This window comes from Orcinus orca, chromosome 2 (assembly GCF_937001465.1).
Source record: "Orcinus orca chromosome 2, mOrcOrc1.1, whole genome shotgun sequence".
Taxonomy (NCBI): Eukaryota; Metazoa; Chordata; class Mammalia; order Artiodactyla; family Delphinidae; genus Orcinus; species Orcinus orca.
Window position 1 is genome coordinate 169,183,591 of NC_064560.1, and position 122,621 is coordinate 169,306,211.

General features: G+C 46.8%; 1 protein-coding gene across 4 annotated transcripts; it reads left to right on the forward strand.

Annotated features, from left to right (window-relative positions):
• Positions 1-3,634: 3,634 nt before the first annotated feature.
• On the forward strand, positions 3,635-97,572 carry SUSD6 (sushi domain containing 6). 4 transcript variants are annotated; one of them, XM_033434217.2, is made up of 7 exons: positions 3,635-3,917; positions 42,351-42,456; positions 46,573-46,777; positions 86,822-87,019; positions 87,984-88,122; positions 91,298-91,716; positions 93,692-97,572. In XM_033434217.2, exons 3-7 carry the CDS (start codon positions 46,657-46,659, stop codon positions 93,715-93,717), a joined length of 903 nt encoding a protein of 300 aa, XP_033290108.1. In that variant the 5' UTR covers positions 3,635-3,917; positions 42,351-42,456; positions 46,573-46,656; the 3' UTR covers positions 93,718-97,572. The 4 variants fall into 4 exon arrangements, with proteins under 4 accessions (XP_033290108.1, XP_012387111.2, XP_033290165.1 ...); XM_012531657.3 differs by lacking the exon at positions 42,351-42,456; XM_033434274.2 differs by lacking the exons at positions 3,635-3,917; positions 42,351-42,456 and adding an exon at positions 4,271-4,293.
• Positions 97,573-122,621: the final 25,049 nt, after the last annotated feature.

A 122,621-nucleotide genomic window follows, 5' to 3' on the forward strand; every position in this document is an offset into this window, starting at 1 on the left:
GCTTTCGCTTTCAGGGAGCCACGCTCCTCTTTCCTGCCCTCTAAGTGGTAGAGGCACAAGCTTCTAGATTCCTGGGAGAGGGAGAAGGCATACCGTGCCCTCTGACTCATTCCATGGGAGTGACCGATTCTTCCTGGTTTGCCCAGGACTGTACTAGTTTTAGCACTGGAAGTCCATGTCCCTGGAACGCCCTTTGCCCCAGGCAAACTGCATGATTGATCACTCTACTCACCATCAACCTGGGTCTAGCCACCAAGCCATTTTCTAGTACCTAGATTTAGAGTATAAAGATTTGTACTGGAAATCTGGATGGACCTAGGAATATTAGCTTGAAGAGCCATCTTAAGCCCTTTTAGTACAAGGCAGGGGCTATATAAATAAGTGAAAATTAAAAAATTAGCTCTGGCCTTAAAATTTATTATGCTAGGTGTAAGATACAAAAAAATCAATTATGAAGACCACATCTTGTAGGATTCCATATACAAAATGTCCAGTATAAGCCAATCTATGGAAACAGGAAGTAGATTATTGGTTGCCTAGGGCAGGGGTTGGAGTGGGAGGAAATGGGGAGTGATTGCTAATGAGTATACAGTTCCTTTTGGGGATCATGAAAATGTGCTAAAATTGATTGTGGTAATGGTTGTACAGCTCTGTAAATATACTGAAAACCATTGAGTCGTACATTTCAAATATACAATTATATATTTAAACTGTGAGTAGTATGGTATGTGAATTGTATCTCAGTAAAACTGTTAAATTTTCAAAAATATTTACAAATTTTAAAACAATTTTTTAAATTAAAAAAAAATCAACTGTTCCTCCCACTTGAGAATCTCTAAATTTAAATTATTCTTAACTCTCATCTTGGGAATTATCTCTTTAATGGCCTAAAATTATTTAACCTCTGCCAGGGCGTACCATCTCCATTTTGCAGATGAGACGAGTAAGGCCCACAGGCAGAATGTAACAGGGGCTTTTGCTCAGCTCTATAGAGGAGGCCACTGGAACCTGGCAGGAGGGGAAGTGGTGGGAGAGGAGAGGCTGGGGAGCCAGCATTTACAAAGGGAGAAAAGAGATTCACCCCTGATCCTGGCAATATAAAGCAAAAGGAAATATGTGCTAAACTGAGGATCATCCAAAATGCCACAGAAGAGCAGAAGGGAAGCTCTAGAAAGGTTGCGAAGGGTGACTGGGGAGGGCATTCCAGGCAGAGGAAACAGTGTGGGCATGGGCTCTGAAGTGTGAAAGTAGGTGGCTTGTTAGAGGCGTGCAGGTGGTGTGGGGAGGCTGGAGCGTGGGATGTGTGGAGGGATGGAGAGGATCTGGGCCAGACTGTAGGGTGCACAAGACACAGTCCAAGACATGCTCCAAGTTTGATTTTGTTCTGTGGACACTGGGATGTCCAGGATAAGATTTTTAGATAGTAACAGATTTGCATAGGGTCTCAGAAGCCATTTTACAATGTGAGGTAGAGGGTCTTGCATGAAGTCACCCATCAGTTAGTGGCCAAACTGACTGCAGTGCAAAACTAGGGGCTCCAATGCCTGGCTTAACCCATCTTCCATCACGCCAAGCTGCCTTCTAGGATGATTTGCCCGCTTTTCTTTTCTTCTTCTCTCATCTGTCTTCTCTGACTCCTCCCTAGCCCTTCCTTTGCTTCCAACCCCCTTGTTGCTTTCCTGGCCCTTGGGTCCGCCTGGGGTGTTCCTGCAGCCGACAGCAGGTTGCTGAACTCTGTTGCAGATCCAGGCAGATCTAATGTTTGCTTTCAACCCCCTTAGTGGTCTGGGCAGTGAGGCTCCAGTAGAGGAGGAAATGAGTAGGAAGGGAAGGTGTCCATCAACTGCAGTGAGTCTGGACCTAGGAGATGTTAGAAAACAAAATTCAACCAAGTAAATTTGAAGATCTAATTGTCTTTATTCAATGATTCAGGAATCAGGGAGCATCCCATCTAGCAACTAGAAGGGTGCTCAGAGGAGTTGTACAAAATGGAAGAATTTTATAGGAAGAAGGCTGGGGCAAGGGAGCTATTATTAAAAGAAAAGAAACGATAATTTTTAGGCCTGAAGGTCTTCTTTTTTTTTGGTGGGAGGGAAGAGAACTGCCAAGGGTTCTATTATGCAGATTGCCTCTTCTTCCTCTGGGGAATGGAGAGGGTCCATGTGACAGATTACTATGTGATAGCACCTCATTGGTGCTGACCAGAAGATTCCAAACTGGTTGATTACATTTATGGTGAAGGTCAAAACTGCAATTAGGTTAGGTATTAAATCTAGGTTTGGTATCACGGGCTTTAGCACAAGTGATGCCATTTTGGGCCTGTGGGTTTTCTCTTTAACAGAACTCAAGGAGGAAAGAAGGCAGAACAAAGACAGGCTTATGGAAGAGGAAGCAGCAGCCATACGTTCTGTGGGGCCCAGAATGGGATGGGTGTGTGTGCATGGTGGTGGGGTCGGGCGGGACTGGGGTCGGCATGACACCCTGCTTGCTTTGTTTGAGCTACCTCAAAAATTCAACCAAAAATTCAATTCAATTCACAGCACTCTTCCAGAGAACCTGTTAGAACTAGGCTAGGTGAGAGGCCCTGAGAGGGTGTCCAAAGGGCATCAGAAAGGAGAGCCTGCCTTACCCAATCTGCAGCAGAGGCTTAAGTCTCTGGGTCCGAGCGCAGACTCTGGCACTGATTCTCAAGTAGGAACGCCTCAACATTAATTGAGCTCCTCTGAGACAGGCACTGTTCAAGGCCCTGGGCCACAAAGTCAAAACTGTTGTCATTAAGGGGTCACAAGCCCTGTAAACACAGGGGACGTATCTCCTAGGGCCGCAGTGGGATCACTTATAGATGCTGTAGCTATAAAGTCCACAAACTAGCATATGTTGGAAAATAGCCCCAGGAGGCAAGGCTCAGGATGGGAAATAAAGTTAGGTGGTGGCGGGGTTCTAGCCCGGACTCTGCCAGTCCGCACTCTGAACTTCAGTTTTCTGAACCTTGAGATCCGTCGCGTGCTTTTAGTGTGCTGAGGAATCCCTTAGGAATGCTTTTGAAGATAGATTCCAGAGTCCAATCGTAGCTTTTTCGAATCAGAATGATGGGACGTTGGACCCTAAATCTGCATTTTTACACCTGCACCCCTGGGACAATTTTGAGGTTGGTAGGCTTTGCAACATAGTTTGAGGAGTACCGCTTAATAGGGAGAAGTACCGCTTAGCGACAGGCCTGGCGAGGGATTCCTGAGCTAAGAAGGCAACAGGAATGAAAGCGCCTTGTCGACCGGAGAGTAAACCAATTCTTTGCAAATAATAGTAATCCAAATAATATCCGAATAATCCAAAAAGTAATACAATAATAATAGTAAAAGAACTGGAGAGTGCAGCGCAAAGGCATCTCAGTCTGAATCTGTACCACCGCCCGGTCCACTCTAGCAGCGCTGGCGTGACGGTGCCTTTAAGAACACCCCCCGCCCACCCAGTCTCGCCTACCGCGGGCTTGCGGGCCGACCGGCGGCGCTTGCGTGCTGCCAGCCGTCGACCGGCGGGGCTTCCCAGCGGGGCGGTCGCGGCAGCGCGACGCCGGCGCTGGTTGCGTGCGCGCCTGGCCCCGCCCCTCGCCCGCCCCTTCCCCTCCCCCTCCGCGGGCCTCCCCCGCCCGCGCGGTACAGCTGGGCCGGTGACGCGCGTACTGCTGCCGTTGCCTCTGCTACGGCCGCCGCGTTCCATTCTCCTAAGCCGGCGACATCCTCGTCCCCTGCCTCCCGCCTCCTCCTCCCGCAGCGCCGGCCAGCGCCAGCCAGACAAGGGCCCACGGGGTCTCGCCTAGACCCAAGAGGGCTGCGGGCGCGCGCAGGCGGCGGAGCGGATCCCGGCGCCGCGGAAGCTGCGAGCGTCCGCCTCCCGGAGGTCGCCGCGCCGTTCCCCGGGTGAGTTGTCACCGCGGCCGGGGGGCGGCGGGGCCGGGCATTGTGTCACTGGCGCCCTCGGCCGGCTGTCAGGGGCGCAGGACCGGCGCACCGCCCGGGAGGGACGTTGGGGAGCCCGGACGGCCGCCCCGCGTCGGCTGCTCTCCGCGCTTCCTGCGCCGGCCCGGCTGTCACCACGACGCCCGGCGGCGAGCCCGGTGCCGGCTTGGGCGGAAGGGCGGCGGGGGGGAGCTGTGCCGAGGCCGGGAGGAAGACCGGCCGGCCGGCTTGCGGCCGGGAGCTTGGTGGCCGGGATCGGGGCGCTCCGCCGGGGCCTCGTCGGGCGTGCGGGGTCGCGCTCCGGCTCGGAATTCACGGTGGAGACCACATTTTGCAGGTCGCTGGGAGGTAGTCACAGGCTGGCTGTCTTTATTACTGTTAATGTTTTTTCGTCAAGCCAGCTAAAGTTGCGGGTCCTGCGCTGGGGCAGGGTTGGCTTAGCGATGGTGGACTTCCGAGGGCACCTTGGAGCCCGGGTGTGCGAGCACCGGAGCTTTCTGGAGCCCCCGCACCTCATCTGGTCTTTAATCTCAAAAACTTTTTTTAGTATCCGGGCTGAGACGCACCGAAACCACTTCCTGTTTATGTATGTAGACTTTCTTTTTTCACTTCTGGTTTTTAGAGACAAATACTGGTGTCGGTCTGATCCTCCCACAGGGTTCTGACTGTGGGGCTGCTGAAGTGGGAAAAGTTACCTGTAAGGAGGTCAGGAGGGGGAGGTGGTTTTGGGGACCGAAAGACCCAGGAGAAAAGAGGCGTCGAGAACAAATCTCCAGCTGGTTCGAGGGAAGTTCAGCAGTGAGGCCTGATGCTGCTGTTCCCATAGAATGTCCCCTGGTGGCAGGCAGCTCGCTGGGCTTTACTGCTCTTGCTAACTGGGCTTGTGTGTGCTCTGTACAGAGGTGCAGTGAAACTACCCAGTTCAATTAAACCGTAGGTATTTTACACCCTTTCTAGGTCTGCAGAGGTGACAAGAGTGTCTTTCCATCCTTTACACTGGTTAATTCACTTCTGTTATTTTCATTGCTCTGATTTAAAAAATATGTATGAATGGGGTGAATGCATACATACACCTTTTCTGTTTTGGGAATTCCACACCCAAATTGTCACCATGTAGTGAGGCTAGTAGAGACATGTACTTGGCATTGAGTTTTGAATTTTCTGGGCTTTCCATTTTTAGCTAGATGCATATTCAACCAGAAATGAAAATTTCCAGAGTTTGGGGCACGGGGAGTACATCTACCTTCCCCTCAGTAGAGGAGATATTTAATAATGAAAAAATAATAGCAATAACAGAGGAAAGTTCTTGAGGACTTAATGTGAACTGAGTTTTGTGCCAAGAACTTTACTTTTTTGATCTCATTTAATAAATAGCAAACTTTTGTGGTAGATTTTGTCATTATCCTCATTCTTTCAGATGAGAGCAAAGCCAAACAAATAACTTGCCCAAGGTCACAAAGGTATCTCATAGTAGAGCCCTCACCCTGAACTACTAGATTATACTGTTAATTTCTAGTTTGCTTACCATTTGGTAAAATTGAAACTGGAGTCTTTCTAGACTCTGTCCAAAGCACTACTTCCTCAGGCTTTCTCAGATCATGCGCATCCTTATTTCTTTCTCCAATGTGCACATTTATGGTATGTTTGCACAACATTCGTGGGTTCATTCATTCTTGTTTTTAATTTAGTACTCACAAGTATTTGTGATACAGAATATATGCCGGGCACTGTGCTAGGTATTGGGGTTACTGCAGTGAATGGCAGTGCAGAACCCTGCCATTTCTTACAGAGTTCATGGTTTTTAAGTCAATTTATTTTGGCTTATGTTGTTAATTTTCATTGGTGGCCATTTGCTGCTTAAGGAAGTCCTGAGCAGTGCATTAAATAGAGAACAATACTGATACCAGTCCTGATAAATAGAACTTCCTGTCCACAGGGTGGTCTTTTGGGTACTGTAGTAGAAATGGCATATGAAACCAAACCTTACCTACAGCTAGACGGGGACAGGTCCCTGAGTGCTCAGAGTAGGACCTGCCTCTCTGCCTGCAGTGCTTAAACCCGGAGAGCAAACCCATTGTCAAATGGCAGTTCAACTTATTTACTGAGGCTTGCCTTCTCAAAGCCCAGAATGTGGGCAGATAGAAAGAAGAGGAAGAAAGGTAGAATGAGGTGTTACAGATGCAGGCTGGCAGATGAAGAGACCTCAGCACTTTGTCTGGTTTCCTGGCAGGTCTCCATTATGTGGTGACTGAACTTGTGCTCTTACATAATGGTGCATCTCCTGGCAGGGGGTTTCCTCCTTGCCGTTCCCAGGGCAGCAATTCCTCTAGCTACCCTCCCCCTCGATACACACACATATGCACCGTCCAAAGGGAATAATTTATCTGGCTTCTTAAAAGTAAGAACTTATTTCAACTTTATTGCTACTCAGCGTTGTTTCACTTCCTCTATGCTTTTACATTCTCCAGAAAAAAACTTGCCTTATGTTTTAAATCTTTCCTAGTACTCTCTTTCCGCATTCTTAGCTCTTCTGATAGCCAGGTAACTACTGGTATCTGTCTGTGGGCTCAGAGAATTACAGTATTTTTTTAAAAGTTAGTGAGCCACGTAATCTTCCTCGTTTCCGTACCAAAACAAGTGAACTGGGGAGAATGTCTTTAGCAGAGCCTCTTGCAGGCAGAGAAGGAAGGCCAGAGAGCACATGTGCTTGCTTGTCTTCCCCTCTAGTTTCCCATTTACTCAGGGACGATTCACCGAGAGGCAGCAGCAGGGATGTGATTTCTGTTTACAGGCCTGAAATGCCTACTTGGAGGCCTGAATGTCTGCAGACCCACTAGGCCCGGTTGTGTAATTGCCATGCATGAAGTGTTTTACTGAGCTCCTAAATTTGACATGCGATCTCCTAGTGAAAGCTGCCGAGCAGGATTCATTTTCCCTCTTTCATCCACCTAGACAGTAGGGAAGTCTTGTGTAGAGTGCATTCCCTCAAGCAGTAGGAGAAAGATGGGAAGGAACAAGGAGAGGAAGAAGCCCAGTGCCTTTTTTTTTTTTTTTTAACTTTGAAAGCAAATATTGCTGTGGTGCAGACTTGAGTGTTGAGGATTAGGACACCTGCTTGTATGATAATAGAGACTCTTTCCCCTGGTTTCTCCTCAAGATGGCTTCAGTCTAGGGGCCACCCACATATCCCACCGTGGTGAGGCTTCACTTAATGGGAATGGTTGTTAAAAAATTAGTATTTTTAAGTTATGTTGCCGCATTGCAGGAAACTAGAGCAATGAGAAATGATACCTGTAATGTGGTAGGGCTGTTTCCCCATTGGCGGGAATGAAGGATGCAGCTCAGGGTTGGGGCTGGGGTGTGTGTGTGTGATGAGTATTTGAAGGTGCTAACAGCTGTGGATCTGAGACTAATGACAGTTTCAGGACAGCATGGGGGTGACCGTCCTTGAGTATCAAGATGTGTTCACTCCTGCCCCGGCTAGGATTCAAGGCAGCAGCTGTTGCTCCCTTAGATGGCTGTAAGTTCCAGTGTATCCGTGTGAAACCTTTATCTGAAATAGTAGAGGTACTGCGGAAAGAGGCACCTCTTACAAGGGTTAGGTTTTAGTGGCAGAGCCTGTCAGGCACCTGTGGATGTTTCCTTTTTCTTGTGCTCACCTGTGTCTGTGATGCTGTCCTTTTTCTTTCCCTTTTAGTTCTTTGGCCTAGAAACCAGCAGGATTCCTCTATTTGCTCTCTCATCCTCTGGTTCTTACCTGAGTGTGGAAGTCTCCACTCTGTTGGTAGGCCTCTCGGTGGTGCCAAGTTGGGTCACTTCAGCTGTGAAAGGCCACCTGTGCTGCTGTCAGGACTAGGGGACAGTTGAGTCTCCGTGAGAGACTCATGGAGCAGAAAATGCAGCGACTGTGGTGAGAACTGAACGGGTTTCACAGACTCTCGTGTTGCCTGTGATGTATTCTCCCTCCCTGGCTCTTATATCTCAAAAAAGGAAAATAGCCACGCTTGAAGCATCTGAAGCCGCGTGCCAAGAATTCATGCAGTACTCCAGAGACAGGATATTATTGAAGCATTTTTCTCAAGCAGAAACAGATGTAGCTCCCTGTTACTGTCGCCAGTGTTGGTGGATCCTTAAAATTACCTGATAGCAGTGTGCCCTTAAATGTATTCTCCCCTCCCACACACACGTACCATTATTATTATTATTTTTTGGCAGAGCCCCATTGCTTGATTTGGGGACAGGTAGCCTGGGATTCCTGATGATAGTAAGAGGTTCTCAGTGGGTTTGCAGACAGCAGAGGTGGTGACTGACAATTATTTACTACTCAGAAGAGGATCTTCTGTGGTGAAAGATTAAATGACTCAGGATTCTTTCCTCCTGTAGTTGGAGATTGGACACAAAACCTCAGAGGACAGACACAAATAGGGGCTTTTCCCCAGCTTCCCCTTTCTTTCTATCATTTTTTAAGGAGGGGGAAAGTCTGATCTTTCCAAATCCAGCCTCCTGCCAGCAGTGACTTGCCTTCGCCCACAGAAGTTTAAGAACAGAACATGAGTTGCCCTGTGTGTAGACTCTCCTTGCTGAAATTTTGGCTAGACTTGGCTTTGGTTTCTGACAAAGCCAGGAAAATGAAACTAGCTTCTGGGAATAGGAGAGGAGGAGTGTTTATCCCATTCTTCCTTCTTTGGGTTCTCAGTTGATCTCAATAAACTAAGTGGATGGAAGTTTAAAAAAGGGAACTTGAAAAAGAGAACAAAGTGGTTTTGCTTATTTTGCATTTTAAGTTGTAGTCAAGGCAAACTGAGGGAAGACTGAGGGGTTTTTTTGGTTTTGTTTTTAATCGTCAATACGCTGGGACAAGATTACCGAAAGCTTGGAAAATAGAGGGGGGGAACCACTATGATTCTACCAACCTAACACAAACATCATTTCCATGTATTCTACTTTTTCTTTTAGTTGGTAGTCCTTGTAACATTCAATTTTGTATTTCGTTTTTTTTTTTTTCATTTAATGTTATAGCATAAACATTTTCCTATAATAACACATAGCCTTTATAATTATTTTTAGTGGCTTTATAAAATTCCATCAAATAGATCAGCTGTGATTTAAATACCCTCTCTCATACATCTAGATTATTTCTAAGTTTTCTCAAGGAGATATTTTTTTTTTGGAGGGGTGATTTTATTTTGTCATATGACATTTTTTAAAAACAGCTTTAAGACGTAATTTATATATCATAAAGGTCATCCATTTAAAGTGTACAAGCAGTGAATTTTAGTATATTTACAGAGTTGTCCAACGATCACCATAATCTTACCTAATCTAATCTTAGAACATTTTCATCACCCCCAAAAGAAACTCCATTAGTAGTCAGTCGCTATTCCTCTATAATCCTCCTAGCCCAGGGGCACCACTCATCCGCTCTATAGTTTACCTGTTTGGACATTTCGTTTGAATAGAATCATACAATATGCGGTCTTTAATGATTGGCCTCTTTAACTTAGCATGATGTTGCTGAGGTTTATCCATGTTGCAGCATATATCGCTACTTCATTCTGCTTTATTGCTGGATAATCTGTTGTTTAGATATACTACTGTATTTTGTTTATCCATTCATCAGCTGATGGTCATTTGGGTTTTTTGTGTTTTTTGGTTATTATGGATAATGCTGCCATGAACCCATGGGTTTCATGTAGACATATGTTCTCATTTCTCAGGGAGATATTTTAAAAGCTGCATCCATATTTCTACTTTGGAGTTAACGTTCTACTTGGTTATGTAGTTTGTTTGGGCAAGAACAGTATAGCGAAATCTCTTGGTCCTGTGGTGTTGAGGGTGTTGCCCTGAATTAAGAAAAGGTGCTACATACACATATACATATATATACCTATATTATATATATGTGTGTATACATATGTATATATATACACGTGTGTGTGTATGTATATATGTGTGTGTGTGTGTGTGTGTATATATATATATATATATATATGTATGTATAGTGTTTAAGAGGGTTGAACTCTCCAGTAGCATTGTTTCCAAATCTTTGGTGCGGAACTTTAAACAGTAGTGAGTTGACAGATGCGTTAGTGCCTCGATTCAGTGCACATGTACTGCTGCTTTAAAAAGGGGGGGGGGCGTGGTTTCAGCATGAAGCCTCAGTTGTAAATTGCATCATTGTGTCTTTTGGAGAGAGTGTTGCCATGAACCCCACAGAGCCTTCCTTATCAATGTAATTTATAGTTCTCAGAAGTTTTCCCTTTCCTTATGAAAAATTCCACGTGAGGGTTCTGTGCACCTGCTTGGAGGCTGCTGCTAGACTGGGGAGTGGCATGCTTGCTGAATAGAGAGCCAGCCCGTGAGCGGGGGAGGGAGAGGGGCTGTGAGTGTGGTTTAAACGCAGGCCTGAGAGAGAATGTTCTTTAGAACGGCTCTTATGGGTTCTTACTGGTGGACCTTAGTTGCACCCGAGGTTTAAAATATAGATCAGGCCAGACACAAAGAGGAACAGATGGTGCTGCTGGGAGTGTCATTTCCTCTACAGATTAATCTACCCCTGGGTGGTTTTACATCATAGCAGCCTCAGTACTGAAATAGTGCAGTGCCTCCTTTCACTCTTGTTCTAATTGGAATTCCTAGCATTCGCGACCAATAGCTGGTCTTGCTTTTCCTGCTCCTAGATCCCTCCCAGAAGCTCTTGAAATTGTGCATTTGTAGGCCACCTAAGGGTCAGAGAGTCAAGATGGTTCTACCTCAGAAACACATGGGACACAGGGCACATGCCCTTTGTCCAACAAGCCAGACAAAAACTAGGAAGTTGAATCATCTTCCCCTGTACCTGTTTCAGGTTCCTTCACCTGGAGCCAAGTCCAAGAACCAGTTTTTCCAGAAAGTTCCCTCGTGTGTGTGTGTAAATGTGTATGAATACAGCCATAACTGCCCTGCCACTGTTCACTGCCAAAAGTTTTAGATTTGGAGTGGCTCTACCTGGTAATACAAATTCTGTTCCCAAGCACTAGGAGTCTCAGAAGGCTGAGTAAGGAGACAGGACTCCTATCTGAAGATTTGAATGCTTGACTGTAGTATCCAGATGTTACCAAAACTTCTTGCACAACAAGCCGAGCATGTGACCAGAGAGAGCTCATGAAATGCTCGAGTCGGGAGGATGGGACTCCGAGGATGGTCTCATTTTACAGCCTCACTTTATAGAATAGAAAAATGGGAAATGGTTGCTCAGAGCTCATTTTCCTGAGTGATGACAGGGCCAGGGGAGAAGCCAGGGCTGCAGATTCCTAGTCTGGTACTTTTTCTATCCCAGTGTGATCAACTTCTCTTCTCTGGGCCTGTTCCAGGAAAGGGGATTGGAGCCCAGAAGGGTATGTGGTTGATATCGTTAGGAACAAACTCCTATCCCTTCTGTGATTGTGGTTTTGAGTCTAATAGTGAAATTACAAAAGGGAATGAGTCTTTAAATTCAGTTCTTAAGAAGACCTGTTCTTAAAATGGGAGTTGTGCTTAGGCTGGGCCTGCTTAACTCTTTTATCTCTGTACTGTGCTTCCTTACAATTTAGAAAACACCACCTGACTCCAGGCCAATGGGATGTGGTTCCTGAGTCATTTTCCCCTTTGGGTCTTGGTCACCCAGGTGGGACAGTGGCAGGTAGGTGCTGGTGGCAGCCTAGATGTAGTAGGACTGCCCAGTATTTGAAAACATGCTGTCTAGGACGGCTGATGGCCCCTCCCTCCTAGCAGACTGAAACCCTTCACAACTGTGGTTCTGATATCCTCAGGTTTATTTCATGTGGGTCAGCCACCCGTCCAAATGCAGTGTGAACACACGTCTCTAACTGTGTCTCTAACCAGCCAGGAAGGAAATAGACTTCTTGGGTTGAGGTGTCATGTATGCTAGCTTTCTCCATCCCAGAAAACCAGTGAGCAGTTTGGTGTTCAGTGGGTGTTGTTCTTTCAGTTGGCATGCTCGGAACATTTTTAGAGAATTAACAAATGGTATGTTGGCTGGTGCGCACTTTTATCAGTCCTTGATTCTCATCCACTCCCAGGTAGACACTCTGCCATGGGAAGGCCATCTACCGCCTCGTTTCAGTCCTGTGGGAATTTTGCTTGTTACACAGCAGGATGGCAAGAAAAACAGGCTCTGGGTTGCATAAGATTTCATTGGTCCATCTTATCTTCCCCTTTACATGCACCTTCAAGTTCTCATAATTTGTGAGCTGAAAATCTGGTTGGGCTGTGATGTCAGGCTGGTGGGAGGTGGCTAGAGGGTTGCTGCAGAAACCAAGAGGAAGGAAGGAAGTCAAGTCATTTGTGTGGCCGGTATTCAGTGAATGCCCGTGGTGGTTAAGTGCTAGGTATGCAGTTGTGAACAAGAACAAAATGCACACAGCACTTGCCCTCATGAAGTTAACAGTCTGGGGGAATACCCACGCTTTATTTAGTCTGACAGTAGCGTTGGAGGAATCTGTTGTGTAAAGCAGGCTTTCAGCTTGGCTGCTCTGAAGGAGTGGCTCTGGCTTTTTCAGGGACATTTGTGCTCCAAACCAGCAACCACCCTGGAAGGGAGGAGGACTTGAAAAATACCCTTGAAGAATTCCTCCTGGCCTCTCTAGCAAGAGAGCAATTGCCTTTCTCTGTAGAGCAAGCTCGGTCTAGGAGTTTGGTGTGAGGATTCCGTTTTTCCAGCTTTACTTAACTAACCAGTTTTTAATGTGGGAATGTTTTCTGACCCTGACGTGTTTTTTTTTTTTTGTTTTTTTGTTTTTTTTTTAGTTTAGAGAGAAAAGCGGGTGTGAATTCAACAGTGCGAAACTGGGAGAAGGGAGATAGGTAGGATCAGTGGTGTGAATTCCTTAGGGAATCTTTTTTTTTCTCCATTTCCTTCAAGCCTCAATTTTAGATATGTTAATTTGTGTCTCTTCCTGATATATCTGGCTTTATAACTTGCTGGAGGCAGTAAAGGACCTAGAACACTACTGGCACAAATAAGGGTCCCAATAAAAGCACATCCCCGTATGTTTTACCTCTGTGGGTAAGCCATCTCCGTGTAGGCTCAGGTTCTAGGCTGAGACTGGAAGTTCCCTGAGGTCAGTGACTGTCTTGTCCACTTCTTTATACTCAGCTGGTTGAGAAGGATTGACCAGGTATAGAGGATTAAAGTAAAAAGGGTGAGGGCAAGGTGACCTTGAGTCCATAAGCCTTGATGACAAGGAATGTAAGAGTGGTATTATTGATGAAATTCCGAAAAAGAAACATTTGGAGGGAGGCTTGGTTTGAGTGAAAACCAAATAGAAACAAGGTGATAAAAAGCTGTTAACATTTACCAAGTTTACTCTGACTGGTGGCAGGAAAAGAAGACAGCTTGGGAACCATGGAGGTGGGAGGAGGAGAAGCGAAGAGAGGGTATTGGCTGTTGTCCAAAATGTTTTAGCAAGGCCAGTCAAAAACAATCTATAGGAACCCTTAGGAATTTTGATCCGAGACCAGAGAGTCACCCCTTCTAATTTTCAAGTGCAGGTCTTTGTTTCTGGAAAACTCTGTCATTCTTTTAAAAGCCTCGGGAGGCATCAGTCATACCCTAAAGCAAATTTACATGTGTGCATCTACTGGTTTGGCCTTTTTTACATATATATATGTTATCCACTGTGAATCTGGTTGCAGGCAAGGAAGTAGTTAACACAGGATGGCTTGTTTCTGTTTGTTCTCCAGAACTGAGCTCTTCTGGGGGCGGTTCTTTTGCTCCTGGAATTGCAGAATATAATTGTGTGGGTCATCTCATTTGAAGGTCTGTGAATGCTTTTGAAAAATCACATCTTTGAAAGAAGGGCTGCTCTCTGCAAACGCTGATGGTTTTTCTTGGGATGTGTGTGTGAGTGACAGTGAATGAACAGATTCCAGAGCCTTTGGTGTTGGTACAACTTTCTGTGGATGGTAACAAGTAGATGTTTGTTAAGCAGTGCATCTGAACTCATTTATTAATTGAACAAGTATTGGATGCTCTTTCCCATATAATCATCTCCCCACAGGGATTCTTTGCAGCACAGTATAAGCAAGGTTTTGAATTGTTCTCCAGTGTTTTGGTTAATCTTTTCCCCTCATAGATGTCAAACCCCTTGAGGAGGGAAGGGGTGGTTTAAGTTTCCTCTTCATTTACTTATGTAGGTGGGGCATTCATATTAAGAGCAATAAAGATTTATTTATTTTACAAAGTGCTTTCACATAAGAAATCAGATAATTACTGTGAGGAAGGTTTCAGTCCCGTTTTACAAATGGGAAAGCCAAGGCCTTTGGTAACCAGTGGACATTTAGCATCCACTGTGCTTGTAAATAGGGATGCTGAGTCAGCCAGGGCTGAGGCTGAATCAAACACTGGTATGCTGCTGGGGAATAGGAAAGCTCTTGGAATTGCAGACTTGATAAATTTTAACTTCTGTGTGGAAAGCAATGTAACAACCCCTTTCCTCGTCCCTACCCCCATCTCAGCATAGGTACTCTAAAGGTCGGTATGTTTTTGTGTACTGATGGGACAGAGATGTGAAAGTGTGTGTAATTAGAAAGGGCAAATTTCATCTCCTAACTAAGGAAAAAGCATTGCCATATAGTCTGAGAAGGTTTTTACTTTTATTTTTTGGAGGAGCAGGGAGGCCACAGGGGCAAAGCCCTGGTATCTAGAATCCTGTGCAGTTTTCAGGTTATTAGAGGTCCATTTGGGGGTGAGCCAGAGCGGAAATTCTAAGTTCCTTGGGTCTCAGGGCCCTGTGATGGGGGTTTTGAGGGCTCTGCAGTCTGTATCAGCATTGCTGCAGTCTTGTTCTGTCTTTCTGCAGGTGTGTTCTGAGTCTAGGCACCAACTGTGGGTCCGGGCCTTCCTGAGATACCCCCCGCAGCTCTTTCCAAAGGTGGACTGTCTTCGCTTCAGTACTCCTAAGAGCTCCCTGAAGAGTGTCCTTTTTTGCTGACAGGGGGATCCAAGGTCTCCTGTAGGCCTGGCTTGACCTCCTCTTCCCCATTGTCCTGCCCTTACTTTCAGAGGCAGAAGATGAGCCTGCCTGGGCAGTGAGGAGGTTGGAGGTGAAGGTCCTGCCTCATCCAGGACAGCTTAGATTTGAAAAACATAAAGCAGTGCCAATGTTCCTGGGGCAGGGTGTGCTCGGACAGCCTGTCTGCTTTTTCCATTTGGTTGGGAAAGTGGAGAAGTGAGACTGGCTGTGGGCCAGGCAGAGCTTCCCCCTTTCCTATGGTGAATGAAAATGGACGATTGTTTCGAGGAGTGGGTACTGAGTGGGAGGCAGTGGAGGAGAGCGGCCTTGGGATCAGCCTCGCCCTGCTTCCCGTCTCAGCTCAGCCACTTCCCAGCTGTATGGCCTTGAGCAAATTTAACCTCTCAGATGCTCAGTTTTATCACTTGTAAAATGGAGGTGATAATGTTACCACTACCTGTCTGTAGAGGGGTAGCTACCAGAATATTAACGATTACCTGGGGTGGGAATTCTGGGGTGATAAAGGGTAACAGGAAACTATAGCTTCTTAAACTTTCTTTTTGTTTCATTTGAATTTTCACTATTGGCATGTATAACTTAAATAATTAAAATTATGTTGAAAAGTAACCCCTCATGGGATTGTTATGAAAACCAAATAAAATGGGATAGTTAAAACACTAGGTTCAGTGTCTGTCAAGTAAAAGATACTCACGGCAGTTTATTTGGGGAAGAAGTGGTATTAATTAGTATTTGACCCTTGCTTTTTGTAGTGTTAGATTTTCTGCCTGGCTTGTGTACTTCGGATAAGTTTCTTTGTTAAGCCCCAGTTCTTAAACTGAAAATGGGGGTTAATATCAGTATCTACTACATAGGGGGGTTTGGAGGAGACATGGAAAGCAGCTAGCCTGGTACCTGGCCCATAGTAAGTGCTCAGTAAATATTATCTGTTACTGGCTATTATTGTCTCAGTTACCCTGGAAGTGAGGTGGGAGTGACGCCCACTTTAAAGTTACAGAATGTGAGGCACAGAGTAGTTTAGGACAAGTGTCCTGTCTTAAGGCCAAGGGCTGAGTTAGCAGCAGAAATGGTGATGCTGGTGTGGCCTGTTGGCCCAAGTAGCAAACCAGGGAGGTCTCACCGATGGGCAGACACGAAGCACTGGCCAGGTGCCGGATGTGAAACATGCTGCTGGTCTGGACAGCGGAGATTATTGAGGGTCAGTTTGTCCGAGAAGGGGAGAGGCCAGTTTAGGGCCACATCCTTCCTCTACTTTCTAAGGCAGATGGACCGCATCCAGATTGACAAAAGGGAGGGGATTGTTTCCTCTTGCTTTTCTTTCACATCCTCCTGGCTTGTCAGGTGGTGGACTCCTGACCACTGCCTTTGTTGTGGGTTCAGTTTTCTCAGCTCCTCCAGTCTGGCCTTCTCTGTTAACTGCCCTGCTGCTGGAGTCCACGCCGACAGCCTCCCAGCCCTCCTCCTTCTGTCCTGGAAGGCCAGCACAAGGACGCTCAGCTTCTCTGGGGTAGGCCTGTTTCCACACCACTTTGGTACTGCTGGTGGCTTCCTACCTACTCCTCAGCTAGCTGCCTGTCTGTGCGGCTGAATGGGTGAGTTGAAGCCACACTTGGTGGGAAATCAGTTTTGAGCTTCTCTGTGGGCTCCTGTTCTGTGTATACACATTTTGAGAGGAAAAAAACGCTGAGTGATTTCTGCCCAGCATTGTTTTCAGAGAGTGAGAGATTCTCATCCCCAAACCCAGTTGTGAGGCCAGAGCTGATTATGCCCCAGTTTCTCACCTTCGGTTTGTACTGCATGCTTCTCACCCTTGCCTTCTCAGTTCTCTCTTTACCACATTTGCCTTGCTCCATCTTCACAAGGGTCATGAAACACCAAAAATTGGTGAACAATACGGGCAATACAGTGTTTAAAGCTTTACCACCCCAGGTTTGCTTAGTGGACTAGAAGAAGGAGTGTGCCTATTTGAATATTTATTTATTTGGCTGCATCGGGTCTTAGTTGTGGCACGCAGGATCTTTGTTGTGGCATGTGAGATCTTTTGTTGCAGCGTGTGGGCTTCTCTCTAGTTGTGGTGCACAGACTCCAGAGTGCGCAGGCTCAGTAGTTGCAGCACGTGGGCTCTCTAGTTGTGGCGTGTGGGCTCCAGAGTGCATGGGCTCAGCAGTTGCAGCAGGCGGGCTTAGTTGCCCCACGGCATGTAGGATCTTAGTTCCCTGACCAGGGATCGAATCCGCGTCCCCTGCGTTGGAAGACGGATTGTTAACCACTGGACCACCAGGGAAGTCCCAGGGGTGTGCATATTTGTACAGGCTCTTGCACATGATAGTTTTTATCCTGTTTTCGTGTGTTTCAAATACACCTTTTTCCATTTGTGTTTAGTGGTGGCTGGTGAACCCTGTAGTCCATTTTTCTTTGGGGTATATCCTTGCTGTAGGTGTTGGGTTCACATTTTATGCTTAATTCCCCGTCAGGATCTGAAGAATAGGCCTGCTGTTGAGGCATCACAAACCAAGTCATTGCACCTTGAGACAAGACTGCTCTGACTCCCAGGCTGCTTTCTTTCCCTTATCTATGGTGGCCTGAAGACCTCCATGAAGTGCATCAAAGTGTTTCCTGTTGGCTTGGCAAAAGGAAGGTACTTGGAGGAGCTTAAAGACCTCGTGGAGGGGACCCTCTTACTCTTAGCTAATTGAAAAATAAGACTCTTCAGTGGAGAAGCTGCCCTCCCACCTGGTTTATGAAAGCCCCTCTGAAACACAAGTTGTTCCTGCTGTTTGTCATGTTTCTGTAGTATTTATCGGGTTTTGAAGAGACTTGCTTAAATTAATTCTGGATATAAGGGTGATGCTTGGAAGTTTTGGAGGAGGTACTTACAAAAGAGTCAAGCTCCGGGCTTATTTCAAGTCTAATCATGAACTAGCAGTAGCAGCCTTCGGGCCCCAGGGAGGGAGGGGTGGCACACTGCCTTGGAGCTGTCGTGGAGGATGCCACCTTTTGGGAACCAAACTGTAGGCAGTTCCTGGCCTGTGCGAAGTTGTGCCTGGGGCTTATCAGAAATGAACCAGATGGTGTTTCTAGCAAAACTGGCAGATGTTCTTGCTGTCAGAAGTGATTTAAAAATTTTACATGTAAATGTGGAATTATGGGAATTTTCCTTTTGGGGTTTTTAGTTGCATGTGGAAATGCTACCCTTACCTTACAGAGGCCTTTATTTATCTCCTGCTTCTGCCACAAGTGACTCTCAACTCCGTGTCCTCCCATCCCCTCTGGTTACTTTTCTCATTAAATGGGTCATTTGTGGTGGGGAGATAGAAGGTGACCAGTCCTCTCTTTAGTGTAATTTGAAGGTTGCTGATGGGACCATGTGCCCAGAATGTGCCTGCTACACAGATAACATTGGGGACTAAAATGTTCCTCATTTGAGTCACTCCTTTGAGTTGAGACCTTTGGATGTAGCAGGTGTGATACCTAGAAAGAGTGACTGTATCAGGGTCACAGAGCCCAGGAAAGAAGGAAGAAAAATCCCGTGGGGAGCGGGACAAGGCAGGAAGTATTGAGCGCACGCTCTGTGCCAGGTTCTGTGCTAGGCGTTGTACCTAGGAGGGCCTGTCTCCACTTCATGGATCAGAAAACCAAGCTCTGAAAAGTTAAGTACTGTAAGTAACTGTGTGCAGCCCGAACCAAGGTTGGGAGGATTCCGAAGCCTGTGTTGTTTTCATGGCAGATAAAATACATGTGCATTAGGAAGTTGTTGGCGTGGAGGATGAGGTGGTGAGGGAGGCAGAAAACAAATGCCTGGAGAGCAGAGGACAGGGTCAGGTGGGGAGCTGCTGGGGGGCCGCTGGGGAGTGAGTGGTGCTGGGTGCAGGATGCGGAAAGGGGAGGTTGCTTAGCAAAGTGATTTGAAGTGGAAAAAGAGAAGGAGAAAAAGGGTTACGGTATCACCCTGAGGGGGTGCACCATCGGGTGATGGCAGCTCTTCCCTGAAGGAAGTGCCGCGGAGTTTGTTTGGGGTCTGGAGGGCCAGGTAGACTCTGTCTTTAGGCCGGTGGCAGCCGGGCCCCACAGTAAGCCTTTTAATCCCTGGTGTTTATAGACTGGCCTGTACTCTACTCAAAAGCAACTCCCATCTCAGTTAGTGAAGGCAGCATTATTCGCCTTTGAAACACCGCATTTATGGATCCCCGTTTGGCCCGGCAGGAGGGGCTGGGTAACGCCGTGTTTTATTTTCCTGATTCCCTGCTGCCTCCGAGGTTGTGCAGGGACAGTTCTGCTATTTCCCTCTAAGTGACCTCTGGCTGCTCCCTCTCCTGCAGCTGCTCCTTTTCCTCTCGGGGATGAGGTGGGAGTCAGGACTAGGAAATTAGCCCTCTTGTCTCTGTGTTCAGGGTAGCCAGGGATTCCCTAGAACAGGGACTCTGATTTGTTCCCCCGCTCCCTGCCTTAAGGCTGGGGTTGCTCTGTTTATATAGCACGGCTAGCCCTTGCTGTAAACCTTCAGTGCAGTTCAGCCTTGATTTACTGACGCCTGCTGGCATGTGTGTGGGGAGTGGTATCCAAAGATGACGGAGATGGGTCTCTGACCCAGTGACTGGGACTAATGAGCAAACAGCTCATGAGGAGCAGGCCAGGCCAGTTCCTTTTCCTTATAGCAGGAAGCATCCATAAACTTTAAGTCCTGTCTCACTTAAACGGTTATTGTGAGGGCTGATTGTAGTAATAATGCATTGAGACTGCTTCAAAAATATAAAACTCTAGATTCATGCAAAACTTTCTTAGCACTGCAAGGTGGAGTCGTAATAAAAGAGAACACGTATTGAGTGCTTTCTGTGTGCCAGGCATTGTTCCAAGTGATTTATATATATGAGTTTGTTTAATCTTCGCAGCAACTTCAGAGTAGGTTGCTTATATTATACCCATTTTACAGTTGTGAGAATTGATGCCAAAAGAGGATAAAAAACACTTTCTAGGATGGCACAGCTGGTATGTAGCAGTAGAAGCAGACAATCTGAAGTCTTGGCTGGACTGTGTGGCCTCTGTGAAGACCCTGCGGAAATCAGAGAATAGAGGGGGTCCCACCTCAAGGGGAGGCAGCAGCCAGGACTTACCCTCAGAGACCAGAAAGGATCAGGGAAAGATCACTGGTGCCCAAGAAAGCACTAGCATTTCTGTACAACTTAATCAAACTACCAAAACCGTTTCCGAACTTGGAGCCATCTTTCTTGGATAGTAATGCAATTGACATAGAGATAATTTAAGCCAAAGAGGAAGGACAGAATCGGTGAGCTCACACATGTGGATGGACACTTACTAACTCTGACTAAAACACAGAGAGGCAAAACCTTAAAGCGAGAGTGCATCTTTATTCAATTTACAAATGAGTGCAAAGACCTAGGCAACAAGCTTTGTGTTGGGACTTCGAAAAATCACACATTAAAAAAAAAATAACTCTTCCCCACTCAGCCTTTTGGTGTTGAAGTTTCTATTAAGGATATCTGAATTTGGTCATTAATATGCAATGTTAACTGCTTCTTTGGCAGTTCTTTTTCAGAGGAATCAATCTCATTTTGGGGGGCAGCTTCTAGCCAGGTTATTTCAGATGTGGAAGATTAGGGGCACATGGCTTCCTCAGATGATGCAGGTCTGTAAAGAGAGCTTTGGGAATTGAAGTCTCTGAATTCCTGCTTCCCTCCACTCCATTCTATCAACAGCTTTCTTCACATGCGGTGCCTATGACTGAAAGTGATTATCTGGCTCATTAGCGGTTCGGGGGAATTAGCCATCAACATCTAATGACCTAGTTCTCAAATCCTGCAGTGGCTTCAGAAGTTTGCTAGAGGGGCTTCCCTGGTGGTGCAGCGGTTTAAGAATCCACCTGCTAATGCAGGGGACACGGGTTCACGCCCTGGTCCGGAGAGATTCCCACGTGCCGCAGAGCAACTAAGCCCATGTGCCACAACTACTGAGCCTGTGCTCTAGAGCCCGTGAGCCACAACTACTGAAGCCCATGTGCCACAACTACTGAAGCCTGTGCGCCTAGAGCCCGTGCTCTGCAACAAGGGAAGCCATCACAATGAGAAGCCCGCGCACCACCACGAAGAGTAGCCCCCGCTCACCACAGGTAGAGAAAGCCCACGCGTAGCAACGAAGACCCAACGCAGCCAAAAAAATAAATAAATCAATTTAAAAAAAAAAGTTTCCTAGAATACCCCAAAGCAGTGTTTCTCAATGTGTGCTTTAGAATCACCGGATCCACCCTATACCTGAGGACTCCTTCCCTTGTTGGGGCCCTGGAGTTGGTCTGCATGTTAAAAGACTTCCCTCTGCTTAGGTTCTGAAGTAGAGCTGGGAAGCCAAGTCCAAGCCCACTCAAGAGGGTGTAGAGCTGCAAGCAGTAGTATGAACAATCTTCAAAGCTTCCTGTTTTCTTTTTATAGTGAATGGAAGTTTTGCCTCTTATTCCATAGTATATCCAAGATAATTCTAATACTTAAAATGAATTACATTATCTAACATGGAATTGATTTGAACCTCTAGCAAGATTATATGCTTTGGGGTCAGCCTGCTTAGTTTGTAACCTTGCTGTCTCTGTGACTTTGGACAAGTTATTTAACCACTGTCCAGAAATGGAGATAGTAGTAGTACCTACCTTTTAAGGTTCTTGTGAAGATTAAATCAGATATTAGATGGAAAATGCTTAGATTCCTGTGCAGTGATTAGACAGTCAGGCTCCAGGTAATAATAACAATGTTGTTATTATTGTTGTTATTTTTATTATCCTGAGGTTTCATGTTACTGGGAGTATGACCACCCCAGTTACAGAGTAGAGTCCTGCAGGGTAACAAAACATCCCTCTCCCACTGACACAGCCAAGCCACCGGCTTATGAAAGGCCTTTTGCCAACCATAGGAAGCCTAAACCAAGCACTGGGAAAAAGCTTTGTGATAACATATCCTCAGCATCCCAGTTTTAGTCCTCCGAGCCCCTGTGTGAAGGGTGTGGGTGACTGTTCTCAGGCAGTCAGGATATGTCACAGGTGGGAGGGAAGCACTTGTTTAGAAAATGTCAGAGAATCCACCAAGTTGTTTTAACCAATAACTGTTCTTCATTCAGTCTGCACTCTTTTTTTCCTCTTCTTCTTGTTTAATGGTTAGGAAAGAGGGCTAAGTTGCACTTTCCCTTTGTAATGATACACATGTCAAATTCATTTCCGCCATCAACTTACTTGTTTTCAAAACATTTAAGAAACCACAAGTTCTACTTGTTTCTTGAAGAAAGGATAGGAAAAACAGGTCACTTGCAATCATGGAGGGAGAAACTCAGCCGTGACTTTTCCTTCTACAGGTCACCACCGTTCTCCTGTTATTGTGCTGCTTTGGTCTAGGATGATCAGGGATGGCGGTGGCTGGCAGGGTGTCAGGGTTCTGAGGAGGGGCCACCTTTTTGGGAGCCAGGCTGGCCTTCCTGTGGCTCAGAGCCTTGCACTGGGCAGCTCTACTTCGGGATGAGCGCTTGGCCAGTCCTCAAGCGTCGTCTCCCCTGGAGAGCAGTTACTGTGGAAGGCCAGCTGCTTGTTTCCGTTGATTCTGTGTACTCCGAGTGTTTGGGGCCTGCTTCGCGCTGATTCTGCCGTCCTGATCGTGTGCTCATTTTTCACGTAGCCAGGTGGGGTGGGATCTTGGGCCTCTTTTCTCTGTAGGAAGTGGTCCTGGCTCTCAAGGTTGATACTTTGCCATCTCTTGCCTCTGCCTTGCTAAATGTCGCTGGGGAGGCTCTGCCTGGGAGGAAAACTCACTGGGTAAGGAGAACACTGCCTCAAGGCTTTTAAAATGTAACGCTTCCTCCCCCTTTTCTCCTCTTCACAGAATACGAGCTGCCAGTAAAACTTTAGGGCAGGACTATTGAGATGTATTTATTACTGTTGTGATGGACAACGGAATTGTCAGCTCCTCATCGATCTCCTTTACCCCCTTGCAGATGGGAATTACAGGAAATCACAACTAGCATAAAGAACTGTGTGTGGATGGGAAGGATGGAGTGTGTAACCCTCATTCCCAGAAATGGGCAGAATGGTGGAGCCGACTGACCTTAGCATTAGGCGGTCAGTGGGCCAAAGCATGGGCTGAAGGTATGTCACCATCTGGGAACTGAAATCCGAGTCGTCCTGCTCTCTGACTTTGTGTCATCGTGACTCCCCTCTTACGAGCGCCTCCTGTCTAGTCAGTAACCAGCTCCTGCCATTTCTTTCTTCTGTAGGTTTCTGTCACCACCACTCTGGCCCAGACCTTATCATCCTGTCTGGCCTCCCAGGCTACTTTAGTCTCTCTTGCCAGGTTCATGTCGGGTTAACATTGTTCTTATCTCAAGTGAGACTAGGTAAGAGAATGCAGCCCTATGTGTGTGGGAGGTCACATTACCATCCCTTCCCATGGTGGCGGTGCTCCTTGAGGGCGAGGACTGAGTATTCTGGCGCCTCTCACATAGTAGGCCTTTAGTAAATGCCCGTTGAATTGGATTAGGTCATGTTTCCTGCTCGAGAACATTCATTGGCTCCCCGCTACCTACTGATCCAAAGCTGAATTTCTCTGCCTGTTTTTCATAGCTGTACAATCTGGCCTTATTTTAAGTATTCAGTTGAATACTTAATACTTTGTGGAATAACCAGAGTCTGCTATGTGATAGATACCAGGAAAACCGTAAGAATTGTCCCTTGCCCTGAACGATCTCAGATGGATTTTTTTTTCTGTTCTTCCCTGATTCTTGACTTCTTTCCCCACCTCTACCTTCCTAATTTATCATGCGTACTTAAGCCTTCCAGCCCCAGAAATTCTCTCTTTCTATCTCCATACTTACTCAGCACTCAGGGCTTTCAGGTCAGATCTCCCTTCCTTCCTTTTTACGGCCCTCTTTAATTGTCTTGGTTCAGATCCATTTCTGTATCTTTTTTTCTTTCCATTATTCTGTCCATAACTCTCAAGTCGTTGCTGTTCTTCCTTATTTTCTAAAATTCATACCTCACAATTTAGTGGTTGTGTTTTTTTTTTGGCCGCACCGCGCAGCATGTGGGATGATCTTAGTTCCCAGACCAGGGATCGAACCCATGCCCCCTACAGTGCAAGTGTGGAGTCTTAACCACTGGGCCACCAGGAAAGTCCCGACTCAGTGTTTTATTGCACCCACATGGACTACTGAAGTAGATACTCTTCCTTATTGTGTGCCTTGACTGTTTGCTGTCAGGGTAGGCAGCTTCTCCAGCTCCACTGAAAGTTCCTGGTGGGCCGGGCCTGTGCTTTTTGTACATTTTGCAAGCTTTATATAGAGGACCGTCAGGAAATGATGATTCACAGAGTGGACAAAGGTGAAAGGTGATCTGACAGTGCTTGGGAGTGGGGTGCCTAGCAGGATTTTGGATGGCCTGGAGCAGAGCATGGGCTGGAGGCTGGAAGACCATCAAGGAATTTTAGGGCTCTGGAAACCCAAGACCTGAGAGCAAATGGAAATGTCAGAAAGAGTCAGGCTTGTCCCCCAGGAGCTGGTCTCACTCTGAGATTCTCCTGAAAACCCAGTTCACATGGAAATTTTGTTCATCCTAGAAGTTGGCCAGTGTTTCTTGGGGAATTGTAGTGAGGCCAGATGCACGTGTGACGAATCCTCTCAGAAGTAGGATGTGAAAGGTACGTGGCCACAGGGAAGCTTGTAGCTTCAGGGAACAGACCATTAGGGGCAACGGTGATTTATTTGTATTAATGGCATTTGTATTGATTCCTCTGGGAAGTTTAGGGATTTAAATATATTCCGTAAATATGTTTTTTTCTTTGCTTTGTCACTGATGGGGCTTATGGCTTATGTTGCATTTTTCCTTCTAATAATAGACTCTTGCATGAAATTAAAAGCAGTGTCTTCCTCTTCTGACTTGGGCAGAATTATAAGTGTAGCACTGACTCCCTGCCCTCCTTCCCCCACCCCCCTTTATTTCTCAGATCCAACTAGGACTGTGAAAACAGGTTGGTAACATTTATGGGCTGGGACCAGTTTCAGCCAGCTAAATTCCCTGTAATCCAGTCTAAATCTGAGGGGCACACCTAAACTTCCTGGAATTCTAGGTAGGAAGTGTGGTTACGGAGGCAAAGCCATTTAATTGTAGCTTGTATGAAAATAAAACCAGCTTGAATACTCTTCTCACAAACTTTCTCTGAAACACTTCTTTAGATCTTTTATTTTTGGCAAATGGGTTTTGGGGTGGCAGCCTCATTACTTGTGATGGAGCGGTATAATGAGCCAGTGGGTGATTTCCCAGAATCCTGAGCCTTTGAAAACTGCTGTTCCTTTTGGGAAGTAAGAAGTGCAGAAGCCAGGCTGCGCGTCTCAGATTTATACCCTCTCCCCATTCTCTCTCCACTAGTAACTACTGTGGCTTCAGTCTGCCTAAAAACATAATGGCTTAAATTTGTTTAAATGTTCGTAGCAGTTTGGTAATGAAGTTTAGCCCTTTAATGATTATGATGATGGTGATAAAAATAGACAGTAGCAGGCAGACTGAGTTGTGAACTGCTTCTTTTAAGGTTCCCAGGAAGAAAATCACTACCTCACTTTACATGTCAAGGTCTTAGTGTTGAGTAGAGGAGGCAGCATAGTGGAGTGTAGGGAAATCATCTGCCCAAAGGTTACCGTTTAGACAAGTACTTTGAAGGAAGTTGTGTTTTTCTGTTTGGAATGCGCTGTGTTGCTTCTTCTGAGAAGCCTTTTTACAGTAGTATAATTGTTCCTCTGGAACTCCTAGCAGGGTTCTTTGTCTGCCCTCTCCTGTGTTTACAGCTGCTTTTTCTCCCTAGGGGAGCAGTCGTCTGTTTTAAAAAGTGAAGAGAGAAGACCAGAAGTTCTCTCAAACAGTGAGGTTTGGAAGTCAGAACTGCATTTGCCTTTCAGGAGGGCAGGTTCTAAAGGGGTGTGGTTTGGGCGGAAGTAAAGGAAGTAGTGTCCCCATTCCCTACCCTTACTGCACACCCCATGCTCTACCCAGAGCTTCCTTGTGGCGGCTGTGAAGGAGTTTGGGGTACAAGGTGCCCATTATGGCCCTTTGTTGTACTGGACCAAACATTGCTTTTCAGCTCCTGAGTAAGTCAGTTTTTCAGGCAGGCTACTTTCTGGCCCTGAATATCCATGTCCAGGGTCCTGGGCTGGTGTTGGCCCTAAAGGCCAGGACGAGCCTATGGTGATAGCACTGGAGTGTAGGGTCAGAAATAGCATCTGAGGGCGTTTAGGGCAGGAAAGATTTCTGATCATTAGGATGCTTTCATTATACCAGTGCTTCAGGGCCTTGAAGCTGGCGTTTGCCAGGCATCTAGATGAGGTTAGTAAATCAGCTTAACCTCAATGCCCCTTAGCCTCTTTCTACCCAGTTTTTACCAGATAGCTGGTTGTGGACGTGCATCTTTGTTTTGTAAGAAGAGGAATCCTGCTTTGCAGTTGCATAACTGTGCCTTCTATTTAGGTTCTGTAGAGGGTTACATTTGAAAAGCTAATGAGTGTTTTCTTCCACTGTGCGCGCACACTGATCCAGAGTGGGCTGGAGGCTGGGGGACCTTTATGGAGCAAATGCTGTTGAAGGTGGATACTGAGGTGACAGTAAGGGCAGCTGGTGTGCCGAAGCTCCAGTGGCCTGGCTCCCTGGCTGATGGCCCATCCCCCAGGGCTAGGTCAACTGCGAGGGCTTCGGCTTCCCTGAAATGACTGCTTCTTACAGCTAGGTTAGTGTGACCAGCCAGGGGAGAGGGTGGGTTTCCTGGGGAAGAGGGTGGGAGGGTCTTAATTAAGCCAGTCTGGTTTGGCAGTTAACTCAGACTCGCCTCCGTTTCTGTGTTGGCTGATAATTCCCTTCAGCTCTCAGAACAGTCCTTTTTCGTTTCCAAACACACACACACACACTCACACTCTCACACACACACTCTCTCTCTCACACACACACACACACACACACACTCACACACACACAGTTCTTGGAGACTAATGCTGCTGGGCTTCCTAATCTGGCAGAATTACGAATGGGCGGCAGCCATTCCTTGGGGGCTCAGAATGGACAGAGCACAGTGAACAGTGCTGGGGCTGGCACTCTGAGGGGGCTCAGTGGTTAGACCCTGATTGGGAGATATTTGGGGAACCTTGTTTATTAGTGAGAGTTGGGAGAACTTAGTTTTGGTTCAGCCACTAACAAGCCCTGTGTCCCCAGGGCAAGTCATAATACCGCTCCAGGCCGCAGTTTTTCCCTCTTAACACGGGTAGGTTGGACTTCGGGCTGTACTGTGTTCGGATCCCAAGACAGACCCATGAGTCTGCTCCTGGTAAAGAAGGTGACCAGAGGCAGCAAAGGTGGGTGCAGGAGAACCTTGGGTAATGCTAGAGTTGTTTTTGAGGCTCATCCCACTGTGGCAGAGCATTGGGTGATGTTGCTACCCCACCCCCAGGGTGCGCTTTCCAGAGGATGCGTCCACCTGGGTTTGGGCCTGGACCTTGCCCTGCTCCGCCCCATCTTCAGCTGTGGGGGAGGGGCGGGCAGGCACGTGCAGATGGCTGTCTCTGCCAGCTGCCTGGGGCTGGGCCATCTGCTGCTTATACCAGCGGGTGGGGTGAGGGGCGAGAAGCAGCCTAATCTCCTCCACTACACTGACTTCTCAGCAGAGTCCAGCCCCCCTGCCCCCCACATTCTGTGCTCTGTTCCAGCGCTCTGTTGTGCTACCCTTCAGCATGGTCTTGCTTTGTTCCAGCTGCCCCCACCCCCAGGAGAACCCTTGCTGCGTTTTTGTTTACTCTGTGTGTGTGCTTTGCCCTTTAGCCCGTGCCCCAAGAATCTTTCTGTAAGGTAAGACAGCAGCAGCAGCAAAAAAAAAAAAAAACAAAAACAAAACTTTAGAAATGAAACTTTGGACCCCTGTTGGTCTCTGTTCAGATGCAAATGATGAATCTCTTCCCATCAGAGTTTGTACCTTTGGGTTCACCTTCCCTTTTTGCATCCCGCCTCCTGGGGAATCTTTGAACAGCAGGGGTGGGCTGAATCTCTCTCAGAAAAGCTCTAATTTGGCCTGTGCTTCAAGCCTAGCTTCTTTCTCCCCTTGTGTGGATGTAGGAAAGAGGCAAGGAGAAAGGAACCTGTCCCCATGACTCTTGTGACTCTGGATTTGGAAGTTCTGAACTGGTGTGTGTGTGTGCGCGCGCGTGTGCACGCGTGTGTGTAGATGTGCACAGGGTGTGCAAGGAGGTGGGGTTAGGGTAGAATGTGGACAGAGTCTTGAAAGTCATCTTTACAAGCGAGGAGATGACAAAGCAGAGAATAATAGAAGGGCAGCATACCCTAAACCAGGACTTCTCAAACTTTATTTTTCAGTTTTTTAAATTTTATTTTATTATTTATTTATTTATTTTTTACATCTTTATTGGAGTATAATTGCTTTACAGTGGTGTGTTAGTTTCTGCTGTATAACAAAGTGAATCAGTTATACATATACATATGTTCCCATATCTCTTCCCTCTTGCATCTCCCTCCCTCCCACCCTCCCTATCCCACCCCTCAAGGTGGTCACAAAGCACCAAGCTGATCTCCCTGTGCTATGCGGCTGCCTCCCACTAGCTATCTACCTGACGTTTGGTAGTGTATATATGTCCATGCCTCTCTCTCGCTTTGTCAAACTTTAGCATAGGAGTCACCTGGGGAATCTTATTAAAATGCAGATTCTAATTCAGTAGATCAGGGATGAAGGCTGAGATTCAGCGTCTCTAATAAGCTCCCAGGTGATGCCGGTGCTACTCTTCAGTGGCCCTAGCCTCCCGCTTCTCCTCCAAACACTGGTGAAAAGATTGACACGGGAAAGGCAGGAGGGAGGCTAGTAAGGACTTTCATATTTTAAACCTGAGGGCCTGGGCTGGACTTGCAGCCAGTGTTTGCAGAGCCCTTTCTGGGTCGCTCATACCTGAGCTCCAGGCTTCTCTGGACCTCCCCTTGGCCGGGTTTGGTTTCCACAGTAGAAGAACCTCTGTCCTTCAGAGGGTGGATGTGCATACTCACGACTAAGCTGGATCCTTCCCCTTTCTCTTTGGCTCATGATAAGGCCAAAGCTAGCATTTCAGATAGAGCTGGAAGAACGCTCAAGTCATCTTTTCCAACCTCTCTATTTTACAGAGGAGGAAATGGGCCCAGAATAGTTTTGTGACATGTCCAGCCCGTATCAAACAGCTAGTGGCAGAGATGGGGTGAAAACCCAGAAGTCTGAACCCTTAAGCTCCTCTCTCGAGGGCCTGTAAGCCTGCGTTAGGGACAGCGGATCAGGGGACAGGTGGTAGGACAGGAGGCTTTCCAGTGGTGTGAGGGAATTTGCAAGACATGCACATCTACTGGCATCTGCTGCAGCTCAGTGCTCATCCACTCAGGCCAGGGTTCTCACCTGCAGCACAGTTGACGTTCGGGGCCAAATTCTTTGTTCTGGGGGCTGTCCTGTGCATTGTGGGATATTTAGTGGCATCCCTCACCTCTACCCTCTAGATGCCAATAGCACCCCCCAAGTTATGACCATCAAAATGCCTCCAAATGTTGCCAGAAACCCTGGGACTGGGGTGGAGTATAGAGGTGTCCCCAGTTGAAAACCTCTAGTTCAGGCAGTAAAGTATTTTGGGAAGGAGGGTCCCTCTTGGACACCTATACTGGTTTTTTTTGAGAGTGTGGTGGTCTCAGAGTTACAAAGAAAGCATTAAAAAACAGATGGGGCCCCAGCTTTCCCAGGACCTTATAGTTTAGTGGGCCCAGAACAGATAAATTGCCATTTTAATGGTCCCTCCAGGGTAAGGCCCCAGGCTGGACTCTGAAGAATGGGGTGCCAGCCCAGGTGCTTAATGAGGAGGAGGCTGTGCTACCCTGGGCTGGATCGCATAGCTAAGAATTGAGTAACTCTCATTCAGCTCTTGAGTTACTCTTACCTATTTCTCAAGGAGCATTCTTCCATTCTGAAAAAAACCTTTTATCTGAATCTGTAAAGGCCAGTCAGACACATTAACCAATAGAAGTGTACACTTGAGGAGAGGGAGGCCTCGTCAGGCCTGATGCTGGTGAGGCTAACTCATTCCTTCATGAGATTTACTTTTTATTTTTTGATTTTCTTCTGCTATGGGATGAATCCTCTGATAGACCTTTCTTGTCTTTTCCAGTGTGTTAAGGAATATGACTACATAAGAGCTATAGTCTGTAATGTTGTGAGTCCATAGGTATAAAATATGGGTAAAACATGGCTCTGTATGAACCTGAGAGTCTTCACCCCTTTTTACTCTTCATAGGATGCTGCACTTGCAAATGTTTGTAAGGCCACTGGGCTTCCATCTTGTGCTCAGCACAGGCCTCTGTGAAAAATATTACTGCAGAGCACAGAAAGCATTTGTGATGGGGACTTCTTAGTTCTTGTCAACTTTTCCTTCACCAGTGTCAGACTGATTTTTTCCCAGTGCTTTGAACATGATGCTCCATTGCCTCCTGGGCTGTTTTGTTTATAACAATAGACTTGCTGTAATTCTTTGTTCCTCTGCATTGTCTCTCCTCCTAACCCCTCATGGCTGCTTTTAATTATGTTCTCTTTAATGCTAATTTTCATCATTTTGATTACAATGTACCTTGTGTTTTCTTTTTGTGCTGCTGCTTGGGATTTGATGAGCTTCTTGAATCTGTGGGTTTATAGTTTTCATCAAATTGAGAAAAATTCCAGCCATTGTTAAAAAAAAAAGTTTGTGCCTACCCATATGCCCTCCCCGTGCCCCAATTATATATATGTTAGGCTGCTTGATAGTGTCAACACTTCTGACTGATGTTCTGTGTATGTCACTTTGGACAGTTTCTATTGCTGTGCTTTCAAGTTCATTAATTTTTTTCTTCTTCAGTGTCTAATCTGTTAATCCCATCCTGTGTATTTTTCATTTTAGATATTTGTATTTTTCCCTCTAGAAGTTCAATTTGAGTCTTCATTTTGTCTTCCATTTCTTTCCTCATCATGCTCACGCCTTCCTTTTTTCTCTTGAACATACAGAATATATTTGTAATAGAGATTTGAATATCCTTGTCCACTAACTCTGTCATCTGTGTCATTTCCTTGTCCATTTCTATTGTTTGATTATTCTCCTCATGTGACCATATGTCATGGTTATAATTTCCTGCCTCTTTGCATGCCTGTTAATTTTTTTAAAAATAAATTTATTTATTTATTTATTTTTGGCTGCATTGGGTTTGTTGCTGTGCGTGGGCTTTCTCTAGTTGCGGCAAGCGGGGGCTACTTCGTTGCGGTGCGCGGGCTTCTCATTGTGGTGGCTTCTCATTGTGGAGCACGGGCTCTAGGCACGCGGGCTTCAGTAGTTGTGGCATGTGGGCTTCAGTAGTTGTGGCTCGCGGGCTCTAGAGCGCAGGCTCAGTAGTTGTGGCGCACGGGCTTAGTTGCTCCGCGGCATGTGATATCTTCCCAGACCCGGGCTCGAACCTGTGTCCCCTGCATTGGCAGGCGGATTCTCAACCACTGTGCCACTAGGGAAGCCCTGCCTGTTAATTTTTGCTTTGAAGCTAGACATAGTTGGCGCAGACATAGTTGTGTGTTGGTGGGTGCTGGAACTTTTTGCATTCCTTTAAAAACTCTTCAGCTTTGTCTTCAGAAGCAATTCAGTTAGTACTTACAATTGGTTTGATCCTTTCGAGGCTTACTTTTCAGTTTATTAGGGTGGGTCCAGAACAGCCTTTAGTCTAGGGCTAGGATGGTCCCACTGCTGCGGCCAAACCCTTCTGAAGATTCCTTCCAATGCCCTGTGGGTTAGGAGATTTTTTCCATCTTGGCCGGTGGGAACATGTAAATTTCTGGCTCTGTGTGAGTGCCGGGGTTATGCTGCCTATTTCTTTCCTTTGGTTCTTTCCTCAGCCTTGCTAGTTTCCTCAAACACCTGCACAGATCAGTATACTCAGCCTCTGCAGATCTCTGCACTCTTTTCTCTTTGCAGCTCCCTCCTTTCAGTTACTTTGCCCTGCACATTCTAGCCACCTTGGCATCCCCAAATTCCCAACTCTGTCTCTTCAACTCATTGAAATTGTTGAACACTTTCAGGTTTTTTCTCCCTACTCTGTGACCTGAAGACTCCTTTAGGAGATTGGCTGGGGCACTAGTAGGACTCACTGCATTTCTTCCCCTTTTTTCAAGGGGCACTGCCCTGTGCTGCCTATTGTTGAATGTCTGCTACCCCACTTTCATATATAAGGAAACAAGAGGCTCACAGCAGGTAAAACAGTACACCTAGCACCCCTAAGAAGCAAGAGGCAGAATCAGGATTTGAACTCCCTTTTGTATGACACTGAAACTCACATTGTGATTGATTCTGTAATTAACCATTTCATTTCCCTCTTCTGGCTCCAGCTTACTTCCCTGTTTTGTCCTTGACACTTTGGCTGTATATCTCCAATGTGTTTTCACTTTTTACCTCATTATAGTTATTTGTGTATGTATCTTATCTCCCCCAGTAGACTATAAACTCTTTAATGTTATGAGCTTTCCCCCATCTTTGTACCTTTCGTGTGAATCTAGGGTAAGTAGGTGCTCGTTATATGTGTTGAACAAAGTCAGTAAGCTTCTTAAGAAACGTGTGTTGGGAATGAGGGAGATATCAGATTCCCTTATTAAGTTATGCTGTTTCTTTTCTTTTTTCTTTTTTAACATCTTTATTGGAGTATAATTGCTTTACAGTGTTGTGTTAGTTTCTGCTGTATAACAAAGTGAATCAGCTATATGCATATATATATCCCCATATCCCCTCCCTCTTGCATCTCCCTCCCACCCTCCTTATCCCACCCCTCTAGGTAGACACAAAGTACCGAGCTGATCTCCCTGTGCTATGCGGCTGCTTCCCACTAGCTATCTATTTTACATTCGGTAGTGTATATATGTCAGTGCTACTCTCTCACTTCATCCCAGCTTACCCTTCCCCCTCCCTGTGTCCTCAAGTCCATTCTCTGCATCTGTGTCTTTATTCCTGTCCTGCCCCTAGGTTCTTCAGAGCCATTTTTTTCTAGATTCCATATATATGTGTTATGGTATTTGTTTTTTCTTTTCTGACTTACTTCACTCTGTATGACAGACTCTAGGTCCATCCACCTCACTACAAATAACTCAGTTTCGTTTCTTTTTATGGCTGACTAATATTCCATTGTATATATGTACCACATCTTCTTTATCCATTCATCTGTCGCTGGACACTTAGGTTGCTTCCATGTCCTGGCCATTGTAAATAGTGCTGCAATGAACATTGTGGTACATGACTCTTTTTGAATTATGGTTTTCTCAGGGTATATGCCCAGTAGTGGGATTGCTGGGTTGTATGGTAGTTCTATTTTTAGTTTTTTAAGGAACCTCCGTACTGTTCTCCATAGTGGCTGCATCAATTTACATTCCTACCGACAGTGGAAGAGGGTTCCCTTCTCTCCACACCCTCTCCAGCATTTATTGTTCGTAGATTTTTTGATGATGGCCATTCTGACTGGTGCAAGGTGATACCTCATTGTAGTTTTGATTTGCATTTCTCTAATGATTAATGATGTTGAGCATTCTTTTATGTGTTTGTTGGCAATGTGTATATCTTCTTTGGACAAATGTCTATTTAGCTCTTCTGCCCAGTTTTGGATTGGGTTGTCTGTTTTTTTGATATTGAGCTGCATGAGCTGCTTGTATATTTTGGAGATTAATCCTTTGTCAGTTGCAAATATTTTCTCCCATTCTGAGGGTTGTCTTTTGGTCTTGTTTATGGTTTCCTTTGCTGTGCAAAAGCTTTTAAGTTTCATTAGTTCCCATTTGTTTATTTTTGTTTTTATTTCCATTTCTCTAGGAGGTGGGTTAAAAAGGATCTTGTTGTGATTTATGTCACAGAGCATTCTTCCTGTTTTCCTCTAAGAGTTTTATAGTGTCTGGCCTTACCTTTAGGCCTTTAATCTATTTTGAGTTTATTTTTGTGTATGGTGCTAGGAAGTGTTCTAATTTCATTCTTTTACGTGTAGCTGTCCAGTTTTCCCATCACCACTTATTTAAGAGGCTGTCTTTTCTCCACTGTATACTCTTGCCTCCTTTATCAAAGATAAGATGACCATATGTGCGTGGGTTTATCTCTGGGCTTTCTATCCTGTTCCATTGATCTGTATTTCTGTTTTTGTACTAGTGCCATACTGTCTTGATTACTGTAGGTTTGTAGTATAGTCTGCTGTTTCTTTCTTATCTGCTGTGTTTATCACAATCTCTTAACGTCTTCTAAGATGATACCTGGACTTTATGAAGTTCTTCATTTGATACCTCTGCCTGAACTTTGACTAATTTGAGATAACTTTTGAGTCTGTATTTGGAGATTTAAGGGAATATTCCTTCTTGTGAGTTAACCAGATTCCTTTCTTCTCCAGTCCTGACTTAGAACCCCACGTGGAGAGAACTGGAGGTATGGTTGGAGCTAGACCTAGAGCATGCAGGCATTGGTGGAGGGGCTCTGTAGAATGAGAGGGTCATGTAAGGGCAGAGGTGGTGCTGGGGCGTGGCACTAATCAAAGGGGAAGGAACAGTAGGCAAGTTCCTGCTTCTCATTTTTGCTTGGGGCCTTTCAGTCCAACCTTGACAACTTACAGGAAGTTTGGGTAATTTGTGAGGAGGAGGATGGGAAGAGTCATGGTTTGGTTATAAATTAGGAGGCTTCTTGGAACTTATACAAGATGGAGAACAATTTGGAGCCAGAAGGCAGTGTCTTGTTTGTTCTAAATGTGTACCTCACTGGGGCTGTTAAGCTTCAGTAGATGGAGGTGAAGAACATGCTTCTGGAATCCTGAACCTTAGGGAAAAATACTCGGCTGACATTTGAGTAGAAAGAAGGGAAATGGCAGAAATCGAGACCATATTTATGGAGCACCTTAAGGCCTGAGAGACACTAAGTCCACTTCTCTGGCCCTGCCATTAGGTTGACTGTTTCTTCTCACTCATGAATCCTACAGAAGAGGTAGTAGTTTTGGAAAAAGGGTGATGGGGTGGAGAGGCTTTTGTGGTTGTTGAACATTAAGGAAGCAGGCAGGTCTTAAATATTCATCCCCAGCGTCTCCACAGCTTTGGCAACCATAGTGTGTGTGTCTGGGTGCTCATTCGGAGGAACTCTCGATTGGGTTTGGGGGGAGGGTGTCTCGGAGCTATCTGGGCAGTTCCAGAAGCTTTAACCGAAATCCTTGGGTTAACTGAGAAAGTACAACTCATAATATATTTGGAGCTAGAAGCCATCATCCAGTGTTTCTTCTCCCTTCTTTTCCAGTTCCAGCCACCCCCAATTGTTTTGCCCTTATTGTGTCTGCTTTCTCACTTTGAATTCATGTTAAAGTCAACATGATCTGCCCTCACCACTCTAATAAATGTGCTCTTGAGGAGGTCACTAGTGATATCCTAGTGGCCAGATCCAGTGGGTATTTTTTAGTTTTTATTTACTGGACCTTTGCTGCATCTGCCACTGTGCCCCCTCACATCCTCCTTGAATCACGCTGTCCCTACCTTGACAGCTGTGATGCACAGGCTTCCGGTTTCCTTGTGCTTTTTGGAGTGTCTTTCATGGTCTCTCCTTCCTTGATAGGCCTCTTTTAAAAGTTAGTGTTCTCCCCAGGATTCTGGCTTGACTCTCTCCTCACTCATCTCTCTCACCTAGGTGAGCTCATTGTCTATTTTGCATGGTTTCAGCCATCACTTTCAGGCCAATCACTCCAGGGCAGTACCCCAAGTTCGGAGCACTTTGCAGACTTTCATACTCATTTCTAACTTGCCTGCTAGACTTTTCTACCTGGATATCCTTCAAGTACCTACAATTCAACCCACCCAAAAATAACCTGAACTACATTCATCATATTCTTCACCAAAACCTGCTTGTCTACCTGTGTTCTCTCCCTCCTGTGGTAGCTTCTACCATTCACACGGTCACAAGCCAAAAACCTAGGTGTCATCCTTTATCTTACTCATCCCATCCTGTTAGTTTCTGGCATCTTCTACAGCCTTTGGCACAGTATGGACACAGAATGAATAAAAGAAAACGCTTATTAATTTCACCTGAAATTAACTACAGTTTAGCACTTCGGTTTTGGTAAATCCAAACATCTCCGATTACACTCGTAACTGTCGGGGAGGGGCATTTGATTTTTGACCACATTCAAATTATATTAAGGAGAAGGCACTTCTTTGTTTGAAACAGGAATACTTTGTGGGGGGATTAGTTATTATGAGAAATGGGTGGATTAGCCACATGCTGTCTTTTCGGGCTCCCTAAGGAGCTGCTCACAGTTAAAGATAAGGTGGATGAAGTCGGATTGTGCTGGCCCAGGAGGGTGCTGTCCTTCACGAACATGGGAGTAGAGGCAGCAGTTGTGGGTGAACTTGCCATGTGCTGTGGCTTTCATGTGAGTCATAGATAGACTTTTCCCTTGGGGAGGGTAACACGCCCCCTTCAAGCTCATTGATGGATTTCCTTAATTGTATTCTGGTGTTTCTAACATAAACATTGAGGATGTGTCAGTAACTGTCATGCTTCTCCAAGTTGATCTCCCTTCCTTTCCATCTAACCCCCCCCCCAAAAAAAAATAGAAAAGAAAATAAAGAAAAAAAAAAAGAAAAGGAGAAAGTGACTTAAAGACTCATAGGATTTCGGAGCCAGAGAATTTCTTTAGTGGTCATCTAGCTCAGCCCTTCCGTTTTCAGATGATGATGACAGTAAAGATAGGTGGTAATATAACTATAACACCATTTTTGATGACTTACTGAGTGCCAGACACTATACTAAGTGCTTTATATATATTTCCCATATGATACTTACAATAGCCCTATGAGGTAGCTGTTATTAGTGCTATTTTATAGATAAGGAAACTGAGGTCCAGAAAGATTGGAGAACTGTATTGGGGTTAAGAGGATGCTGAAGCAGCTATTGTGCAGAGAGATGAAGCATCTTGCTTTTTCAAGGCCCGGTTTTCCACTTAGAGGCAGAACATTAGTAGAATCCAAGTCCCCTGACCTTGAACTCAGTAAGCCTATATTTTTGTTTTCACCTGAGAACTCATTCTCTGTGGTCATTTTTGTCTCGTCTCTCGCTCAGCCCCTTTTAATTACAGTGAAATTGAATGAAGTAGAGGAAAAAGTAGAGTTGGGGTTTTTGGTGAGTTTTTACAGTTTATTTTTAAATAGGCAGCATTCCCAGACTGACTGGGAATGTAGCAGAAGGCCTGAGAACCAGGAAGTGACACAGACCTGTTTATACCCTTCCACTTGGGAGCCTTTGGAAAGCAATCCACAGAGACAGTAAAAAGTAAACACAACTGCTTCAACCAGTTCTCTTGGGTTTGCTATTTTTGACCTGGAGGAGGTGTTTCCTACACAGCTATGAGTACATACTTTGAAAACCAAAATCTAGCACTGAAACATCCCCTTGAGTGAAGGTATATAGACAGATATTTATTTCCTGTTACCAGACAGCAGCATTCAGTGACTCCTGGCAGACAAAATTATCACTTTATTTTTCCTCTCTCCCTCTGCCATCCTTTTTTTTTTTCTCTCTCTCTCTCTTTATAATTAGCGCTGTGCATGCAAAACTGCCCCGGGGGCTTCCCTGGTGGCGCAGTGGTTGAGAGTCCGCCTGCCGATGCAGGGGACACGGGTTCGTGCCCCGGTCCGGGAAGATCCCACATGCCGCAGAGCAGCTGGGCCTGTGAGCCATGGCCGCTGGGCCTGTGCGTCCGGAGCCTGTACTCTACAATGGGAGAGGCCACAACAGTGAGAGGCCCGCGTACCGCAAAAACAAAAAAACAAAAAAACAAAAAAACTGCCCCGGGAGCACACTAAATCTGTGTGTGATCTTCAAGGTCCAGCTCAAAGTTTTCTCTGTCACCTCCCCCTACTCCCAACCAGAAGCCTTTGTTCTTATCTCCTCTGTGTTCTCATAGCACTTTTTAACATTAAAAAACAAAACAAAAACACAAACCCTTGTAACAGTTTGACAGTGTGATGTAGATAAACATGTAATTCCTCTCACATAGATTGAGAATTCCTTGAGAGTAAGAACTATAACCCACTTCATCTCTGTGAGCACCCAAGTCTTGCACTGAAGACAGCCAGTAAATATTTGCTGAATTGCAGTAGAGTCACTGCAAACACTGAGTCCTAAGAAATCAGATTTAGCAGATCAGCTTCCCAGACTTTATTTGCCAAGTGGGTATTGAAGCCTGCTCCACTCAGCTCTGATAGGAACCAAGAAGAGGGGTGTGATGACACATAGATGTATCTCTGGGTCTAGGAACCAATTACAGCCACTTCGGCCAAACATCTGTTTTGCTACCTGGCAAAACTTCAGGATTTATATACCCTTTTCCCCTCCTGTTTTATATCTGCTGCTACTTTGCCATCTTGTATTTCCTATACAAATTATGGGTTTGGGGTTTATCTTTTCTTCCCCTTCCTGAACAAATAAATGTTGAGCACTTTGGGGCACAGAAAGAGGCGGGAGTTGGGGCTCTGCAGGAATTTACTACCTGCAGTAAATGTAGCATACAGCAGTTAAGTAACTGTGAGTGGGCCTTGGGGGGAGGATATGACTGGTTCTCCCAGTCTTCCAGGCAGTGATGCTATGGGTTCAGAAGAGCCTTCCATGCCTGTGGGCTCAATTGAAGAGTTTTCCCAGAGGAGATGCAAATAAGCTTGACCTTGTATTTGGAAAAAAGAACAGGGAGTCCTTTGCAGTAGGAAAGCAAGAGGAGGAAAGACCTCTAGGCCCCTTTGATTCCATTTATCTGTAAAATAGGCATAATGGCACCTATATAATGAGGTAATGAGTGTGTGTGTGTGTGTGTGTGTGTGTGTGTGTGTCTCAGACATGTAAGCTCTGTGCCCTTATCCTCTCCTGTAGCATATTCAGGCTAGAAAACCTCCTTGGTCCCTCTAGACACAAATATCACTTCAGTATAGTCACATACATGATTATTTAATTTTGGGGGAGGGAATGTTAAGTTCCTTAAAAAAATATATTTTCAGAACTTCATGGGAGAGACCTTTGGAGGTTCATTTGTTTAAGCTCTTGGCTCTTCTTTCATCTAAACTAACTGTGTTTCGAGCCTAGTCTGGGGGCATGTGTTTTCAGCCCAGCTGAAACAGTACCCTTCGGGGGTCTAGTGGGGGCTCAGTAACATCCTTTTACAGCAGGAAGGGGCCTTCAACAGCACTGATTTGAGGGCCCAGTGTTCCAGACACTGTCCTGATCCTTCACGTTGATCCCATCTCCACTTCACGACAGCCCAATAAGGTGGGTGTTATTTATCCAGTTTGTAGATGGGAACTGAAAATAACTTGCCCTAGGCCACCTAACTAATAATATCCAAGCAGACCAGAGATTCCGGCACAGCCTACCAGAACCTTTCCACGGATCCAGGCTCTCTGAGAGAGAAGTACTTGAATTGTTTCGTTTTACTGATGAGGAAACAGAGGCATCAAGAGGCGAACTGATTGGTTCTAGTTTAGCCCATCAGTCTAGAGGAGAAGTGGTTTCCTGCCTTCACTGTTGGAAATTTATGGCCTGAGCCAAGTGCCTGTGAGCAGGCACTCTGCCTTTTCTCTCCTTTTTTCTGTCCTGTCTTGAGCCTGTCTTGTTTTGTTCTCTTGTGTCCTTCTCTCTTGCATTTTCACTTTCTCTCTGGGCCCCTACAGCTCTGCAGTGATGTGTGTGTGTGTGTGTGTGTGTGTGTGTGTGTGTGTGTGTGTGTGTGTGTAGGCTGGGGTTTTTTGGTCAGATGTTTGTTATTTTTGGAAAGCACTTTAGGAACACTGTGTACGGATGGCCTATACAAATGTGCTGATGGATTGATTAAGCTCTAAATGGAAAAGTTGGAGTCTCCTGAGTTTGCTGCAGTGCAGAGGGAGATAGATTCTAGGATAGGTCTGGGGAGATGCAGGGGGAAAGGACTGCTCTGTGGAAAAAAAGAGGATGGATTTAACATTTCTTCCTTCTAGTCAGAACTTTTGTTGACTCACGTTTTCAGGAGAAATACTTCCGGGCTTCTCCTTTTCCCTAGAAGACATTCCAGATTCCTTAGAACTCAGAGGGCATTTGGGGATCATCCAGACCTACCCCGTGAGGACCAGGAAGAATGATTGACTTGCCTGAGGCCAATCTGCTGTTGGTTGGTGGAGCTGGGACTTAAGGGCTGTCTGCTGCACTCAGATCCAGGCTGCAGTCATCCTGTTGCTAGGTTCTAGAAAAGAGATGCTGGAGACTATTGAGGAGAAGGTTTAGTGTGTCTGCTGGTGTCCCTGCTGTCTGAAGCCTGAGCAGTAGTGTAGGGGAAAAGTGGGACAACAAGAGGATGTAGTGAGCAGTTCTGGGGAGTGAGACAAGAATACAAGGAATATTAAAGCAATTCAAAAAAGCCTCAAACACCTACCCTACCCTGGCTTCAGTGGTTTCTGAGAAAAGCTGAGGGTTATTTTTGTGATTTGTAGGAGGTAAATTTTTTTTTTTTTTAGGAATTTTATTTATTTACTTATTTATTTAATTTGCTTGCACCAGGTCTTAGTTGCGGCAGGCTCCTTAGTTGTGGCTCATGGGCTCCTTAGTTGCCGCATGCATGTGAGATCTAGTTCCCTGACCAGGGATCAAGCCCAGGTGCCCTGCATTGGGAGCGTGGAGTCTTAACCACTGTGCCACCAGGGAAGTCCCTGTAGGAGACAAATTTTGACAAGAGTTTGATGTTTGTGTCCTTTGGGCTTTGGAGCTGGAGATGAAAAGGAAATGGATAAAGGAACTTATGGCTGTCAAGGATCTCAAAGTCCGATAGACAACTTCGTGCCTATTGAAGGTACTCAGCTGCTGGTGGCACAAAAGAAAGGGGAAGATACAGAGGTTAGGAAGATTGGAAGGAGCCATTTATCCCCAGGGAGGCAAAAAGTAAACTGAAGACATCTAGAAGTAATACAGTTTTGTCATTTTGTGGGGGAGGAGTGGGAGGCACTAAGGTCTGATACACATTGAGATACCTTTTGCTGCTGTGGCCTAGGCATTTCAGGGTGAGTGGGAGTGAAGGGGGGGACACTGCAGGCAGAAAGGGAGAGGTAAGGGGGGGCCTCCCAGCACGTTATTCCCTTCTCTCATCACACCCTCTGGGGAACTTTGGACTCCAGAGTTAGCACTTCTTATCTTTACAGTCTAAAATGTAATGGTTAAGTTCTGTTCCAACTTCATGAACTGTTCTTTGTCTCCCCCCATCACATGGTAGTATTAATCAAAGGAACAGACTCTTATTCTAGATTCTCCCACCACCACCATCCCCTTTCCAGACTAGTCTGAGGCAAGAAGAGGATTTATGTTGGTTGTACCTGTCCAGTTCTCTCTTGTAACTAATGGAGAGATGGCCATGGTATAGGAAATAATCTGTCCTGAGGATTACATGTAAACGGAGGCTGAGCTCACAGAGATGTAGAGAAACTCACCTAGCCCCTGGGCGCCAAGCGTCGCTGAGTCAGGACCCTTTGCCTTCACAGAGGAGCGCTCGGTAGAGTGTGACATGACTGCGCCTCAGCAGGACTGTGACATTCTCCACCCGCAGGGATAGGCCCCAGGGCAACCCAGACGCATGAGCTGCGGAGATCTGGGCCCTGCCCTGCGTGTCTAGGGGACTGGGCGCCCTGGCTGTTCCATGGCTCCCCACTCCCAGCCCCTCCCCCAGCTGCTGCTGCCTCCCTAAGCTATGAGCCATTTTTCAAGGTGACTCTAAGGATACATTTCACCTTAGGCAGGCTTTTTGGTTAATCTGGAAGCATCTGTGGCAACAACAAGTAAGCAAATTGCGTGAACTTGGAGCTCGTGTTACAGGTTCTCCTCGGCACCAGAAGCCTGCCATGCTTATCATCATCTTTTTTGCGAGCGGTTCCTCAGGTCACCCTCTGCTGTCTTGGCTTATAGGCTAAGACTGTAAATAGGAGGACCTGAGTCTTCTTACTAGTTTACAGAGCAAGCAGTCTTTGATATTTTGTCCCTTTTAAACCTCACTATAGACTGGTGAGATATTCACTGGTGAGATAGTCAAAGCAAGCAACACCTCCATTTTACAGATGAGGAAACAGAGGCAGAGATGTGGGACGGTTCTTCCCCCAGTTCAGAGCTGTGGCTTAAGGGCAGTGTCCTTCCTCTTGGAGGGTCACTCTGGACAGGAGACGAGGGTTCGTGACATCACATTCAGCAGAGCAGTCACTCAGCTTTTGATGTTTTGGGTTCACAGAGGTGGGGAAAGGCCAGATCCTGACCTTAAGGGGCTGGCAGTCTAGCTCATGGGGGTCTCCCCTTGCTACAGGCTGTTGAGGCGGCAGTGTTGGTCCCAAGAAGGAAAGTCAGAAGGGTGAATGCAGACTTCCCATGACCCTGCCCCACCCCGTGTTTTGGAAGAGCTGGAGGAAGAGGTAGGTTATACGAAGAGAAGCGTGGATGCCCTGGAGAATTCTGTGATTGAGAGAGACCCTTGAGCTGTTTTCAGGTATGAAGACGGAAGCCAGAGAAGAGTGGTGTGAAGTACGTTCATGGTGTTGAGCAGCCATCACCACCATCCGTCTGCGTAACTCTTTTCATCTGGCAAAACTGAAACTCTATACGCATTAAACAATAACTCCCCATTCCCCCCTCCCCTTAGCCCCTGACATCCACCATTTTACTTTATCTCTAAATTATAATTTTTTTAAATCGGGAAGTGGTCACTAACACACCAGCGGAATACTGAAGCGAAATGAATTCTTTTTTTTTTTTTTAACTACGTTTTCGTCTATGTGTTTCTCTAAGGGTAATAATGAATACTTAGTCTTAATTTGTTCTAAGTGTTCTTCTTTTCACTTGGTCTAAAGCCATGATTCAAGGGCAGGCTTTATTTTGTTTTTTAAAATTCTGTGTTCTAAGTGGATTCTTTCTGAAAATGATTAGATGTCGTGTGACCCTTTCTTCATAGTAGCTGGGTTTTCCCATTTGGGGTGATATCCTGGGGCTGTGGGGATTCACTTTTCTCTGTATTATTGTATTATTTCTGAAGCACTGACCCTTGGCTCAGCCTAGCATATAAACATTCCTTGACTCTCCTCTGTTCATCTTTTCTCTTCTCTTTGCAGAGCCCCTTTTTCCATCACCCCATTTGTTTTGCACTTGATCAGGTCTTAGGCTTCATGGTGGAATCGGTCCCTTGGCCCAGGTAACTGCTTAAATAGTAAGGGAGGAACCGGCTGTTTCTAGAAAACAAAACAGAACATGGGCTCATTTGTGTGCATCTTCTCTCCAGTCCCATACTGGCTCCTCCCCCACAGTGTTCATGAGTTAGGCAGACATTTGCTGCCTGCCTGTCAGGTGCCAGGCCCTGTGCTGGCTTATGAAGATTCCAAGTTGAGTAATTCACAGTCCCTGCCTTCAAGGAACTTTGAGCCTAGTGAGGTGAGACAGATAAACAGATATAATAACTTGATAGAGGTACAGTCAGAGTAGGGTGCTCAGGGCACTTTGGGAGTAAGGAGGGGGTTAGTTCTACTGGAGGTGGGCGTGACATGTCAGAAGAGTTCCTCCAGGAGATGACGCTTGTGCTGAGCCCTGAAACTTGACTGTATTCCTGGCACAGAGAGCAATCAGGTTTATTGGAGTGTCAGTCAGTTCGTTGAGGGAGGAGACAGGTGGCTTACAGGAATGCCTTGCTACATTAATTTTATTCTGTATTTTATCTGTCTGAATAGGTAATGCATACACAAAGTACAACACTCAAGAAGATGAAAAGGGGATACATACAGTGAAAAATGAGCTTCCTTCTCTGTTAACCACTAGATTCCCTCGCTGACAGCACTTGGTAGCTACCAGTTTCTTGCGCATCAATTCCAGAGAGAGACTTCCAGTGCATACAGGGGTGTGTGTGTGTATGTGTGTGTCCTTTAAAAATACATGCATACACACACATAGTTTTCTTCACATACTAATTTTGGAAGTCATTCCATATTAGTACAGACTGAACTGCCCAGTTCTTTTTAAACCACTGCGTGGTATTCTATTATGTGGGTGTATGACAACTTATTTAACTAGTAACCCTTCAGTCTTGTGCCAGTAAAAATAATGCACTGAATATCCTGCATATATATCATTGCACACGTGATTTCTCAGGACAGATGATAGAAGTAGAATTGATAGGTCAGAGAATGTGTGCATTTTGGGGACATATATTGTCACACAGTTCTCCAAAGAGCTCTATATTAATTATAAAATACGAAATGTAAGATTCTTTACCACTTGGTAAGCCCCCCACCACGCCAGTCCTCTAAAATCCTTGCCAGAGTGATCTTCCTAAATGAATTTGGTGTTGTAACTTCCCTGTTTATAATCCTCGTAAGCTTCATGTGGTCTTCAGGATAAAGTTTAAACTTAGCCCAGCCCCTGCCTCTAGCATCTGCTGGGAGTGCTGGGTTCCATTGCTCTGAGCCACTTGGACTTGGTGTCTCCGTTTCCTTTTCCAGTAGACACATCCTTTAGCAATCTGTTTAGCAGCCCCTCCTGTGGGTAATATTTCCTCATTCCTCCAGGCCGGCACGGAACACTGCGTGTCACCCTGATCCAGCCTCATCCATTCACTGCAGAAGTATTTGTCGTGCACGTGCTGTGATGTGGCACGGGCAGGTGTCATCCTTGATGATCCATTGGTTCTTGCCTTGAGGGGATGATGACTGCCTGGTAGGGTTACCTGCTGTGGCTGCATGTACAAGGGCAGCACCAAGGACCCATTGCTAACTGGCTGGTGGCCCTGGGCATATCCTTTAACTTTTTGGACCTTGGTTTTGGCATCTGTCAAAAGAGGAGGTGAAGCCTGATGACCTCCAAGGTCCTCGACGCTCAGATCTTATTAATAATTACGATAGCAACAGCCGCTGGTATTTACTGAGGACTTGCTAAGTGCCAGGCACTGTGTTGAGCACTTTGATCCTACTCCTTACATCAACCCTGTGAAGATGATGGTATCGTTACTGTCTCCATTTTACAGATGAGAAAACTGAGGCTAAGAGAGTAATTTGGCCACAAGGTCATAATAAAGGAAATAGATTTGAATTCTGGCATTCTGACTCTACCATTCTTAGCCACAAAACTGTTTACACATTCCACACATTTACACATGGTTTTGTGTACTGTTTTGGGTCAGTCACAGACTCCACCCCTGGACCTCTCCATGAACCATCCCTGTTCTACAGCCATAAAGGCTCAAGTTGGAATCTGGGTAAAAGCTGGGGACAGAGGACTGCTACAGTCCCAGCTATTTGGGGGTAGTGGATAAAGACCCGGTGGCTAGCTCCGTTCTTGAGCCCCTGGCTCATTCTCATTGAAGACCCTCATAGCTGCTTTTCCTTTGGCCTGAGACAATTCATACTGCTGTTTGAAGTAACTCTCTTCAGAAGGGGTGCATAGGCTTGAGTCAAGGCTTCATACATGGATTAAAGTCAGGCCTGGGTGTTATCCCTCAGGGGCATCCTTTATTAGGGTTGTAGATGGCAGGCTTCTTTATCTATTTACATAAAGCCTTGTTGGAGAAGGAGGTGTATATGGAATTTAAAAAGGAAGTGTAACATTATTTGGAATACCTGTTATAAACTAGGATAAATGAAATCCCATGGGTTAACTAAAATATAATAGGCCTATATCATAATGTATCATCAACCCTTCTGCTTCCCTGAAGGCAAGTAGAAAAAAATCCTGTAAAGTCTTAATCCCTGATTTTACTATTATTTTTTTAAGATACCGGTTCCTATTCTTCTTACGTCTTTGTCTGAGCTAGAGTGGATGGTGGGGTAATTAAGAGTTACAGCCTGTTCTCTGCTCAATCATTGTCAAGTGTAGCCAACAAATGTGGGCTCTGGGGTCACAGGTGTGTTGGGTGAGCCTTGATTAATTAGTCCATTTTTGAGATTCGTGGCTGTGGAGTCAGAGCCAGGTCCTCAGGGGCTCATCCAGCCAAGCCCCGGGCCCTTGGCTCCCGCTGCTGCATTCCTTCTCTCTAGGCGTTGTATTTCTCCCTTTAAGACATGTGTTCTCTATTTTTTTTTTTCCTTTTCTTTTCTTTTTTCTTTTCGGTTAGTTGAACTTGCTCTGAGTCCGGTGGCAAAGGCAAAGCCAGACTCTGGTGTAGCAGCTCTGAGTCAACAGCCATCTATCTCCTCCTCTTTGCTCGAGCCTCCAAGGCAGGCAGCAGGGCAGAGCCACAGCAGTTTCTGAAAGCTCTGCCGAGCCTGACAGATCTCCAGGTGAGCCGGCGCTTGTCTCCTTGTCCCGTCGCAAGGATCTGGCGCCCGGATGCTGACGCCAATGGCAGCTTGCTTCGGGCCTTGGCATTTCCCCGGGGAGGAGTTGGAAAGCCGCTTATGTGCTTGTCTCTTCTCCTGGCAGTAGGGATTCAGTTGCTAGAATTCTTTCAACTTTGTATGTGATTATGGCTTCCTTACCGTAAAGTGCCTATTGTAACTAACTTATGGCTAAAGTTTTCACTTATGTCCTTGTTTTTGGTTTGTTTTTTGTAGGTGAATCTACCCAGGGCTGACTTCAGTGTTCTTACTTCTGGCTTTTAAATTTTTTCTTTTTAAAATAACTTGGACGGATGAAAGATGTGCCATGGCAGGATAGCACCAAAGAGCACCTCATTGTTTGCCGCGGCCTCCGCGGGACATGGCGTGTTCCTTCTGCTGGTGATTCTTAGCACCCTCCTTGGAGACGGACTTGCCTCAGGTGAGCCCCAGCCTGCCTCCTGTGTGTGGGAGGGAGAAGACTCAATACCATTGTTTCTCCTGAAGGCTGGGAGAAGGGATTCTCTGTGGAGCCGTTAGCAGGGGAGCAGAGAGTGGGGGCTTCTGTTCTGTTGGTACAGCAGGGAGCCAGTTGAGGGCGTGGGACTGGTGGCTGAGGTGCCTAGTGAGCCAGCGGGGGGCGGGGGTGTAGGAGCCTGCGGGGATGACGTGACCACTCCCCTCCCCCGGCTGTAGTCACGGGTGGGACGGAGGTGTAGGGTTCAGGGTGCAATGTGCAGGTACGGGTGCCGGCTTTGGAATCCACTGCCTGTTTTCAGAGCCCAGTCCTGCTACTTGCTGGCTCTGTGACCGAGAGCGAGTCTCTACTTCTGTAAGCCTCAGTTCCCTCACCTGTGCTAGATGGCAGAGTTGAGTAATTGACAGACCACGTGGCCCCCAAAGCCTAAAATACGTGCGCTTTAAAATGTTTGACCCTTTATAGCAGAGGTTTGCCACCTTACCCCCAGCCCAGAGCAGACGGTGCTCAGTAAGAACGCCTGTGAATGGAGTGGCTATCAGAGTAGGAAGGAAGGAAGGACTGACTGGGCAGAGCTAGGATGGACCTCAGAGGCTGTGCGCCGGCGCAGGACCTTAGGGCAGCTCACGGCAGTGCCTGGACCAGAACCTCGCCTAGTGCCTGGTGCGCTACCACCACCATGCTCTTCTAGGGCTCTGCTGGGGAAGCGGTCCTGGTATGTTACATGGCAGTATGAGGGCAGAGCATCTGCCTTCAGTGTCTGATGCCTTCAGCCTCTTTAGCTCCATTAAGCCATCCCCTGTACACCGCCACTCTCTCTTTTATGGGCTTCCCCCCTTCCTCCTCCCATTCCCCACCCCATTTTCCAGCTACCCACACCTTCCCAACTTTCCATTCAAGGTCTGAAATCAATTATCAGGGATCGATGCTTCCAGACTGGCTGAATAAAGGAATTATTATTTTCCAGTATGGAAAAATATATCTGTAGTGTGGGCTCAGACCAGGATGGGAAAGTTGGCTCTGTTGATTTCTTTCCCTCCCCCACCTGCAAAGAATCCTTCCTCCCCTGCCACCCCACTCCCTCTGCCCAGTCTTTTTTACTCTCCATAAAACAAACGTACTGGCACAGAGCAGGGTGCAGGCAGGGGAAGGGGTTTCATCATTACTTCGATCCAGTGCACCAAGTTACGATGTTTTTCCCTCTCTCTGGAGTGGCTTCTGGGGGAAGGAGGTACCCACACCTTGGCCTGAGACCCAGAGCACACCTGTACGGCTGTGCCTGCCCTGAGCAGCGTGCCAAGCAAGCTTGCCAAGAAACCAAGGCTCTCAGATACTCTGAAGTCGAGGAAAGGCAATTCAGGTCAGGCAAGGTCTCCTCTTCCTTTTCCTGCATTTCTTACCTGCTCCGGTAGCTTCCCCTGAATACCCATTCCAGAGGCCTTTTTAAATGAGGCGCTCGTTACCCAGTGAGCTCTAGTAGATATGCTCGTGTGTCTCGGCACATTCGCGACGGTGAGAATCCCACGGGACAGAGGTCAGTGGGCACCCTCGGTGAGGCGTTGGCCTGCACAGTCTCTGGTCATAAGTCCCACAGGCGCCTCTAGTCTTGGCCATAATTGCTCAGGTTTAGAAAAAAGAATCACGTATGAAGAGGCACCTGAGAGTTTTGGGGTAAAGTGCTGGGAAAAGTTACATATGTCATGTTCAAAGTTCAGTTTTCCATCCTGGTTCCTGGAGATTTGGAGTTATAACAGAGAAGTGGTTACGGAGGCATTGGGCTCAGCTTGCCCCTTGGTCATGCCTGTAGCAGAGATGGAGAGAGTTACTGATACAGTTCCCTTTTTCAGGGTGGCAAAAGGAAGCATATCTTACTCTTCACACCTGGTCACAGCCTGCAGGGGAAGACCAGATTTAAAAATAAGATCTGTGCTCACGCTACCCAGCTTGCTTTTCTTGGACTAGGGAGGAATTAGGATCCCAACTGTGTAGCAGCCTCTCCCAGATCTCTCTCCTTAAGAGATCTTAAGGTCACAGATCTCTTTACCTGTGACCTTAAGAAAGTTGCTGTGTGTGTGGCCTTAGGTAAATCACTTGACCTCTTTGTGTGCCCTGTAAAACAGAAACAAGAAACTTAAGGATGTTAGGTTGGTGTTGTGTAATAAAAATGATTGGAAGGCCCTTGACACATAAAAATGCTCAGCGTAATTCCTAAATAACAGCAGCAGAGACGGTGTTTGACCTCCTGTGGAGTCATGTTGGGCAAGAGACTTCCTGTGGATGACGTCCTCTGCTGTCTTTAAAAAACAAAACTGGAGATGCAGAGTCACTTTTTGGGCTGGGGATGAGGGGTTGCGAGGAGGTGTCAAACTTGACCAGTTGAGGAAGGATTGATTACTTCCGGAATCCCTTTTGCCTTCCATGTTTGTATAGTTTGATGGTCTCAACCTAGCTCATGTAAAAAGCTTTTAATTTCCATTCTCTTCCTGTTCTGAGCATATTTATTGGAAAAAAACTTAGTATTTTACTTGTTTCTGATTTTTTTTTTCCTTTAAGATGTTGCCACACACTCAGCGGCCATGTTAAACATCACACAAGCACCTAAGCAGGGAAGGCAGCCATTTGCATTTCCGTGTGGCCAAGGGAGAAAGCCAGGCACTTAGTGCTCACTGAAGATGGAAGATGTGGAGAGCTAGGCTCTCAGGGGATGATACGGCTTCAGCCGTTAGCACTGCGGTGGCAGAGAAAGATGTTGGCAGGTGGCCTGGCTCACCTCACGGTCTCTGAAGGGACCTGGAGTCAGAGGTAACATACACTGAACTGGGAAAAGAGAACAGGTAGGGAAACGATGCCTGTGGCGCATCACTTGTGTGTCGGGCTCTGTGTCATCACGTGTGAAGTTCTCAGAGTGCCTGTGAGCTAGATGGTCATGTAACTGTTTGACAAGTGAGAAAACGAGGCAGAGTGAAGTTAGGTAACTTGGTCAGAGACACTCAGTCGTAGGTGGGGAAGCGGGCTTGGATTTGCGTGCAGTATGTCTGACTGTGTTGCCCATGCTCTGCTGAGAACTGTACTACCTGTGCTGAGTGGCAGGCTTCTCTGAGACCTGTTCCTTGTGTTGCTCTGTTGGAGCACTCAGATCACCCTTCAGAGGGTAACTTTGACAGAGGAAGAGAGGCACCATCTGTTTTCTTCCCTGGATATAGGATGCAGGAGTCATCTCTGGGTTACCATATTTACCTCTGTGGTTGTTTCTGTTCTTATCTACAGTGGCCCTTGGTGGTTTGGGTCCCAGTTTAGGCACAAGGTTTGCCAAGGCAGTTCTATTCTTGGAAAGGAACAATAGGGACCACAGCGAATTGTTTGCTAAATGCGGCTGTAGTTCCCAAAACATCCGCAGAGCATCTTCCTGTCAGCTGCTGGCGTCGTGATGTAATCTCTCCATGGTGTAATTACCTGTGACTATAAAAAGCCTGGGGATTGTGGTAGGAGGCTGGATGGGTCATTACAGAGCTTGCTGAACCCTGGCGTCATGAAAAGACATTGAGAAATTACCCTCTGCAGGCTGATTGTTGTGCCATGTTTAGACCATTGCCAACGCATGGTACGAGCTTTGCACTGTAACTTTCGAACAAAAGAAGACAGGAGTCCACCAGACCGAACACCTCAGTGGCTCTCATCTGGGTGAAAGCCCTCATTAGACACATATTCCACCTACCAAACAGAGGTGCCCCACTACCCTATCCTTAACTGCAAGCTTAGAGGTTATCCTTACCTGCCCAACTCTTTCCACAAAAGGGGGTCACAGGGTGCTTAAAAAAAACAAAAGAAAAGGGCTTCCCTGGTGGCGCAGTGGTTGAGAGTCCGCCTGCCGATGCAGGGGACACGGGTTCGTGCCCCGGTCCCGGGAAGATCCCACATGCCGCGGAGCGGCTGGGCCCGTGAGCCATGGCCGCTGAGCCTGCGCGTCCGGAGCCTGTGCTCCACAACGGGAGAGGCCACAACAGTGAGAGGCCCGCGTACCGCAAAAAACAAAACAAAACAAAAAAAACCAACTAGGGTTAGTGCTCAGAGTCTTTAATTATTCTAGGTATGTTTTCAGATGAATTCTTTGACCACCTCTTACCCACTGGAGGTTCCTTTCTTTTGCGTCACCCCAGCAGCATGAGCCTGCGAGGATGTGAGCAGCCCTCCCATCCCAGGTGGCTGGTACTGGTGTAGCTGGCTGCCTGGACTGGGGCCAGATCAGGAGTGACCTTGGCCCGCCTCGTGTTTAGCTCTGGGGCCCGGAGGGACAGCAGTGTTTAGAGACAACTTCGCCATGGTGTGGTGTGACTGAGGGGGGCGCTGGCCGCTGGTTTCTCCCAGCCCTGTTCACCCAGTGCACCTTCAGCCAACCTGAAGCGTGAACTCTGAATTCACTGGAAGATGAGGGTGAACACTGCCTCTACGCCTAGCTGCCTGTATTACCTGGGATAATCTTCCAGACATCATTGTCGATGTTCCCTAGAACAGGGAAGACACTAGATAATCTTACTTATTAATACACTGTTGTGAGGATTAAATAAGATAGTATATATAAAGCACTTAGGACATTGACTGGCATACAAAGAAGTAATTCCTAGGTTTGAAGACCAGATTCTAGCACCAGTCGATACCAGTCTACACTTACGACACCAAAGCTGATGAGCTCGGGTTGGAAGGAGCTCCTTGTTTCTTCCGTGTGTCTTGGATTCTCTTGGATTCAGTTCAGTACATCCTGAGCAGAGTTAGACACGTACTGCATGAGTTCTTCATAGTTCACAGGTTCCTAATTCTCAAATGCCACATGTTGGCATCTCACGCATGAAGCCAAGCAGAAAAGAGGGGCCGTGGCCCTTTGCGCTATTTGTGCTGAGGGGTCAGCTAGGCCATCTCACAGCCAGCCCTTCCCTTCCGTGAGGCTGTCTTGTTGGCATCTCAGAGCTGGGATTCCTCAAAGCTACTATTTGTTAGGAACTTTCAGAGTTTTTTTGAAATCTTAAAAATCTGAGGATGCCAAGGGTCTGTTCTTTTAAAGAGGTATTTCATTTCATCAGCACAGTGATGTATGATGGAAGGATTACATTTGAAAGAATTCCTAAACACATCCGTGAGAATACAACATTAGAATTGAAAATTAAGAGCTCTCTTCTCGTCTCTCCATTTTGGTAGTCCTTTTGCCTCCTCCTACTTAGCTATATTTGACAGCATTTCTGCTTGTAAGAAGCCTTTTCCTTCCTAGATTCACTTGCTTCCCCAGAGACAAGGTTTTCCCCTTGCTTAACTTCTTTAACTTGTTAGCTTTGCCAGTAGCCAAATCTTTTAAAAGTACAACTGTTTAATCATTCAAAATTCTGGGAAGTAGTGCAGGGAACACAAACAGATCCTCATCAAGGTTTATTCTTTGCAAAGCGTTTTTTCTTTTCAAATTCACAAAAGTATTTTAGGTGTTTCGACCAAGGAGGGGAAATGTGTTTCAGGAAGTTATGGCCAAGTACTCCCTCAGGATTATAAAATAATTCTGCTCTAGCCTTTGTTATTCTGAGTAACTAGTGACACTTTATGAAATACAATGGGCCCGACGATCAGTTCTTCACGTGCAGTAGACACATGTCTCCCTGGGAGAGGGCGGGACCTGTGTGTTTATTGTCACTGGCTGGAGTACTGACAGCTCAGCCTTGTTGACTCTGGCAATGGTGGGAGGCACAAGAGAATGTCGCTGGGATTGTCACACACCAGACAAGGACTGAGTGGGCGTGGGGAGTCACCTGTCAGTATTTGCCGAGCACTGATCTTGGCACAGCAAGGTACGGGGGCCGACCGCAGAGAAGCCTTGGATGTTTCTGCTTCCCGGTTGGTCTCATTACTTTGGAGGCCAGATTGCAGAGGACCCAGTGGTGTCTTGAGTCAGTGCAGCCCCACTCGGGCTCCTGAAAACCATGCACGGTCGCCCCGAATTGCTAATTAATGGTCCAGGAAGTTAGGTGGTGACATCAGTAGGTTGTGTGGCCCTCTGCTTTCTACCTGTCACACAGTAGACCCCGTCAGTCTCTGATCTTTGAGTCTTCTGTACACGAGCCACTTGATCTTAGTTCGTGTTCTTTGTTCTTGGTTTTTTAAGTGTTTGCATATAAGCTCGTTGAGGGCAGAGCCAGTCCTTTGTACTTTGTTATAACCAGGCCAGTGATCATCCCAGAGGGGGGTCACTCCTGGCAGGACTGTGCAGGATCATGGCCTGTCCTGTGCGTGAGGATAAGCAGGACGAGTCCGCGGCCCTGCGAGCGGCAGCAGCCTGATCTGTGGTTCCCCGTGAGATTCTGTCCACAGCCTTCTTGGGAGTGGAGGAGGATGTGAAAGTGTCTTCATGCCTCAGGGGATGCAGGTGGTGGGGCTCTTCTGAGAGGAAGGGAGTGGGACTGGGCTGGCTGCCCAGAAGAGTTCATCACAGAGTGCGCCGACTTTCAGCCCGAGTGAGGATCTTTGAACCCAGCGTGGGTCCCTTTAGGTGATGAAGAGGGAGGAAAGGAAGGCTTTCATTACCTACGGGGAATGAAGTCATGTGGAGGAATGCATGTGAGAACTGTGCTGGCTCTAAAAATATACTGGCATTGGGGGGGGGGGGAAGGCAGCTTGCATGGGTGTGGCTTCCCTTCCCCACCCACAGCTCCCTCTACCTCTGTCCCTAAAGTCAAGGCTAAGGGGACTCCTCATTCCCCTTCCCTGAACACTAGCACAGTCAAGCCTATCCTCACGCTGTTCTTTGAGTGGCTAGATTCCTGTGGCTGGAATCCCAGCCTCCCCTCCCTCCTGTACTTCACTTCATCCTTTAAGATCAAATTCAAAGTTACCTTCTCTGAGACACCACCCATCCCCTTACCACTAGAATTAATAGGGTCTGCAGGAAGGAGAGTAGGCTATGTGTGTATTTGCTGAATGGAATTCTCAGGAGCTCTTTGGTCTCAGTCCTTTCTCTTGGGAGGATGTCAGAGAGTTTTTCCTATGAACGGGATTCCAACTCCTAGAATCTTAACTGTCTTTGATTATTTGAAGGGATTGGGCAGCTCGTTAAGACTTAGCTTTGGGGAACCTGAACTCTTAGTTCTGCAGATCATGACACACAAGCCCTATATGGACTTGTTCCAAACCCTAATGACCAGGGTTGCTCTGGGACAGATTGGGTTTGGTGTTTTCATAAGCGGCATCAGCTCGTTTAGCAAATGTGTGTTGATATAAGGCGGGCAGGGAGGACAGCAGGAGATGGGTAATGCCGTGAAGGGCTTCCTGGGGCCAAGTACTGGACTGGCTCTTGTTGGAAGTTATCACATCTAGTTGGTCCTCACAGTCAGCCTGTGAGAGGTGGGCGGTTGCAGCCAGGAACAGTACTTTATACCAGGAGGGATGCAGACGGGATGGTTCAGACTCTGATTTATCCACAGTTATTTGCTGAGCGCCTGCTGAGTGCTGCGACTGTGCCAGCTCCAGTCTGTGAGATACTTGCTGTGATCAGGGAAGTCATTGCTGCACTGGGATACACATGGGCGGGGCTCCTGATTCAGATAGGGGTGGTCGTAGAAGGCCTCTCTGAGGGAGAGGAGTGTACACCGAGACCTGGAGGCAAGTAGGGGGACAAGATGACATAGTAAGGTTAAGAATGCAGTCTTGGGGCTTCCCTGGTGGCGCAGTGGTTGAGAGTCCGCCTGCCGATGCAGGGGACACGGGTTTGTGCCCCGGTCCAGGAAGATCCCACATGCCGCGGAGCGGCTGGGCCCATGAGCCATGGCCACTGAGCCTGTGTGTCCGGAGCCTGTGCTCCGCAACGGGAGAGGCCACAGCAGTGAGAGGCCCGCGTACCACCAAAAAAAAAAAAAAAAAAAAATGCAGTCTCTTGGACCAAGCAGGCTGGTTTGAATCCTAATTCTGCCACTAACATGTTGTCTAATTTTGAGCAAGTTTCTCAGTGTCCCTCAGTTTTCATAGGTGTGAGATTGGGATAACATACTTAACGTATAGGGTTGTGGTGTTACCGTCGTTATGTTACTGTGTGTCACCTCAGCCAGCACGTTGGGGGCAGTCTGGAGGGAGGAGAGGGAGAGAGTTAGCTTCGCGTCTGCTGTGCTCACCTTGGCTCTTCCTTCCTTTGGAACTTGCAGTGTCACTTCTGTTGAAACTTTGGAAGTCCAATATGCTCTGTTCTCTAAACTGGTTTTCCTCTTACCCTGCTGGATAAATGAGTGGTCTCTTCTACTTTGGTGGAGTATGTTTTTTTGTTGTTGTTGTTTTTTAATTTATTAATTTATTTATTTTCGGCTGCATTGGGTCTTCGTGGCTGCACGCGGGCTTTCTCTAGTTCCAGCGAGCGGGGACTACTCCTCCATACGGTGCACGGGCTCTAGGCACGCGGGCTTCAGTAGTTGTGGCTCGCGGGCTCTCGAGTGCAGGCTCAGTAGTTGTGGTAAACAGGCTTAGTTGCTCTGCCGCATGTGGGATCTTCCGGGTCCAGGGCTCAAAGCTGTGTCCCCTGCATTGGCGGGCAGATTCTTAACCACTGTGCCACCAGCGATGTCCCTGGTGGAGTATGTTTGGAAGCTGGGGTTTCAGAAAAGAAAAATGAAGTCTGTCCTTAGCCTCAGAGTTCAGAGATGGGGCTGAACATCACCAGAAGCCCAGTTTGGGGGAAGCTCCCAGGGGGTAAGATGCTGGTGGAGGCAGGTAGGTGCCCTTCCTAGCTGGCTTTCAGAGCTGTGGAGGGGTAGGGGGCGTGGAGGAGGAACAAGCTTGATGTGAAAGATCAAAGGGTTAAAGAAAAAAGCAAACACCAGTTAATGGATTAAGGGTTGAATGAGTCTAAACAGGGAAATAAGGAGGGCTGGCAGAAGGTGTTGATTTTGGTACAAGTTGTGGAGAAGATGGGGATGAGAAGAATGGGCTCCTGTTTGCCTGTGGGAACAGGAAGTGACTGGCTCAGTGAGGCTGCCCCTCCAGGGCGTCACTCAGGACAGGCCCTTCATCCTCTTACCTCAGCCCAGCCAACCCGTGGGGGGCGTGCCTGACAAGGATGGCTTATTGCAGCCAGTCTGATGCACTGCACAGGGTCCCCATGTGGACCTCTGCGTCAGGAATTCCATGGGGAAGTTCCTAATGCTCAGGAAGGGAGGAGAGAGGAGCAGCTGGCCGCGGGCATGCGCGTGTATCCAGGACCCCTCAGCTGGGGTCAGGCCGCAGTGACTGGAGCTGTTGCGGTGAGGACTCTCTGTGATTTGATGTGTTCAGGGTGCAGAGAACCGCTGTGCCTTCCGGCAGAGATGTGTCTCCAGTTTGGCCACGTGGCATGTGGGGGATCTTAGTTCCTCCACCAGAGATCAAAACTGTGTCCCCTGCAGGGGAAGCATGGAGTCTTAACCACTGGACCGCCAGGGAGTCCCAGTGTCTCGAGTTTCTTGAGAGAGGCTTTCAGCAGAGGAACCCGTTCTCCACGCTGTGGTTCTTAGCTTTGCAGTCCGTCTCAGTGACAATTTGTCAGGCACTTGAGAAACTTGGCAGTCGGTTTCAGTAACAGAAATTCTGTTAACCAGTAATGGCAGACCCTGGCCCTGCAGGAATAATTAAGAGTGTGAACGATAGGATTAGGTGAGATAATATATGTAAAAGTTCTGGGTAAATAATAAAAGTCTATTCCAATGGAAAGGATTATTATAGTGCTCTTTTTTTTTTTTTTTTAAAGAGAGTATCTCTTTTCTGAATTGCTCAAAGCACTTGGTTAATACTAACCAGTTGATCCTTCATCCATCCCTGGGCAGGAGGCTGGCATATGATAGCCCCCTTTGTGCAGGAGATCAAACTAAAGTTTCCAAGAGAGCCCCAAATCTTGAGTCTGAAGCTCAAATCTATGGAGTCTAAAGCTTGGACCTCCAGATGTGAGAATGCCTCACTCCTGAGAATAGAGAAAGTGAGAGGAGAAATGGAGGGATCTTTAAAAAAGTCTTTTTTTTCACAGACATGGTCATGTCAGACAAGGTTGTTGTAGTCAGGAATTTTAGAGGCCTAGAAATCTGACGTCCATTTTCCTCTGGGAAGCCCCAGAGTCCCTACTAGGAATGAGGGCCTGGTATAAGCCAGAGAAGCAGAAGGCTAATTACGGCAGGTTTGGACACGGGTCCTGTTCTATTTAGGCTGTGGTTGGCGATACCTCAGGCACCAGATTCTGCACCACGGTACCTGCTCCCTGGCACACAGCAGCGGAAACCCACTCCCCACCCCGATGTGACCCAGTGTGTCAGGGCACCCACAACAGGTGCCCATTTCTGCAGGCCCCATGGTAAAGCCCCACGGAGGCAGGATCAGGCAACTCCTTGAGTGTCTGACCCAGGCCAGTTTTCCCGCAGAACAAGTACTGCAGCCTCCGTGGGGCAGGATGGCATCTGGGCAGATCAGAGTCATGTCAACTCTCCAGTCAGGAAGAGGCCTGGGCCCTTTGGTCCACCGTCGTCCCTTCTGAAGTCTGGTCTCAGCAGTGTAGAGCTGGCGAAGGGAGGTTCCGTTTTGTTCACATTACTAGGTCAGGCCCTTCAGGGTCCTCGAGACCTTTCTCCCCAAGTCTGTGCTTTCCAGCCTCTGGTCACAGCTTCAAGGACAGGTTGTGTACTTTCTTGTACAAGGCCTTGAACCTTGGAAACGGGGGAAGAGGATGCTGAGTTGGGAAGCTCCTCCTGCCTCCAGTGGCAGCTCCGTGGGCTCTTGGGCTTGAAGTTCAGGTCATTCAGCTGTGCCAGTTAAGTCACCTACTTGTGAGAGAAGCAACAGGCTGAAGCATGTACGTTATAAGCACCATTAGGTGTCAAGTTTGAGTGTGCGTTAGAATCCCCTGGAGGGCCCAGATTGCTGGGCCCTACCTCCACCTCCAGTTTGCATCAGTATTTCTACTGAGTTCTTACAGGCTACTGCTGATGGTCTGGGGACCACACTTTGAGAATCACCAGTTTACAATGGGGCTGAACAAGCCCACTTAACCCTTCCAGAGCAAATTTGATAAGGTGGAGACAGAGGGCTGGAGAGGTCGTGAACCTCTGGGGAGAGAGGAAGTTCAGAAATAGAATGCTGCAGGTGGACGAGCCTAACTTGAAAACTGAGAAAAGGTTAAATGATTAAGGGAGGTGCTGGCAGGCCTCTTGTTACCTTCACCAGCTGGTTCTGGCCCTTGCTGACTATCCAGCAGAGAGGGAGGAACCAGGCCTGGTGCAGCCCTGGAGGCATCACCTTGGGCATCTCCTCCCTCCACTTCTTCTTCTGCCCTCTCAGGCAGCGGTGAGCTCCGAAAGTCTGCATTTTAGAAAGTCTTGCCCCAGCTTGGGATCTGTGGTATGAAGAGCAGGGCCCTGAGCTGGGGTCCCGGGCCTCAGCCCCTGTACTGCCTCTAATGAGCAGTAACTGAAGGCCCCTCACTTTGCTCAGTGGTGAGGTAAGGGTTGGACCAGCGCTCCAGGGCCCTTTGAGCTTAGATACCGCATATTCTTTAATGCCTTCTCTGACAGCTTCCTCTGCAGGGTCAGGAACTTCTGCTTGCTTGTTACATGTTTTTTTTTTTTTTTTTTTTTTTGTGGTACGCGGGCCTCTCAACTGTTGTGGCCTCTCCCGTTGTGGAGCACAGGCTCCGGACGCACAGGCTCAGCGGCCATGGCTCACGGGCGCAGCCACTCTGCGGCATGTGGGATCTTCCTGGACCGGGGCATGAACCCATGTCCCCTGCATCGGCAGGCGGACTTTCAACCACTGAGCCACCAAGGAAGCCCTGTTTTTTAGTTTTTAATGTGTGTGAAAACTTCCATTGACACGCAGTACTGAACCAGAATCCCATCTGGAAAGTGAAACTAGAGAAGTTTGGAAATTGGAGTAACTTTTCTTTTTAGAGAGCCTCTGGGCTCTACAGTTATGCTGCTTCCATAAAACTGTCCACAGAGGAATGACTTAGCATCCTTGTTGGGTGCTGATCCCTTTACTCCAGATCATCACACTTGTCGACTGCAGTGTTTCCCAGGCTGTCTGATCAGTTCTCATTTCCAGGTGCTCCTGCATTCCGCGCTGCCTGGCACAGTGCTCATGGTAGGCCTGTGAAAATCTTTGCTGGTGGATGGAATAGAGGGGTGTGTATCCATGTGCCTCTTTTCCTTTCCTTTGATTTCTCCCTGCTTAACTTCGTGTGATAGTCCTTTTGCCCTCCTCTCTCTTCCTCCTCTGTGCTCATTTTAACTACTCTGCTCTGACAGAGCTAGCCGTTGATGTTTGTACGTTGTGTGTGTAGGGGTTGGGGTGTGCCTGGGGAGGTCACAAAGGCCCTACATACGCCATCTGTGTGAGGGGCACATCCAGAGCTCCCCAGTCTTCTTCTTCCCTTCTCTCTTTTGCCCACTTGGTCTGGGGTAGCTGTGAGTTACAGAATGTTTTTGCCATCCTAGGGGAGTTTGCTGTTCTTCAGATTGAATTTGACCCCGTTTACAGCCTTTATTTCCTGCTGTTTGTATTGGCAGACTAAAGGACTCCTGGCCTGGAGAAAATTAGCACATCCTGCCTCAGAACCATTGTGTGACCCTGTCTCTCCAGCCTCTTTCTGAAGGGGCAAATGAGAGATTTCCCAGCCTTGGCTAATCGTCACTTAGCCCCTCTGATCCTGCGTGGGTGGCTTTCAGGCAGCTCAGACACTGAGTAGCCTGAGGTCTGCTTTGAAACAGGGAAAGACTGAGGTTGATTTAATTCATTTTAAGTGAAATCACCAGCCTTTTGATGATTCCATTAATTTCCTCCCTTTTGAATACCCTCATGTTAGCAGTAATTGGAAATCCTGACTGTGTTTCTCATTTCCCCCCACTCCCCTGCTTTAATCTGAGGCAGCTGGATACTGCACGCTGCTTTTTCATTTACTGGAAGAGCAGTTTGAGGATGATTTTAACGACCGGCTTTGACAGTACTTCCAGAAGCTGAGACTGTCGCTGTTCTTCAGTTTACACCCACTCGGGGGCCTAAGGCTCACTCACCTTGCTCCTATAAAACTCTACTTAGTTCTTGGTGTGCAGGTGGGAAGGGGTCACTGTGAGAATGCTCTCTTGTCCCAAGTTCTGTATGCAGGCTTTTCATCACTCAACATTTACAGACCTCCTGGGTGTGCCAGGCACGGTCTAGTTACTGAGTGTTTCCCTGCCCCTCCTCCCTGCCCTGGTGGAAGCACAGAGGCCTGAGTAGCTGAGGTTCCAGCAGGCAGACCGTGGGAATTGTCTCTAAGGCTTTCTCTGTGTGTTTTTATGGTAGGAATGCCTGTTTCAGTGTTTTTCCTTTCTTGGCTCTAAAGAGGAATAAATAATATGAACCACCTCCTGAGATCAGAGAAATAATGGGTAGCAATAGCTGTAACAGCGTACTACTGTTGGCAATTGACAGAAGGTAAAGCACTTTCTTGTATATCATGTCATACTGGTGTCTTCACAGTAACTTATCACAGCCAGTAAAGGGTAAAGCTGGATTTGAACCCAGGTCCTCCCTTTGCAAATGAAATAAATGCTTTTTGTACTACATTGTGTGTGTGTGTGTGTGTGTGTGTGTGTGTGTGTGTGTGTGTTTCACACTGACTTTCCCATGCCATTGTCTTTAGGATTATTTCAACCACTGAAGTGTTAAGAAGCTATTATGTATGCACTGGGCCCTCTGCCAGAAACTGAGGTCCTCATAGTCTAATTGGGGAGAAAGATAAGACAGAATACATCTTGAGTGGTTCAGGTACTGAGTGCTATTAGAAAGAAGAGAATTAACCCTGACGTCATCCAGGAAGGCTTCCAGAGAGCTGAGACTTAACGCTGGGCCTGGTGGGAAGGCAGGATCCAAACCAAGGGAGAGCTGGAAAGGGGAGTTTGGTATTTGGCCACCTAGGACTCTGGGATACAGAAAAGGTGGTGAGGTTTGAGTCCTTTATCAGACTAGAGAACTAACATCCTCTGGGGTGATGCTTTTCGGACTTTACTGTGCTTTTAAAATCAGATTCGCATACCCCATGCCCACAAAGAACCATTCAGTCAGTCTGGAGTGCAGCCCAGCAATATGCATTCTTTAAAAGTTTTAAAATAATATCAGTCTCCCAGCCCTTCAGTTGTCTTTCCTGAACAGAAGAAAGCAAGGGTGCAGGTTTCATTTGTTCCCTTCCAGAGGCAGAAGCTATTTAACACACTGTTGCACGTCGTGAGAGTGGCCTACCCTCTGAGAAACACTGTATTCCAAGGAAATGCCCTCCATGTTGCAGGAAGCATGAGGGGCTGGGGATCTGGGTTTTGACACCATAGAGAGCCCACTCCTGAGGACTAAGTGTTTAGGATAAACTAAGGAGGAAAGGGAGGAGTGGTATTAAATGATGTAAGTGAAGTTGACTCTGACAGTGGCTGGGTCCGTCTGGCTGCTGTCTTGAATTGAAGGCAGGTGGTGGGGCCATTGAGGCTGAGGACCTTCAAAACAGTACATGCTCAGTTACTGCATGTGCCTCTGACTTTTAAGAAAAGCATTTTTACAGATGCTGTTTGGTATCTTAGCTTTCAGATGAGTTTTGGGGGTGGGAGCAGTCAAGCGTCAGTCAGTGGGTAGGTGGAGGAAACTTCTTTGGGATTGAGGGTCATATACATTGAGAGCCCTGAAAGAGGTAATCCAGTGTCTTCCATAGGAGTGGGCAGTCTTGGTGAATCTTAAGATTTCTGTCTGTATTTGGGGACCAAATGGGACCTAGGGTGGTTGTGAAGAATCAGAAAACTTACCAAGTTACTAAATACCCCGTTAAGAAGTGACATGCCTGGGCTTCCCTGGTGGCGCAGTGGTTGAGAGTCTGCCTGCCGATGCAGGGGACGCGGGTTCGTGCCCCAGTCCGGGAGGATCCCACGTGCCGCGGAGCGGCTGGGCCCGTGAGCCATGGCTGCTGGGCCTGCGCGTCTGGAGCCTGTGCTCCGCAGCGAGAGAGGCCGCAGCGGTGAGAAGCCCGTGTACCGCAAAAAAAAAAAAAAAGAGAAATGACGTGCCTGAGTTTTGGGGTGTTGTGAAATACCTGTAGTAAATGTGCAATATGTTTCAGGTAGTAACCACTTTCAATCTATTATCCCATTCTTAGTTTTTCAATGAAAATTTTCAGACATTAAAAAAATACAGAGACTAACATAGCTGGGTACTTACCACCCAGATTTAATATTTTGCCATGTTTGCTTCAGATCTTTTTCTCCAGAGATATAGCCAGTATGCTAAATCAATGTGTATCCTTCCAACCGTGCCTCTGTTTTTACATACTTACACATGTATTTACATGCATTTTTTTTTAAGGGCCCTCAGTCTGTGGAGGTTGAGTTTTAGTGGGGTGTGTGGGGTTTTTTTTGTATTTTTTATATGACGTGTACAAGTTTTACATATTTATACATGCATCCCTAAGCGATATAGGGTATCATTTTATTTATTTATTTATTTTTACATCTTTATTGGAGTATAATTGCTTTACAGTGGTGTGTTATTTTCTGCTTTATAACAAAGTGAATCAGTTATACATATACATATGTTCCCATATCTCTTCCCTCTTGCGTCTCCCTCCCTCCCACCCTCCCTATCCCACCCCTCTAGGTGGTCACAGAGCACCCAGCTGATCTCCCTGTGCTATGCGGCTGCTTCCCACTAGCTATCTGTTTTACGTTTGGTAGTGTAAATATGTCCATGCCACTCTCTCACTTTGTCACAGCTTACCCTTCCTCCTCCCCATATCCTCATGTCCGTTCTCCAGTAGGTCTGTGTCTTTATTCCTGTCTTACCCCTAGGTTCTTCATGACATTTTTTTTTTCTTAAATTCCATATATATATGTGTTAGCATACGGTATTTGTCTTTCTCTTTCTGACTTACTTCACTCTGTATGACAGACTCTAGGTCCATCCACCTCATTACAAATAGCTCAATTTCGTTTCTTTTTATAGCTGAGTAATATTCCATTGTGTATATGTGCCACATCTTCTTTATCCATTCATCCGATGATGGACACTTAGGTTGTTTCCATCTCCTGACTATTGTATCATTTTATGTTTTAAAATGCATGTTATCTTCTATAGCGTCCTTTTTTCGTTCAACATTGTTTTTTGTTTTGTTTTTGTTTTTTTTTGCGGTATGCGGGCCTCTCACTGCCGCGGCCTCTCCCGTTGCGGAGCACAGGCTCCAGACGCGCAGGCTCAGCGGCCACGGCCCACGGGCCCAGCCGCTCCGCGGCACGCGGGATCCTCCCGGACCGGGGCACGAACCCGCGTCCCCCGCATCGGCAGGCGGACTCCCAACCACTGCGCCACCAGGGAAGCCCCAACATTGTTTTTGAAATTTAGCCACGTTGATACATTTGTTTTACCTACAGTATAGCGTTATTCCATTGTGTTAATATGCCAGAATATTTGTAACCATTCTCTCATTAATGGACATACAGGTGACTTCAGTTTTTCATCGTTAGGAACGTACTGCAAGGAACATCCTTGTACATGTGTACTAAATATGTATACAAGATTTCTCTGGCATATACATGTGGCAGTGGAGTTGCTGGATTATTAGAAGTGTACAACTTCAGCTTTCTATATATTGCCAAGTAGCTCTCCAGAGTAGTTGTATGAGTTTTCACCACTAGTGATACATACGAAAATTCTTAGTTCTCCACATGCTTTGCAACAGCTGGTATTGTTAGATGTTAATTTCTGCCAATCTGATGGATATAAAATGGAATCTCTCCGTGGCTTGAATTTTGTATTTTTCTTGACTGTCTTCTCCCAGTTTGCAGATTATTTTAACTTTCTCTATGGCAGTGGTTCTCAAGGGTCGTTGGGGTCTTTTCAGGAGGCTGACAAGGTTGAAACTATTTTCATATTAATACTAAGATGCTATTTGCCTTTTTGCACTCATTCTTTCGCAGGTGTGTCGTGGAGTTCCAGAGGCTACATGACATGTGTTGACACAATCACTCTGATGTTTATTATTGTTTTTATTTACTTTTAAATTTTTATTTATTTGTTTGTTTATGGCTGTGTTGGGTCTTCGTTGCTGTGCGCGGGCTTTTTCTAGTTGCGGTGAGTGGGGGCCACTCTTCGTTGTGGTGCATGGGCTTCTCATTGCAGTGGTTTCTCTTGCTGTGGAGCACGGGCTTTAGGCGCACGGGCTTTAGTAGTTGTGGCACACGGGCTCAGTAGTTGTGGCTCGCGGCCTCTAGAGCACAGGCTCAGTAGTTGTGGCGCACAGGCTTAGTTGCTCTGCGGCATGTGTGATCTTCCCGGACCCGGGCTCGAACCTGTGTCCCCTGCATTGGCAGGTGGATTCTTAATCACTGCACCGCCAGGGAAGCCCTATTATTATTTTTAAATGAATTTATAAATAGTAAAAATTAGGTTTATTTTCAACTGTGGTATGTATTGATAGCTGTAACACACAGACAACTTTGGGGGTCCTCAGTAACTTTCGATAGTATAAGGGGGGCTTGCGAACAAGGGGTCTGAGAACCACTGCTACTTTATTCATATTTTTTTTTCTTCCTGGAATATGTTTTCTTTTTTGAAATTAATTTTTATTAGAGTATAGTTGATTTACAACGTTGTGTTAGTTTCAGATGTACAGCAAAGTGAATCAGTTATACAAACACACATACCCACTCTTTTTTAGATTCTATTCCCATATAGGTCATTACAGAGTATTGAGTAGAGTTCCCTGTGCTATACAGTAGGTCCTTATTAGTTATCTATTTTATATATAGTAGTGTGTATATGTGAAATGTTTCCTTTGACTTGCTTAAGAAATTCTGTCCAAATTTCATGAAGATGGGCTCATATTTTCTTCTAGAAGTTTAGGAATGTACTTTTGTGGGTGCTGTCTGCCATTTCCCAGGCCTGTCAGCTGCTTAATTTTGCACCTTCTCAAAACATTTGTATAGCCTGAATAGAACGTTTTCCACATCTACCTTTATAGTAGAATTCTTTTTGGCGGGGGGCGGGGGGGGGATTGTGGGGGGCATGGGAAGGGATGGAAGGACAGGCAGGGATTTAGTCACTTTTTCCAGACCCCTTTGTTCAAGATAGTCGCCAAGCATTTTGCAGAATCCAGCAGTCTCTCCTTGAGATGCTGTACATGCTCATTTTGGATCCTTGTGTTCATCATTAGTTCATTGCCAACTTGCTGTCCAGAGGACCAGAGTTCACTAGTGACAGGGATTCTGGAAGTGCGTCCCCTCTCTAAAGCCCCGGACATTTGAGTTCCTGTCAGAGAAGCACTAGCTTTCTTCTTCCTGGTTGTGTCTGGGCTGGGCTGGGGGGTGAGGGCAGTGGGCGGGCAGGCAGCCACCAGGTTAACTACAGTGAGGGGTATGGTGGTGGCCCCTCCAAGAAAAAAATAACACTACTGACATCCCAGGCCTCATCACCTCTCACCAGACTCTTACTGACTCCTCTGTTTGCAGTGTATTCCCCACCTCCCTCCCCTCAAATCTGTCTTCCGCCTTGCTGCCAGAATAACTTAAAATCTCAGACTTAGCGTGATACTTCTCCCCTTAAAACAAACGAAAACAAATCCAGGTCTTGCTCTAAGGCTGCTCTTAAGGTCTGTACTCCCTAGCAACGTAACCCTCACCTGTGCTTTCTCTCTAGCCGCTGCCCTAGCCTGTGCTCCGTCCTGGAACATCACCAGGCATTTTATCATTCCCATAACACACCATCGAATGTGCCCCCAGTGCCTCACTTATGCCGTTCCCTCCATCTCACATGTTGCTCCCCATCTGAGGGCTTGTTTGACTCTCAGTCCCCACAAAACGCAAATATAAATTCTGAGAAGATGATCCCTTTTCATCTTTGTCTCCCCACTAACTCAGCGTTTCCGATTAAAATGAAGACTTGGAGTTAGTTTCTTTTAGTCTTTGTTTCGCTTGGGGGACAGCTGCTACATCTCCATCCCTTCCCCGCAAGTTCCTTCCCTGTAAATTGTGTTTACCTGGTTGACTCCTGTTGTTATTTTGCATCCCAGTTCTTTAGTAGGAGGAGGGGATTTCTTTTTTGTGGTTAAGGAGCTGATGTAGACATCCTAATAGATCTTCTTCCGGCATATCTTGCCTGCAGGGAGGGAATGTGCTGAACAGCCGAATGAAAGCACCTAGTCCCTCGCTTTCCCTACCAACAATTTAGTTACTGCGTATTTTGAAAAATAATAAATTGACGTTTATTTTAAATTGACTGGCATATTGTAAAAGCGATGCGTGAGTTGTACGTATGCATTAATGCTGCCAGCGGAAAGGCCCTGCTCAGGGAAGGGATTCTAGATGTTGCTGTTTTTCCCGCTCAGCCCCACCCAGCCTCCTGCCTCCCCTTCAGCGGCTTAAAAAATAAAATTTCACAAACCCTCGAAATCTGTTAGAGATGCAGATTAGGTAGATTACCTTTTATTTTCTGAAAGAGCTTTGTAGCAGGAATCCACGTGAGTACGGAGAAAGGGGGCCCCTGCTGGAAAGACTGCAGGCCTGCGTGCCTGCTGTAAGAGGTTGGGGTGGGCACCTGAGAAGGATTCAAGTCCAAGACTGTAAGCTTGCAGGAGCCTTCTTCACATCGTTATGGTGTCTGAAAGAGTTGACTTTCTTTGGCAGCTTGTTTATGGCCCTTCCGTTGGTTCTTGAGAACGGTCGCTAGGTAGGTTGGGAAAGTAAGACAGCAGAAGGGGAAGAGTTGTTCCTTGGCTCGTGTTGCTGATGAGGGCAAAGCTAGGATTTGACGTGTTGCACACTGCCTTCTGGTCCATGTAAACAGTCCAGGTGGACGTGAACTCTCAGGTTCAGGGAGAAGGGGCTTATGCCAGAGAAGTGAGGTCTGAACACACAAATGCTGGTTACTAGGTATGGAAACGTTAGGTCTTTATATGGATATGGACCTGAGAGGTTTCCTTGGTGGGTGATGCTTTTCTTTCTTCTTCTTTGAAGAGTACTGCTAATGTTGCTGTACTGTTTGATTAGTAGTAGTTATAAAGATGAAATATGAGGAGAAGTTAGTTAAGCCTTGAAGATCAAGCACAATGATAGGAATTTTCTCCTTCTGTCCCAGTTTGCTCATGCCCCCTCCCCTGAAACGCAGACACTCTGCAATATGTGAGAAAACAATCCTAATAATCAAACCTAACATATGAATTACAAAATCCACACCCCCATTAAAAAAAAAAAAGTGTGGTTATTTTTTTTTTAATATTTATTTTATTTGATTTATTTTTGGCTGTGGTGGGTCTTCGTTGCCGTGCGCGGGCTTTCTCTAGTAGCGGCGAACGGGGGCTACTCTTCGTTGCGGTGTGTGGGCTTCTCATTGCGGTGGCTTCTCTTGTTACGGAGCATGGGCTCTAGGCGCGCGGGCTTCAGTAGTTGTGGCACTCGGGCCGAGTAGTTGTGGCGCACAGGCTTAGTTGCTCCGCGGCATGCGGGAGCTTCCCGGACCAGGGCTCGAATCCGTGTCCCCCGTATTGGCAGGCCGATTCTTAACCACTGCGCCACCAGGGAAGTCCAAGAGTGTGGTTACTGCAAAAGGATTTTACCATCCACCAGAGGAGTCACTGTGCAGTTGTTTTGCATCATACGGCTTGCGGGATCTTAGTTCCCCCACCAGGAATTGAACCTGAGCCCTGGCAGTGAAAGCACCGAGTCCTAACCACTGGAACACCAGAGAATTCCCTGTGCAGTTGTTTTTAAGTAGAAGTGTTCCTGGTGTATGTGAAATACTGCATTAGCACCCAACTTCATAGGGTCACGTCTGTTGTTTAAGGTGTGTAAGAGGAAGAGAAGATTGTGGAGCTCCCAGTGGCACCTTGGACAGTGTGAAATGAGGTCTTAGGTTGGGCCTCCAACTCTGAGAACTGCTGTGTTCTACATCTGGCCGTAAGGATTTGCCTCCTCCTTCCCCTGTGGCTTGTCTCCCCTGTTCCCGCACAGCAGGCTTCTTTGCCAAGGACGAGGAGCCTGGATGTCAAATCCTTTCTCTCTGCCCTGGCAAGGGAAGCTGTTCTATTTGTTTTCCAAGAAGCCTTCTGCACTTGGGGAATTTTTTCTTTTCTCTTATGGGAAGTTGCTTCATCATTTCCCAAAAATATACTGCACCTCTTGTTTAAACAGGGTGCCCTTGAAGAGCCTTGGAGCCTGAAGCGGGGTGGGGGCATTGTGAAATCCTTTGTTTGACGCTTTGATGCAAGCTGGAATGCTGGCTGTCTGCAGGCAGAAGTCTCCGAGTCTGCCAGGACTGGGTCCAGGAGTGGGGTGTGGGGAGGAGAGATTCCCTGAGAAGCAAGAGCTGGGGACTTTTTAAGCATTTAATCAGTCCACGTTGTAAGAGGTATCAGCCCTTCTGGACACAAGCTCCATCAGGTATTTGTTCAGTGCCTTCAATGTGCCCAGGCTGGTGAAGGTGGGTTCTCTGTTCTTTTGAGCTGCTCACGGTACCCTGGAGAGGTAAGACCGACTCCCACGTAGCAATGGTGAACAAAGTGGTATGTACCTGTGGGCTAGGTTGTGTAGTCTTGGGCACTTTAGTTCAGAGAAAGGAAATTCCTGTAGAAGAAAGCACTAAGACCAGGCCTTGCACTATGGGAGGGGTTTGAGTTGATGGAGGGAAAGGAAGGATATTGAGAGGAGGGGAAGAAGGAGCTGAGAAGAGCCGGAAGGCCCATCTGAGGCCATGAGTGTGGGTGAATAAGGCCAGTATGGGTAGTCTAGTGGGACTTGACGTTGGAGAAATGGGACAGACCGAATTGTGGAGAGCCTGGCGTATCCAGGAGAAACACAGACTTATATAGAAGGAAATTGGCAGACTTTCAAAGATTCTGAGAAGAGAGCATCATTAGGAAAAATGTGGTTTGGGGGAATACTAGCTCATCAGGGTGAGTTAGAATATGCCTCCAGGTGGGCAGTAGGAGAACCCCAGCTCCATCCACAGTTCTTGGAAGGAAGTTGTACTTGGGTCCTAGGAGGGAGGGGTGGCCTGGTAGAAGGCTTCTGTCTTGAGGGAGCACGGTCCCACAGTGCCTGTGGCCTCTGGCCTCCTGCAGCTCTCCCTGGCAGGGCACAGCAACTCAGGCCATGAGGTTAGTGCTGGCTGAGTAGGACCAGCCACTAGGTGCCAGCTCGAGTTGAGCTTTGACCAGGCCCACCGTGGAGCTGTGATGTGCCCTGGTGGGCCCAGTGGAGCCAGGCACAAGGTGCAGTGAGTTCCATCCCTCCAGCTGGTCATTTTAGGATGTGATTGACCAGGGATGATTGCTCAGATCCAGGTGACACAAGTCACCTCATGCCTAATCAGGAGTGAAAGAGTGCTGTTTCCAAAATCCTTGCCAGTGCTGAGTACTATTACCGTCCCCTGTGCCTTGCACCCCCTTAACAACTTTAAATAAGGAATTTGGGTAACTTTGGATTATAAATAATATCAAAGAGTATCAGTCAGAAAGTGCTCTTTTTAAAAAAAAAATTTTATTTATTTATTTTTGGCTGCGCTGGGTCTTCATTGCTGCGCGTGGACCTTCTCTAGTTGCGGTGAGCGGGGGCTACTCTTCGTTGCGGTGCGCGGACTTCTCATTGTGGTGGCTTCTCTTGTTGCGGAGCACAGGCTCTAGGCATGCGGGCTTCGGTAGTTGTGGCACACGGGCTCAGTAGTTGTGGCTCGCGGGCTCTAGAGCGCAGGCTCAGTAGTTGTGGCGCACGGGCTTAGTTGCTCCGCGGCATGTGGGATCTTCCCGGACCAGGGCTTGAACCTGTGTCTCTTGCATTGGTGGGCGGATTCTTAGCCACTGCGCCACCAGGGAAGCCCAGAAAGTGCTCTTCTTAATAGACTATCTAGTAGCTGCTCTTTGAGAAAAATGGAAATTGAGAAAATACATTTTTGTTGACAGAGTTTGTATCGGTGGGGACAAACAAGCATAAACAAGTTTTGCATATCACAAGATCTATTAATTTCCAGTAGAAAGAGGGAAAAGTAAATGATTGCCAAGGGAGGTACTGCCCAGTTCGCCTAAGTCAGAAAAGGAATCACAGTTTCCGTACTAGCTGCTGGGCCTGGGCCTGGCCTGCCACTCCCAGCTGACCCACCCCAAGCTCCCCAGCACGGACGCACAGCATGGCCAGGGCTGATGTCAAGTTTGCAGCCCTGGGAAGTGAGCATTTCCTCTTTGGGGATCATCCCAGCCTGTCACCAGGCCAGGGTGTAGGCCAGGCAGAGGCTCCGCTGCCAGCCTTGGCTCTCTCCACGGAGGGCTTTGGGGCCCTGGTGCAGGGGAGGTGCCGGGGCTTAGCCTAGAGCCTTGAGACTTCAGCTTTTACCTCATGTAAAAAGACCGGTGCTTTCTTCCCCTTTTTGTGAAAACTAAGGCCCCAGATACTCTGTTTGGATTGCTGGTTAGATAAACTGCTGAGACCATTCTGAGTAATCGCTTTGTTACAGCTGAGTAACAGGGTGGTCCCTAAGGCGGGGTTTGCCTTTAGTGGCCCGGCCCACATTTGCAGAAGGCCCAGCTGTCTTTGCGTTTGTTTTTCTCCGTCCCTCTGAGAGGTGAGGCTAGCTGGGAAAATTGAGGGGATTGTTGGGGAGAAAGGAGGAGGCCCAGAGTTCAGAATCAGTTGCTCTGCAACTTCTGTGCTGTCTTGGGGTGTATGGTTTCATTTGGTTTTGTACAAGGGCTGCGAGTACAAATGGCCTAGCCCCAAATGCCCACCCATTTGTGTGGAGTCTTTGAAGCACATGGATTCTGTCTCCCATAGGCCAAGTTGCTCCCGGCAGTGGGGAAGGAACTATTGTTCTGCTAACGTTATTTCACTGCAAGGTCTGGCTGGAGGCATCTGGGATCCCTGATTGCGCGTGTGACAAGACCTTTTCCATCAACAAGGCAACGAGGCTGGGGAAACCCAGGATGAGCTGTCATCCTGGGTAACAGGCCTGTGGCAGGTGCTGACTAGCTTGACTTCCCTTGGTGCTGTGCAAACCTCTGCACCCTGGCTGCAGTCCTGGCTTCTTTGTGAAGTGCAGGTGTGTGTGTTGCTGAGTGCCCGTGATCCTTGGACACATTCCTCATCTGTATCTGGGCCTACCTAAGAATGTATTTGCTTCAGGTTCACCAAAATGATTCCGGGCCTTGGGGGCTGGGGGAGCGAGGGGCGAGGGGTCCACATTGGATGCCTCGTGAGGTACTTTTGAAGCAGTGCTGAGCAGTCAGCTTGTAAACATTTGTCTTAGGAACAACCTGTACTTTGGCGCATTGTAAATCGACTCCCCACTCACCTTTGGGTAATGAGTCTGGACTTTGGTGCAGCAGCTGAGAAGGAACCTCTGGGTGGTGGGTCTGCGGTGTGGCTGCCTGCCGGTCTGCAGCACACGCTGAGCAGCCTCGCCGACTCCACCTGTGCAGCCGTGTGCGCTGTAGCAGTAACTTGAAGTTTTGGACATTTATGCTCTAAGGGTGGTTGAAAATGGGAAGATGACATCACTGATGGTAGTTAGAAGAAGGGTGGGACTTCTAAAGTTGATATAGTAGAGGAAACGATTCTGAAACTCAGTGAGCATGCCAGAAGTAGGGAATCATTAGTGTCAGTTGAACGCTTGCTGACTCTTAAGTCAACAGCCCTGCTCAGTTATGAAGAAGAAAAAAACACAGTTAAAGAATAGTGTAAAAAAATGCCCAAATTATGTTGTCCAAGAGTGTAAAAGGCAGAGTATTTTACCATCTTGTTTGGCTTTCTGAGAACACAACTTCCTTATAATATGTAAAGCTATTATTTAACTTTGGTGGGGGGGTCTTTTCAGGGAAATGGGGGGGAACTGTCTAAAACCAGGTTCTGCAGTGACCAAGAATGGTGCAAAAACAAAACCCTTTTTTTAAATTAAAAAAATATATATATCTATATATTTAATTTGTTTTGGCTGCACTGGGTCTTAGTTGTGGCACGCAGACTCTTTAGTTGAGGCATGCATGCGGGATCTAGGTTCCCGACCAGGGGTTGAACCCAGGCCCCCTGCCTTGGGGGTGTGTGGAGTCCTAGCCACTGGGCCACCAGGGGAGTCCCACAAACCCTTTCTGTGAGTGTGCGGGCCCTTGTGGGGCCGAGCGTCCTTTGGAAGACAGGCCATATCGATCTGCTCTCCTGATGCGCCGAGGCCTTTCCCCTTGCATTGTGCTCATCTATGTGCTAGTTCCTGTCATCTTTTTTTTCTATTTAGATACTTTCAACCTATGATTTTTAAGCTGTCAGATGGGCTTTATTTATTTAAAAGGATAGGCTGCTCAAACATTGCTAGCCTTCTCTAACTGGGAAAGCCCCACGTTTGGGGAGGTAAGAGAAAACCAACCACCAAAAATAAACCAGCTCCTAGACTGTGAGCTTTTTTATATTCTCCAGTCTCAGTCCCCGACTTTGTGGGCATAGAGTTTTATTATGTGTGTGCTTTAAACAACTAAGTTTTAAAGAAACAATAACCGACCTCCCACACCAGGGTACCCGTATAATGGAAAGAGAAAAATCCCTTTAATTGTAGCCGTGCTGCGGGCTTCTCCCATGCCTGGCTGGCCACGGCATGGAGTTGATAAGCATACAGTGTCTCTCATACTTGCCATTACAACATGTTAATTACGAGAATTCAGCTGTGGCACCAGCTGGGGATGTCTGGCTTTGTGGAAGATTGCAATTAGATGCTTTATTTTCTATTTTCTTTTTCCCCTTTCAACTTTGGTGGAATGCCTTTGAGTAGGGGCTTTTAGTCTCAGCAGTATAAATACTTTAATGTGCCTAATTATGTAATCATACACTTACACTCCTCTGTGTACACACACATCATTTTATGGATTTTTATCCCCCTTTCCAGTACATGGAACATCCAGCCCGCTTTTTGGTTGGTATGGTGGAGTCAGACTCCGTGCATTGGGCAGGAAGAAGGGGAGGGCCAGAGGCAGTTAGGGGTTTTCCTCTGATTATGATCTGTCCCTCTGCTCCCTCTCGCCTTGACCCTCTCACTGATGAGTCCTTTATCTCTCAAATAATTAATGTCTCAGTAGTTTCCTAGCAAAGTCAAGGTAATTTAAATGAAATTGGACTTTATAATACTGTATCTTTCCATTAATTTGCAAGTGCAGTCTTTCAAAGTGTGTAGTGTTATTTTTCCCAGTCCTCTGCTCCAGGCAGGCATAGGGCAGGAGCCTGGACACGAGAGTTCATGCGTGCAGGCACAATGGAACCCATTGATTTCCGGCATTCAGCTTGTGCAGAGAGGTCCTGTGACCCCAGCTGTTAGACCAGGACCTGGGAGCAGCTGCTTTCTGAGATCCAGTCCTTCAGGGATAGGCCATCTGCTGCCATGCGAGAGAACCCTGGGAAAGAAATTGACCGCAAGATGTCTTTGTACTCCTTTTCTCCACTCTAGTCCCTCCAGTTTTTTCTGGCCCCCTTCACCTCGGCAAACTTAAGAAGCATGATGCATCTGCACTGGGAAACTCACGTGGTTTCCCCTTCTGTTCTTCTCCTGTGCCCACTCCACCGCACCAGCACGGCCAGCTCCACTGAAAAATGGTTGCCAGGGTAGGCAGGGAGACGGAGACGGCTGGCTTCTTCAGCTGGATTAGTACCGTAGAGCAGGCTTTCTTTTTATTAGTAGTAACATGACTTTGCATTTTGGGACTGGAAAGGTCCTTAAAATCTCATTTTATGGAAGAGGAACCCAAGACTTTTTCATTCCTTAGCTATGTAGTCAGGGCCCTCCCTGTTCTGGCGCCAGCCTGATTTTCTCAATTTCCAGCCATCTCCTGCTAAACCTGCTGCTTTCCACAGACACACACACGCACGCACACGCACGCACACGCGTATACACACACACACACACACACACACACACACGGCCTCTTCTTGCTCCTCTGCCTTTGCTGCTCATGCCCTTATCTTCCCCCTTGCGTGTTCTTCCCCCTTCCTTTAGCCCAGTCACAATCCTATAGTCACAGTCTTTTATCCCGTGGTCACAATCCTGTTTCCCCCTAGAATTGGAGTTCTGTTATCATTTCTTTCTTGCTTTCTCATCTCTTCCTCATTGGATTACTCTTTCTTTAGAACCTCTTATTTTAGCCCATAGTGATTTCTAACATGTGTCTATTGTGATTATTTATTAGACAGTAAGCTCCCAGAGGGTAGGACCTATATCTTTGCCATCTTCCCAACCCTCCTTCTCGCATTGCCGGCTACAGTGCTTTGGTGCTTAGTAAAAACTTGTTGAAAAGGGCTTCTCTGGTGGCACAGTAGTTGAGAGTCTGCCTGCTGATGCAGGGGACGCGGGTTCGTGCCCCGGTCCGGGAAGATCCCACATGCCGTGGAGCGGCTGGGCCCGTGAGCCATGGCCGCTGAGCCTGCGCGTCCAGAGCCTGTGCTCCACAATGGGAGAGGCCACAACAGTGAGAGGCCCGCGTACCGCAAAAAAACCCAAAAAAACAAAACTTGTTGAAAGAATGAGTGGATACATGTAATCCCTACGTGAACTCTGGGGGATAAACAGCGTAGATGTTACTATTATTATAAGGTACTTGGGGCTCCTCATCTATCTCCCCAAAGAGTCTGAAGTCTCCTCAGGGACAGAACTGTGTATTATTTGCTCTTGAATTTCTAGCACCAACCTGGCACATTGGTAGGTGCTCATAGATATTTATTTGTTACATTGAGGAAGGCATTCCTATTAGGAGAGTGAAATGCAGAGAGAATAAGAATCAATGCTTGCAAATGTTTTTTACCTCTCTTCTGGGTGAAAGTCATTCTTTGGAATACAAAAGATTATCTACTGAGGCACAGAATGGGTGAGGCTGCAGCAGGCAACGTCTTCTGACCAGGAATCTCGATTGGTCAGTCAAGAGTGGCTTGCCAGGGTCAGGGGTCCAAAGACCGAGAGAGGCCAGGGGAGGTAACAGGAGCGTGGGCCTCAGTGTGACAAATAAAAGCATGGTTGAGACTCTGTCTCCAAAGCTTCCGTAATCTCTCTTGGGGTCGCTCTGTTTAACGATCAAGGAGTCGGGACAATATGTCAGAGTCAGGCTAATAAATACTCAGGCTAAAATCAAAGGGGAGGCCAGTCCCAGATGTGTGAGAAAGCACCTTGGGGGCCAGGGGCCCTGCTTTGGACCTGACAGCGGGTTTGAGTGGATTCACAGGAGGTGAGAGGCTCTCCTGTCTTCCTTGCTGCCTGGGGAGAGGAAAGGGATCTGCTAGGAGTACCCTGGCTGCATCTGGTCCAGAAATTTAGAAAGATCCACAAGTTGAAAGTAGGGAAGAACAAACAAACCTCTGGGCGGATTTGACTCCTCACCGCCTTTGGTCAGCTAATGATAGCGCAGGCTGATAAGTTCCCCTTCTAGGAGATGCAGAGGAAACCAAGAAGGCCTGACAAGCTCCTTTTCCTGTGCTGGTTATGTGAGACGGGGTGGTTTAAACAGATGAAGTGTTTAAAGAAGAGAATCCCATCCCCCACAGGACGGAGAAGACTCTCCAGATGAGTGGACTCTGTAACTTTTGACTGTATCTTCCCATGGTCCATTTGTCACAGTGTTCCTTATACTTGTTGGTTCAGAGGTGATAAAGACAAGACCCCTAGCCCTAGCTTCATTCCCCATGCCACCCACCCCCCTCCAAAAGAACAGCTTTTCCCTTTTATTATTTCCTTTAGTCTCGTGGTAGGGTCAGCCTGACACAAGCCCCTACAGAATATACAGGGCTCACTTCGTGGCCTGCCTGAGACTCGTAGTCTGTTATTTGCACCTTGTCTGTCACAGGGAGACCCAGTCACATCTGTTTTTTCAGGAAAGATTATTCAGGCCTTTACCCCTCAATTACTGGTGAGTGTTTTTCAAAGAAGTGTGGTGCTTGCTGGTTTTAGGCCATCCCCCTAGCTGATTTCTGCCACCTCAGCTGATTTTTGCCACCGTCCGTGGGTAGAGTTTATCGATTGTTTCCTTTCATTCTTTGCAGTTGTGTGGGCCTCGGTAAGTAGCAGTGGCTTGTTGAGCACCCAGCATAAGCAAGACGCTGCCTGACTCACTGTTTGGAGGTACACGGCAGAGGAGGCTGTTTATTTTGGGCTTTGGCAGAGCTGCCCCAGGGATCCTGTGTATTCTGGGCAGCTGGCAGAAGGGCAGCCCTCTATCTACTCTAGCTCGCGTCCCTGTTCTGCATTCAGTCATGCATCCCTCTTGGAAGGCTTGTGTTCCCAGCTGAAAATGCCCCCATACCCTCTCCCACTTGCAGCTTTGGGATCTGTACTCCTTAAAGCGCTCCATTGTTTGTAATGCTCAGAGCTTAGTGAAGGACACTGTCTTGCCTTCCCCCCACCACTGCTCTGGAAAAATGGGGCCCCACTTGAGATACGAGCTGAGTCCTCTGGGCACAGGCAAACTCACCAGTCCACATTCTTCTCCAAACAGGAATTACTATAACATTTGTCAGATGGACCCCACCCCCATGCTATACTTTTGTAGGTCTTGGGGTAAGTTTTTCTGGTGGCATCTGTAGACGGGGAGCTTCCCTATAATGGGGGGAAAGGCAAGCCAGAGTTTGAATCCAGACTCTACTACTGGGTGGCTGTGTACCCTCAGGCCACTGCTAAATTGTTCAGAGCCTCACTTTCCTTCCTCACAGGATGGGAGAATTGATTAGGATGGCGACTTTAAAGTGCCTAGTGTAGCACCTGGTGATAAATGTTAATTCTCTCAGTCACTTCCACCCTGTTGGGCAACAGAGATCTCTAAATTTATTTTAAATTTAAATTGGTGTTTCTTGAAGGCCTGCTGTGTGTGCCTGGCACCAGACTTGGCATGAAGCATTTCCATTAGATGGCAGAATTGGAAATGAAACCACAACTCTGAGCTTTGTACCCAAGAGTCCAACCCTGTTGTAAACTCCAAGCCCGACTCCTAAGTTAATTATCACTCGCTCATCAGTTATCCTTCTGAGGTTGGACAGTGCCTTAAGCAGCTGACTGGGGCCTTCCTCCAGAGGACCAGCCTACCTCCTCCTGGAGGTGAGGAATTCTGAGGGCGAGAGCCGACTCGTGTGCAACTTCCTTAGATGATAGGATGAAGATGAGACCAGGAAGTAGCAATTGCTGATGAGGAAGAAAATAAACATCTGCTTTCTCTTAACCCTTTAACTACCACTCTCAAGGGAACACAGTATCATTCTGTTAATGCCTGTGGAATGGCCTGGCTCCCTAGCTCTGCTTGTGTCCCAACATCCTGGGGGCGGGGGCGGCAGACAATTGTGGGCGCTGCTCTGTAGGTCACTGCATTGGGTGGGGGGCTTTAGATGCTGCACAGCCCAGGCCTGGAGCAGCAGGAGAAGGCGAGTGGTCATCCTGCCTGCCCGTTTTATAGCAGTCATACAGTTTAGGGGTGGGGTAGGGCGTGCAGTCCCAGCTGACAGCATGTCCCCCAAGTCCCTGAGCTGTGAGAAGGGGTAACAGGCCATATGGAGGCCACTTGTCAGCCAAGAGCAGCCCAGTCTCTGCTGAGAAGTGGGGAAGGGGCTGGCATATTACTGAGCTGGAGGAGGAGGTAGCAAAGCAAGCCCCTCCAAAGTATTCATCCTTCTCTGCTCTCTGCCTGTCCTCTCTCCAGATATCCAGAAATTTCTGAAGCAGTCCTTTTTCTTTTCTTTGCCAGAGTCTTTGCCCTGCCCCATTCCAAAAACCAGAGGTGGGAATTGAGTTTACAATGTGAAAATAAATGTAAAGAATTTATCAGTGCCTACTGTGTGCCAGGCATGATGCAAGACAGTTTCAGGTACACAGCTTCATCTGTCCCCTCAAACACTTTACGGAGGTGGGTATTGGCTGTCAAGGAGCAAGGCTCAGAAGAGCTCAGGCAGTTGACAGGGTTGCAGGGCAGGCCCCTAGGTCAAACCCAGATTCATCCATCAGACCGTGCTCTGACTCTCTGTGGCCCTGATCCTGGTTGGCTGGGAGAATATTTTCACTGGTAGATGCCAACTTAGAGAACATGAGATGTACTATGCAGAGGGAGTCTCTGCTGTAAAACCGTGCAGCTCAGATTGGGACTTGAACCCATGTGCCAGGACTCGAACCCAGCCTAAACCGAGATTGGGACTTGAACTCACCGTCTTTTAACTGAGATCACACACCTGGTTTCAGGACTTAACGAAGCTCAGTTTCTTGATGTCTCCTTGCAGAAAGAATTCAGTGAGAGACAAAGTGATGGGTAAGAAGTGGATTTATTTAGAGAGAAACACACTCCACAGACAGAGAGTGGGCCATCTCAGAAGGCGAGAGGCTCTGGAAATATGGGGTGGTTAGTTTTTATGGGTGGGGTAATTTCATAGGCTAATGAGTGGGAGGATTATTCCAACTATTCTGGGGGAAGGGGCGGGGATTTCCAGGAATTGGGCCACCGCCCACTTTTTGACCTATTATGGTTGGCCTCAGGACTGTCATGGCGCTAGTGGGTGTTACCATTTAGCTAATGCATTACAATGAGCGTATAATGAGTCTCAAGGTCCACTGGAAGTGGAATCTTCCGGCGGCATCGTGGATCTGGTTAGTTCTAACCAGTTTTGTCTTGTCCTGTGGCTGTGTCATTCTTTTAAAGGTTTGTGCCCTGCCCCCTTCCCTCCTGTTTCAGCTGTTACCTGCTCCTGACTTATCTCAAATCGGAAACCATGTGACCCTTTGCATTTACAAACAAGGTAGTGCCTTGAAATGTGGGCAAAATTTTCCAAGTCAAGTCAGCTTTCTACTAAGCGTCTACTCTCTGCCAGATTCTGTGCCGAGTTCTGGGAATACAAGAATCAGAACAGGAAGGAGAACAAATGCTTGCCCTACAGCTTGGGTAGGTGAGTGGGTTCATGGAGAGGTGGGGGAAGGACTGACCTGTGAGAAAATAATTGCAGAGACAGCAATACAGTGATGTTTATAGAGAGGTGTGAGGATGTTAGGGGAAAACAGAGAAGGAGTAATAAAGCTGCTGTTGATTGAGCACTTGGAGTGTGACAGGCCCTTCACCGGGTACCTTACCTGCATGATTGTGATGAATCTGCACAGTGCCCCTGTGAGGCACACACCTTTAGTGTCCCCATCTTACAAATGAGGGAACTGGCGCGTAGGAAGATCTGCCTGAGCCCACGTGGTGGGAAACTGTCAGAGCGGTACACACCCCGGGTGCTCTCACTGTAGGCGCAGGCTGGTAATCTCTACCCTGTGCTGCTGAGTTCTCTTTGGGACAGTGTCCTGGAGCAGGTGACCTTGGAACTGAGTCTTGAAAGATGGGCTGGGTTTCAGTTGACCCCGTTGTAGTTTCAGGTCAGGGTTTCCAGGCAGAGGATTAGCACTTCTTCTTTCAGAATGACTAGGGACTTTGATGGCTACTTCCAGGTGACAAGAGTTTTTATGTTTGGGGCAGGGTTCAATAAAGAAAATGTTCTTCCTTCTTGTGGGCTCTGACCTGCTGGCTGGCATGTCCCCTCTCCTGTGAGGTCAGGGGAGTGAGGGACTCAGGCCTAAGACAAGAGGGACAGGCTCTGAAGCCGGACCCACTTGTGAGCTGCCAGGCCCCCGGAGCAGGGCTTGGGCTGGGCCCCTCTCAGGCAGGTGGTGCTAGGGGCCTGCGAGGAGCTGTGGGGACAGCCTAAGCCGTGGTGGCTTCTGCCACTGAGCCTCCACCCCGGCTCCAGGGCCACACCCTGGGAAGGGCTTGAGCACCCCGCAGCTGGCCCTCCTCCCGGCATGTGGAAAGTTCTCATGAGAAAAGGGATCCTGGCAGGACAATGGGCTTCCTGTCTGACTGCTAGGAAGGTTTGTCTTAGAGGAGAGGAAGGTTGCAAATGGCATGAGAAATCCTCTCTTCCCTCTCGCTGCAGCCTGTTTTAGACTTTTGACTATTTGAGTGGGGTCAGGAAGGCAGAAAGCCAGGGAAAGCCATGGACAGAAGCAGCCCTTGGTTCTCTCTTGAGTTAACTGACCTCTGCCTGCCTGGTTCTCTGACCTCACCACGTGCCCAGGGTAGGAATCTGCCCTGATGCTGGATGCAGGAGCCTCTGCACAGACAGGATGGTTTTCCTGGAGCCTCTCACACCCTGTGCTCAGTTCAAAACTGCGGTGGCTGTAGGACTTTTATGAAGGAATCTCGGGAGGTGGTGAGGCTGGCCGTCCACCCAGCTTACACAGATTTGCCAGTGGCAGGCTCGGAGGCCATCTGGTTCAGTGCCTGTGTGTACTGAAACTGAGTCCCAGAGAGACCAGTGTCCACGGGCAGCACCCAGATTTGTCTTTGTCACTGGGCTCCTCTCTCTGTGGCTCCCCTTCCAAGATGCGGGTGTGGGAGGAGAAGCTGGGCTCAGCACCCTTGCTGCTGCCCAGGGAGTGCCGTGGAGTGGGCCCCACCCCTCCTGGCTTCAAATCCTGACTCTGCCTCTTACCTGCTGGGTGACCTTGAGCAAGTTTCTTAACCTCTCTCACTCAATTTGCTTCCCTGTATAATGTTATAATAATGTTTCTTACAGGGTTTCTGTGAAGTTTAAATGAGGTAAACACGTAAAATGCTTAGACTGGTACTTGGCATATAGTCGATGGTCAGTGACTAGGAGCTGTAATTACTGAGATTTCTAAAGGAGACCTCAGAAGGAACCTTTAGACTGTAGTCAGATGTGATACCCCATCCCCCCTTGCATTTGTCTGGAATGCCCAGTACCAACTTTCTGGGGAGGTTTTCTTGAGGAGAATCATCTCCCCTTTGAACTAGCAAGCTCACACCTTTCACAGAGTAGCTAGATGTTCCAAAGGCCCTAGGCCTAGTCCATCGGGGGATGAGCCGCAGAATGGAGCCTGGTGTCCTGCCCTCCTCTGCAGGCCCACCGTGGCTTCGTGGTCAGGCCTGCAGCTCAGGAGCCAGAGCGCCTGTTGAGTCATCTAGAGATGTGGCTTGGAGCATTGTTCTTACTATAAAATGGAGAAAACATAGTACCTGCTTCGTGTAAAGAGAGAGTTCAGAAGAGTGCCTGGCACACGTAATGATGCTGTTTGCAATAATTATTATTTTCCTTGTCTTACGTGCAAAAAGAAATCTGCACGTTTGAAATCTAAACTTTTTCTTTTCTTTTCTTTTCTTTTTTTTGCTGTTTTTGCCTTGCTTTTTCTCTGGCTCTCTCTGTTCCTAGCAAACCATTGAGAGCTAGAAGTAGAAATTGGACCTTCATATATCAAGAAAGGGCTTTGAGAGCAAGCACATAGACAGTGCTCTAAAAAGCAACCTGCAGGGACCCTCAGTGCTCCGTGGTGTCTTCATCTGCTGCTAGCCTCCTGTCTCACACTCAGTTGTGTGGTCTGAACCCTTCCCACTGTTCTCAGCTCCCTAGCACCTGTGCCGTCCTGTACGATGGCCACTAGCCCCAGGTGGCTATTGAGAACTTGAAATGCGATTAGTGTGGCTTGAGATGTGCTGTAAGTGTTGACTTATTATGAAAAGAATATAAAATATCGCATTAATAAATTTTTATATTGATTATGCGTTGAGCGATCAAAAATGTATTTTGCATATATTGGTTAAATAAAATATATTATTAAAGTGAATTTCACCAGTTGTACGTTTTCAATGTGGCTACTAAGAAAATTTAAAATCACCTGTGTGGCCGCATCATATTTCTGTTGGACAGTATTGTGCTAGGTGTGTGCTTTCCATCCATTCCTTCCTCCCCTTTCTCCCGTTTCTCTTTGCCTGGGCTCTCACCTTCCTCTGGTCACCAGCGGTTCTCAGATGAACAGAAAAGATGTCCCTACCCAGAAGGTCACCCCAGGCCAACAGAAGAGCTCACCTTTGAACACTTCCTTCTTTCCTTTACATCAGAGTTGGCTGTGCGTGTGTCCGTGTCCTGTAGACTGTAAACTTTCTGAGGGCATGGTCCTGTCTCCTTTACTTCTGTGGCCCTGCTAGAGCGTCTTGTGAGGAGAGGCTCGCTCTTAACTGTTTGATGGAGTTACAGCCACACAGGGACACGTCTGATAATGCCTCAGCCGTGTCCCTGATGGCCACAGCTGCCGTGTTGGTGTGGTGGGTTTGGGGGAACCACTTCCTTCTCCCCTGAATTCCCAGGGAAGCTTTTCTCTGGCCATCCTTTGAACACCTTCACTGAGCACCTATTTCTCTGTGCTCAGTTGTGTTCTCAATGCCAGTGCACTGGTTTTGGTGTAAAACGACATTATTTCAAACCTGCAAGTGAACACTGACACAGTTTCTTAAGCCCTCAGGCGCTGTGTGTGGGAGTATAGTGTTTTCTTGATAAGTGACATCAGATGGACACCTCTTAGGTTGAGTCTTTTTAACTGCCGCTAGGTGTTTACATGTCTGCTTCCTGTCCTCAAGCTGATCTTCACACTCCCTACGCCCCCACACCTCGTTTTAAAGGGGCTCAAGTATTTGTTCAGTTTGTTAAACTGAACACTTTGACCCCAGGGCCATTCCTGGAGCTTGTTTTGATTCCCTTGTTACGGAATCTTATAAGACTTTGTTTTGTCTTTAATTTGTCTCTTCTTCCTAAAAGTCTGGTCCCCAAAACGGCAAAAGCAAAACACATTTAGAAGTGCTGACTGGGGGTTCTTGTTGGTTTCTGCTAATGGTTTTAGGCTGCGGGGACTCTGGGGTAGAAGTATCAGCCAGATCGCCTTGCGTCTCCTCCGTCTGCACCCTCACCAGCTGGTCACATGGTCTCTCGCTCAATGACTGCTGTGCTCCAGGCACTCTGCAGGGCCCCCTGGAGAATTACCTCGCTGCTTCCTGTGCTCACTGGAGGCCTAAGTGGGTGTAAGAGATAACAGAAAGTGGAGAAGGAAGCTAAGGAGAGCTAATTGATTTTTTTCTGTAAAATTTCCATCTTCTGGCTTTTCTCCCTCTCTTTTTGAAATTACGCAGCTTTGCCAAATCAGATGAGTTCATTGTCTTCTTGGGACTAGGAACAGAGCTTGAAACTCCCCCTGCGGACCTGGGGTTGTCCTAGAGCACGCCTGATTAAGTCAGCCTCTTGCCCAGAACAGGGGCTTCCGGAAGCCACTGAATGATTTATTTGCTCTTCCTGATGTTCTTCCCGTTCCTGTGAACCCCAGGCGTCACTGAGAGGGTCTCTCCAGCACCTGCTCTTTGCCACGGCTCTCCCACTCTGCTCTTTGATTGGGCAAGAGGGCCATGTTTTTTTCCTTATGTCCTCGGCGTCTTAAAACAATCTTGCCTTTTTCTGACTTTTCCTTCTAAAGGCCTCCTTATTTCTTCCTCGGACCTGGGGCAGTCCCTTTGTGACGCTGAACCTAACGTACTGTAGTTTGTTTCCTTTGTATGATCCTCATAGACAAACATAAAAGAACTTTTGTCCAGTTTATTTCACCCTGCAAGGGCTGCTCTACAGCTGACCTACCCTAAAAGCTCTCTCAGCTTCTGTCCATCTTATATCAAATTCAGCTCCTCTTGTAATTCTGCCCATGGAATATAGTATAAACACCTCCTGTTGCAGCCAAGGCCCCTCTACGAGATGGTTTCATCACAATATTATTATTACTACTGCTACTGTTACCATTATATTTTATTTATTTATTCATTCGGCCAAGTTTTCTTATGCAGCCGAGCTAACCTAGGCTACTTGCTGCTCTCTGGGCTTCATCTACACGGTCCTGCTTTGGCGCACTAGCTTCAAACCACCACCTCCTTTCCTGCTGAAATCAAGCCCCATTGGAAATGCCACTTCCTCCGCGAGCTGTTCCCAGCCGTTCCCCACACAACGTTGGTCTCTCCTGCTCTGAGTTCCCTCTCTTGTGACACTAATCCCTTTCTTTGATGTGTATTAGAATAAATCTGTGTGGAGTATCTTTGGAGAGAGGCACTGAGTTGACTAGGAAAGGAGAAGGGCTTATTTTCCACATTCACCCTCTTCCTTTTTGGATTTTGTACCATGTGTATGTTTCCTAAGATTTTTTTTTTCTATGAAGGTATTATCTGCATAACAAAGGACCCAGTCTATAAAACGTTAGAAGAAGATATTGGAGAGTATGTTTAGGAAAATGTCCTTAGCCAAGACACAAAACCCAGGAGCCGTGAAGAAAACAACTTTTAATATATATGTGTTGGGACTTCCCTGGTGACGCAGTGGTTAAGACTCCAAGCTCCCAGTGCGGGGGGCCCGGGTTTGATCCCTGGTCAGGGAACTAGATCCCACATGCATGCCGCAACTAAGAGTTTGCATACCACAACTAAGGAGCCAGCGAGCCGCAACTAAGGAGCCCACCTACCACAACTAAGACCTGCTGCAACCAACCTAATTAATTAATTAAAAAATATATGTGTGGACTTACTTGTCATACCCCTATTTGGCTACAAGTACCTGAAGTGCTTATCTTTCTATCCTTTTTCAGAGCATAGCACAATGATCCCTACACAGTAATCAGTAAATATTAGTTGAATTGAAATAGAATTGTAAGTCGCCTCTCTGTAGACCTCATTTTTTGCACGTAAAAAATGGGTGCCAGGTGATGTCCAGGGCCCCTTTCAGAGATTCCGTGAAGATGTGGGCTTTATGGGCAGAAGTACCCAGCAGAGCGGGAATGGTTTTAGAATGAGCAGCCCTTCCCCTGGGACTGTCTTCCCCAGCACACTGGACCTGTAAGTGGGTCCTGCCTGTTTTCAGGAAGTGCCCCCCGGGTGCTCATCATTAATTACCCTGAGGAAATGAACCAATTAGACACAGCCCAAGGAGAGCCGGGAGAATCTGTGGCAGGCTTGTTGCCTTGAACAAAAGAGGGTGAGTGTAAAGGGTAAAGCAGTTTGCTGAGGTTCCCTTGGAAATCCAGCTGGCCGGCTCTTTGAACTACTTGGCCATAGTTTAGAGAGGCGCCAGAAGGAATGTGATGCCTGTGTCTCCCTCCTGTTCAAGACCTTGGGCGAGGTGGGTGGTGTGGGAAGAGTCTAGAGGAGGAGGTGTGTGCTTAGAGGGGACTGAGGGGGCTTATTGGGCTCATCTGCCGGTTTCAGAGAGGCTGCCTAGACGTTTCTGGATCCCTGTGGACCTACCCCAGGGTTTTAACAGCTTTAAATATGGAGTCTTTTCTCCTAGTCTCAGTGATCAGCAGCCCAAGGGCGGGGAGCCACCATCTCTTTTTCGACTTAGTATCCACCCCACAGCCTGGCTGGCAGTCATCTTGCTTAATAATAGCAGGTTGAAGGGAAGTGGCATTTGGTGAGAGAGTGGTGGGTGGTCCCATGAAGGGAGAGCACCTTTTCTCAGACAGTCAGAGGCTCCAGGTCTGTTAGAGGAAGTGAAGAAAAGAAACCCAGCAGTTCTTATTCTCATACTGATGTCCTTGTGGTAGTCACGATGGGGACAGGGTATTTGTCAGCAAAATCAAATGTCCTTTAGAGACTTTCATCTTTCCTGCCTTGGTAGGTAAGGCTTGTGGTAAGTTGAAGTTTGTCGGTGCCTGGCCACCTGCCAGCATGTCTTCTCCCCCAGCCCAGCCTTCTTAACAGTGATCCCATAGTGCCCCTCCTGTCCCCTCCTGTTTTTGCTAGGCATACCCCATGATCCATTGCCTGGGGACTTCAGTTCTGTAGTGTCTGTCCAGGCTCAGAAGGGGAGGCTGCCTGCTCCCTGGGCTGCTCAGGCCTTCCGGCTCCTCTGATGTATTACTGCAACTTACCTATACACCAGCGTTCCCACCACACTTAGGTACCACTTGCCATCTCCCTAACTGCCCTGTTCATAGGGGAGGCAACCTTGACATATATGCACTCCTTAAAGGCCTGCTCACTCCTAGGGTGGAAGCAGTGTCTGCTGGTGGGAAGAGCACAGGTTTTACAATCGGAAGCCCTGGCTCTGCTCCCAGGTCTGCCTGACTTGGCTAAAAGTCATTTAACTTTTGTGGGCCAGTGTCCTCATCTTCAAAGGGAGAAATGATAACTACCTCACGGAGTTGTCAGAGGAATAAATAAGATAGGAGGTCAATGAAGGTGCTTTTAAAGCTAAACAGTCCTACCTGAATGAAAAATAATGGGCGTTACCGTGGGATAGAGACGAGTGATGCCAGTGACCGCTCTAGTCAGGGAATGGGTGGTGCATGGGGGCCTGGGAAGCCTCCCAGGAAATGCATCAGAAATCCCCTCTGATGCCAAGAAGTCACACTTTTATCATGCGAAGGAATCCTTTCTGGTACTGATGTTGGAAACAAGGCTGATGTTTCCCCTGTGCAGGTTACCAGTGTTTTATCACCTGTCACTCTGATTCGTTGTGTATTTCAGTAGGTTTTATTAAAACCACATTATGCGATGCATTATTTCATTCTTTTTCTTGGCTGAGTAATATTCCATTGTACACATGTACCATGGGTGGCCCTGGAGATTATCATACTAAGTGAAGTGAGTCAGGGAAAGAGAAAGACAAATATATATCACTTTTATGTGGAATCTAAAAGAAAAAAAAAGATACAAATGAACTTATCTACAAAACAGAAACAGACTCACAGACTTAGAGAATGAACTTATGGTTACCGGGGGTGGGGGGGGAAGGGTGGCAGGGGGAGGGATAGACTGAGAGTTAAAAAAAAAAAAAGAATACACAATTTGTAATCATAAAAGAATAAAATGCTGGAAAAGCCCCACATGCGCTAGATCTCTGCGAGTTCAGCTTTGTCGAAGTCTACTGTTCAGTGATGGATGCAGTTGTCCTAAGGCGCAGTGCTGGGGAGGGAGGGCGAGGGGAAGTGCTGCAAGCAGCCAAGCTTCCCCTGTTGCCAGGGCGCCTCCCTCTGTCATTGGCAACCTGAACTTGCAGAGTTTGGCCAGCTGCCTTTCCAAGGGGCTGGCTCTTTGCTCCTGGTGTGTTTCCTGCTGAAGCCCTCAGAGCTGCCCCCTCTTTGTCGCTGACGGCAGTCTCGCTGGAAAACCTCACCACTGTACCTCTGCTCTCCCTGTCTTTGCAGTGTGTTCCCTGCCCCCGGAGCCAGAGAATGGTGGCTACATCTGCCACCCCCGGCCCTGTAGAGACCCCCTGAACTCGGGCAGCGTCATCGAGTACCTGTGTGCTGAAGGCTACATGTTGAAGGGTGATTACAAGTACCTGACGTGTAAGAATGGCGAGTGGAAGCCAGCCATGGAGATCAGCTGTCATCTCAACGAGGGTCAGTTTGGCGGATGAGTGAGGGGTGCTGCTGGGCTCCTGCTTTCTTCTAACTCCCGGGAAGTGGTACCCGCTCCCTCTGGAGCACCCTGTGCTGTGGGGCAGCATATGGCCCTTCAGATGCCCTGCAGCCTCCTTTCCTTTGGGATTTCACGTCTCTGTGAAAGGCATTTGGATTGCTGGTGCGTGTCCCAGTGCATTTCAGCCGAGCTACCGAGGCATCTGCTGTGCTATGTAAAGTCCCTTTGATGCACCGGATCTCTTGTTTGCCTAGCCCAGTGCCGGTGACCTCCGACTGTGTTCTGCTAACCCATGAGCACGGTGCGAGCACCTTCTGTAGTGTCTCTTTTATATTATTTTTCCTTGAATGGAAGTGGACTGTTTTGTCACGGAGCTGCAGTCCAGCTGGCCAGAAGACCTATCCCCCTCCGCCTCCTCCTGTCATGCATGACAGGAAATCCAGCTGTCTGCGGGAGAGTGTGTCATGCAGCCATCTTTGTGCTTTCACTCGAACTTCAAGACCGTGACACCCCAGAGAAGGGTGGGGACAGGCCTGAGGTTTACAACTAAAGCTGCAGGATCTTAGAACAGATTGTTATTACCGCCCTGTTCTTATAAATTTTCCTGCCACATGGGTGGGACTTCAGATGGTGGAATGATGTGTGCATTTGGATGGTTCATGTCTTCCAGCCTGCTCTTAAGGACAGGATCAGATGGGGTTTATAAAGGTAAGACCTCTAGGGAAGTGAAGTGAAGGGAATTTTAGATTCAGGAACAGAATAGGGAAATGTCCCCTTTCCCTGATGTAAAAGCCACTCTGCACCGTTACTCCAAAAGCGGCCCTGGCCGTACGTAGCATGTCTCAGCGTGGCGCTGTGCAGGGGGCCCTTGACAAGGTCAGCCGTGGGGCTCACGTTCCGTGTGTCAGGGTACAAAACACGTCTGATGATGGCTTGTTCCCGTAGACAAAGACGCCCACACGTCGCTCGGGGTCCCCACGCTGTCCATCGTGGCTTCCACTGCCAGCTCCGTGGCGCTCATTCTCCTCCTGGTGGTGCTGTTTGTGCTGCTGCAGCCAAAGCTGAAGTCTTTCCATCACAGCAGGTGAGCCAGTGGCAGCGGGCGGCGTGCGTCACGGTGGAGGCTGGCCTTTGGCTGGCAGAGGGGTGCTGGCGGGCCTGCTGGCCTCTGCTGGTCTGTGTGCACCCGGGCAAAGGGGAGGGCCCTGCCGTGTGTTAAGCTTCCAGATGTGCCTGGCACTGTGCTTTTGCTTTGCATACATTGTCTTCATCCTCACAGGATCGTTGCAGATTAGGAAACTGAGGCTCAGAGCGGTTAAGTCATTCACTCAGGGTCCTCCCTCTAGGTGATGACAGAGGTGAGATTTAAACCCCAGTCTGTCCAACTCGAGTGGCATGTTATTTCCCCTACATCAATGGTTCCCAAAGTGTGGTCCCAGCAGGATCAGCATCACCTGGGAGCTTGTTAGGAATGCAGATTTTCAGGCCCCACCCCAGACCAACAGAATGAGAAACTCTGTGTTTCTCAGGCCCTCCAAGCGTTTCGGATGCAGGCTCATGGCTGTGAGCCACTGCCCTGTCTCCCTGTTCCCCTCTCCTGGATGCACGTAGAGGCACCTGTGGGAAACTAAAAACAAACGCCAGCACCTGGGCCTCCATCCCCAGACGTTCTGATTTCTTTAGTTTGGGATGGGTGCCTGGCATTAGTGGGTTAAAAAGCTCCCCAGGTGGTTCTGACGTGCAGCTGGGATTGGCAAGCACTGCACTATACCATACTAGAAACCGAGGAAGTGGTTTTCTTGCCTGCCTTTGTCACTTTCCTTATTCCAGGTGAGTGCACCAGCCACAAATCATCCCAGACTGGATAGGTGAGGTTGGGGTGGGGATGGCCAGGGGTGGGGACCTGGCCCCCGGTGGGTCCCTCATGGTGGACTCTCCCAGGCTGGCATGGCCCCCTTACCTGCTTGGGTTGCCCTGGCCCTTCCTCGTTCCCTCTGAAGAAAACAGTTTATGTCCATCCACAGCCCTTCCTCAGTGACTGTTGTCAGGCACAGGCACGAAGGAGCAGACTAAACTGCATTAACTCAAATGCCCCTGGTTTGGAATGCACAGACAAGGACCAGTTTAATATCTGTGTGTACTGTGTGTGTGATTCTTCTTTCTTCTTGTTATTTTGTTTTGTTTGGGGCAGGGGGTAGCAGCTATTTTTAAAGGTAGTTAAACAATTAGTAGACTAGAGAAGATTTGGAAGGGACTGTTTATTTGAAAGAATTGGCTACTGCCACGTAAAGTCAACTCGAGCTGTTCCTCATTTCTTCCAAATTAGGGATCATTTTCCCCTGGTAGTTAACTAGTCAGTGTGTTCAAAGTAACTGATTTTGCCTGAGAGGCAGGGAGATTTGGGTTTCATTATAGACCCTGTTTAAATTTTGTACATCTATTACTTTTTAAACCAAAAAAAAATGTTATTTTGAATAACGAAAGTTAAGCGCATGCCAGGATGCACTCTGCTTTCGGATGCCACCCCGCCATCAAAGTTTCCCTTCTTTCCAGAAATGTCTGAGCACTTTTATGAGTGCCACTTCTGTCATCCTCACTGTGTGTGTGCCATTTGAACTGGGTAGTACAGATTTTTATCTGCAGGTACAGGTGAGGAAATTGAGAACAAATAAAACAGTCCAGCAATAATAATATGGTCCAGCCATAGACCTTACGTGTCTCCTGGTGTGACACACAGAAGAGGACATGACATCACAGACAGTGCTGTGGCGTGTAGTGTTCTAGGCCGAGATTGGCCTGTTCTAGATTAAAAGAGATGCAAGAGACAGGACAACTAAGTGCAATGCATGATCCATAATTGGATTGTGGATGAAAACAAGACAGCAGCTGAAGCAGATATATTTTTGGGTAGTTGGGAACATTTGTATTACGGTATTATACCAATGTTATTTCCAGGATGTAAATATTGTTGTAGTTAACATAGGAAAAGAGGTTCTTGGGAGGTGTGTGCTAACTACTGTCTTAATTAGTAAGAAATAACTTATTTCCAGAATGGTTCAGGAATTCCCTGGTGGTCTAATGGTTAGGACTCTGCCCTTCCACTGCCGGGGGCCTGGGTTCAATCTGTGGCCTGGGAACTAAGATCCTGCAAGCCTCACAGTGACCAAAAAAAAAAAAAAAAAAAAAGCGCATGTATAAAAGTAATCCAGAAAAGAAGTATTTGCGTGGATAAATCTCCCAAACGTAATGTTATAATGTTGAGTTAAATACAAAGCCAGACACACACACACACACACACACACACACACACACACACGCACGCACGCATTTATTGTCTTTCCCATTCATATAAAGATCAGAAATATGCAGAAATAACTGGTGTTGAAGGATTCATGTTTAGGCAGTAAAATTACTAAAATAAAAATCAAAGGAACGATTTTCATGAGAGTCAGCATCGTGGTTGCTTTTGGTGGTGAGGCGATAGGAATGGACACGGCGGGGGTGGGCTGGGCGGTGCCAGCAGTGTTGTTTCTTGACCCAGCTAGGGCTTGCACTCCATGTTACCTCTGGAATAAGTCAGCTGTACATTTTTCGATGTTTGTCTAATATTTGTGTTATAATTCACATATTTTTTTAAGTTTATGAAGTTAAAATTAAATAAAAGGCAAGCAAAGTGGCTGAGTCAAAAGAATAAAATTCTTCAGTTTTTGAGTCCAGTGTCCCATTTCCAGACCACGGTGCTTCTTTTCCTCCTCCTCTTTTTAAAAGGAGCTTGACGGAGATGTCATTTACGTACCATACAGTATACCCGCGTGAAGTGCGCAGGCAGGGGTATATTCACGGGTATTTGTAGCCATCATTCTCCCACTTTCCTGTCTTAGCTGTGCTGAGTGAATGGCTTTATTTCTGGGTCTCTAGCTTCCTCGTTTTTGCACAGGACCAGAGGGCTAGGTGCCTGTGTACCCAGAGGTTAAGAACACAGTCTTTGGAAGCAGGTGGAATGGATTCACATCCTAGCTTCCTCCCTTACCAGCTGTGCGACTGGGTAGGTTACTTAACTACTCTGAGCCTCATCTGCATTCTTGGTCAATCTACCTGAAAGGACTCAGGTGAGGACTCAGTGGGGCAACGTGTGTAAAGCCCTTAGTGCCATGCCGGGTACCATAGTAAGTGGTCAGAAACGGTTGGTGGTGTTGATATTGTGATATTTACCTGTGCGTGTATTCTGATTCTTCCTTTGTCCTTCCCTACGGATGCAGGCGTGACCAGGGCGTGTCCGGGGACCAGGTGTCCATCATGGTGGATGGAGTCCAGGTTGCGCTGCCGTCGTATGAGGAGGCTGTGTACGGCAGTTCCGGTCACTGTGTGCCGCCCGCTGACCCCAGAGTGCAGATTGTGCTGTCAGAAGGGTCTGGGCCCAGTGGGAGGAGCGGGCCAAGGGAGCAGCAGCTGCAGGACCAGGGGGCCTGCTCCTCCGCAGGTGGAGAGGAGGAGGCCCCAGGCCAGCCTGGACTGTGTGAAGCCCGGGGCTCTCGGGGCTCAGAGACTGTGATGGTGCATCAGGCAGCCCCCTCTTCCTGGGTGGCCGGCTCAGGGAACAGCCGAGTGGCACACAAAGAAGCCCCAGATTCAGAGAACAGCGACATACAAAGCCTCACGTCGGAGGACTACACAGACGGTAGGTGCTCGGTGCTGACCGTAAGTTATTATCTGCTCAGGGTCCTTGCTGGAGTGAGGAAGGAAGGCGAACCTTTCTGATAATTGGTGTATCTGGCAGCAAAGAAAGATAATACCTGGGGTATTATCCTACAGAATAGAATTTTACCCTCGGAGCCCCAGGTAGGCCTTTGTTTGGGCTCTGTATAGGGAGGCTTTTCACTGTTGTCTGTGAATTTTAATAGGTTTGGAGTCTCCGAAACTATTCATGGCCTCAGGGATATGCTAAATCAAAGGGTAGACAGCCAGTTGGAGGTGGAGTGGGGCCTGTCCTCTTGTCATAATTTTTATGTTCCTGAAAGAACAGGAATAACAAGGAGGTGTGGGGTCTTATGACAGAGGAAACTGAGCCTGCCTCTCCCGGAGCATTCCAGCTGCTTCATTTTAAATGGGAGCATGCCAGGTCCCGTGCTAGTTGGTTTTCTTGCTCTGTGTCAGTCAAACCTCACAGTGATCCTGAGAAGTGGGTATTATTACCAGCCCCATTTTACAGATAGGGATACTGAGGCTCAAAGAGGTTAAGTCACTTGCCCATTGGTAGGTGGCTGAGCTGGGATTTGAAGCCGATGGATCTGCTCCCAAACTTGCGTTATAGCCCCATGGTGCCATGCTGCCTCCCAGGTCACTCCAGGTCCTTTGTGGCAAACCAGCCAGAGAACAAAATTGCCCCCTCCTGACACCTCTGCCTTTACGGGAGCCTGGAGAGTCGAACATCGGGATTGACTCTGTCACTTTAAAAAACATCTTTACGTAAAATCCCACTGTGGTTCAGGATGCAGACCGAATCTAGATGTTTCCCTTTAGAAAGTGAGGACTTCTATACTTACCAACCACCCCCACCACCCACCACCCACCCCCCCCCGGTAAAAGAGCCTTAGAGAAAACTCAGTTTCCTGGGAGTCCTGGGCACAGTTCATGTGTATGGTTTAGAATAGCTGAAAGCAAAGAAGTTGGAAGTTCTTAAGTGCAGATCAGGTGTAGGGTTTCCTGAGTGTCAGCAGCATGCCTCCTTTTCTCTTGGTGGGATGTAGAGCTAGGAAGGGGCCACTAAATAGGTGGCCAGGGTTTAAAGGTGGAAGCCAGTGACCCCACGGGCAGTCAGCTTTGCATATTGTATGTCTGCACGTATTGACACAAGCCTCAGCCCTTATCCTTCCTGAGGAGCCAGGGTGGTGCCAGCTCTTCTCCCTTCTCCTCCTTTTGCTCCCTTGCTTTGTCCCAGGTATTGAACAAGCGTTTCTCAGAGCCCCTCTGTGCCGGGTGCTGGATTAGGTTTCAGGTGTGATGGGAAGAGCTGTGAAACATGCTCTCTGCCCACATGGATTGTCAGTCAGTTGGGAAGATGAAGCCTATACTTGAGAAAAAATGGAACCAAGAGTGGTAGGGTCCATGTCAGAATGAGGAGTGCAAAAAAACAAGACACATAGGTTATCGAGTTGGTTGCAGGCTAAGCCTGAGCTGTCTGGGGCTGACAGTACTGAAGGAAGCCAGGCCCTTAAGGTGTCAGTCTAAGCCCGGTGACAGATGAGTCAACCAAGACCCAGAGACGGGGAGTGATGTACTCAGTATCACACAGCTGGAGGATGGCTTGAAGGAGGAGGTGAGACTTAACCAGGGCTCAGGAGCCTCATAGGGCGAGAATAAGGATAGAAAGAGAAGCAACTAAACCAGCATAGTTAAAGCAGAGAAGAGGGTTCAAGGTGGTAGGACCAGAAGGGGTTTGAATACCCGACTGAATGTTCAGATTTTGTCACAGAGGCAGAGGGAGAGATGAGCAAGGAAGGAGTAGAAAAGGGTGAGGGATTTAGGCTACCTAGAAGCCTGTGAACAGGGCATTTTATTTCTTTAAACATAGGATCCCTGCGACGGGGTCAGGTGTGCTGCAGAGTCACTCACACGGGCTAACCACTGTGCTCTCCGTCCTCCTCTGCCCGCAGATATCCCACTGTTGAAAGAAGCATGAGGGCTGCCGCTGGCTTCTCTCCTCTCTGCCCTCCCTCCCTCTCCCTGTGGGTTTGAGCACCGCGTACTCCAGCTGCCCTGCCCGGATACCTGAGCTGCCACCTGTGTATCTGTGTATCTCTGTATCTCTGAGGGCCTGCAGGCCCACCTTGGCTGGAAACTCAAGGAAGATTCTCACCATCTGCCTGCTGGACAGCTGGAGGAGCTGGCTTTTTGCCTGGCCCAGCCTTCCCGTCTGTGTCGGGGACATCGTTGAATGTGCTGGATTGAGCCCTTCCTTCCCCGAGCCCTCCGGGTCCGCTCCAGCGAGCGAGCGCTTGGGCGGCAGCCCCCGTGGGCCCGAGAGCGCTGCGTTTACTTGTGCCTTCCTCCCGCCCGTCCAGTGTCCCTGTCATGCGGGCTTGTTGCTGTCCTGCAAGCCTTGGTGGCGGCACTCTGCCACGCAGGGGGCCGGGCCTGGGTCTGGCCTGTCTCCTTCGGGGGCTGGCACCGCTGCCCTTAGCAGGAGCAGATCCGAGAGTGGCTCGAATTGGGGCAAGCGTGTGGCTCCCTTGGCCTGAGCTGTCCCAGCGCCCAGCTCTGTAGCTCAGAGGTGCCAGCGCCTGGCCCTGTCGAGTTTCCAAGAAGCATCCAGAAGATCCCAAGGGAGGGGAGGACGGTAGCTGATAATGATCGATCGCCTTCCGCATATGCAAGTTCTCACTTCCTCCTTCCAGCATCTGGCCTTCCTGGCACCGGTCTTTTCTCTTTCCCTGGAGCATAGGGGGGAGTTGCATGCGGCCTCCTGGGTTTGATCCTGCGCAGCTCCGGCTTCCTTGCCGGCCGAGCCCTGAGGCGAGTCATCCACGGGTCGGGAGTGTTGCTGAGATGCCATGAGATGCCCATCTGGTCGCTGGCAGTTGGGGCCAGTTGCCCTGTTCTGGGTTCATGGTGAGGGAAGGGGGCCTGAGAGGCGCCGGCCGACCGTGTCCCCAGGCAGCTGCAGGCAGCTCCACCCCGGTCCTGAGGGTCCTCCTCACCACAGTCACGTGCCTTAGTAACTGTGCCCAGGAAGCATCCTGCTGCTTGCCTCGCTGCTGCTTTTCCTCGTTCCACCCTCCCCTGCCGCCCCTCCGCTCGTCACAGCTGGCAAACGACTCCCTGGTCTTCCCGGCACCGGGAGGGCCCAAGACACAGTCGGCACACACACGCCCACCCCCACCCCCCCAGCTTGTTGGTGGAGATGGTTTGGAAGCAGCCTGGCTCCGGGGCCCTGCTGGGGCCGCTCCCTTGGCCGAGGGTCCCACACTGACAGGGCTGCTGCCTCTTCAGGAGATGTGGCACTACGGAGCGCGTGTTACTGTTTTGTTTCTGAAGCACCGCGCCTCCGCTCCGTCCCCCAGCCTCTGTCTGGGGTGGTGAAAATAGTAGAGCCCGATGTGTTTTCAGTTCCTGACCTAACAGGGTAGCTCCGGGGTGGCTGCGGGTGGCCTCCAAGAGAAGAAGAACGAATGGCCCGCCCTCAGCCTCCCGCCTCCACTCTCACACGCGCACTTTACTCCGGGCTCTGCCGGGGGGGGGGGGGGGGGGGGGGGGCTCGCCGCCCCTGTAGTCTTCCCTCGGCTCAGGTGAGGGCAGCGCCTGCTTGCGTCGGGCTCCTCCCCGCGGGAGCCCTCTCGTGCTGTGTGCCCTCAGCCCTGGCCCGAGAGCTGGAGGGAGGGAGATGGAACAGAGCAGGGCTGTCCTTGGCCTCAGAAGAGGCCGTTTTTGGAGACGTGCCTGCTGGCCGTTGCTGGCACGGGGCCCATCTGGAGGGCAGGGTCCCCGGCCCCGCCGCTTCACCCTGCACAGGTTCTGTTCCACCCACCGGCAGCCCTTGTCTTCCTCCAAAAGAGAGCAGGGACCAGTGGGGACCAGGGGGAGGCATCCAAAGTCTCATTGCTGAGCCTGCAGCTTCTGTTGCCCAATCTTCCAACAGCTGAATTCTAGTCTAGGATCTTTCTTTAAATGGAAGCTCTTACCTTTTTCTATCCAGTTACTCTGGGTTTCTCACCCAAGTTGCACTTTCTGTTTGCGGTATATTCAGCCACAGAGGTGACCGGCTTGGCCCGCCTGCCCTCTGAACCCTTCTTCCCCTTGGCCCGCCCGCCCTGGGGATCACAAGCCCAGACTTGCCACCCGGTAGGGAAGAGGGCAAAGTCAGGAACCTCCCTGCCACGTCCCCCACGTCACTGGCTTTGCTGGGGCCTCCCGGAGTCCCCCGGCCTGTGGGTGCAGAGCCAGCCTCATTGCTGCTGACACCCACGACGGCTTACCGCAGTGAGCTTTCTGCTCCCACATCAGCCATGCGCTGCTGTTTCTAGAGCTTCTGGCCTTTGTCCCTTGCGAAGGATCAGGGCCCCCCCACAGCTGCCTTGGAGTGGGGCCTGGCTGAGAGACAAGGTGGTGCTGGGGGCTGCCAGAGGGGCCTGGAGCAGGTGGGGAAAACTGCCCATGGTCTGGCTTCCCGGGCTCCCCTCCAGGGGAGTCCAGCAGAGGACTTGCCCAGGAGAACGGTTGGCACCAAAGGACTTTTAAAAAGGGGTGTTTTGTTTTGTTTGTTTGTTTTGCATACATGAGCTGACTCAGTGCAGGTTTTATATCCTGGCAACTTGCAGTCACATTCCAGTGACTTTCAAGGGCCAGTATGTGGTGAAAATTACTTAAAATTTCCATCCCTTTCAATGCCTTAGTTCAGCACGTAGGCTCTGTCTTTTGCCATTTTTGAGTTTTGTGTGCTATGCTCCCACTTCACTGGGTGTGAACCGTGAAATGGGCCGAGTCCTGGCCACTTTGTGAGTTCTTTTGGTTTTATAAGGTATTTCAGTGTACATCCTGCGAACACTCCATTTGCAAACAGAACTCACGTTGTCATCCCCATTCTTCCTGCCCTCCTCCGCTCCCCTTCCCCCAGCTTTAAAGCTCCGTGGAGAAGCTGGAGGGCAAGACAGACAAAGGTACACTTTTCCTGCTAAGTTAGTGGTGGCACAGGAATCCTAGCACTCGGCCTTTCCCCTCCCCATCCCAGAAGAGCTCAAACCACTTGCTTTCTACATAACAATGTCACTTCCATTCCCAGGGAACATCTTTACATAGAGAATGGAAAATGCTGCAAATATTTCTAGATCCTTGCCTGTTCCCCTCCTCCCCCCCACCCCCCACCTTGAGAATAACGGGCCCAGGAGGGAAGGGACGCGGGCTTGACAGCTTAATTCCAGATGTGCTTTGCTGAGGATAGAGGCTGGGAGCGTTTCTCGTGGAGCCTGCTAGGGCTCCTGGCTCTCAGCATCGGGCCTGTCATTACTGGTGTCCGGTGAGGGGCTCCGAGAGGATTTTTTTTGACAGATGGGCGCACCGAGTGGTAGAGTAGCCAGTTCCCCGGAGAGGGAAAGGCAGGCTCAGCTTTCCTGGGAAGCGACTCCTCTTAACCGCCAGTTGAAAATCTGGTAGAATCTTGAATGAGAACCCCAAGGCTGAGCCCTCTGCTAGGAGCTGGGGAAGATGCAGGGGCAGAGCACTCAGATCGCCAAGCAGGGAGGAGAGAGGGGCGAGGAGGGTTGCCTGGCAGCCCACCACACCCTGCCCAGGCTTCTCATCACACCACTATGGAATCTCTGCAATGGTTTCACATGACACACGCATCATTGACTGTGCAGGATGTCAGTCAGTTTGGGTTTGCTTTATTTTATTTTATATATATATTTTTTGGTATCCTGTACATTGCAGTGGGTGTGAAGATAGTATTTTAATATTTGTACAAAGTTTAATTTAATTTTAATTGTTCTATGTATATAACTGCATTTCTAAATAATAATAATTAAAAAAAAGTTCTTATGAAGGCAGTTGTGAGAGATGTGATCCTTCCAGAAAGTTTTTGCAGCAACCCTCCTATGGGCAGGAGCTCGTGAAGGGATGAAGCGCTAGCTCTGGGGAGAGAGGTACCTGGTAAGAGGAGACAGGATGAAGGTACAGGGAAGGGAGACCACAAACGTAAGTGGAAATACATCACTTCTCTTGGTTTTTTAGTGCTCTTAGTGTGCCCCCCACTGTGCTCACGCTGGGATTCGGCAGTGAGCAACACCGCGAGTTTGGGGCCTGCATGGAATTCCTAACGTATCAGGAAAGCACACAGTCACAACACTATGCAGTGATGGCTGTGTCACCGAAGTTATGTTGGGGGACGGCCAGAAACACCTTTAGGATGAGATGCCACGTGAGCTGAGACGCGAAGGGCCAGAAGAGTGAGGCTGCGGAGCAGGGCACGATGTGGGTGTGGGTGTGAAGGCAGCAGAAAAGCACATTTAGTTTGAGAAACTGAAAGGAGTCCAGGGCCGCCGCAGGCAGGGCTGAGGGCAGAGTGGCTCAGGACGGGCTGAGCGGGGTAAGCAGAGGCCAGTGGTAGGAGGCCCCGGCCAGCCAAGCTGAGAAGTTTCACTTCATCCTAAGGGCAACAAGTGCCTTAATGGTTTTAAGTAATAGAATGACTTAGTAAGCTCTGGGGGTTTTTTTGTTTGTTTTTTTGGGAAGCTATCTCCGTCTCTTAAGAAGAATGAATTTAGGGGGATATAACATAAGTACCTGGAGACCATGTAAGAAGTTGTTGGTCTTGTGGGAAATAAGGCAGTTTGAGCAGCTAGGTAAACAGCAACACCATTCTCTGAGATGGGGAAATGGAAGGCACAGTTTGGGGAGGGGAAATGATGGAGATCTAGAGATGAAAGGGCAGAGGACATAGAGGTGAAGAGGTCATCATTGCCAGGTAGGAGAGGCCGACAGTACTCGAGCAGTTGCAACAGGTAGTAAAGTCAAGGGTGTGAGTAGAGAGATGTACAGGGTATTTTGGCATTGAAAACCAGGCCACACTTAAATTTGCCCTTGGGGTAATGGTCAGGATGTGTTTCTCTTAACAGTGTCAGGTGGGAAAACATTCTAGGGGCATCTGTGCCAAACACCCAGTCTCAGCCTCAGAGCACCAGTCCTCAGAAGGGTCCGCACAGACATCACTGACATTAATTGCAAGGAGAGGAAGAGAAGAGTATTGTACCAATAGGAGTAATGGTGATAAAAGCTGATCGTTAAAAAGCACTTACTCTGTACCAGGCAGGCTTCTAAGTACTCCGTGTGTATAAACTCATGGAACCCACACAGCAGCTCTGCAAGGTGGGCACTATCCCTGCCCAGAGCCCCAGACGATATAGAATGAAAGTGAGGCCTAAAGAGGTGAACTAACTTGCCCAAAGCGGAGCCGGGATTGAATTCAAACCCAGATACCCCTGCCGGAGCGATCCCCTCCCTTGGCCCGTTCCTGCCCCATCACACCCTTGCCTGCCTCTCCAGGCCCTCACCCCCTTCTTTCTGCCTTTCAGAGTCTCTGTCTCACCAGTGAGCTTCAGGTAGAGGAAAAACACTTAATTTCGGGGCAGGGAAATGGCACACTGTTCACGAGGATAATAAACTACGCTCATCTCAAAGGATGGGACGTACCCATCACCGTGTCGGGAGGAGGCATTTAAGCTATGCAGAAATGTGATAAGACATAAATTCACAAAGCGGCGGGAGTTGTTCCTCTACAAGAAAAAAACACAGGAAAGATTGCTTGTTTCAGTGAGAGGTAAGTCGTCTCTGTCGGGAAATAGGTGCAGAAACACGTCCCATCAGGTAAGGTATGCTGGGTAGTCTTGTCAAAACGGGGTCAACCACAGGCTTGCGGCCTTTCTCTTGATGACAGATGAGGGGGACAAAGGCAACAGCCCGCGAAACCTGCAGAGCTGCTGGGGGAATGGCTGTCTTTGAAGTGGTTGCCTCAAGTTGGAAAGTGGGTGGGAGGAGAGCAGAAGAATTTTCTGCCCTGCTGCTGAACCCCTGCCTCCCAATTTGGAAAGTGGAGACCCCTAGACAAGAACAAAAGTAGTAACAGTCTCCAGGGCAGGGCTTTCTCAGACTACTTAAAATATCTTGCAGTACGCCAAAGTAACAACATAGGCATTTGAGAAAATTTAGAAAGGTCGTTACAATCACCCATAGTTCCACCTCTTGCTGGCAATGTTGTTCTAATCTCATAAAATTTCGTTGACTTCATTTTTAATGGTTGTATAGTTTTCTGTCGTATTGGTAATTTGGACTTTGAAGTTGCCAAAATTTTTTTTTAATTCTTACAACCAGTGGTTTGATAGTATTTTAAATTATTTCTCTGGCATAAACTACTGGAAATGAAACTGCTAGATGAGAAGAAACACACATTTTAGAGTCTTTTGATATATCTCAAATTGCCCACCAAGGAAGTTATTCCAAATTATGTTGTCATTGGCAGTGTTCATTTTCCTAAACAACCTCACCAGCATGGGGAGTTATCATTTTTAAAAATATGCCACTTGACAGAAAATGGTGCTTTGATTCACACTTGTTTCATTATTCCTGAAGTTGAATTTTAAAATATAATTTGCTTACTCTCTGTAGCAAAGACATATATCGAAAACGATCCAAGTTTGACGTCCGAGACATCCATGTTTGAGATGAAAAACCAAAACCGCGATTCCTCTTCTAAATTGAATAATGCATTATATGTGTAGAGAGAGATGGATGAATTCCTGAGGAAAGGAATTAATCTGAACCTGGGCAAGACATGACACGTTCCCAAGACAGGCCCGGGTTGCTGCTCTAAGCTCTGTGGTGGTAGAGGAGCATCACGGGGCTTGGGGACCATCCCGTCCCACGCCCAGAGGTGAACAGCTGTTTGGCATTTCAGATTTCCCATGATGCCCTACGGCCCCCAGAAAAGGAAATTTCACAACATAGGAATGTCCTGAGCAGCCCATCTGGGGCAGCTTGAACTGTCCCTGAGCCTGGGGTGGCAGACGATTCCCAACTTGGCAGAAAACTGAGGAGGTTTTGGCAAGTGTGGACTTCCCCACCGCAGAGCTTCCTGTGGGAGCAGGTAGTCCAGCCTCCAACAAAGGCAGCCTGCTTGCAGGTTCAGCCTGCTGGCTGGGGCTGAAAGGAAGGACTTCGGCTCCACACAAACACACCAAGCATGGGGGCTGCTCTGGCTTCTGGGGTGGCCTCTTGAAGCCCTTCAACATCGGCTCCAAAGACTTTTTGAGACTTCGGTTCTGTAGCCTTTCTATGGGATGGCCATTCCCACTCCTGTTCTAATCATTTGTTCATTCATTCATTTGCTAATTCAGTCAACCAAAAAAAAAATTTTTTTTTTTTTAGGATTCACTTTACACAAAGTCTGATACTAGATTCCAGGGGCACAGCAGTGAATAAGACTCAGTCTTTGCCCTCTAAGAGTTTTCAGACTAACAGGGGAGAAAAGAGATTAAATAGCTGCCTGAAACTTAAGGCAGAGCTTAAAGAAATCTAATGGCGCAGCAGCCACGTGCCTGGGGAGTGAAGAGGGAAGAGTTCTTTTCTTTCGGGGACGAGCAGAGAGACTCCCTAGGGAAGGTGCCATTTGCTTTGCGTCGTGAAGGATGTATTGTGTTTTAACACTACAGGTAGAGGAGTAAGTCAACAAGGAGCTGTGGAAACAAGGTCCTCCTGTATAACACAGGGAACTATATTCAATGTCCCATGATAAACCATAATGGAAAAGAATATGAAAAAAAGAATGTACATATGTATAACTGAATCACTTTGCTGTATAGCAGAAATTAACATAACATCGTAAATCAACTATAGTTCAATTTTTTTAAATATTAAAACTGAAAACAACAACGACCAAACAAAGAAAAAACCCAAGGAGCTGTGGGGTGGGAAGTATGAAGAAGAGGACTCTCAGACTGTAGAGACCTGGGAGTGTAAATTGGTACATTCTCTGTACCAATTTGGTAGAGAGAGCAATTTGGCGGCAACCATCAAGTTACAGTGCAGCTCCTCTTCCCTTCTCTTCTGAACAATTCTAATTCTAATGGGGGCAGAGTTACATATATCAGAATGGGAAACAGAACAAACACAATGAACCCTGCAGTGTCAGATTGGAATGGTAGGTTTTCATGGTTTCAATCTACATAAATAGATATATAGATGTAATGCACATATGCATGTACACACACACACACACACACACACACACACACACACACACACACACACCCGATATTCCCTAGCTCTTTCCAGAGGGTTTGGGAGCAGTGACACTTCAATAGCAGCGAGCACATCTAGAGTTCAGATCTTGGCATTTAAATACTATTTTCCACTAAAAGGAACCAGGGCTTCTTGGAGAAATGGCTGTTTCCAGAGCCCAGGCAGGAAGACTGCTAGATGAGCCTGCAATATTTTGTTGTGTTGAGCAAAAAAAGCGCTCAAGAAATGATGGGTACATGTCCAAAGGACTCCCACTTGAAGGGGCTTCTACTGACCAAATCAGAAGCAATATGAGCATCAAAGTAAAGTGATGATAATATAATAGATTATAATCCATTGAATAAGATAGGAGACCAGGAGTCCATACAGAAAAACAGAAGCCTGGTAGACATTACTTCATCTAGGGGGACAAGTCAAAATCATGCACTGCCTGATAGAATGCAGTGAGAGAACCCAGCATCCCTTCCATAACATGCCCTGAAATGCAACCTAAATCTAATCATGAAAATTGAGACAAACCCAAACTGAGTGATATTTTACAAAATCACTGGCCTGTAGTCCTCAAAATGCCAAGGTCGTACAAGTCAAGGAAACACTGAGGAATTGTTCCAGAGAAATGCAAGGCATGATTCTAAATTAGATGCTTTTGCCATAAAAGATGTTACTGGGACAACAGGCAAAACCTGAATGGAGTGTGAGGATTAGATGGTAGTAATGTATCCGTGTTCATTTCTTGTTCTGTTGGTTATATTAAGGTTATGCAGGGGCATGTCCTTGTTCACAGGAAATACATGTTAAAGGGGATCCGACAACATACTCCCCACATGGTTCAGGAAACTTTCTGTAAATTTGTTTCTAAATAAAATTATTTACTTAAAGAATATTACAATACACTCTTTGACCTAGAAATTCTACTTGCAGGAATTTTTCTGAAAGATATCCTCGCATAATACATGGAAAATCAAAAGTATACAAGCTATTCATTGCAGTTGTCTAATAAAGCCAAAATTTGAAAATAACAAATAATCATCAACATAGGCTGGTTAAATACATATGATACATCTGAACATAAAATGAATACAGGAAAAAAAAAGAGAATAAAATAGCTCTGGACTAATCTACAGGATACACTGTTGTAAAAAAAAAAAACCAGAAAAAGCCAGGTGCAGAAGAGGGTGCTGGAACGCTATCATTTGTGTACAAAAAAGGATTTTTAAAATGTGTCAATGTACATCCTTTTCTGTGCACAGAGGATCATTCCAGATATGGTCAGCATTGGGTGCCTCTGGGGATGGAGCATGACTTGGGAGGAAGGGTCATTTTCTACACCTTTGGTACTTTTGAATTTTGCAGCAAGTGAATATATTACCTGCTCAAAATTAAATTATTTCTTAAAAAAACAAAATGCATGATACCTAGGTACAGAGAAAATATTCACAAAGAACTTTTGCAAATGTATCTGATCTTTTGTTACAAATTAGTAATTTGCCTTCTGGGAAGGGACACACAGCTCCCCAAAGAGCTTTGCTTAAGAACAATAAACAGTATTCATTGCCTGTTATTTCCACCTGCCTTCCTGGAGAAAATAAAAATTATGGCTTGGAATCTTTCATGTTATGAACTGAATTGTGTCCACCCCCATGAATGCATATGTTGAAGTCCAAACTCCCAGTACCTTGGAATGTGACTGAAATTGGAGATAGCATCTTTAAAGTGGTAATTAAGTTAAAATGAGGTCATTAGGGTGGGTCCTAATCCAATATGACTGATGTCCTCATTAGAAGAGGGAATTTGGACACACAGATACAGAAGGAAGACGATGTGGAGACACAGGGATAGCCACCCACAAGCCAAGGAGAGCCTCCGGGGACATGTCCTTCCCTCACGGCCCTTGGAAGGAACCAACCCTGCCGACACCTTGATCTCGGACTTCCAGCCTCCAGAACTGAGACAATGAATTTCTGTTGTTTAAGCCACCTGGTCTGTGGTACTTTGTTACAGCAACCCTAGCAAATTAATATAACATTCAATTTCCAAAGGGGGCTCTGACCAAAGCTCTCTCCCACAGTGACGTATCCAGGTGGCAGACAGCGTGGAGGAAGCTAGTGAGGGAAATAGCTAGAAAGATATGACAGCACCAGCTGGAGCAGGACTTTGACTGCTGTCTTAAGGATTTGGATGTGATTCCCTAGGCAAGTGGGAGCCAAAGAAGGATTTTGAAGAGCAGAAGGACAGGCTCTGAGTATATTAGAAAAGAACTTGGTGGACAATAAATTAGAGTGGAAACCTAACCAGGAGGCCACTGCAGGCATCCTGGTGAGAGAAGGAAGAGCAGCCCTCAGGTGATTAGACCAGAAGGTGGGCTTGAGTTAGTGTGGAAGAAATGAGACCGTTGCTCACATATTTGGGAAGATCGTTCAGGTTAAGAGGTCTGAGGTCTCTGTGGTTGACTCTACTGTATGGAAAGGAATTAAAAAACAGGTCAAAAAGACTGTACTGGTCTTTTGAACAACATGGGTCTGAACTGTGCTGGTCCATTTATACATGGATTTCTTTCAATAGTAAATACCACGGTACTACGTGAGTTGAATCCACAGATGCAGAACCTTGGATATGGACATTGGACTGTAAAGTTATACTCAGATTTTCCACTACTGTGTGTGGGTACCCCTAACCCCTATGTTGTTCAAGGGTCAACCGTACATCTCTATGGTGGAGGAGAAAAAGAGGAAGAACAGAGAAATGCACAAGGGCTTTGATTGGAAAGAGGGAATGTAGGGAGCTGTGCAAAGGGTCCCGGAGTATATGGGGCTGAGGGACCAGGACCCAGGGAAGGGTCCATCAGACTTGTCCAGGGGGAGAATCAAAGCCTGTTCTAGGGAATTGCTTCTGGGGTGAAAAAAGAAGTGGTTGGCCTCCCATAGGAACATGTAGGGGAACTCGAAGGACCAAAACACAGCCCACCTGGGAGGGCAAAACCCAGGGAAGGGTCTTCCCTGGTGGCGCAGTGGTTGAGAGTCCGCCTGCCGATTCAGGGGACACGGGTTCGTGCCCCGGTCCGGGAAGATCCCACATGCCGCGGAGCAGCTAGGCCCGTGAGCCATGGCCGCTGAGCCTGCGCGTCCAGAGCCTGTGCTCCGCAATGGGAGAGGCCACAACAGTGAGAGGCCAGTGTACCGCAAACAAAAAAACAAAACAAAACAAAAAAACCCCCAGGGAGGTGGGGAGGTGAGGGCAATAATTCGGCTCCTCTGATTTCTCCCCACAGCAGCTCAAACTCGGAGGCTGGGAAGGACAGTTTGCAGGTGAAAGCATCTGACTTCCTCCCTCTGATAGAACAAAAGCCAGTTCTTTGGGAAGAACTTAAAAAGTTGATGTCTGTTCCTTGTCTTGGCCTTGGGAGCTCAGCCCACAGTGAGGGAGCCGGGATGGCTCAGCCTGCTGGCGCCATCTAATGTCAGACTAGACACTAGTCCTCTGCCGGTCAGAGAAGGGAGGCTTAGGCCAGGCGGGTGGGATAAACTGGAAAGCTGAGATGCAGCCTGCAGCAGAGTTTTGGGCACCTGTGGCCTCCTGGGGCGGTGGAGAGGGAATGTGACCAGGAGTTCATGGGCAATGACCCTGGGACTCTGCATTAATTTACTAGGGCTGCAGGAACAAATCACCACGAACCAGATGGCTTAAGGCAACAGAAATTTGTTCTCTCACAGCTCTGGGGGCTAGCAGTCCAAAATCAAGGAGTCAGCAGGGCCTGTCTCCCTCTGAGAGCTCAAGGGGGAGAATCTTTCCTTGCCTCTCCCTAGCTTCTAGTGGCTGCCAGCAATCTTTGTCGCTTGTTGTTTTACAGATGCATCCCTCCTGTCTCTGCCTCCATCTTCCCTGTGTCTGTGTCCAAATTTCCCTCTATTTCTGCCAGTCATCAGATTAGGATCTACCTGCTCCAATACGACCTCATCTTAACCTGATGATATCTGCAAAGACCCTATTTCCAAGTGAGGTCACATTCACAGGTATTGGGGGTTAGGACTTGAACATATCATTCTGGGAAATGCAATTCAACGTACAACAGACTCCTTTCACCCAGCAGATTTTCCCTGAGCGTCTGCAAAGTGCCAGGCCTGTGCTGGGGGCTGGGCTTGTGGAGCTGAACGTGTGGACACTGCTGGGTCCTGGGGGTTTCGTGTGTGGCTCTTCAATAGTCTTGTCACTGATCTGTGGCCTCCTGGTTCACCCTTGACTCCTCAGCGCCCAGCAGGGCAGGTCCAGAGACTCATTATTTCACTGAAGTAGGAAAGGAAGATGGAGGAAGGGCAGGAGAGAGGAAAGAAGGGCTGCAGGAAGGATGAGGAGGGAGACAGCACCGGGGAAAATAGGGGGGAGTAGTGCAGGACCACCGGCTAGAGCTTTGCAGAGCAGCTGACATTTAATCTGGGACTTGAGTTTGCTCAGCAGAAAGAAGGTGAGCAGGGGAGGGGCCTTCGGAACTGAGCTAAAATTGTGAGCCATGGCCTAGAAGCCTGAAAGAAGCTATGATGTTGGGGAGCAGGGGGGCGTTTGGTGTGGCTGGAAGGGAGGGTGTGTGTTTGGGGATGTGCTGCCCAGTGGCATGGACCTGGAGACTGCTCTATGGTAAAGGGCTGGGAGGGACATTCTCATGACTTTAAATGCTACCCTGTAGGTGGAGGGGCACCCTAGGAGATTTTAAAGCATGCTCTAGGTGTCATCATTGTCAGGGGTAGAGACTGAAGCAGGGAGAGACTTGTGAAAAAGGGGGAGGTCCAGAGGGCCTCCTAGATAAAAAGGGAAATTTCCAATCACAGAACTGCCTCCACTTTCTGACAGCCCCCAGGCCAGAATAAAACCATGTTGCCTTGAAACTTACCTCAAATACTTAACACAAGCTTCCAAAACAAGCCTCCGGTAGCATCTTCTTCCTGAGGTGTGCACGGCAACAAATACCAAGAAACCCCTTCTGTGTGACTTTAGGGACATTCGCTCACAGGCTGGCTCTCATAGGCTAGCATAGCTAAGTGTCTTTTAATTCCTAGTTTGCTGTGAATAATGAACGAGTGTTTAATTTTATCAAATGCTTTTACTGACAGAAAAGAGAAGATGTAACGTGTTTTTCTTTAATCTGTTAATGTAATGCATTATATTGAATAGTGATAGAATTGATTGCTATTAAACCATCCTCATATCCTTGCTAAACCCAACTTGATTATGATAAGAGCATGTAGCCGTGTGTGCCTGTTTTAAAATACACTGCCGTTTTCGTTTAATTGGCATCTACTGCCAATTAAAAATTGTCACTCGTGTGCCCGTGTGTCTTAAAATACACCGCAGTTTTTGTTTAATTGGCATCTACTGCCAGCTAGAAATTGTCGCTCGCCATCTGGTTCTGCAAGACTGAACTCACTAGCCCCTGCCGTCACTGACCCTCAACACACCCTGAAAGGGGTTCGGGGTGGAGATCAGGAAGGAGGCCCTCTGTGCTCTGAGAAAAGCTGGCAGAACAGGCCTTCAGATACTTAGATATTTTCAGGAGATTTTATGAGCTCAATTTCTTGCATCTTCTCATATCTAGAAAAGGACTAAAATTGTTAACAGAGGCATCTGCTCCTCGTGACTAGCAGCGACCTTCGGCCGAAATGTGTGCTTGGCTGCACACACCCCCTTCACTAAAATCGTATATATACTGACGCTCTCCCCTTCCTCTGCAGAGCAGTTCCTCAGGGAACTGAGAGGCTGTCTCCCGGGCTGTAGTCCTTATCTGGCACCAAATAAAACTTAACTCACAACTCTCACGTGTTGTGCTTTTTTTCTTTTTTTTTTTTCAGTTGACATATATTCGTAAGTGAAAACGGTCTGAAAATTTCTTTTCTTGTCCCTGTTTGCTACCAGAGCTGTACTAACCCCATGGAACAATATTTTATTGACTTCCCTCTTTTGAATTTTCTGAAACTGTAGACTACAGAGTTTATTGGCTCTTAACAGTTGGATAAAACTGACCTATAAAACGATATGTGCAATTTCCTGAATGATTATTGATTTAATTTGATTTTCCATTTCATTGAGATAATTTTGGTGATTTTTTCCTATAAAGTTATCTATTTAAATATATGTTTTCCAAATTTGTTCGCATTTAGTGTTTTAATTTTTTAAAATTTTACTGTCATCATGTACCCTTTATTTTTTTTTCTGTTTATTAAATTACTACAAGCATATTGTTTAAAACACAAAGAAGGCAAGTAATATGGAAAAAGCCATCTGCCTTGCCTCCCCCTCCCCACACCCACTTCTGCTCCCCAGAGGCTCGGTATATAACCGTTCCTGCTTTTCTACTCCTGGTGTTTACACCTCTCCCTCTCTCCCACCCCTCTAAATAGATCACTCATACTGACATTTTTTACTTACCTACTTTATTTTTATTTTTTTTGAATTTTATTTATTTTTTTATACAGCAGGTTCTTATTACTTATCCATTTTATACATATTAGTGTATACATGTCAATCCCAATCTCCCAGTTCATCACACCATCACCGCCCCCCCCACCCCGCCACTTCCCCCACTTGGTGTCCATACGTTTGTTCTCTACATCTGTGTCTCTATTTCTGCCCTGCAAACTGGTTCATCTGTACCATTTTTCTAGGTTCCACATATATGCGTTAATATACGATATTTGTTTTTCTCTTTCTGACTTACTTCACTCTGTATGACAGTCTCTAGATCCATCCACGTCTCTACAAATGACTCAATTTCGTTCCTTTTCATGGCTGAGTAATATTCCATTCTATATATGTACCACATCTTCTTTATCCATTCGTCTGTCGATGGGCATTTAGGTTGCTTCCATGACCTGGCTATTGTAAATAGTGCTGCAATGAACATTGGGGTGCATGTGTCTTTCTGAATTATGGTTTTCTCAGGGTATATGCCCACTAATGGGATTGCTGGGTCATATGGTAATTCTATTTTTAGTTTTTTAAGGAATCTCCATACTGTTCCCCATAGTGGCTGTATCAATTTACACTCCCACCAACAGTGCAAGAGGGTTCCCTTTTCTCCACACCCTCTCCAGCATTTGTTGTTTGTAGATTTTCTGATGATGCCCATTCTAACTGGTGTGAGGTGATACCTCATTGAGGTTTTGATTTGCATTTCTCTAATAATTAGTGATGTTGAGCAGCTTTTCATGTGCTTCTTAGCCATCTGTATGTCTTCGTTGGAGAAATGTCTGTTTAGGTCTTCTACCCATTTTTGGATTGGGTTGTTTGTTTTTTTAATATTGAGCTGCATGAGCTGTTTATATATTTTGGAGATTAATCCTTTGTCCATTAATTCATTTGCAAATATTTCCTCCCATTCTGAGGCTTGTCTTTTCGTCTTGTTTGTAGTTTCCTTTGCTGTGCAAAAACTTTTAAGTTTCTTTAGGTCCCATTTGTTTATTTTTGGTTTTATTACCATTACTCTAGGAGGTGGATCAAAAAAGATCTTGCTGTGATTTATGTCAAAGAGTGTTCTTCCTATGTTTTCCTCTAAAAGTTTTATAGTGTCTGATCTTACATTTAGGTTTCTAATCCATTTTGAGTTTATTTTTGTGTATGGTGTTAGGGAGTGTTCTAATTTCATTCTTTTACATGTAGCTGTCCAGTTTTCCCAGCACCACTTATTGAAGAGAGTGTCTTTTCTCCATTGTATATCCTTGCCTCCTTTGTCATAGATTAGTTGACCATAGGTGTGTGGGTTTATCTCTGGGCTTTCTATCCTGTTCCATTGATCTATATTTCTGTTTTTGTGCCAGTACCATATTGTCTTGATTACTGTAGCTTGGTAGTGTAGTCTGAAGTCAAGGAGTCTGATTCCTCCAGCTCCAGTTTTTTCCCTCAAGACCACTTTTGCTATCCGGGGTCTTTTGTGTCTCCATGCAAATTTTAGGATTTTTTTGTTCTAGTTCTATAAAAAATGCCATTGGTGATTTGATAGGAATTGCATTGAATCTGTAGATTGCTTTGGGTAATATAGTCATTTTCACAATATTGATTCTTCCAATCCAGGAACATTGTATATCTCTCCATCTGTTGATATCGTCTTTAATTTCTTTCATCAGTGTCTTATAGTTTTCTGCATACAGGTCTTTTGTCTCCCTTGGTAGGTTTATTCCTAGGTATTTTATTCTTTTTGTTGCAATGGTAAATGGGAGTGTTTCCTTAATTTCTCTTTCAGGTTTTTCTTCATTAGCGTATAGGAATGCAAGAGATTTCTGTGCATTGATTTTGTATCCTGCAACTTTACCAAATTCATTGATTAGCTATAGTAGTTTTCTGGTGGCATCTTTAGGATTCTCTATGTATAGTATCATGTCATCTGCAAACAGTGACAGTTTTACTTCTTCTTTTCCAATTTGTATTTCTTTTATTTCTTTTTCTTCTCTGATTGCCATGGCTAGGACTTCCAAAACCATGTTGAATAATAGTGGTGAGGGTGGACATCCTTGTCTTGTTCCTGATCTTAGAGGAAATGCTTTCAGTTTTTCACCATTGAGAATGATGTTTGCTGTGGGTTTGTTGTATATGGCCTTTATTATGTTGAGGTAGGTTCCCTCTATGCCCACTTTCTGGAGAGTTTTTATCATAAATGGGTGTTGAAATTTGTCAAAAGCTTTTTCTGCATCTATTGAAATGATCATATGGTTTTTCTTCTTCAATTTGTTAATATGGTGTATCACATTGATTGATTAGCATATATTGAAGAATTCTTGCATCCCTGGGATAAATCCCACTTGATCATGGTGTATGATCCTTTTAATGTGTTGTTGGCTTCTGTTTGCTAGTATTTGGTTGAGGATTTTTACATTTATATCATGAGTGATATTGGTCTGTAATTTTCTTTTTTTGTAGTATCTTTGTCTGCTTTTTGGTATCAGGGTGATGGTGGCCTCCGAGAATGAGTTTGGGAGTGTTCCTTCCCCTGCAGTGTTTGGAACAGTTTGAGAAGGATGGGTTTTAGCTCTTCTCTAAATGTTTGATAGAATTCACCTGTGAAGCCATCGGGTCCTGGGCTTTTGTTTGCTGGAAGATTTTTAATCACAGTTTCAATTTCATTACTTGTGATTGGTCTGTTCATATTTTCTATTTCTTCCTGGTTCAGTCTTGGAAGTTTATACCTTTCTAAGAATTTGTCCATTTCTTCCAGGTTGTCCATTTTATTGGCATAGAGTTGCTTGTAGTAGTCTCTTAGGATGCTTTGTATTTCTGCGGAGTCTGTTGTAACTTCTCCTTTTTCATTTCTAATTTTGATTTGAGTCCTCTCCCTCTTTTTCTTGATGAGTCTGGTTAAAGTTTTGTTAATTTTGTGTATCTTCTCAAAGAACCAGCTTTTAGTTTAATTGATCTTTGCTATTGTTTTCTTTGTTTCTATTTCATTTATTTGTGCTCTGATCTTTATGATTTCTTTCCTTCTGTTAACTTTGTGTTTTGTTTGTTCTTCTCTCTCTAGTTCCTTTAGGTGTAAAGTTAGATTGTTTATTTGAGATGTTTGTTGTTTCTTGAGGTAGGATTGTATTGCTATAAACTTCCCTCTTAGAACTGCTTTTGCCGCATCCCATAGGTTTTGGATGGTCGTGTTTTCATTGTCATTTGTCTTTAAGTATTTTTTGATTTCCTCTTTGATTTCTTCAGTGATCTCTTGGTTATTTAGTAACGTATTGTTTAGCCTCTATGTGTTTGTGTTTTTTACATTTTTTTCTCTGTAATTGATTTCTAATCTCATAGCACTGTGGTCAGAAAAGATGTTTGATATGATTTCAGTTTTCTTAAATTTACTGAAGCTTCATTTGTGACCCAAGATGTGATCTATCCTGGAGAGTGTTCCATGAGCACTTGAGGAGAAATTGTAATCTGCTGTTTTTGGATGGACTGTCCTATAAATATCAATTAAATCTATCTGTTCTATTGTGTCTTTTAAAGCTTGTGTTTCCGTATTAATTTTCTGTTTGGATGATCTGTCCATTGCTGTAAGTGAGATGTTAAAATCTCCCACTATTATTATGTTACTGTCAATTTCCTCTTTTATAGCTGTTAGCAGTTGCCTTATGTATTGAGGTGCTCCTATGTTGGGTACATATATATTTATAATTGTTATATCTTTTTCTTGGATTGATCCCTTGATCATTATGTAGTGTCCTTCCTTGTCTCTTGTAACATTCTTTATTTTAAAGTCTATTTTATTTGATATGAGTATTGCTACTCCAGCTTTCTTTCAATTTCCATTTAGCATGGAATATCTTTTTCCATCCCCCCACTTTCAGTCTGTATGTGTCCCTAGGTCTGAGGTGGGTCTCTTGTAGACAGCATATATATGGGTCTTGGTTGTGTATCCATTCAGTGAGCCTGAGTCTTTTGCTTGGAGCATTTAATCCATTCACGTTTAAGGTAACTATCGATATGTATGTTCCTATTACCATTTTCTTAATTGTTTTGGGTTTGTTTTTGTAGGTCCTTTTCTTCTCTTGTGTTTCCCACTTAGCGAAGTTCCTTTAACATTTGTTGTAGAGCTGGTTTGGTGGTGCTGAATTCTTTTAGCTTTTGCTTGTCTGTATAGCTTTTGATTTCTCCATCGAATCTAAATGAGATCCTTGCCAGGTAGAGTAATCTTGGTTGTAGGTTCTTCCCTTTCATCACTTTAAATATGTCATGCCACTCCCTTCTGGCTTGTGGAGTTTCTGCTGAGAAATCAACTGTTAACCTTATGGGAGTTCCATTGTATGTTACTTGTCGTTTTTCCCTTGCTCCTTTGAATAATTTGTCTTTGTCTTTAATTTTTGCCAATTTGATTACTGTGTGTCTCGGCATGTTTCTCCTTGGGTTTATCCTGTATGGGACTCTCTGTGCTTCCTGGACTTGGGTGGCTATTTCCTTTCCCATGTAAGGGAAGTTTTCGACTATAATCTCTTCAAATATTTTCTCGGGTCCTTTCTCTCTCTCTTCTCCTTCTGGGACCCCTATAATGCAAACGTTGTTGCATTTAACGTTGTCTCAGAGGTCTCTTAGGCTGTCTTCATTTCTTTTCATTCTTTTTTCTTTATCCTGTTCCACGGCAGTGCATTCCACCATTCTGTGCTCCAGGTCACTTATCCGTTCTTCTGCCTCAGTTATTCTGCTATTGATTCCTTCTAGTGTGTTTTTCATTTCAGTTATTGTATTGTTCATCTCTGTTTGTTTGTTCTTTAATTCTTCTAGGTCTTTGTTAAACATTTCTTTCATCTTCTCGATCTTTGCCTCCATTCTTTTTCCGAGGTCCTGGACCACCTTCACTGTCATTATTCTGAATTCTTTTTCTGCAAGGTTGCCTATCTCCACTTCATTTAGTTGTTTTTCTGGGGTTTTATCTTGTTCCTTCATCGGGTACATAGCCCTCTGCCTTTTCATCTTGTCTATCTTTCTGTGAATGTGTTTTTGTTCCACAGGCTGCAGGATTGTCCATCATGTACCCTTTAATATTTCTCAATTCCTAAAATTGTTTACTTGTGTGACTTTCACTTTTTTCTTGAGCAATCTCCACAGAGGCTTGTTATTAGTGTTATTTGTCTTAGGTTTATTAACATCTACTCTCTTTACAGTAAAATTCACCCTTTTTTCATTTTTAGTTTTGACACTCATACAATCATGTAATCACCGTCACAATCAGGACTGTTTCATCACCCCCTAAGGCTCCTTTGTAACCACCCCTCTCCCACCCTAGCCCTCAGCAACCACTGATCTGTTTTCTGTCTTTATTAAAATTTTGATTTTACAGAATGTCATATAAATAGAACCATGCATTATGCAGCCTTTTTTTTTTTTTTTTTTTTTTTTTTTTTTTTTTGCGGTACGCAGGCCTCCCACTGTTGTGGCCTCTCCCATTGCGGAGCACAGGCTCCGGACGCGCAGGCTCAGCGGCCACGGCTCACGGGCCCAGCCGCTCCGCGGCACGTGGGATCCTCCCGGACCGGGGCACGAACCCGTGTCCCCTGCATCAGCAGGCGGGTTCTCAACCACTGCGCCACCAGGGAAGCCCTATGTAGCCTTTTGAGTCTGACTTTTTACTTAGCATAATGCATTTGATTTTTGTCCATATTGTTATGGGTATCAGTAAATCCTTCCTTTTTATTGTCAAATAGCATCCCATCGTATGGACGTACCAGATCTTAATTCATTCACCGGTCAAAGGACATTTGAGTTGTTTGCATTTTTTACTAATGATGTTGAGCATCTTTTCATGTGCCTATTTGCTATTTGTCTTTTCTGGTAAAGTGTCCGTTCAAATATTTTGCCCATTTAAAAAACTGGGTTGTTTTCTTATTAAGTTTTGAGACTTATTTTCTATTCTGTATACAAGTCCTTTGTCAGATATGTATTTTGCAAATATTTGCTTCTTGGTTTTTTATTGTTGTTTTGTTGTTTTCTTTCTTAACAATATTTTTCAAAGAGCAGAAGTTTCCAATTTAAATGAAGTTCATAAGTTAAAAAAAATAAATTAATAACCAGCTTGGAAGTTTGTCAATCCCTCTCTCTTGTTTTTTTTGTTGTTGTTTTTGTTGCTGTTGTTGCTTTCTATTTCATTAATTTATTGTTATTGTCTCATTTAAAAATTTCCTTCTTTGGTCTTAATTTAGATTTATTCTGTATTTCTGTTTGGCTTCATGTATTGAGCACAACTTACTTATTTTAATTCGTTTTTCAGTAAATGCATTTAAGCCTACACATTTCCCTCTATTTACCACTTTAGCTACATTTCAAAAGATTTGATTAGTAGTATTTCCATTGTTCAGTTCTTACTAAGTGTCATTTCCCCTTTAACCATGAGTTATTTGAGAGTAAATTTTTAAGTTTTCAAATATGGATTGAAAACACTTTGTTTTAATTATTGGTTTTAAATTTAATTGCATTGTGTTTAGTAGAAACAATGATTAGTATAACAGATTACTTGAACTATCTTGAGATTTTCTTTGTGACCTTATAACTGGTCAGCATTTATGATGCTTTTCTCACCCTTGAAATAATGTATGCCTCTATTTTCTGGTGCAAGGTTCTGTATTCAAGCAAAATACTTTGAATGATACTGTAAGTTCTTAACTATTAGCTAATAGTATTATTATTTTCTATTTTATAATTTTTTTTTTCTGCTTCATCTACCCATTTCTGAGAAAGGCTGTTAGGATCTCCCACTAGGCCTTGTGATTTGTCAATTTCTTTTTATAATTATGTCAGTTTTTGCTTTCTAAAACTTAAGGCCATCTTATTAATTATCTATTACTGTGTAGTAAATTACCCCCCCAAACTTAATGGCTTAAAACAACAATACATATTTACAGTCTCTCAGTTTTTGAGTCTGGGATTCAGAAATGGCTTAGCTTGGTGATCCTGGTTTGGGGTCTCTCATGAGTTTGCCGATCTCAGCTGGGACAACTGTCTTCCAAAGGTGAGCCCAGGTCTTGGGGACCTACTTCCAAGCTCATGCACGTGATTGGCAGGTTGGTGCATCAGTCTCCCCCCTCGTGGACGTCTTTCGGGCTGCTGGAGTGTCCACGTGACATGGCAAGTGGCCTTCCCCAGAGCAAGAGTGTGCAACACAGAAGCTATGATGTCTTTTATGATGTGGCTTTCAGAACCACATATCCCACCATATTCTACTCATCAGAAGTGAGCTGCTAAGTTCAGCCCATATTCAAGGCAGGGGAGTTAGGCTCCACCTTTTGAAGGGAAGAGTGTTAAAGAATTTGCGTGCGTATTTAACAATGGTTCAGCTGTTATTCAGTCTACCCAGGCTTACGATGTCTTCTTCTTCTTTTTTTTTGCCTGCACCACGCGGCATGCAGGGATCTTACCCCGACCACGGATCAAACCCGTGCCTTCTGCGGTGGAAGTGTGGAGTCTTAACCGCTGGACTGCCAGGGAGGTCCCGATGTCCTCTTTTCTTAATGGATTATTGCTTTATTATGTACTTTTCCTCTTCATCCCTTATTAATTTTTTTAACACCATATAGTTTATTTGTTTATGTTAGGTTGCTAAGCCAGCTTTTCATCCCTTTGTTTTCAAATTTTCTTTCCGGTTTTGTTGTAGGTCTCTCTCATGAGTAGCATGTTATTGGATTTGTAGGACTATGATCTGATAAGTTCTTTTAATATTTGAATTTATTATGTTTATCTTCCTTAAAATTATTAATGCATTTGGACTTATGTCTAATATCTTATTTTGTATTACCCTTTTATCGTTCTTCACTTTTACTTTTTCGACTCTCTTTTGGATTGAAAATGTTATCAGTTTTCTATAACCTCTATTTCCCCTTGTCTAGTTGGGAAGTCATAAAATAGTATTTCCCTTCTTTAGAGGTCACCAAACTTTTTCAAAAAAAAAAGGAAATTATTATATCCATCCACCAAATATTTCACAGACCATTGCCTGTCTTGAGATTTTAAAAACCTCTACTTCCGTTATACATTTCTAATTTTATTGCTTTGTCATCAAAGTACAGTCTGAACGGTAAAGATCCTTTGGAATTTGTAGAGGCTTCCTTTATGGCTTACGATGTTGTTCTAAAGGTTGCATATCTCAAAAAGTACATGTATTCCTTTTTTTCCAGGTTCAGAGTGCTATATATAGCTAATAGCTCAGTCTATTAATTATATTGCTTGGGCATAGAGGAGTGTGGTAATATTTCAAAGTACAATTGTTGACTTACCTATTTCTCCCTGAAGCTTTGTCAGTTGTTGCTTGCCCTGTGCCAAGAGGCTCTCCTGCACTATCACAGACACAAGCCACATTGGTTTTTCAGTGTGTTTATTTAACTTTAATGCCAAGCTCTATTCTTTTTTTTTTTTTTTTTTTTGCGGTACGCGGGCCTCTCACTGTTGTGGCCTCTCCCGTGCCGGAGTACAGGCTCCAGACGCGCAGGCTCCGGACGCGCAGGCTCAGTGGCCATGGCTCACGGGCCCAGCCGCTCCGCGGCATGTGGGATCTTCCCGGACCGGGGCACGAACCCGTGTCCCCTGCATAGGCAGGCAGACTCTCAACCACTGCGCCACCAGGGAAGCCCAAGCTCTATTCTTATTTGCTCCATTTGGATAGCTTATTGCTCAGGCACATGGTCCTCCTTCAATTTAAAGTTAAAATCCTGGTGAAGGTGAGAAATGTTTCAAGTTAATAAAGTGGCGGTCAAACACTGAAAATGGATTAGGTAATGAGGGATAAACCTGTTTTCGAACCTTTATAGAGCTTTCTGGCACCTGTGACTTCATGTCAGCTCCAGTGAGAGAGACAGAGTGCAGTGCAATTTGTGCGCGCGCGCTTACCAGATCAGGAACTTATAATAACAGAATGTATAATAAGACCTGGATTGAATCATTTGCATCGTCTTTTTTTTTTTTTTCTGGAGAAAATCAGATAATCAATTCCAAGGATGAAACAAATGGTTTGGTTCATTTATTCATTCAGAAACATTTCTTCATGTGTTCTTTCCCCTTTTGTTAAAAAAAAACCCACCACCCAAACATAAATGTAGTTAAGGTATTTAATCCATTGCTTTTTTCTGTAATGTAATATTTATGTTTTATTTTAAATTTAACAAGGATGATTTTATATTCCCGCTGCTGAGAAATATGATACATTCGTTGCTTTTGTTGTTCAAACAAAAAACACTGAGTTGTTGCATATACGTTATCATCCCCCATTGTTGTTCACTTAGGATCCTTTGAGCCATAATTATAAAGGTTCTGTTGCTATGTTGAAAATGCTTATAATATGGCAGGCAACAAAAAGAAGGCATAAAATAGATTTGCTTTCATTATAGCCATGTAAAGACATGTGCTCACATGGATGGAGGTTGGAAGGGGACCACGGAGAAATAAACATGTGGCTTTCTTAGGGGACAGGAGTTTTGTGTGGTTTTTTTCTCTCTTACAAATCATACACTGTTGCTATAATAGTTTGATAAGGAATAAAAAATGATGCCAAAAATATATATGCTTTCATATACAAAGTTAAATATGAGACAAACTTCACTGTGTTTCTTTTCTGGCCATTATTATTTGTTTTATTCCATGATTTTTTTTTTTTATTCCATGATTCTTGATGAAAATAATTTTGTTGTATAGAAAATGCTGGTCTTCAGAAATGATCTGCTTTAGTGGTCCAATGTACTGGGTCTGCCGCTATTGGCAGCCTGGGTCTCCTCTGCTGCCTCGGAATAAGAACAGGAGGACTGTGCGAGGGTTAAGTGATCTGTATCAATTAGGTGAAATAATCACTTTACGTTTATTCAAACTTAATTGCAAGAAGTTAAAGCCTTGCCAAAGGAGAGAGGCGTGTCTCCCCAGACTTTTCTCTGGACGGCACCCCGTAGTTGAAGCCACCTGCAGGAGTGGGAACAGGGCAGCTTTGTTGCTGGTGCCAGGCTGGTGGGTGCGGAGGAAGGCACCTCCTGGCCTCCCTCTGTGGCCCTCCCTGCAGCCGTCATAACAGGAAAACCACACAGTGCTGGTGGGCTGGAATCAACAGGAGAACCGTGTCCATTCAGCTTGGGAGTCAAGGTTGGAAAGAAGGAGAAAGGTGAAGGCTTCAGAGGAGGGACGTCTCTGATTAGCCTCTCCCTTCTGGGCAGACAGGTCTGGCGGCCAGGTGGGCGGGGCAGGGCCTCGGGGGTTTCCCACCTTGTTGGCTTCATTGCCCATGGTGCCCTTCCCATAGGTCCAGGGCTTTTCCCGAGGGGCCAGCACGGGGTCCTGCTCCCAGGACGTCTTGTCCCTGCCAGTCTCACCTTCGTGGCTTGCTCTCCAGGTCTCTGCACTCAGCCCAAATATCTGCATGCTGTCCTCTCCATCCCGAGGATGGAGAAAGCCCATTTTACAGATAAGGAAACTGAGAGGGGCTTTATCATCTTCAGGATAGGAGAATCCCCTCAATCAGCCAGAGGCTCCTTTCTTTGGTGCAAATCCCTACTTGTTCTGGGGAAAATACAACCGTCACAGGCCTCGTTGAATCATTAGGAGCTGGAGTCTTGCTCTGAAGAGGGAGGACCCGGTGTGATCAGTGGTTAGACTGTGAGCTCCCTAAAGAGGGGGACTGGCTGGGTCATCTCTGTCCCCCAGGGTCCAGTGCAATGGCTGGCTCCTAGCTGAGAATTAATAGGTGATAGTAACCACCGTTATGTCAGAAATCATATGGGAGCACTTCCAGGCAATGCTGTGAGGCTGGCGCTCTCACGAGCCCCACCTCACAGCTGGGAAATGGTTCAGAGAAGTTAGGTTACTTGTCTAAGGTGAGCAGGTGGCTGAGGCTGGGATCTGCATCTGTCAAAAGCATCTGGGGTGATCCTGGTACAGGTGGTCCCTTACCTTGAGGAAACATTGTCCTAAGGACCTGGGCATTTCCTTTCTAATAAGTGAAGAGTATTGGCTTGAGCCTGATTTGACCACATTGAGTTCAGTGTTCCCAACCCCCAGCAAGGTGGGTAGACTGGGCTCAGGGGCCGTACATCCTCCTCCAGCACTCACCCTAGCTAGCTGTGTGACTTTGGGTCAGTTATTCTCCTTCTCTGGTCCTTAATTTCTTTATCTGTAAAATGAGAGGATTAGCCTAGTCCAGTAATTCTCAAACCTTTGGGGGTTTTTGGATTTCACTTCCCTGCAGCACACACATCTCACCAGCACTTTCGCTGCCTCTGTCAGCCTGCATTCTCCTCTCCTCTCTTCTCCTCTCAAAATAAAGTGACTTCAAGAGCCACTAATGAAGGGAGACCCACAGTTTGGAAAACTCTGGACTAAGTGACCTCCTGACATTCTGTGAGTCTATAACCAAGGGCCCTGTGCTCAAATCCCCCGGGGCCAGGCTGCTGGGGTCGGGGGAGGGGGAGGGGGTGACCCAGCCGCCGGCACCCACAGCCAAAGGGTCTGCAATCTTCAGATGCTCTTAAACAAGTCCCAAAACACAATGTTTTAAGTGAAATCCCCTAATTTTTCATTGTTAGCAGTAATAACTTTGGTTTTAGACCAAATGTTAGAAGTTTATTGTTTTGGTTTGTAAACACTGTGCAAGCAAAAAAGAAAGGAGGAAAAGAAAACAAAAAGCCTGAAGGGCCAGAAGTTTTAGTTCTCTGTGTGAGAGATCAATCCTCCTTCTTTTTTGGTTTTGTCCCCCCTCATTTGCTGGCCTGTCCTGAGTCAAATCGATTCAGTGGAATCACACAGAAAGGCCTGGGTGCTAGAACAAGTTGCATGTTTGCTTAATTCACTGCCAGCCCTCCCTCAGCCCCCAGTCTCCTCTGCGACCACCTCTCCCCCGCATCCTTGACTTACTCTGCAACCGTGTACTCACGGGGGGAGTATGTGTGGGAGGGGAGAAGCGTGCCTTAGGCGGGAGCAAGTGGAAAATGCTCCCTGGGGAGACCTCTCCACCCTATCTGTCCCCATACCTATCCTGAGCATCTGAGGGCACCCAAGGTCTGCCTCCAACGGGTACAGAGGGAACTCCTCCCCCACAGCCCAGGTGCTAAAGACAGGCTGGGGCACCCAAAGTCTAAGCAAGAGGCAGGAAGAAGCCAGCAACCGTGGCTTCCCTGGAAGGGGCCCTGCATCTGCGCACAGCAACGGCTCCCCTTCCGCCTCCACCCCACCCGCCCCCCCGGACCCTCACATTCCCCTCTGCGTCCTCCTCCACCTCCGGTCCTGCCCACCTTACAGCGGCTTTTCTAGAGTGAGGCCCACCTACGCTAAATCTCCCAATTGGTCTTCTGCTCCAAGCTGGCCGCTCACCTCAATCTCCCTAACCCTAGGGTTTGGTCTCAGAAAACTAAAGATGGACTGTAAGAGCACACTATAACCGATTTTTTTAAATTATTATGGAAAATTTCAACAGGCACACAATTAGAGAATAGTTCAACAGAGCTCCGTGTGCCTATTCCTGTGCTTCAACAGTTGCCAATAGTCTATCAATTTTGTACAATTTTTTAAAACGAGGGGTTCAAATTATACTTATTGACGGGAAAAGATGTTCCTGATTTATGGAAAAAGGCAGTTTAAAAAGAATTAATAGTCAAGTGTAGCATGATCCCAAACGTGATAAAATGCATTTTTTTTTTTTTTTGACGTTTGGAACTACAGATTAGCCACAAGATAAATTTGTCCAGCTGACCGCTGCTGAGCCCTTAGTATCTGTGGCCTGTTCTGGTGGCTTCTTTCAGGAAAGCTTGTCCTGCTTAGAGGGACAGGGTGAAGCAACCTCCTGTCCTGGCCAGAGAGAGATGCACAGCTGTATGTCACACTTTTGCAACCCGCTAGTCACCCTCTCAGTGTTGTGTTGCCGGTGCTGAAAAAACATCACAAAGAGAAAAAGCCATGAGGCCTTCAGTAACACTGCAAATGAAATTCATAAATGACAAGCAGTTACTTAAAGTCGTGGTGTCAAAATCTGAGTAAGATGTTTGTGGTATATTCTTGCTAAGTGAAAAAGAAAAAAAAAGGTATAATACTGCCAACGGGGTGATCCTCATTTTGATTTGACAAAAGAACAAATGCCTTAAAAAAAAAATGCCTGGGGGACTTCCCTGGTGGCGCAGCAGTTAAGAATCTGCCTGCCAACACAGGGGACACAGATTCGAGCCCTGGTCCGGGAAGATCCCACATGCCGTGGAGCAACTAAGCCCATGCGCCACAACTACTGAGCCTGTGCTCTAGAGCCTTCAAGCCACAACTACTGAGCCTGCATGCCACAAGTAGAGAAAGCCTGCACGCCTAGAGACCGTGCTCTGCAACAAGAGAAGCCACTGCAATGAGAAGCCCTCGCACCACAACGAAGAGCAGCGCCCGCTCGCCACAACCAGAGAAAGCCCACGCGCAGCAACGAAGACGCAATGCAGCCAAAAATAAATAAATAAATAAACAAACAAACAAATAAAAATGCCTGGGAAGGTGGCCTGGAAGGCTGCCTACACATCAGTGATGTGTGAAGGATGCTTATGGGGGTGTTTTGGATTCTTCTTGCTTATCTGAGGAGTCCACTTTTTTCCCTATGAGATGCATATAGAAAAATAAGCAATTTATTTACAAGCAATTAAACCACTCAAAATAAATACATTTTTACTTTAGTAATCCCAGTATCATTGCATTTGAAAACAAGAAGATACCACCAAAAAAACACAAAAATTGGACTTCCCTGGTGGTCCAGTGGTTAAGACTCCGTGCTTCCACTGCAGGGGGCATGGGTTCGATCCCTCGTTAAAAAAAAAAAAGAAATACCACCACCAACTGGGTTCTACACTCAAAGAAAGTTCCGGAGGTGGGAGAACCTGTCTGACAAAGACAGGTTGAGGGAGGGCACTGAAAACTACCTGGTCTCCTCAGGTGTGAATGAGAGTGGCGGTGGGAGATCCAGGTGTGGGCGTTGTATAGAAAAAACAAACAGGACCTGGGGAGACTTTGGACATCCTGTGTGTGTCAGGGTGGGGGCACTTTGGACAAGTAGCCCTGACCCAGTGCAGCAGGGTTGAAATGAGGGCTTGGCTCCTGATAAAATAAGGTTCTCTTCTTCAAGGAGCCTTTAGGTTATTTGTGCATGCAAAATAAAACAAGTCCAGAAGTAAAGCCCTGACAGAGCAAAGACAGACGTCTTAGGTAAGGCAAGCAGTGGTCACTGGTAAAAAGAGAACTCGTGGCTCTGGGAAGTGTTAGACACTCCTAGACCAGGAGCCTCTGTGGTGCTTCTATACGGAGCAATCCTGTGTGGGCTAAGATTTAAAGAAAAACTGTCCAACTTTAACTGGCTTCAGC

What these genes read in the sequence shown, in the direction of transcription:
- SUSD6 (XM_033434217.2), top strand. Translation starts at nt 46,657, where the DNA reads ATGTGCCATGGCAGGATAGCACCAAAGAGCACCTCATTGTTTGCCGCG. An exon ending in AAGTCTTTCCATCACAGCAG is followed by an intron (nt 88,123 to 91,297) that starts GTGAGCCAGTGG and finishes CTACGGATGCAG; the next exon opens with GCGTGACCAGGGCGTGTCCG. An exon ending in GTCGGAGGACTACACAGACG is followed by an intron (nt 91,717 to 93,691) that starts GTAGGTGCTCGG and finishes CTCTGCCCGCAG; the next exon opens with ATATCCCACTGTTGAAAGAA.